General features: G+C 42.1%; 3 protein-coding genes and 1 non-coding gene across 8 annotated transcripts; 2 read left to right on the top strand and 2 right to left on the bottom strand.

Annotated features, from left to right (window-relative positions):
- Positions 1-2,760: 2,760 nt before the first annotated feature.
- Positions 2,761-13,776, bottom strand: DENND10 (DENN domain containing 10). Of its 3 annotated transcripts, none has more exons than XM_013948694.2 (9): positions 13,096-13,401; positions 11,714-11,910; positions 10,320-10,399; positions 9,095-9,243; positions 8,766-8,877; positions 8,315-8,415; positions 6,998-7,105; positions 5,886-5,980; positions 2,761-5,191 (listed from the first exon to the last, which is right to left on the bottom strand). In XM_013948694.2, exons 1-9 carry the CDS (start codon positions 13,292-13,294, stop codon positions 5,015-5,017), a joined length of 1,218 nt encoding a protein of 405 aa, XP_013804148.1. In that variant the 5' UTR covers positions 13,295-13,401; the 3' UTR covers positions 2,761-5,014. The 3 variants fall into 3 exon arrangements, 2 of the variants coding, with proteins under 2 accessions (XP_013804148.1, XP_067156408.1); XM_067300307.1 differs by lacking the exon at positions 13,096-13,401 and adding an exon at positions 12,738-12,839; XR_010884759.1 differs by lacking the exons at positions 2,761-5,191; positions 5,886-5,980 and adding an exon at positions 7,947-8,075 and having other exon boundaries at positions 7,030-7,105; positions 13,096-13,776.
- A 2,487-nt stretch (positions 13,777-16,263) lies between these two features.
- Positions 16,264-52,336, top strand: EIF3A (eukaryotic translation initiation factor 3 subunit A). 3 transcript variants are annotated; one of them, XM_067300305.1, is made up of 23 exons: positions 16,264-16,401; positions 20,336-20,526; positions 20,721-20,857; positions 25,988-26,151; positions 27,381-27,580; positions 28,596-28,804; positions 29,618-29,789; positions 30,766-30,870; positions 31,663-31,761; positions 32,463-32,579; positions 33,934-34,119; positions 35,881-36,228; positions 36,793-36,897; positions 38,648-38,761; positions 39,054-39,176; positions 40,179-40,332; positions 41,386-41,570; positions 43,415-43,503; positions 46,796-47,407; positions 47,438-47,574; positions 48,888-49,062; positions 49,507-49,676; positions 51,045-52,336. In XM_067300305.1, exons 1-23 carry the CDS (start codon positions 16,353-16,355, stop codon positions 51,290-51,292), a joined length of 4,089 nt encoding a protein of 1,362 aa, XP_067156406.1. In that variant the 5' UTR covers positions 16,264-16,352; the 3' UTR covers positions 51,293-52,336. The 3 variants fall into 3 exon arrangements, with proteins under 3 accessions (XP_067156406.1, XP_067156405.1, XP_067156407.1); XM_067300304.1 differs by having other exon boundaries at positions 46,796-47,574; XM_067300306.1 differs by lacking the exons at positions 16,264-16,401; positions 20,336-20,526; positions 20,721-20,857 and adding an exon at positions 23,720-25,678 and having other exon boundaries at positions 46,796-47,574.
- LOC136992489 (small nucleolar RNA SNORA19) lies at positions 32,122-32,254 on the top strand. The gene has a single exon (XR_010884777.1). It is a non-coding gene; the product is annotated as a small nucleolar RNA SNORA19 (small nucleolar RNA).
- Positions 52,337-59,382: 7,046 nt separating the features above from the next.
- NANOS1 (nanos C2HC-type zinc finger 1) lies at positions 59,383-60,434 on the bottom strand. The gene has a single exon (XM_013948698.2). The coding sequence runs from the start codon at positions 60,300-60,302 to the stop codon at positions 59,538-59,540; it is 765 nt and encodes a 254-aa protein (XP_013804152.2). The 5' UTR covers positions 60,303-60,434; the 3' UTR covers positions 59,383-59,537.
- Positions 60,435-121,896: the final 61,462 nt, after the last annotated feature.

Below are 121,896 nucleotides of genomic sequence, written 5' to 3'. Positions count from 1 at the left end.
CTTAGATAGCACCTTCTGGCCACTGTTGGACATAGTGCACTGGGTTAGGTGGAACCCTGGCTGGAACCAGCTGAGACAGACTTACAGTCGCAGCCTGCCTCTCTCAAACAAGGAAGTGTTTGTCTCCTTCAAAATCTTTAATTGTGGTGGCACAGCTAACACCCTGCAGCTAAAACTTCTAAAACAGTCTGTCTATTAATTCTGTTTTGGTAACATACCAAAGGCATATTCAGACAGGGTCTAATTCCATTCTCAGTAGAAATAACTGTCTCTACAAGAAAGACACCCCCCACACACACACTCTTGCCTGTTTTACATTGTTGAAGACTGGCTGAAGTAAATGCTAGTTGCATGAACTACATTGGAAGCAAAGCAAAAAAGCTAACAGTAGAGCAAGGCCAACAGACTTAAAGATAATACATTCATCAACTTTAAATTGTCATGGTAACTAGAAAAGCTATAAATTCTCTGGCACCACACTTGGATGTTTTAGGCAAATTGATGCTATTACATCCCTGTGAGTAAGGCTTATGAAGTAAGTAAGTCTGGTAATACTGTGTTATTACAGCTGCCCTTTATCACACTCTACCAGCTTCTTACTGAATACTCTAGTTGAAATTTGCCATATTAAACACAGCCCTCTCGGGGTTGCTAAATTCCTCTTTCCTTTCCCTTGTTCTCAGAAATATTTCTGTTGCCCTGTCCAGAATTTTTGAGAGGAACCTAAGGCAGGCATCTGCCATTTGAATTGTCAGCCTGGGTGATTCAGCTGTTTCCCAGGTCAAGGCAGGGAACATATATCACTAAAAAGGCCCTGGCATCCTTGATTTTGAAATAAAGAAGTCATGAGACTAGAACTGCATGGACCTGGCATCTGGTAGTCCAGAGGGATGAGAATAGGTCCTGCAGGTAAATGAGGGGAACAAGCCTGGGACAGGTAGAAAAGCATCATGCTTGAGGGACTCACAAGGAGAGTCAGCACCTACAAAGAAACCTTCCCCTTCATAGCATGGAGTAGATAATTAACAATGTTCCAGCCCAAGGCAGGTCCATCTTCTGCCTTTAGCACTGGCCAGTGTATTGAGTGATAGTGTATTAGTGGTCAAACTAGTTTAAGGAGTAGTAAACTACAGTAGATTTAAAGCTTTCAGCTTCTAGGAAAACATAAGTCCCTGTACAGTGCAATATGCTAACAGTTCCCCACCTCCCCAGCTTGTCATCTTTAAGTTTAGGAACATACAATGAGGCTTCAATGTCCTTTTAATGTAGCTAAAAAATCAGCAACTCCCATGTTAGGAAATCCCAAGATCAAAGCATTTCCTCAGCTGGAGCTTGTGTGCATGTGGTTATCCTAGAAGCCTATAACCTAGCCAGGCTGTTTTCCCTGCAGGCCATAAGGGTAGATGAAGGAAGGACGTAGGCGGAGAGGGAATCGTGCACAGCGCTGCAGCTACTTCCTTATCACACAGTAAGCAATGCGCTGCGCACTGCTGCTCAGGAAGGGGCTGCTGCCCAGTCCCTCGCCTCTCCTCCTGGGTCTCCTACATCATTCAGCAGCTGATCAAAGCAACGATCTATCCGACCCAGACGCCAGGCTGACAGCTGCCAAGGGAAGAGTGTAAGACAGTAGGGAACAGCTGTGAACATCCTTCACTTAGCTTTGTAGCTTGTTCTTTACCTAGAAATTTAACAGCTTCAAACGACTTCTCACAACACACTATCCACAAACTATTATCAGCCCCTTTCGGTAGCTGGGGAACTGAAACAGTCAGAGGTAAAGATCAGAAGAAGCCAGTAATTTTAAGATGGAGACTGCCAGACATCCTGCCTCGCTTGTTTTCACATTGCTCAGCATTATATTGCTCTCATTCGGAACATGCCCCCTCCCCCCTTTGCCTGCAGAGGCAACAAGGCCAGCTCACACCAGGAACTAAAACCCCAAGGATGACAGCATTAGCAGCAATGTATAGTTAGCCTGAAGGGACTAGTCTGTTTATACAGCAAAATTACAACATGAGGGACTGACTGTTTATCCTGCTTCCCTGCTGCAAGATTCTCCATTGTTCGCTATCTACCTTCCCATTTCTGCAAATGTAGTACCATAGGCAACGAGCAAGGAGGAGGGCTAGGAGAAGTATCTTTTCCTCAACTGAAACAGGCTGGAAAGAAGGCACTGAGTTAGTTTAGGTGCTGTGTGCCTTTTGGAGTCTTACTAGGTCAGCATGAACTGTCATCTGTCATTTCATATTTAATCAACAACAGAAAGGCAATAAGATGAAAAGGTATGAATGACAGCTTGCATCGCCTTTGCTTCTAGGAGGAAGAAGAGAAGATGTCATCTGAGTTTGCACAACCAACAGCTGTACACACAAAAAATGGCTGCTGGTACATTGAAGATAGGAAGAGGAAGTGGGAAATAACCCGAAATCTTTCCCTGTCCTGATCTTCCAGATTTTTCTCTTATTCTAATACCTTTTTGAGATGAAAGTGTCAGAAGTCATTATGAAAATGCAAGAACATTAGAACAATCCTTTGAAAGTATTGAAGCTGAGGGAGGCTGATATTTCTTTCACTGTACGTACAAGATAGCACAGATGGCAAAATTGTTTGAACTTGTGAAGCAATATGTTTCCAACCTAACTATCAAGCTGTAGGTTACTTTCAGATCCCAGTATTGCAAAACATAAGATCTAGTCCTGTGACTCAGTGGCCACAACTACTCAAGGAAAAAAAAAAAAAAAAAAAACATGAATTAAAGGGTAGGCTGTTCAGGATTTTTTTTTTAATAGGCGTAAGCATGCTATGAGTCCAGTTACTTAAGTGCAAAATTATATTTCATTTGTTTTCACACAAATGTTAGAATACAAGATCTAACACAACACTGAAATTTTCAACTTAAAAGATTCCAAAACAGACAGCAAACTAAACATTGGATGTGTAGTTTGTAACTGAGCTTCTCTGCTTTTTGTGGTTGTCTTTAACACCCGTGCTACCTTAATTACATACCTTAAGGCTTTTTGTTAAAAAGAAACTATGCGAGTTTCTTCACAGTAACCATGTGGCATTAAGACATCTGATTCAAAGCATGTTCAGGTTTTTCTTAGTGAATGACTTGTGTTTCAGTAGACTTTAGAATAGGTCCTGAACAGACCTTTCAGCATAATCTTGCAGTATTTTCTTCCTGATCATTACAAAAGTCCTGAAACAAAGACGGCAATGCTAAAGAACCATCAAGGAAAAAAAAAAAAACCGCAAACAGGGAAAAAGCTGCAGAGCACTTATAGGCAAATGAAGGCAGTTGCAGTATTTTTCTTAGAAAAAAACCAAACCCAAAAAGTACACACTTCTCTGTTCAGAATTTAAACTACCAAGTAGATGTTTAAAGTAGAATTATACACCCCTGAAAATAGGGGGTATTTTGAAGTGCTTTCATTTACTAACTGTAATAACTAGCCATCGTATACATAGTTGTCACATTCCTTATCCACATTCTAAAATAGATTTCCCTAATGTATGATACATAGCAAAAGGATGACCCTTTTCCAGCCTAATATTGCTTGTATGTAGTTAGTGATGAGCTCTAACAATTTCTGAATAGCAAACATCCAATTATTTAACAATATAAATATTGATTACTAAAGTTTTAATCATAAGTATAAAATCTCTATGTAAAACCACATGCTACAGCCTATCTGTACAAAGGCCAGGAAAAAGGTTATTTTTTCATATAACAAAGTGCTACTGCAGAATTGACTGACTTTTGTGGAAATTTCTGAAGAAATACAGGTTGTTTGGCTCAGAGTATTTCTCTACAAAGAATTTAAGGTCTTCCCAGAAGATTACAAAGCAGTTAGTTTTAGGCTGCCTAATGAAAAAAAAAATCTGTTGAGTTATGGCTATGCAACCAAACAAGTAAGTATATTTTAATTTTATCTAAATTATTTCCCAGTTTTCACTGTTACTTTGAAAGTATCCATCTACATTTATTTTATACAGAGCACCATCAGATAGTGCCTGTGTTTTAGCTCAAGCAGTTTATGAAGTCAGTGCTCTATCTGTGGTAATGGACTATTTGATCATTCCCAGTCCATTAGGTTTTAACTAATCTGATTTTGTATCAAATGGATCAGGAAGGCATGGCCAGTTATCTGGGCTTCTCAACTGAGTACCTTAACAGCTTCTTAAATGGCTCCGGCTGTAAAGTAGCAGTTGTCCACAACCCCCTAGGAAACCCCATTTTAAGTATAGCATTCCTGTCCTCTCCCCCCTTCATCAGAGGCATGGGATGGAGTGAAAAGGAGGGGAACTTCTAAGGCAAGAGTCCAAAAGAGGCGCTCAACTCCCACTTGAGCTTTAAAATACCTCTTCCTTTACATTATAAGGCTACCATGCCAGATTTTCCCAGACACCCTTTTTTTACACCTAAGTACTTTCAAGTAGAAAGAAGAGAACTTGTCCATTTGTTTGGGATTTCCAGATACGAGGCAGTTCAGAGCAAGAGCTGTATTTTAGAGGCTGACATATCTGGAAGCCCAGAATGAGCACACAGATCAACTATATGTTCGGTATATCCCTGCACAGAGACAAGCATGTCCAAAATGCATTGATTTTACAGCACACATACTGCAGCCTGCGTTCCAGATATCAGGAAGACAAGTCAGAGCAAAAACAGAGCTATCCAACATCTGAAACCTGCAGGACAAATGGCTGCTATAATGTCTGGCACAGCCTAGACACACAGAACCATGCTGCATGTGTATACGCCCACATTATAATATGAAATATGGGAGCCATATATACAAAGTTATAGTCAGAAAAAGACAAAGACACCAGGAATGTTCCCAAATATGCCTCCATATGTTCCAGGTCAAGCTCCGATATTCTGCATTATATCATAGTAAATATGACATTCACTCTTATACCTTTAATTTTTCCATATAAAATTTAGATATGCCAATTTGTATGGCAAAGATAGTATTTTCATATTGGTCCATAACACTGAAGTGCATCAAAATCAGATTTTAAGCATTTGTTCAGCAGCTGCTAAATGAACAAGGAAGTTTTCTGTAGCTGGTGGAAATCGTTTTTGTTTCAGGACCTCAGAGTTAAGGGTTGGTTTTTCATTGCCATCAGAAACTTCCGTGAGTGATGCTAAAGTAGTCAAGATTTCTTTTGTCTTCAGTGAAATATCCTTGAAGAACAGAAAAACAAGCAAGCATGAATATAGTATTAAGTATTACAATGTTTTAACATCTACTTATTTTTAACATTTAAGAACAAAAAGAAAACAGTGGTAAATAACTGGTTCAAGTTAAGGAGTCCATTTATTTTAAGGAAAATTTGGAATAGCTCTTCAGTTTGCTTTTGTGCAATGTTGAATAAAGATGCAACTGAGAGAACACAGCCATTCTATGGGTCCCCATCACTGGCCTAACTGAACTCTTTGGCTAAGCTGCTCAGTTGTGAAATATCTAACAGAATCTGTTAGCTGTGGGAGGTAGTGGAAAAGCATCACTGTAAAAATCAGACTTTATAGCTGAGAAGCCCTATCTCAGTAGGACTTTTTCCAAGGTATTGACAATACTATAACAAGGTATTGAGCAAAATACATGTGATGTAGAATAAAACTGGGAAACTAATTTTACGGGAAGTCTTAAATTCGAGACAATTCCTGAAATTTCTTCAGTAATGTGATTACCCAAGAGATAATATAAACCTAATATGTTATCCTTAAAAACTATATGAAGAATAAAAATGCTCATTTGTAATAGGGCAGAGATTAGGAGAAATCAACTGATCTAAGGGACAATATTCCTTATGCTTCCTCCCCCCGCTTAAGTTTTACTGACAAAAGTAATTTAAGTAGATAAAAAAAAAAAATTGACCTTAATGACTTGGCTGTCTGATTTATCTGGATCTTCTGCAGACTGAACAATTAGTTGTCCTATTTCTTTGTGAAGTTTTCCCATTGTCATTGCCTCTAAGTAGGAAAAAAAAAAAAACAAAAAACACAACACACACACACACACGTTCATACTTATACATCTATCTTTATTTCGAATATAGAGAACCTAATATTTAAAACCTGTAGCATCTTTCTTCCAAGAACAGGGTACTCATTTTTATGAGAAAATACCCCTAACTCATCTACTTTCCTTAATGAAGTTCTTTGAAACTATTCCCTTAAGGGATTAAGGCTGCTTGTCTTACTGACTGCTACGGATGAAGTTGCTAATTTGACATTCTTACATATTCTCAATCTTTATTGTTCATGTTGGGCTAAAGCCAATATTTGAAATAATAGAAAATGATTTAACTTCTTGCAGTGGCAATATATAACTGGTTTATAGCCAGAATCCAGAAGCTATGCCAAAATGTGTTCCATAGAGGTCTTTGCATAAAAGAGAAATGAAGATTAACAAAAATGAAGCTTTTTTAAAAGCTGCAAAATGACTATTCTTGTGATATCTAGAAATGCACATGAATAACAAGCCAAAACAAGGAGCATCTGCATTTGATATTCGCAAAGGCTAGTAACCTGACATATGAACAGCCATGCTAGCGCAGGCCAACAGTCAATCTCACAGTCTACCTCTAAAGTGGCCCTAAGCAGATACCCAAGGAACAGCAAGAACAAGACAAGTACATACAAGATTTCCCTTCAAGTAGTCTCCAAGTACTGTTAGTGAAATGCTTTTCCTCAAGATTCCCATGATATCTATGCATTCAGTAGTCCTCAGCTGAATGTCTATTCCATGTAACAGTTTAATGTGGATGTTTTGAAATCTCAGTCGTGCATTTACTGGAAGTCAAGGCAGGTCTTTCCAAATTCCAAGTGTCACCAGTCTTTCAAAGTCTCAATAAAATTGAAAGACAGAAGCTTACCACTTGCCTTTTCAGAACCAGGTTCAAGATTGTTCAACTTAGGGCAAGTTTCAGTACTTACTATAACTCTAGAATAAACACCCCCAAATCCTAAACATTAAAGGCAACCAACCTTTCACTCCAGGGGAAATAGTGATCTCGCTATCCGCCAAATTCACATACACATCGTAGAGGTCCTGTCTACTGCTAACTTCAGAATCTGTAAATCCAGCAACGTAACCTGGAGAGCAGAGTTTTGGCAAGATTATCAGGCAACAACAAAATTTTCATAGTCAAAAAAGGCAAAACAAAACCAAGAGATCGTGGAAAACTACAGTCCTAAAGGCTGTTTTTAGAGTATTTGACTGAACACAAACTGTATCCAAGAGGTTACTGTCTTGATATCATCAGACATTTGATGAGAAACTCTTTACCTCTCTTTAACAAAATTCCTTATCTCTGAGGAGCTTAAAAATCAGCTTCTAAAGTTGCTTTGAACATCAAAGAATCCCTAACACTATATATAAAATAAAAAGATTATCACTTCAAAATTTTAAACACTCTTGCCACTTAAACTATATATTTGCAAGTAAATAATCTAACAAACTTCTTTTTAAAAAGAAGTGCCACTCAGGAGCTCTTTGTTACTGTCGGAGTCAGTATTAGATTGACAGCAGAGTAATAATACAAGCAAATTTTCTTATCTATACCACACCAATTGAGCACATTTAGAGCAGCTTTTCTCTGTGGAAGATGTTTGATGAGCTGAAACAAGTGCTGCTGGTAATGCAGTAGCAATACTGAAGATGGGTAGCCTTCTTCCTCATTATGCTGTATAGAGAAATCTCTTATTTGACACATTATGCATCACGCTGACCTTTGCATAAATGCAAGAAGAGGCCCTTGGTTATGTGTTAAATACTATATGTACACAGTGATGTCACACACAGAAATCACACTCCTATAGCTGGTCAAGTCTACCCATAATTAGGAGCTAAAGACTTCACTGACAGCAGTCAGAACAAAAATTTCGCACTTCAGAGTTAGAAACGGAAAAAAATCCTAAAAACAACATTACTAACCATGTAAAAGTTGAAAACAAGTAGCTTATCTAAAGTGAGATGCTTCTGTATAACAGTAAGGTTTTCAATCCATCTGATCACTACAATCAAGAAGTGTCCAAGATGCTTTCCATACTGTAATAACTATATCTGCAATTAAGGGTAGACTGGTGAGAATCCACTCAGAATCACCAGATTAACTATTAATCTTCCAACATATTTTTTTAGTTTATTTGTTTTTTCTAAAGAAAAACAGGTGGTTTATTTTTAAACAATGGCATTAATGGCAAAATAACCATTTTTTCCAAAGAGTGCTGATGCAAGACATTGCATCAATTAAAAACTAAAATCAAATTTCATTTATATTTTTATGAATAAATTATCACTACCTGTGCAGGCTTTTAAGGCTTCTATTTCCTCTTCATTTAGATGTACATATGAATGAAGAATTGACCAGTCTTGTCGATGCCACGCTAATGCAGGTAAAGTCCTAGGGAAACGAAATTGGCATTTGACACATAGTAGATTTTTATCTGTACTAATTAGAAGTGTCACAGTATGAAATACACATCATAAGGAAGAACAGATATGACTGGGTCTCACTCAGCACATGTATTCACGAGCTGCATAGAGATTTCTACTATCAGTGTAAGCAGTTTATCATTCATTCTTCTGTTAAATTTCTCTCTGTGTTTTTCAATAAATTTCAACAAAGACATAAAATTAATATTGTACTATGTTTTTCACCCAAATATGGATATTTCTCTAAATGAAGGTTCAAGATTTGTTGGACTTCTGCAGGTGGACAGGGAAGTAGGGACTGAAAGAGTTATGCTGTACCTGGTGAACTCCTGGATAGCTTCTATTCTAGGATGGTATACTACAATTCTTTTCTTTAACATCAGTGCTGTATAAAGGATAACTGTTTCCATTCCAAACTGAGATACTATATCTAGGAAAGAGGGGGAAAATTATTTTATATAAGATATATATGTTGATATTTTGATTAGTTTTTGAAGAAGCTTAGTAATAATAACACTGATACTACTGTTCATACTATTTACTTGAACAATACATAAACACTGGATTGTATTTTATATGGTTGGACTCATATTGTTTCATATATCGTACAAATGAAATCAGAATACAGATTTCTGGTATTAGTTAACCTTTGATGGAACCAGCAAGGTAAGCCTTCCGAGCATCAAAATCTTTGCTGAGGAAAGATCCATTTTCTTCACTTTGGCAGATCCCCTTTGTAAGGACTGCAATGTAACTCTCCATTATTTTAACTGGAGTCCCATGCTTCATGTAGATTCTGTACAAAAAGAAAGAGTCTGGTATTTTGACTGCAACCAGTATCAACAAACACATGAAAAGACTGTGGTATCACCAATGGAATATCTTTGGGAAGAATCCTTATTTTGAACACCTGGTTGAGCTTTAAATACTAAACTAGAAGTCTTCCAACATGCACACAAGAACTTTCCATTTCAGCTATGGTACAAAGCTTTGTCACATTTGAAACTCAGCTATTGTTTTTATTTTAGAAATCCATTCTGGATTTGAAAAAAAACTATCAGTGTTAAAGTGATCCACAGCCAACCTAAGTATTAAAATATCAGTGGAACAGAACAATCTCAGTTTTTCAATACCCCACAGAACTTCTGCTCAGCTTGGCTTGATGGCCTTCCCAAGATACAATAACCTGACAATCATATCAAATTAGCTCCAAAATTTCAGGGAATGAACTTGATTTCAAGAGCCAGGACCCAACTGATTTGAAGGGAAAGCAGAGAAAGATGTAGAGGGAGATTGTGAGAATAGGGACATGAAGGAAAGTGAGCAAATGGGGTAAGGAGAAGCAGAGGGGAAGATGGTAGCCTGACTGGAAGGAGGGAGAAGACAAAGCCACAGACCTGGAGAAGCAAAAGACCCTCTTTTTCATAGAGGAAAAGTAAAAAGTTCATGGGTGTTGTGTCTAGTTCAGAGGAGTTGCAGGAGGCGTTTATAATAGCAGTGGTGTGGAGGGATATAAGTTGCCCACCATACATACGATGACCTTTGGCTACAGAGCACTGACCTCTTCCCAAATGTTTATAATTTTTAAAAAACGTGTTCTTGAAGAAAATGCGCATATGTGGCAGAGAAAAGACCCTCATGATAAAACATACTGGGCATCTGGCATTCTTCCAACACTTATTGCATGAACTCAAGACAACCAGATCAAATCAATCACCAATCTAGAATTTATACAGTTTGTTTCACAGGTTGTAGGACAGAATTTCCAGCAGATTGTTAGACTAAATGAAAACAATATGTTGCATTAGTCTTTTGGCATGACAAGATCAAAATACATACATAGTGATATTCAAAGACAGCTTTTATACAGACCTACACAGTATCCTAGTAAAGGCTGCATATTTCTCTGGGTTGAAGTCTTTGGCTGTCAGAACAATAGAGAAGTGGGTCACCTGAGCAAGACACACACAGAAAAATACACAGCTTGTTTTATATGATCCTATATTAACAGAGGTGCTTACATTATTGAATTTACTGCAGCATTCAGACAAGATACTTCAATGTTAAAAGAAAAAAGTAAGCTGTAACGGCAGATCCAATTTATTAACTGCAGAAAAGATCTGGCTAATGGATTTCTGATGTGACTCACTTCCACCAAGTTGGATCTAGTATACTCTGTATTTCTTTAATTTACTATCTAATGAGTTGCTTTTCCTTTAATGTCATAAGACCAGTTCAAAACAGATAAAAGTGGTTCTTTTTTTCCCCACAGCAGGTAGTAAATTTCTAGAATTTGTTGCCAAAGAAGGTTGTGGAGGCACACAGTATCGACAGATTCAAAAAGAAATTAGACAAATCCATGGCTAACAGGCCCATAAACAGACATATCCTTTAACTTCCTTATTTGTGGACTGTGAATACTTGGAGAGTACGAGGCTAGAAGTCTGCAGACAATGACCAGGCTCACGTGTCCTCCTTAAATGGCGTCTCCCACTGCCATTGTCTGAGACAGCACTGGGCCACACATATCACTGATATGACCCAGAAGGGCATTTTTTACACCTTTAAGCTTCATAGGAGACATAAAATTTGAGTTAGGAAAGTCAAACAACATGCTTCTGTGGGCACATAAAATTACCAGATTATATTTCTACTTAACAGTATAACATGGAATATAAAAATTGAATAAACGTAACAGATAACTCAATGATCTTCCTCACAGGGAAAGTATAGAAGATACAAGCACATCTTCAGTCTTCCAGTTATCAGTGCAGCGGAAGAGAAGGTACGTGTGCAAGTATAATTCAGCCATTTGGAAAAAAAACAAAGTTCTACAGCAATAAGAGTTCGGATGCTAAACCATTTACAGAGATTTTTTGACCAGACAAAACCAACCAATCAAAAAAACCTGTTGGACTTAAAATGCAAAGTAGTTAGAAATAATGGTGTGAGATAACCATTAATCTGTTTAAATACTCATTATCCAGTTTGGGTCCTATATATCTGAATCTCCCTACAACTCTAACCAGAATACGTCTTCGAGAAAACTGAAATATGTGGACTGGGTAAGAGTAACAGCCGGGTTGCATCCATGGGCATAAAAAAAACCTTTGAATCGCTTCCCTTCCTCACAGCATTAAATGGTGAATTTAACACTGCTTAGATTACCAAAAAAAAAAAAAAAAAGCCAGAGAAAGCTCTACAAAAATCTTCCTTGTATGCTGCTGAAAAACAAACAGGAGGTATGATAGTGAACAAAGTCCTACCTTTTTCAAGGCTGGAGAATCTTGAACTTCCACAGTTGTGATGTAGAACCATGATCTTTTATACTGGCCAAACACAAAGGTATGAAGCAACTTATTTTCATCTGTAAGGCAGCATTTTCTCAGCAATAGATTCCTCAGTTCAGCTGTTATGGATGGATAACACCAAACCCACAAAGCATCTCCATTGGTGTCTTTTTCTATGGTGGAAAGATGTTCACTGTGAGAATGCCAAACAGCAGCAAGGAAGTAAATTGATTGGTTAATCAGATTTGTTTCCTGGAATCAGATTAAAATTCCATTTTACACTGACCCTAGACAACCAGTCATGCTGCTACTGTTTAAGCTGTATGCAGTGTTTGTGCTACGAGTTTATTTTTCAAGTGTTCATAAAAAATCCACTCTTGACCTGCCTCACGAGGTCCAAAACTGACTTGAGGAGTTTGAATACACATTTATATAAGCAAGGCCCATAGGAACCAGACCAGCATATTTACCATGCTTCCTGTTTTTCCTATTTCTGTTCTCATAGCTGAGACCTAGGAAGCCGTGAACTTAAGGCTCCGGCTGTCCTTTGCACTGTTGAGTTCTGTTACAAAGGGACCAGACCCCAATGCCCACGAGCAGATGGCCCTTGGCAGAACCGCAATACACACAACATACACGCCAGTATTTCACTCCCGCCGCGATTTTCGGTGTTTACAGGCATATTTTAAAGGGGATAGAGCGGCTTGCAGCGCGGCGAGGCCCCAGGACAGGGACAGCCCGCGCCCCGCCGCCCGGGGACTCTCCGGGGGGTTCTGCCCGGCACCCCGCTGCCCCCCGCGCTTTCGGGCGCCCCCGCGGGAACTGAAGGGAAGGGAAGGGAAGGGAAGGGAAGGGAAGGGAAGGGAAGGGAAGGGAAGGGAAGGGAAGGGCTCGCCCCGCAGCGGAGCCGGGACTGCCGCCGCCCCGGGGCCAGCGGCGCCGCGGGCCGGAGAGCCCGCCGCAGAGCGCCCCAGCGCCGGGGCCCCGGCGCGGCCCTTACCGACCAGCCCCACGCCCAGCAGCAGCTGCGCCTCCGGCTCTGCCATCTTCCGCCTCCCGTCCGCGGCCCCTCACCCGGGCACGGGCCTGGCCCCAGCCCGGCCCTCCCCGCCGCCGCCGCTGCCGCTGCCGCTGCCGCCGCTGCCTTCCGCCCCCCGCAAGCCCCGCCCCGGCTCGGCCCGGCCCGGCCCGGCCCGGCCCGGCACAGCACGGCCCGGCCCTGAGGGGCGGTGGCGGGGGCAGGCGGCGCCCGGTATCCCCGTCCGCGGCGGGCCCGGGCCGGGCCGCTCCGCACCGCCTCGCCCGTCCCCATCCCCCGCCGCCGACCGTCCGTCTGCCCTCGCTGGCATCGCGCTCACCCTGACCATCTCCACCGACTCCTCTTCTCTCTGCTTCTCCGGCCCTGCAGCCCGTCCCTGCAACCCTCCGTGCTATAGCTGTGACTGCTGGCATCCGCTGCGGCCCATCTCCCCTTGGCACTTTTTCAGTTACTTTCCAATCTGCTTTCAGATAGAAAATGAACCCCTCCCCAACCCTTTGTCCACTACTCTGTGTCATTACTTTATAGAATCGTTTTTTTCATCATCTACATTCTTTAGCTCTGTAAATCACAGGATATAGTTTATGTATTTTATTTATAAACTACATGCACAATACATTACAATTTATGTAATTTATTTATATGCATGTTACACAAAATAAAGTTGTATTGCTCACAGAATTTTCTTACTTTATTGTCAACCATCTAGTGCAGTTACATGCAGAAGCTGTGCCTGATTATGCTTAGTGCTGAACGAAGCACAGAAAATGCAGGCCTTGCAAATGCTTCTATAAAGTATTCATAAAGGCTTGTTTATGCTTGAAAGATAGCTTGATTAAGGCAGGGAATATTCAGAAAGCATAACAGCTATTTCTGAATAACTCCATGCATGGACATGTTTATTCGAGAATAAAAGCATCTTGCTTTATCGTTTGGATTAATCAAACTGAATATGCCTGAATACTCTATATATGAAGCACACATATTATTAACGCATAAAGTGCACTAATGATACAGAGCAGCAACAGATTTGGAATAATTTGTCAGACTTCCAAAATACCCAGGAAAACTAGAGGAGTATCAGAAGAAACTGTGTAGTCCTGGGAGAGGGGCCAGAGCTGTCAAGTATCACGCCTGGCTAGGGAAAGCACCAAAGGGTAGTTGCTTAAATGATTTTCATAAAGGTACAAGCTTAAAGCATAAGGATTTAGTATGCTTATCTGCCATTTAGCAAAAGACACAAATAGTCAGACAGTAAAAGCTGCTCCTGATACAAAGTTGTCCAAGTCAGCCCTGGAGGGCTTTCAGGAATTTCAGAGAGATTCAAAGAAGTGAAGAGAGTGGGCTACATAATAGCAAATGATGGTATTAAGTAGCAATAAATACAAAGTAGCACACCTGAGATCCGCTACTAGAGGGTGTAAGGCCCCAGAACAAACACGGGCTGCTGTGACAGAGGCACAAGTGGCCTTCAGATGCTAGGATGCTGCCCATTCAGATCTGGGTAGGGTCTGTGTTCGGCACTCATCTTAAGGACTTTTAAATGAATTTTATCAGCACAAGAAAAGGACTTCTTCAGCACTGTGCATAGCTTAATGAAGATTCTACTGAATGTATAACTGTGGTTTGAAACAGAAACACCTAGGCTGTAAGAGACAGTACAGAATGCAGACTGTATTAAAATAACTTCATATAAATCAATAGTGTGCCCTCATGGAGAACGCTGTGTACAATACTGCTCAAAAAGATACCAAGGACACATGGAGAAACTCTCAAGAGAAGAGAGATTGAAAAAGATCTTTTTTTCTTTACCCCAGAATGGAGACTCATGCAATATAGTGAAAAGGGATTAGTGTGGAGCACCAGGGGTTTGAATTAAATGGATATACTGATGACTCTAAAACTTCCATAGAGTGATTGTGTCTTTTTCCTTATTTTTAATTAGTTTGCTGTTTAGCAATAAGCTAGGATTACAAGACAATATTAAAAATAATTTTCTAAATGTGTGTTGCATAATAGTTATGAAACTTTTCTGGTGGCCCTGGAAGATGGTAATTGCAAAAAGTACACAAAAAGAAACCAAACGAGACTTTTTGCTTGTATCCAGAAAGTATACAGGAAGAAATGTATTGAAACAGAAAATCAACAGACAACAATGTGCTGTCTTTAATCATCATACTTCCTCTTCATCTAATTTTGGAAAATCATACTTAATCATACTTAAAAAACTGGTGCTAGACTGTTGGGCCTGCTGAGGGTCACAGCTACAGTCATGATGTGTTATCAGTGCTCTTCTAGTGGCAAGGTCTCCATTTCTGCTGAAAGACTAAAAAGTCTTTAATGTTAAATGCCTTAAATGGAAACTCACTCTTCTGGTATTTACTAATCCAAAATACTGCATTTGTCACACATTTAATTGCTGCTGTTCTACTGAGTGTTTTTGCTGCTTGTTATAGGACTTTTGGGTATAATTCATACACTTTCATAGTTTCTGTTGTTTTTTTCCAAATGCCAAAATATAATTTTTCAGTCAGAAAACAGAGCAGTATTTTTGTAAAATATGCACTGGCAGCTATCATATGTAAACTCACACTACTACTGCATAGAAGTAAAGTTATTGGATTGCCTGAGTTCCTCTGAAATAATTTCCCACATTTTGAAGATTAAGAATAAAATTTTCATCCGATGAATGAAGACACGGACACAGAAGCAGGGCCTTTGTGCAATTTCTTAACCACCTCAGAAGTACTATTTCTGAACTGGCTGAACAGGTTGTCAAGAACAAATGCTCAGCATGTATAATGGCTTCTTTGCAAAAATAGTCTTTCACATTAAACTATTTAGTTAATTCAAAAGCTTAATTCTAAGTTAGCTTAATGGCTTCATGGAGCTCCACAAGCCAGTTCCCTGATTTGGAGGACTGCTGCCACCATAAAAGTATATGACTGGGTCAGAAACTGTCCTTAACCAAGTGATGTGTGTGGCTTGTAACCTAATAACGTAGCATCTACCTCCCAGAAAACCTCTTGGGGACAGACTAGTGCCTCTGCGACAGGCACTCCGCTCAGGAAGTGTGACCAAATCTACCAGATTTCTTGTACTGTCACTTCTCCACGTCTGGGACGAACCAGCAGCTTCACAGATTCCCAGTGCCGCAGCACCTATCAGAGAGGACCGGCACAACACAGATGTCGGTTAGGAACCGATGGCGAAAACCAATGGCCTTAACCTTACACACCGTGCTTTACTTGCCGAAACATAGCTCACGCCGCGGAGGCTACCAGCGCTCAGGGGTTTTGGCCTGCAGCGACAGTGCGGGGCCGGGGCCCCAGACACCCGCCGCCGCCGCCTGGGCCGCCCCGGCCTCGGCCCCGGGCCCTCCGCGGCCCGCACCGCCCCTCTGCTCACGAAGGCCGCGCTGCGGGAGGGGTTTCCGCTTCCGCAGACGTCAGCGCGCGGGTCACGGGGGCGCCCTCCCTTTCCGGCCTCGCAGGCTGCCTGGCTGGGCGCACGGAGGGAGCTGCCGCCGCCGCTGCCGCCGCCGCCCTCCTGTGAGGAAACGCTGCCGCCGCCATCATGCCGGTGTATTTCCAGCGGCCCGAGAATGCCCTGAAGCGGGCGAATGGTGGGTGCGGGCGGCGCTGCGGGGGTTTCCCCTTCTTCTCACCCCCCCTATTCCATGGCGGGCAGCGTGCGCCGCTCCTCTCCTCTCCCCTCCCCCCCCGGCCGGGCCGAGTGGAGCCGGGCCTGCCCCGCCCTCCGCGCGCGCGCCGCCCCGCGGCCTCGCGCCCCCCCCCCCCCCCGCCGTTAACCGCCGCCCTTCCCCCTCACCCCCATCTCTCCCTCCCCCCAACGGCCCCTCGCTGCGGAGCGGCGGACCGGGCCGGGCCGGGCGGCGCTGCCTTGCCGCGAAGGAACGGCGCAGGCCGCGCCGCATGGCGCCGGCGGAGGCGAGGCGAGGCCCGGGCGGCCGGGGGAGCAGGCCCGGCTCCGCCTCCCCGCGGGGCCCCCGGGCCCCCCTGCGGGCGGGCGGAGGTGGTCGGCAGGCCCCGGCGAAGGGGTACAGGCGAAGGGGTGGTTCTGCGGCCCAGCGCCGCTGCCTCCTCGTGCCGGTGCGCGCGGTATCGCGGCGACATTGCTGTCGTTTCTGAAGACGGCGAATGGCTCTGCCCGCCCGAGGGCTGGCTCCCCGTGTGTACAGCGCGCTGCAGCGGCACTCGCGCGCAGCTGCTCGGATGTGTCTAGCTCGGCTTTTACCTGGGCTCCAGGATGATTTCACACCTGATCTCGTCTCAGGACGTGCTTTTCTATGAAGGCTTCACATTTAGTAATCCTACTACTCATTAGCGACTCTAGCGAGAAGGCAGATTATTAAACTCCTTAAATTTTATGCAGGCTGATGCCTTTCAGGTTAAATGTACAGCTTTAGCATTTCTTTTTTTATAGCAACCTATTTAAGCGGTCAGCAAGAGACCACTTAGAATTCTCATCAGTACAGGTCTGCTTGCAAGATGCAGATATAAAGACACCCCAAAATTACAGATGATATATGGATCTTAAAATGACACCTGAAGAGGCTGGGTAGTCCGGGAATTCTGTTTAGCTCAGGTATTCAATTTTCTAACAACAAGAAAATGTTAAATAAAATACTGAATATCCTCAAAAATTCTAACTTAAAGTTATTTTTAAAATCATTTCTGCCTAAACAAAAGAGAAAATTGGGTCCAGTGTATCCTGTGAGGAAGTTGTATATACATCTTTTTACTGGTAAAGGTGCATGTATCAAAGTATTTACTCTACCTAGGAATTCTGAAGTTTTTAATTAAAGTCTAAGTTGTACTTCCTTGGTGAACAAGTCACATTGTTACTATACTGATTATAAACTGTTCTTTAAGTCTTAGATTTTATTTTCTCTTTCCTGGTCTTGAAGAACAGTGCAAGGTTTTAAACTGATATTTCTTGTACTGCTGCAAGTCCATTAAATTCTAATGAGTTGGAGGACTGGGGGAGAAAAGTGTACTCTTGACAAATGCAAAGAAACCTAAACTTCAGTAAACTGACTAGAAAAAAATGACAAGAAAGGTCAAGGCTTTGTAAAACTGTAGAGGCCTCAATCTAGCCATGTCTGAGTATAATAAAGGGTGAGAAATTGTTCCTAAGCTAAATTACATGTCATGGAAAGCACTTTAGTGTTAAACTGATGTTTCAAACTTAGGAAACTCAGAGCAGTTTCCTGAGTTTTAGTTTTTGTGTTTATATGTAAGGCTTAAGTTGGCATTTAGATGTATTTTATGCTTTGGGTTCCTTAATGACCTCAACATACATACAGGATGTTCAGAAGCAAAAAGAGCTTGAATGATTGTAGATGTGTATATTTTAAGAAAGATTGTTTTTCCTCCCAAACAGCAGATGTAGGTCAAAGCCAACCCTTAGCTATCGTTAATATCTGCCATTGTTTTGTAGTCAAGGATGTAATGCAACTTCTGGCAGTGTTGTGTTGTTGCAGATATTGAGCCTGCTCTGCGATAGAGATATTAGATAACGTATGACATCTGTAACAACTTAGTTTTTTCACATTGAAACTTTAGCTTACTTAAGGACTTCGGTTAACACTAGATTAGTTGTTCGTGCATATCAGCTAATTCATGTCCAGTCAGAAGTTTAATTCTTGTTTTTGGATACCTTTTAACATATATAACAATATCCATGATATAACAGATAGGAAGGAAAAAAAGGCATTCTGAGAGCTGTTCAGGAGCTAACACTTTAAATTTGGTCTGTTACAATTTGTTTCTCTAACTTACAGTTTCAGCTGTAAGGTGGAGTGATGTGTGCTGTATTTGACTTTTTAGGTTCACTTTGTGCTTTTATGAAAGTCTTTGTTAAATTAGCCTTAATTATTTGACTTACTGGCAAGAACTTGCTTAACTAGAATTAATTAAAAGTTTCAAAACAATATGAATTAACTTTGTGCGTTGTCCAGTTGGTTTTCAACCACTGAGATTCATGGTTGGAGCAGCCTAGCATTGTTGCAAGAATTCAGCCTGCTCTTCAGGTTTATTTTCATAAATAAAAGATCGTAAAGCTGAGCAGTAATTGCTTCCAAAGCAGCCCTGAGATAGAATAACAGCTGAAATTATGAGATGGACTATAGCTTTATTAAAACTCTCTTGGTGAGTAATCAAAAAAACTGCTGAACACTTACATTGTAACCTTATTTATCTTTAAATGTAACCATAAACTTCATCTATAAAGGAACAAGCTTATCCTATGCAAGCTCATTATTTAAATAAATTAATCACTGAATATATGGTATTATGGTTCATAATTAAAATACCACTGCTGTTTTTGGACTATAACTTTTAGCCAAGTTTAGCTTCAGTTCTAACATTCCAAATCCTGGAATTCTGATTATAATTTTTTTTTTTTTTGAAACATGGATGATGAGTGGACAGCAAGCTCCCTCCTCTTTTTGAAGCTCTGTTTGAATACGTGAGCACTGTGAACAGCCCTTACTTTCCCTCTTTAATCCATTCTGACATGCTTTCTCTAGGAATGTAGTCATTTCTAAAGTACTTCATGGAAAGTACTCCATACCTCTTCCTTTGAGAATATGTTTCCTTTTAGTTATACTCTGATTTTTATTTCCTTTTTTTTATTCTCTCATCCTCTTTTCTTTCCCCCTTTCTCTTTTTTAATGCTTTTTGCTTTCTGTTCTCAGCATTCTCTTGTTTTGCCTTTGTGCGATTAAGAATGCCCCTAGTGTAGGGCCTGTATGCATGTTGGTAGATGACTGTGCTGCTTCAATATTTGCTTCTTTATGGTTTAGTGTATTTTGTACTGAGGAGAACATGTGGTATATCATGGATGGGAGTTGCTGTGATGCTGAGAGATTGTGTTAGTAACAGCAGCTGCTTAGGGCTGTCAAAAGGACAGTGGTTTCAGCAGCAAGGATGATGTAAAAAATTCCTGCCTCTTCGTTTAGGCCAAAAAAGCTATTAGTTTAACTGTTCTATAAACTGAATCAATAAACCAGTCTGAATTAATAAAAATAAAATCCAAAACAACTTTTCAGAGTGAATTTTTTTTATTTTTAATTTTTTTATCAGATAGTTAAGAGTAAAGGCTTGAGGGCAGGACTTAAGCCAAATTCACTGCCATAGTTTGGACCTTGCTGAATGACATTAGTAGGCACTGTACTACAAGGCTCATGGGGTGTATTCTTTGTCCTTCTTGATGAAACTAGCTTTAAAATTGGATGCATATATTTTATTAATATGTATGAAGTGTCCAGTCATGCACTGATGGATAGAGAGACATCTCTGTATCTACCTGAAATTCTTATGTTAATGGAGGGGTTTGCAGTTGGTTTCCAGTTATGTAATTGAAAAACTGCTGCCACAGTTGCATCTGCCAGCATTTTTGGTATGGCCAGCTAAATTGAACCATCAATGGACTTTGGTTAGAGTTGTTTAAATTCTAAAAGTGTACAATATTAAGCATTAAAATCACAAATCTTTTGGTTTGCAACTCTTCTGTTAATTAGACTTTACTTTCAGAATTCCTTGAGGTTGGCAAAAAGCAGCCTGCCCTTGATGTTCTCTATGATGTTATGAAAAGTAAAAAACACCGAACATGGCAAAAGATTCACGAGCCGATTATGCTGAAGTACCTAGAGCTCTGTGTGGATCTCCGCAAGAGTCATCTGGCAAAAGAAGGACTGTACCAGTACAAGAATATTTGCCAGCAGGTATGGCTTTTGAAATTTATTTATTGTTTGCAGCATGGTATATGTCAGCCAATATGACCTAAAAAAATAACTAACTAGTCTTGAGTTAGATTAAATCTGCTTTTTAGATGTTCCTGTTTTTATAGAATATACATTTTAAATATTTGCTGTCTATTGCGGGGGGAACTATCTTAAATGTTCTGCCTTTGCTGTAGGTGAACATCAAATCTTTAGAGGATGTTGTTCGAGCCTATTTAAAATTAGCTGAAGAAAAAACAGAAGCAGCTAAGGAAGAATCACAGCAGATGGTACTGGATATAGAAGACTTAGATAACATTCAAACACCAGAAAGGTAGGAGGCCTTTATTTAAAATGTAAGCCCTTCACAGCAAAATATTCTTATTTTTCTGTTTGTAGAGCACTGGCACAAGGATTTTCAGATCTCCAGCAGATGTTTTGAATACCTTTAGGGTATGAATATGTAGTAAGACAACTAAAATGACATTGTAACATTCTCTAGTTGAGACTTAACTTGGTTCTTTCAAGTAGTATGTCTTAAAATAATTTCCAAACTTACAATTCTTGAACTATGGATTTTGCACTGTGAGCAAATATGAGCTGTGTGGTGCAGTTAAATCAGCAGTGCCAGGAAAGCTAATTTATTATATAAATGGCGTATCACATTTTCTAAATTTTTAATGTGTGACTTTATTTTTGTGCACTACTATCCTTGTTTTTTAACATAGTTGTATTGTAGATAGTACAGTTACGTTTTTTTTAAATGCCTTAATAGCAGAGACAGCAGAGACCCCAGTGGAACTAGCAAACAGCTAGGGAATTTGTAGAAATAATTTTAGGAGTGTTGTTTTTTCTTCTCCCACACTTCTTTCTTTAAAGGTAGGAATGAAGTAAAGAATGAAAATGAAAACCATGACTAAGGGAGTGGAGGAGAAGATTCACAATATTGACAAGTCAGAAGTAGCTGGATAGAGAAACTGCAGACTGGATATTATGCTTAAAAGGGTACCTAGTAAGAGCTATATAGATACAAAGTGTTTTCGGATAGAGCACACAGAAGACTTGAGGACTAGAAATGCAGCTGGAAATGACTGTGGATAAGGATATGATGGAAGAGAGAGACTGTGTGTGTAATTTCAGTTTTACATGCTAGGCTGAAAGATGAACCGCTGTATGAGGAGGGTGACCCATAGAAATGTGTGACTGCTGGAACAAGACAGAAGAGACTAGCTAATGGAGGAGACACAGAGCTGAGAAACAGGTTTGCTTCACAGAAAATTAAAGAAAAGAAACTAGCAAAAACAGAAGGTGAATGGGAAAGAAACAGAGAAGCCTCTGTACCCCAGAAGAGAGGAAAAGGTGGTGGACAGAGCCAGGGGTCAGTGTGCAAGGAGTACTGATGATGATACATAAGAGCAGGAAGGATCCATACTCAGAAGGAAGAATAAGAGTTATTTGACCAGCCTCTTCTAGAGTTGGTTGTATGGGTGGAGACATCTTTTTAAGTGGACCTGAAGATTGGTTAAAGCATCAGATCCAGAAATGGATAAAATGAATATCCATAGGTAGAAAGATAGGCAGCAGAAGAAAGAAAATGTGAATTTATAGGATGAAAGTATAGGAGTAATAAAAATGTGGTAGGACAGCAGTTGCAATTGGAGTATTGGCCATTCAGAAAACCAAGAATAAGGTTGAAGAGATTGACTGAGATACTAATGATGTTCTAGAGGTTGGGGGGGGGGGGAGGAAAAAATGGAAGGAGTAGCCTGAATTGAACAAAAATCAGTGAATCAAAACCACTATAGTAAAGAAAATAAAAAATAGGTACAGTGAGAACTGTTCTGGAAACCAGGCCCACTTTCTGGGGTCTACTTGGATCTACATAGAAAAACTTGTAATGTGTTGGAGAATTAATTACTGTAAATGGTTCATTATTGATTGGTGAACAAATGCTATTAATTATATTAGGGCTAAGTTCATTCCTGACCATGACTTCAGACTTTTTCACCAAATTGTGCATGTATAAACAAAAGCTAATGTTATTTTACACTTGTTTAGGTAATTGATGAGATAATAGAAGGAAGGGTGTAAAAAGTGAGTTCTGAGTGTTATGGTTAATTGGATGGGAAAATCATCTAAAGAGGGGAAACAGAAGAACTTGGGAAGAATGGAAAAGAGGACTGATCAGTAAATATATCTACCTTAGTGTATTGACCTTCACTTAGCATACAGCTTAAGCAGGCAGTGCCAGGTTATGGTGTAACCGCTCTCCAGTTGCTGGTTTCTTCTGCTCTGCTAGAAGTCACTGTTCTGTTGTCAGAATGGTTTGTGGGAGACCTTCCTAACCAGCTTCAGGCAAAGTGAGGTCGGCTCAAAGTGCATATTTATGTCCTTCAGATGAATCTGTTGATTTAGGGAATGCTCACATTAACTCTGCTGATAGAGCTATGTATGTGGTGCCATCTGCAGAGAAGAGGTGACAAGTGGGGAGCAAGTAATGTTTTCAGTCTTTCCAACTGAGTTTGGAAGAAGATATCTATCCATATCCTTAAGAAATCAAGAAATGTAGGGAATAAATTAAAATCTCCATAAGTCAAACCAAATTAAACCTCGCAGAAGATACTAAAAGACATAACAAAAGGATCTTCAGCCACAAATGGAGAATTCTAGGAAAAATAATGCTAAAATTCTCTGAGGAAGTGGTTTGGGATTAGCCATGCTAGGTGTGATCTGAAGATTAAAGCAATACTTTGCATCTGTTTTTTGTAAGAATGTTGATGCTGGAATAGAAGGAAGATAGTTTTGGGGAACAAGGAAATTACCCTGTCTGAGGTGGAGGGAAAGGTCAGCTTTCTCTTTGTGTTGGGTGGAAGGATAATTTTTACCGTAGAGTTTTGAAAATACTAGCAGATGAAATTTCAAGTACAGTATGAAATGATTCTACTAAAGATGTTGCAGATATCCATCTGAGTAGAGAGTACATTTTTTCTCATCATCCCTATGTAAGCATGAGTAGTGGTCTGAACAGCTGGTGATCTGTTATCTTGGTCATAGCAACTTTTAGGTCTTTAGAATGACTTTTGAAAGAAGTAGTACATGGAGTTAAAAATTAGGGGAAAAAAATCAGCACAAGTTTGCCAAAGGGTAGATGCCATCAGATTAATCTGGTAACTTTTTTGGTAATTGAATTTTTTAGATTAAAGAAATGCTGGAGATCTAGCCTGAGGAAAAAATAAAGCCATGCCAGAAGGGATGTTTTCAGTTGAGTTGGAAGTGACTAAGATGTTGCCTAATGAGAAGCTGACAGCATGCAATGATAAAAGGAGAGATGAAGCAGGAGGGGTGTTACTGTGAATTCTTTCAAGGAAAATCCTGGCATAGAAACTAGAGAAGTTTGCTGAAGATACAAAATTGGAAGAAACTGTCACTGTGGAGGACATTTTTGTCTTGCGTAGGTGACCATGAGGAGTGGAGTTTTAGTAGTCAAATACAATTCACAAAGATATGGAGTAGAAAAGTCCATGGATTAAATGTTAACTGCAAGGCTGTCCTGTATAAGCTGGGTGCTCATTGGTTGCAAAAAATGAAAAGGTTACAATTGTGTCTTTAGTGGTTGTTTCAGGATTACAAAGCCATGTGGCAATGAAAAAGCAGTTTCAATACTAACATGTTTCAGGTGCTCTACTCTGGTGAAGACCAAGATCTAAATAAACTAATCATAAAATAGGACCTGAAGAGGCTACTGAATCTTTCCATCTACACTGAGTCATGATAAATTGTAATTTAAAATCTTCTTGACAGACAGTTGTCTAACCTGCTCTTTTAAATTCTTCAATAATAGCAATTCCTCAACCTCCCTTACCAATCCATATTTTGATATTTTATTGTCCTTAACAATAAAAAGTTATTGCCTATGTGTAATTGAAATATTCTCTGTTACAGAGGAATCCCATCAATACCTAGACATTGAAGACTGACTGACTCTTTCCTTGTTGCTATTTTATGTATCTGAGGACTAAAAAATGTCTCAGTCACACTTTTTCAGCTGAACAATCTGAGTTTTCAGTGTTTCTTAGGTCATGTTTTCTAGACTTCCTGTTATTCTTTTTCTCTGTATTCTCTGCTTGATTTGTTGAGGAAGGCACTGCTGAAATTTCATCTTTAGTATTGCATGTAATATTAACACTCAAGAAAGTTGAACTAGAACTGGAAGCAATGTAGGAAAAGGTAGCTGGAGAGTTACAAGAACTGACAGTTTATATTAGAAGCTGAATCCAGAAAGGATTTTAAAAATGAAAGCTGAGAGAAGGTAAGATGCTTCTTTAAGTTTATCATTGGCAGGAGTGGGGAGACACAGGACTACATAGTGTAAGGGATAATGTTGGCGATAGCAGTGGAATTTGTCTTAGTGTCTCAGGAATCCCTTCCAGTCCTTTATTTTTTGTGAACGATGGAACGTAGAACGAGGGGCCACTAAAAGCAGAATTGTCAGATCTTACTTCTGACACCTTTAGCAGTCCATTTTTCATGTCAGAATTTTAAAAGGATTTCATACTTTTAATGTGAATGTGTTCTTGTTACCAGTGTGTAAGCATTTAGGGAAAATAGTATGTTGAGGTGATGGCTGGAGGGATTTTTGTTGGTTGAGCAGTGAGAGAAATTGACGTTTAGCATAATTTATAATAAGGTACGCTCAATTATATAGGATCCTGTTAAGTATCACAGGATGGGTGATTAAGCAGACAAAGTGATACTTTTGCCAAAGTGTGTAGGTAGGTAAAGTCACGCTTGAATTTTGTTAGAATAGTACTGGGGTGTAAAGTTATCCTTGATTGGCCTACAGTTTGCTTGCTGACAAAATTAAAAACAGAAAAAGGTGAACTGAGTTAAGGTTAGAAATAAAAGGTAGAGAGTGTGTTGAACTGTTTATATGTGATAATACAGGGGTCTTTTTTTGGAGGAAATGCAAATCATAAGGCAATGGAATATCTGATTTCTGCTGTGTCATATGTCAACAAGTTCAAGTGAGCTCCCTCTGGTAGCACTGCGGGTGACTGAAGAAGGAAGTTTCAGCAAGCAGGGAAGTATCCGAGCAGATAATGGTATTTGAATTTAACAGAAGCACAGTCAGCTGCTGCCTGGTAGAAGAGGGAAGGTGAGAATCCCAGAATTAGTTTCCTTTGGCTTACTCATGTGAAGGACATGCAAACCCCGAGGCCTCTGTTATCTCTGGAGCATATATGTGTCAGTCATGTATGCAGGGGCCTAAGTTTGAAATTAGCAAACAAGCAAAGATAACCTTGCATCCTTTAAAGGAAAAATCTGAGGGAGCAATTTGAAAATTAGCAATAGATTTCTTATGAGACATTCAGATTCCTCTGCTCTCATCTTAGATCCTGAAAAACAGGAATTCTGGGGAATAAAATAATTCTTTTTTTAATCCCCCCACCCCTCTCGATTGTAGTGTTCTTTTGAGTGCTGTAAGTGGGGAAGACACTCAGGATCGTACTGACCGACTGCTTTTGACACCTTGGGTTAAATTTCTGTGGGAATCATATAGACAATGTTTGGATCTTCTCCGAAATAATTCTAGAGTGGAACGTCTGTACCATGATATTGCACAGCAAGGTAAGTTGAAAAGGTGGAAACAAAAGTATAATGAGATTTAAGACTCCAATGTTACATATTGTAAAACTACAAAATTACAAGTTATTTTTATTTGGATATTGCTTCAGAGTTGAAAATATGTTAATTTCTTAAATGTATGTATGTATGCACATAGTATTCTTAAAATTACAAAGGTTCCTTAAAATTAGTGGGGTTCTCAATCTTTTCTTGTAACAAAACATTCAAGGAAAAAGTTATTTTTTCCTGGCTATACTGACACTAAGAATTAGTAGTGCTGTGTCTCTGTTTTCTGTTACTTAGTGATCAAAATTAGGCTCGTTTTTCGCTTTGTTAGCTGGAATGGCAAATGTGCTTTCCATTGATGTATGTTGTGTCAACTAAATTCAGGAAGTAGCATACATTAAAGGGTACTCTAAAATTACCATAAGCTATACATTTTGACACAGAAATAACTTAGGAAAATATTATTTGGAAGGTGATAGGAAATGGTCTTTTATCAAAAAAAAAAAAGTGGAAAAAATTTTTCCTTTATGTGTATGGCTTAGGGCTCTATTTTTGAAAAAGAAGCTGTTACATTTTTAACTGGACTCAAATTGTGCAAGTACATTAGGAAAGGTGACAGTCAGATGAGTTCTAGGTGCCTTATTATGTTTAAGTCTTTGTGCTGCAGTGTCAAGAGTTTCTCTTTTACCAGTTACTGGTAGAGAAACTTTAGAATTTAGAGTGGCAGTGGCCCAGTGGAAGCAGATTTTTGACGGAGAAATTATGGGATCAAAGACAACTTTTTTTTTCCTGTGTCATCTCCATTCTTTTGAAAGCTTCATTTAGCTTACCATATTTAAAAAGCTTGAGATTTTTTCCCCACATTCTACAAATCCAAAGCCTTAATTCCTGCCAGCCACAGAATTTTATTTGCACTAAGTTCAAAATAAAAACAAGAAACCCTGCTTAAATTAGAGCATTTTAAAGAGATGCAAAGTATCTATGCCTTGGGCTTAATTATGTAGAAGCATCTCAATTTTTTGAGGTCAGGATGGTAGTGCTCTGCATTGTCACTTACTGAGACAATGAGAGTTACATGAGAGTTAGAGTATGTCTTGTTTTATATGTCTTTGGACTATAAATTAAGATTCTTCAAACATATTAATTTTCGTATTTGAATGTCATTTAGGATTACAGTGAAATCAGCATTGGTTAGCATTACTAATTTATATTGTTCATTTTTGCAGCTTTTAAGTTCTGCCTGCAGTACACGCGTAAGGCTGAGTTCCGTAAACTCTGTGATAACCTGAGAATGCATTTGGGGCAGATCCAGCGTCATCATAACCAAAGCACGGCAATCAACCTCAACAATCCCGATAGTCAGTCGATGCACTTGGAGACCAGGCTTGTGCAGCTTGACAGTGCTATTAGCATGGAACTGTGGCAGGTATGCAGCAGGACTCCTGTAATCACAGTGTAATCTTCAGCTTCTCCAGAATCTGTTCCACTCAGGTTGTGTTTCATGCTATATATGCCATAATAAAGACAGGATAATAGCTGAAGAATAAAGTTTATATTTTTAGACTGTGATACTACATGCATATTGAATATTTAAAGTCTGATGTTCCTGGAATTTCTGTTTTCACATAGCATTTCAAAGCAAGCTTCTGCTGGTAGTATTTAATAGTGAAGTGGTTGAAGTCTGTTCAAGCCGTGAAAATGAAAGTTGATTATGATGTCTTCTCTTCTGACATTTTGCATTCCCGTGAACTAGGTCACTGGGAAGTAGCTGGTAAACACTAACGTCTGTCAGGCTGGGGCCCCAGCACTGCTATTTGAAGTATGCTAGTGTCTGCCCAATGAGAGCGCGATCAAAGGAAACTTTTCCAAGACATGCTTTTCTTTTGCAACCTTTCTAATGTCAAATTAGTTAAAAATCCTAAGACATGATTTTTAGTTTTTGTGCATCTGGAAAACTTTCTCTGTTACATTATTTCCTTTTTAGATGTGTAAGTAATTACATGTAAGGCATTTCTAAGGTGATTATATATATTTTTAGGGGAACTATACCCATTTTTGGTCACAAACATGCTTTATATGGAAAATGATGAAAAGAGCAAATAGCAGAGTTGGTCTGAAAATTTCTGATATTCTGATATTCTGAGGGTTTTCTTGTTTTTTAGCTTAAAAATCTGAAAGAAACCAATTTTCAGAAAATTATCCAAATTAAATAATCTTTAACTAACAAATTGTAGCAGGTGGAGTTAACAGATTTCTCTGGGGCAAATAATTTCTTTATTGGGTAGGAAATACTTGATTTCATGTAGCTGGCAAAGCTGAAGTTCACAGCTTTCAGAGGCTGTATTACAGTCTTATAAAAGCCTTCAGTGAATGCATATTTTTCACTTTTTTGGCAGTTGCAAATAACTTCCTTGAAGTAGTGTATTTGTTTCTTTCTTTAGGAAGCTTTCAAAGCAGTGGAGGATATTCATGGGTTATTCGCACTGTCGAAGAAACCACCCAAACCACAGCTGATGGCAAATTATTATCACAAAGTTTCAACTGTTTTCTGGAAATCAGGAAACGCTCTTTTTCATGCATCCACACTTCACCGACTTTATCACTTATCAAGAGAAATGCGGAAGAATCTCACACAAGAGGAGATGCAGAGGTGAGGATAGTTAATGTGATCATAGAATCTATTTTTAACCTCTTAAGTTCAAAAATAAATTAAATTGTACCCCAGAAGAAGTGGATGGCATATGCTTGGGTATGAGCAGCTTTGCTTAAAGGGGCCAGTACTGATTGTCCCTAAAAGAAATCTAGAGCAAGAAGGATATTTTACAGAGCTACAGTGTAGGTAAAGCAAACGTCAGGATCACCTGAGTTAAACTTCCTTTTCTGTCACTGTCTGGGAATCGAAGCAAATTAATAAGTATCTGTGTTTTTGTTTTCTTTGCGATATGGCTAGTGTAAACTTGTCCTGAAAGTTAATATATACAGGAGTGTGTTCTTAAGTTCTTAAGAAAAATCATTTGCACTGTAACATCAAAAAGTACATCCAACTTTTTCAGTAATGTTTAAAAATCAATTCAATCAAAATGATTTTTATGGATTTGCAGTTAAATCTGAAAAATCTCTACTTTCTATTATTTTAATTATTTCATAATATCTTGATATTATGGCATATTATGACAGAGAAGTCTTAGATTTCTTATTCTACACATTGTATACATGTGTACGCATGTATACACACATAAGTAATAAAAACACGTTATCAAAATCTCTTTTCTGAGTGCTGAAGAGCACTGCATGCTGTACTCTTACTGCACAGATGCCATCTTTTCTATTATTGCTGGTATTTTTACACGGTTTTTCAGCATCAATTCTAATCATTCCCTATTCTTGAATTGGTTTGTATAGGAAAAAGAAGTAATTACTGTTCTCATGCATTTCATCTTTTGTGGTTATACTTTGTCAACAGGATGTCCACTCGAGTCCTTTTGGCCACTCTGTCGATTCCTATAACTCCTGAGCGAACTGATATTGCTCGCCTTCTGGACATGGATGGCATTATTGTTGAAAAACAGCGGCGTCTGGCAACCCTGTTGGGTCTTCAGGCCCCACCTACACGTGGCAGTCTTATTAATGATATGGTAGGTAGTGATGCTTGTGTGAGAAGCTTTTGAACACTGAATCTGTTTTCCTTCTAGAAGCACTGCACTTAGGTATGAGGCATCAGTTTCAAAATAAAAACAGCCTTATGATTAATTATATGACTTATGGTATAGTGTTAAAATTTCAGATCCATGAGAAGAACTGTTTGATAAGAGTAGCAATAAAGGGAGGCCTGAATCTTTGTGTGAAGTAAAGGTTAACGTTCAGTATTGTCCGTCATATTAACCAAAAAAACAGACCTCTTGTTTTGAAACTTTTAGAGGGGCTCTGGAAAAAGTTTTGAGCTAGAACTTTGTTTTTTCCTACACTAAGGGGAGGTGTAATTAATTGAACACAAATTTTTTCTTTTTTTTTTGGTTTTAAGTATCTTTTGGATAAGAATAAGTCAGATGTCAAGTATTGGACAGGAAGGACTTAAGTAGTTATGAAAAATTCCTTTGGCTTAACTTGAAGGAATGTTAGATGTATCTGTCTTCAGACCCTTCCAGATGTATGCATGCCTAAAACTTACATTTGTAGTTCACTTTATAGTTTGTGTTAATTGACCTTCTGGCAGTTCTCCAGTTTGTCTTAAAAACAGTTTAAAACTTTAGTTTACTTGTGATCTGAGATATTTGTTTTAGTTCAGATGTAGGCCTACATGTATGGGCAGTAGGACTGTAGGTCTTCATTTGCGTTTTAGAAATGTGTAATAAGTTGAGGATGGTACGCTAGTCAATATTTTCTTGTTTGGGTGTTTTTTGTCTACTTTTCCATTTGTAAATGGAAACAGTTAAATGGTGTAGTGTAGTTATCGTCAGTGCAATTACGAATGTTTTGTATTTTAACAAAAAAAGTGTCTTGTATCAAAAGGTACATGTGCCTATTTAACTTCTTGAATAACAAATAACTATACTTTAAGAATTTTATAATGTTGTATTTATTTTGACCTCTTTGTTTTTTTGTTGACTGTAGGTAAGGTTCAATGTAGTGCAGTATGTTGTTCCAGAAGTGAAAGAACTTTACAATTGGCTTGAAGTAGACTTTCACCCGCTAAAGTTATGTAGTCGTGTCAGCAAGGTAAGTTTTGTAGCTCTGCATATATAATCATTGGTCTGGACTACTAGTGTACTATTTGATGGTGGTAAATACCAGCTAGTTGTCCATGTCTTCCCCCGCCCGCCCCCCCCAAATTTTTAATAGTGACCTTTATTTGGCCAGATTCCTTTACAAATACACATACGTAGCAGATGATATAGATAGCATACCAGATTATTAAAATGAAATGAAAGTTTATCTAGGTCTCTGAGGTACTATACAGAGGGCATCCATAAAGATGCAGAGTTTTGGGAACTTCTCAGAAGTTATTGTGGGTGGAAATGATAATGAGTTGAATTTTGTTTAATGATGTAGGAATGAGAAAAAACTTTTGTTTGTGAATAAATTGTGTGGGAAATGGAAGAATCGACCATAGTCTGATTTTACTTTTGAAATGTAGAATCTTGGAGGTAAAATAATGTGAGATCTTTTTGATTATATTAATGTATATTCTGCAGTTGATCAGTCACATCATACTCTTTTCCTTTGTGGGAACAAATACGTTTGAGGGGCTAAGAACTTGAAGGTAAATTAGCAGTGTGTTTACTGTTGCCAGTGCTATCAGTCACCTTCATACAAAAAATGTTAGCTATTCATTAGAAGCAAGTGTTCCAATCAAAAGATTTACCTCAGTAAAATAACCTGGCATCTGGAGAGAAGTGCTGTTGTTTCGTGAATTGTAAAACGGAAGTGTGCAAGAACCATGCTTCCTGCTTAAAAGTTGAAGTTTTCTAGGATCAATGCAGATAGAATAACTTCTAAGAATTGTGATAGGTTCTGAACTGGGTGAAAGATCAAGCTGAAAAGGAGCCTGAACTGCAACTCTATGTTCCTCACCTGCAAAACAATACCATTCTTCGACTTCTGCAGCAGGTATGAATAAGAAAGATGTACATTCATAAGTATATGTAAGTTAGAAAATGCTTTGGAAAAATCCTAAGCTGGAAACGTTGATGTTGAAGTAAATTATTCCATCAAATAGCAGACCATTCTGACTTTGAAATATTTTTTCCAATGTGTATCTTACACCCTCAGGTTTCTACATTGTGAAGACACAGCCATAGCAACCACGCTTAATTTTAATAGTGGTTGCATACAGTTGCTTAGATTTTTTTCATTATAGGTCTGTGAAATCTTGTTTAAAGTAATTTATTGTTTCTTAAAACTTTATTTGGAGTAAGTTTTGGGTAGGATTTTCTTGAGCTTTTTTTTTTTTATTAGCTGTCTTACAAAATGCACATTTCATTGACCTGCTTTCATTACGAGTGATGAGCAGTGTTATTTCTGATGTGCTAAAGAAATAGTTGAAGGCTAATTAGCAGCATAGCTGTATGTAGTTACTGCTGCCAGTCTCCTTCATACAAAGAACCCATTCAGGAATAATATTTAATCTTAGGTTAAGTTTGAATACAATACGGAAGTAAAATGCTGAAGGAGTATTTGTAGCTTTATTAATATGTATGCATCATTTATTGACAGTTTAGCAAATTAGCTTTATAGTGCCTTTAACGACTTGTATTTCTGATCTCTTTCTAATGAGTGGAAAAATACCTAACGCTCCTTTTCACATACAGGTGGCCCAGATTTATCAAAGCATTGAATTTTCTCGTCTGGTTAACCTGGTTCCTTTTGTTGATGCCTTCCAGTTGGAACGTGCTATTGTAGATGCAGCCAGACATTGTGACTTACAAGTAAGCACTACAAAAAGACTTCTGTGAAATGATGTGTGAATTCTGTCACATTGGATGAAAACTTAACTGGTTCGACATTGAACCCAGTGAAGATAACTGGTCCTGAAGAAGGAGGAGATAAACTAGAATAAAAAGATGCAAGTGGCAATGCATGTAATTAACTCCTAGTTGTTAAATCTGGTGTGGTTTTCTGATTTAGGTGAACAACAATTAATATAAGTGCGATATGAATATAAGCACAGTGATTACATATAAGTGCAGTGCAAAAATTATTATAAGTGTAGTATAAGTGCAGAGTAGAAGTTGAAATGAAATTTGGTGAAACTTGTCCTGTGGGCTCCAATCATTTAGTCCAGAAACTCCTGAAACAAGTCTGACAAATAAGAACATTTGAATGTGAATGTCTGAATATGCAGAATTAGATCAGTTGTGCAAGACTGAAGAGCTGGCAGTCCCGAATGTTGGGGTTTTTTTTGTCTAACCAAATAACTGAAATAAAACACCAATGACCGAGACTTTTCAGCTGCTATTGAAGATACCATTATGGCTAAAGCTGTCTGTATCGAATGACCTGTAATGAAATGTTTAAGGTATTGATGAGATATGAATAACTTTTAGTTCAGATTGCTTAATAATTATCCATTTACTTTTTAGATAAAGCTGAGCTAATTCATTTAGGTTAACATAGCTTCAGCTGATACTTTAGACCTGTTGAAATTGGCAGCATTAGGGGCAGGATTCTTGTTTCGTGTATTGCTAACGTGGAGGAAGAGGCAAGAAGGATTCATCCTGCAGTGTTCATTTCATAGAATTATTGAAAACTCAGCCTTTTCCAGTGATACGTATATTTCTTTTTATAAACCCTTTTTTTCCTGTGGAGATTAAACATTGTTTATTCACAGTGATATTTTTCTTCTGTTAATTTGTCATCTCTATTAGTCTGGTATAGTTAAGAACGTTTTTTGGACGTAATTCCTGCTTAGAGCTGGTGAACACATTATAGTTGCATCACTTTTAGCTTATTTTAAGGTTGATTTGGGGTTGAACTGGTAAAACTCCTAGATAGATATACTTTCATAACTGAAAACTGACTTCTGGTTTCAAGCAATTACAAAAACCACCCTCAAAACAACACTCTTGACACAGCGATTAGAAGAATTATGTATGCTAATCTTGCATACAAGAGAAGGAAGGAGAGAATTTTGTTTTGTCTTACTACTCAGTAAGTACATACAAATGGGGAAAAGTTGAGAGAGAACTCTAGTTGACTGATGTTTATCATTGGCAGAGCAACAGAGAAATTATTTAAAAGTAGTAAGTTTATAACCATTTTCCCCCTTTTCACTTTGCAAAGGTTCGCCTTGATCATACTTCTCGAACACTGAGTTTTGGTTCAGATTTGAATTACAGCACTAGAGAAGATGCTCCACTAGGCCCCCAACTACAAAGCATGCCCTCTGAGCAAATTAGAAACCAGTTGACTGCTATGTCCTCAGCTCTGGCAAAGGCTCTTGCAGTCATTAAACCTCCTCACTTACTGGTAAGTATATTTTTTTTAAAGTCTTCTGAAATTGTTGACAAATTCTGACATTCCCTGAAGTACGTGGTGTGATGTACGTTTGTTGTCTTTTAGTCTTTTGCTTGTCTGAACAACTGTTCATTCAAGTAATCTGCTTTCAGTGCAGTGGAAATCAGTATTGTTACTGTTGTCTACTCCCTTCAGAGGAAATATATTAACACCTCAACGATCAATTATACAAATGTAGTGTAGCATTAATGTATTTACTAATGACAGAGCATTCTTCTGCGTCTGTTATATGTTCAGCTCTTCTAATAGATCCAGATTTTCTGGATTAACAGGATAAACTTGTTTTGAAGTTGTGAGATCATACTTGAATATTACACTAAAGTTACTTCATTTAGCTTTCCTTGGCATACTAAAGACATCAAGCTACCTAATGATTAATATAATAAGGCATTTTAAAGATTTGACAAGGTAGAGGTTAGTGCTTATGTACCTTTGTTTGTTTTATGAAGTGTATTGCTCCTTTTCCTTTTTTATGGTAACTCATTCTGATATAATTTGGCAGTAATGATGAGCTGTGTTTATATACTTTTGGATTAAGTAGAAACATAAGCTAGGAACTTGATAATTTATAACAAAGTTTGTTTTAAGGAATGCTTTTTCTCAGATTAGATGCATCTTTTCATTTTATTTTATTCTGCCTAGCAGTAGTTAGCTATTTGTGCTTGTGAAGAAGACCAAAACATTCATAAATACACCCAGCTTGTTAGTGTCTGGTCATAACTAGAACCTTTTCAAAATGTACATGAGAGGCCTGAATTGAAATTTCCAGTCTTGCATGTGTCAATCTTTCTTAAGCTTTTTATTTTTGTATTTCTGGCATTTTGGCACCTTCGTTTACCTCAAGTGCTTGCAGGTCTGCAACAAATTATGGATGTTTCAGTGTTTTTGTTTAATGTCCTAGAAGTGGCAGGTTACTAAAAATACCTCTGAGCTAGGTCAGATTTCAAGAGCAGCACAACTGAATGCAGTGAACTGACTGGGCTGCAATGCTTTGCTGCTTGCTGGAGTTGATTAAAATAGGCAGCTCACTGAGCTGGCACAATTGCACCTTTTCATGTGTAGAGCATGAATCTCTGCAAAGAACTGTAGGTATTCTGGAGGAGAATGGTGGGAAGAATGTTTAAAGAATATTCTATATGCAAGCTAATACTTATAAATTAAATGATTTTTATAGTGTTCATACTAAACTGTTGAATCAGTGCTTTTGTTATCTCACAGATAGCGCTTTGTGTCAGTTAAGATATTTTCCTCTTCTGTTAGTGTGTACACCCCCCCCCCCCAACATCAAAAACAAGGGATCTCTGGTGAAATACAGCACAGGTAGTGCTATGCTTGCCAAAACATGCAGAGGCAAACAACATAAGCATTGTGTTCCCCCTCCTTCACTAATGCAGTCTTAAATATCACAGACATATGCATATGCAATGTTTTTGGACAGAGTGTGAAAGTATCATACCTAAGATAGTTATGTTGCAGAACATTGTCTGATGCAGGCAACTTTCAGCTCCATGTACACGTGGTTCTGTTGAGTTGACTGCTCTGCATGCCACTTGGATGAGTGATTAGATTTGCAATTACAGTTGTGTTTTCATGCAGTTGTCAAGTTTGGGGAATGAAAATAATTGAGTTTTCTTCGAGAAGTATTTGCTATTTGTTGTGCCTTTTTAAAGAGATGCCACATATGTCATTGTCTTATCGTTAATATCAATTCAGCAAGAGAAGGAAGAACAGCATCAGCTGGCAGTCACTGCCTTCTTAAAAAATTCAAGGAAGGAGCATCAGCGTATTCTTGCACGTCGTCAAACTATAGAGGAAAGAAAAGAGCGCCTTGAAAGTTTAAACATTCAGCGTGAAAAAGAAGAACTGGAACAGCGTGAAGCAGAATTACAAAAAGTTCGGAAAGCTGAAGAAGAGAGACTGCGCCAGGAAGCAAAGGAAAGGGAGAAGGAGCGTATCCTGCAAGAGCATGAACAAATCAAAAAGAAGACAGTTCGTGAGCGCTTGGAGCAGATTAAGAAGACTGAACTGGGAGCCAAAGCATTTAAAGATATTGATATTGAGGTACATAACTTATTATTGAAGTACTAAGTTATTTTTTGTGTTGTGCTGTTACACTGCTAGGCTGCCTGAATTTCATGTTCTCTACTAGTTTTATACTGTAACCGGTTTTATGAACAGTCTCTCTCAAAAATGAGACTGCCAATTTGACACTTAATATTTAATTTGCTCAACAACGTGAGTAAACTTTGAGACTTGAGTTTGGATAGGACCTATTTTACCTGGAGGAATGAAGTCCAGCTGTTTTGAGAAGAGGCTCACAGATGTGTGTTTTTGGTTTTTTGTTTTTTTCCTTATTGCTTATACAATATTTAAAATATGAAACAGACATTCAGATCCCATTTGTGGGTATCTGGATTGTGTCTCAATTTAAAATTGGGATATAAATCCTTTAGAGAGCTTTAAAAATAAAATACAAATTACCCAAAGGAGAGTAAAAGAAACTGAGAATGTTTCTAAAGCAAATTAGTTTAAAAATTGAGAACTGCAGAGAAGCTTAAATGAACAGTGGAAACCACAATCGTGACAAAATGTTTGCTTTATTTTGCATTGATCACTTGGTTCTAGGATCTTGAAGAGTTGGATCCTGACTTTATTATGGCTAAACAAGTTGAACAGCTGGAGAAAGAGAAGAAGGAACTCCAGGAACGTCTGAAGAATCAGGAGAAAAAGGTACAAAGTAGTAAGAATAAAAAAACTTGTCTACACAAAACTTCATAATGAATGGTTGTATTGGCATATATTATGTTGGTGTTGAAAATGTTACCAATTTGTTTTGCCCTTGTGAATGTAAAAAGAGGCACTACATGTATAACAAGCCAACCAAGTTACTAGTATCAGTGCACAAATCTATTCTAGTTAATGCAATTGGTTTGAGACTAGACCCTTAAGCTGTATATGAACTGAGTTTCAGTTTTGAAGACTTGTATTTGGGGAGTGTTCAGAGAAGGTGAAATCTTTAGAGATGGTGAGGCTGTTACAGAGAAGCTAAATAAATTAATTGCATTAGTCCTCCTGAAACAGAGGAACTTCCTTTGCTAGAAACCTTCTTGGTGGCAGAAGATCATTTGTCTGAAACTTGGGTGACCGTAAAAGTATAAAGAACAGATTGCCAGAGTAAATAGAAATATATGACAAGGACAAGGTGATACTCACCCAGGTCTTCCAAGTGTACTCAAAAATGAAACAGAGATTGTATGATACTGTTGGTAATTCAGCTCACTTAAACTGATTTGATACTAGAAGGTGACAAGCGTGAAGCCAGTTACTTAAAAAGGTTCCAGTGAAGATCTGTGGTGCTGCAGGCCTGTAAGCCTGATGGACAAACTAGCAGAAAATAAAGTAAAGAATAGAATTTATAGACACCTGGGTAAATATGATCTGCTTGGGATGATCAGCACAGCTTCTGTAAAAGGAATGTAAGGCAGGACTTCCTCTTGGAGTTTCTCAAAGCTGTCAAAAAAGCTTACATGAGTAAGGGTGATCTGATTAGTGTAATTAACTTGTATGTTCCAAGAAGCTTTCTACAAAGTTCTTAAAACTTAGTAGCCATGGGGTAAAAAGAAAAGTTTTTGCATGATGTTCAGTTTAGACAGATGTAAAGTATTTTACATGGGAAAAGTGGGGAAAAAAATCCCCAATCTTTAGCTTTAAGTATAAAATGATGGACTCCAAACTTAACCTTATCAGTTAGCAGTGAGATCTTGGTTCTTCTGCATCTTAAGCATTGTGTGCAGGTCTAGTGTCTGTATCTCAAAAAAGAGCAGTTGAACTGGAAGGTTGAGAGAAGGCTAACAAGAATTATCAATGATATAGTTCGGCTTCTGTGTGAGAAATGTCTGAGTAAGTTAGTACTCCTATGTCTGGAAGTGACTGCTATCATATCCTTTTTCCTGAAATCTATGAGATTGTACCTGGCATAGCAGCTGTGGATAGCAGTTGTTCTTGTATTGACTGCAAGGGATAATGAACTAGGAGACATCAAATGAAGCGAGTAGAAGCCAAGTTCAGAACAAATAAGAAGATAGGTTTTCATGCAGTGAGCCATAGAATTTCTTGCCAAAGTATGTTTTGTATTTGAAATGCTTCTTCGAGTTCCAGGGAGCAAGCAAAAAAGGCATCCATTGATGCCTTCTAAATATACAAAAACTTCATCTTGCTCAGGAAATCCCTGGAGCTAACAATTGTTGATGCTGAGAGAGCATTAGGGGGAGTGTCATATATGTGCTTGCTCTGGTTTTGCCTTCTCTCCTAGGAATTTGCTGATGCTTAGCCTTATGGCTGACCTTATGTAGCAATGATATATCAGATATATTGGAAAAGTCTCCAAATACCAGGGTTTCCTTTGGGAGATGTTGAGGACCGAGCGTTCTGGATTTGGTCTTTGCACACGACATGCTAAAGTTATGTTATCTTTATGTAGATTGACTATTTTGAAAGAGCAAAGCGCTTAGAAGAAATTCCGTTAATAAAGACTGCCTATGAGGAACAAAGAGTGCATGATATGGAGTTGTGGGAGCAACAAGAAGAAGAAAGGGTAAGAATTTTTTATTCAGATAGTAAAATCCACTGGTAATGAGTTAAAAAAAAAAAAAAAAAAGTGGTTTTGCACTGTATATAATTCTCTTTTTCAGATCAATTCAGAGGAGGTGGGAAAAAGTTGGTATGAAGAAGGAAGTGTTAGCTTTGCAGTTTCATTCTGCAGTGTCTTTCTGGCTTGGTTCTGAAAGAGGGAAAAATAATTTGTCTTTCAGTAGCGGCCAAGGTGGATTGAATGCAAATATGTAGTAAGGTTTTCCTTTTAATACATTTATATTATTTATTTTTAGATCACTACTTTGCAGTTGGAGCGTGAGAAAGCCCTTGAGCATAAGAACAGACTGTCAAGGATGTTGGAGGATAGAGATTTATTTGAAGCCAGGCTCAAAGCATCACGACGAACAGTTTATGAGGTACACAAGATCTGGTCTTGTGATAAAACTCTTCCTCTAAAGTGAGGATCTCAACTTGTGACCCTGTGGTTCTTCATGGAAATTGCAAAAAAAAAAAAAAAAAAAAAAAAAAATTGTCTACAGTGGCTCAGAATTATGAGATTGTTTACTTCCTGCTTTGACAGGGAAAAAAAAAATCTTCTTGCATCCATTCCTAGATTTTATCATTTACAATTTTTTTCAAGTTCTGAAATAAGTTATATGGAAAATAATTGTCTAAAAGGTAGCTAAATTATTTACTTTAATACAGTTCCGCTGATAGTAAGAGATCATCGCGTAGCATGTGACTAAACAGCTGTCTGTAGAGTAACTTGGACTTACTCTGGTGGAATAATACTAAAAATAATTCTGAAGCCAAGAAATATGTGGAAATAAATGCTTCTGTGTGTGTTTTGTTTTGTTATCTTTTTGTTTGAATCTGGTAATTATTTTGATAGTCAAAGTATTTGGTACCTGAAGTAACATTTTATGTCAACAAAGTTTAATAACAATTAGACTAAGAAGGCAGGAAGAGAACTGTTGATTTTCTTCTTGCTCTACATTTTAAATAATTTTTCTGAGACTGTTGTAGCTTTTGTTATATGCCTATGTTGCAATAAGTAGTTTTTTTCTTTTTTAAATATTTTAACAGGTTAGGTAATTGTATGCAGCACTATATATAATTCTAATGAGGTCAGTAACCAGGTGAGGTATTTGCTTTTCCAAAGAAGCAAATAGAGCACTAACATTGTGCATACTGGTTATCTTTGTTCCCTTATGTCAAATGTATTGCAGAAAAAGGTTAGCTACCTAAATGTTAAACAGCTATGGTACCTAAATGTTAAGCAGTCATTCTTTAGTAGAGCCAAGTTAATATATTGCCCTTAGCTTGTGATTCTCTGCAACTTTATTTAGTAATCTGTAACTATTTAGGTCTTAAACATTTAAGTTATGATGGCATTATGTGTACTCTTTGTATTTCAGGATAAACTCAAACAGTTCCAGGAAAGGTTAGCAGAGGAAAGGCGTAATCGCTTGGAGGAACGCAAGAAACAACGCAAAGAGGAGAGACGCATTACTTATTACAAAGAAAAGGAAGAGGAAGAGCAAAGATTACGAGAGGAACAACTGCTTAAAGGTATAACTGCGAATATGGTTATTGTATCTTTTGTATCCCTGACCCATTCCAGACATGGTGCAGTTAACTTCAGGTTTCCCTGTTTCACAATATTAGAGGAAATCTGTTTGCCTTCAGTCAGTGGTAAAGACTTTGTGTTCATCAGTATTAGCTGCTGTACCTTTGCATTCTATCTAATGCATGTTCTGGATGCATATGCATGCAGCATGGAGAAGGCGGCAAAAGCTTATAGGAGGAGTGGAAAATGAAAACAAATACTTCCTGCCCTTCCCTTTCTCCAGATATGAATAAAGTAAGAGATAAGGGACACTAGTGAAAAATTGAATCTTTGATTTTAATCTTTTAATTTGAGTTCTGGCCACTTGTTTATGCACATCTCATGCAGAATAAAAAGGGAACATTGGTATTAGACTGACAACCAAAGAATTGTTGTGACTTATGCAGCTTTCTGTGATGTTGAATTGCTTTGTCTGGTAACCAGTTCCAAGGATTTAAGAGAGAAGAGCTCATAGACATCCCTTAAGGTAAACTTCTGCCCTGCTTGTCATTTGGTGGATGAAGGTTTTATGTATGAGAGTTTATAACCATGCAGTATTAAAAACAAATGAAAAGAAACAGAAATCCTGAATATCAAAATTCTGACATGGTTAATGTGTTTTTTTGTTTTGTTTGTTTGTTTTAAACCTTTTCTAAGGAAGGGCTCCTTCACCATACTTGAGTCAGTTACTGATATTTTAGCTGGCATATCTGTGGTCTATACATGGAATTACAGGGATTGGGATATTTGCTTTCTTCCGTATCTAGCAGCAGTTGTTCAAGATTTCAAGTTAATAGAATGTATCGTGGTTTCTTTTCCTATTGCTCTGGAATTAGGATACTTCCAGAAAACAGATTCTGCTCTTAATGTGACCTGTAAAATGCTTACTTGGATTTTTTATTTATTTTTTAATGGAGTGGAAGGGGAGGGATTGTTTGTAACCCTTTTTTGAATACAGTGAAAGGGTAGTGTAATTATATTGGTTATATGTTTTATTTATTTTTGAAACTCTGCAGAGCGTGAGGAGAAGGAACGCATTGAGCGAGAGAAACGCGAGCAGGAGCAGCGTGAATACCAGGAACGTGTCAAAAAACTAGAAGAACTAGAGAAGAAAAAACGTCAAAGAGAAATGGAGATAGAAGAAAGAGAGCGTCGCAGGGAGGAAGAAAGGAGGGGTCTGGATGACCCGTTTTCAAGAAAGGTAAATATTTGCAGATTTTTTTTCTTTTTGACTCCTGTTGCTCCTGTTTCTGTGGATGATATATAAGTAATTGAAAATTCAAGTTAAGTACTAGTAACAGTATTGTAGAATCAGTTGTAGCATAAGTGGCTGATTTAGCAGTGAAATTTTTATTTATTATTGCTTATTATTATTATGTCAGTTTAAAATAAAGCAAACCAAGAAAACTGCCAAGATTTCCAATCGGTTTAAAAACTAAAAGAATAAAGCCTAAAAAGAACATTGAATGCAATTTTCTTTAACACAAATAAGAGAGCTATATTAGAAGTGAGTGTAATGACTCATCCCAAAGTCAGGAATTAGAGTATGTATTGAAGGAAAATCCCAGTCTAAGCATAATTCTTCTAAAATATTAAACTATATTTTTATTCAATAAATAAAACATTATAAACAAGGTGTTTGCTACTTCCACTTGCAAATATGAGTATTGGGAAAAATTACTATCCCAATACAACAGGAAACAAAAAAGTTATTTTCAAATTAAATATTTAATGATTTTAGAAATGCAGCTGAGTGCTACAAACATTTTAAGCTCCCACTTTTTCAAAGCTTGCTAGTAAAAGAACTATTTTTAAGTTTCATCCACCATAGCCATTATCCTTCTTTAGTGCAGGCTTTATTGAATAACACTATGAAGATAAATCAGAAGTTGGCATAAATCGCTTCAAAAGTTTTTGGTTTTAGTGATTATTTACCTGGTAAACTACCATCACCAGTATGTTTCACGTAAGGGGCACTCTTAGCCGTGGGTACTTGACCTGTACGGAAAAGTTGACTCAGGTTCTGAAAAAGATATCTGTACCACTAGAAAAATGTCATTTGCAGTTGTGGGTGTTTTTTTTTTTTTTTCTTCCCCCCTCTGTCCCATTTTTTGTTGGGATCATTTCTACAGGAACATTACTGCAAACATTTAAACAGAAACTCATAGAATAAAGGATGTGCGAGTTCCTGTTTGACCTATGTATTTCCCTGTACTGAAATGTAAACTTCGACAAATACAAACAGTTTTCAAGGAGTGGTTTTAAATATCTTTGATCCGACTGGATTACCCCTTTTTAAAGAGGTCATGTGATTATGTGAAATCAGTTATTTTGTGTTGCTTACCTAATTTGCTTTCTGTGGTGGAATTAATGAATAAACCACGGTGTCAAAAACGGTTTAAATGGTTTGTCTTTATGTAGTAGTGGAGCAAGATATTTTTACCTTTAGTGAAAGAAATTCCTGATTAGTGCTTTGCTCTGCATATAAGCAACTTGTGTGAATTACAAATAACTAAACTGTTTTTGTGTTGAGGTCTCAGGTTAAGTGCTGTATAAACTCAGAACAAAATGGTCTCTGCTTTAGAGACCTTAAGTTAATCAGAGTGGTGTCGTCTGATGTGGTTAAAAAGCACTTTTAAAAAAGCGAAGGGTTGTGTGACTGAATTCCTATTGTCCTGTACGGCAGGAAAGTAAAACTTAAAACATCTTTTTGTGCTAACAGCTGTAGATATGGCTCACTGTCATATTGTTCATGTACTTAGTTGTAATAAGCTAGTGTTTTAACTTTACATATACTCCACCCTGTTAGTACAGTGCATGACATGAAGGGGACCCTATTATTTTTTTTAGCACTGCCAGAATCAATAAAATTAATCATTTAAGACCATATTTAACTTATTTGACCTCCTGATCTTTCAGTATTCTCTACAATGTAAGAAATGAGTTTTTGGAGCATAGTATGCTCTTAAATGAATAAATTATTAGTTGGAAATCTGTTTTTTAAATTATTCAAAGAGGATGCTCCTAATTTGCTTTGACATACAGGAATCTCGTTGGGGCGATAGGGAATCTGAAAGCTCCTGGAGAAGAGGTGGTGAGGCAGAATCTGAGTGGCGACGAGCACCAGTGGAAAGGTAATTTTTGAGTTACTAAGCACCACTTGTATTGGGCTCAAAACGTGTGGGTTCCCTTTTCATTGCTACTGCTAAAGTTGCACTAATTTTGAATTATATCTCATGCGTTTATATTTCTGAAAGTTATCTTGTATTTAAAAAATTACTTTGTAAGGATCCCAAAATGAGAGATTCTTTCTTGGAATTGCATTCAGATAATGTTCTGATTGTATTTAGCCTAAGTTTGTGAAGGCTAGCTGATGCTTTCAGCAGCTGATACACAGCTGGCACCAGTGTTTGAGGGGGCAGAAATTTTTAATTAAAAAAGAAAGCAAGTAAGTAAGTTGGTTAAGTACAGAATGGAGAAGGATGACAAATAGACTTCTTGGATGGTCAAATTGTTTGAGATTTTTCATTTAGAAAACTGAAGGTAATGTATAAAAATGGTAAAGTCAAAAACTTAGAGTCTCAAACTATTCAAGTCCCAGAATGGCTCACAGAGCAGGAAATATATGCCATAAACTAAAACAAAGTTCTGAAAGGCTATATGGAACAGAGGGAAGGATTTTTGAAGGAAGAATATTCTGAAGGTTCTTTGCACTTTTTTAAAAAAAAGCTTGTTCACATCTATGTTTTTAGGGTATTTGTATATGTTCACTAATAATGAAGACTGTGTACACAATTGTAAAAAATCAAAGCCTTACTATTTGTCCATCCCTCTGCTCCACAACAGGATGAGCTGTGCCTAAAATATTTCTGATGATGCCCATCCAGTTTTCTTAAAAGCCTCTGCTGATGGAGATTCCATTGCTTGTTCCAACTGGCTGTATGTTTTATTGGTTAATTAGCCTTACAGTTAGATAGGTTTTTATAAATGTCTAATCTTAATTTCCAGTGCAGCAGTTCAGATCAATTACAATGCACTGTCTCCTGTGGAAGCAAAGATCAATTTATTCTTTCTCTTTCTAGCAATTTCTTTTAACATATTTGAAGAGGCTTATCTTTCTGTAAACAAAATAGTCTTTCCTTAAAAGCTGTACTGCCCTTCTTGGTCCTGATTCACTTTCTCATGAATTGTATAATTCAAAATTGCATGAAACTCTCAGCAGAAGCCTTTAACTATTTAGTGGAAAAGTAGCACTTTACATATCACATAAGCATTTAATGAGTCTATCTGTATTCTTCAATGTGATACACTTTTTTACAACAGAGTGGCACTGGTGACCCATATTCATTTTTGAATCATTATAGCCTAGAATTTTTCTGCAAAACTGCTCTCTTAGTCATTCCTTGTTCAATTTTTGTAGAAATTAAGCTGAGTGACTGCTGAGGAGGAAAAAATAGGTATACTTTGGATTACTGCATAGCTTGTTTGATAAAAACTTTTCATCTCTCTTTTACCAAAATGTTTAGGAGAATCAAAATTAATACCTCTCTGGAATTTTAAGTAAAACTGTTGAATGTTGTTCAGTTATTTTCTTTTTGCCCAACTTAAAAAATAACGAAGTAAAAGTTATGTTCTGACATAATTGGATAAGAAGGGTGTAATTCAGCATTCTTTAGAAGCCCCAAGTCTAACTGCAGTTTGGCTGTAAAGGGAAAGTGTATGTTGGATACAGATGTAGCCTTGCAAACTTAACTAACTGAATAAAATATTCTGAAAACTGTTTTGGAGTCAGGCGTTAAAGGTAGTGATATAGAGGATAGAACATCAGATTTGATTTGCAGTGTATATCTACATATAAATACAGCTATTGGATAGATGCGTTAAAATTACCTTATGAATGCTAGTACAAGAGGAGAAGCTGTAAAAGTTGTCTTGCAGACATGAATTTCTTGTGGCAATGAGATAGTTAATGACATATGTGCCAGATTAGTACACAGGTCCTTACAATCATGGAACAACCAATTGTATTATACAGACAGCCTTCCCCTGGCTTAATGGATTCCAGGTGATCAGCATGTTCCAGTGTTCTCAGTCTTTTCCATACCATGATTCCAGTTATAAGAAAAACAGATTGCAGAAAGATGAGAGTCCAGCAAGGAGAAAATATATTACTGGCCCTCTCTTGGACAGTTAGTGGCTTTGTTATGAGTTATAACTAGACTACAAGTATTTGTTTCGTTCCTTCTCTGTGCAAAAAACATAGTCACGATAAGAAACAAAAGAGGAAAATTATTAATCTTTCTGTGGTAGGTGTAATAATTTTTTTTAAGAAGAAGAAAGTCAATCCCAATATAAAAATGTACAACGTTTTTTCTGTTTCCCAGAGGCAGATATCACCTTCCATCTTTGTAGTGTACTACTGCTTATTCCTCTTCATTGTTGAGGAAGCTCTAGGAAGATTAATTGCATGAAATAAATTAATCTGGTGACAAAGCCAAGGCTTACGGTCCAAATGTGTATGTAAAAATGGTTCTGTCTTGGCTACATACAATGGGATTGTGAAAATGGAGTGCAGAATGCTGTCTACTACGTGTCTCTGAGTGACCTATAGACATTAAACTAAACAGTATGTCCTGAGAGATGATAGGATAGAAGGCTCTAACTGATGTTCAGTAGTGTCTGATCTTTTCAGTGTTATAAAACCAAGTGTATTTCAAAGATGAAGTGTTTTCTTGATACCCCAGGGAAAATTCTCACCAGTTCTTTACTTCCCACATATATCTTAGTAAGGGGAGTCTTTGCAAGCACTGTCAGCCTGCCAGAGCCTGGTGAACTTTATTTGCAGTCAGTTAGCACAAGTAGGGAGAAGTAGTGGATTGTGTCATGAGCTTTCTAAGTTGTCCTGCCTTATCTAGTTGTGGATGTTTGTCACTGAAAGTATTGCCAATCTGTTGAGCCGGAACTGTGCCAAAGCATATGGAAACAGATTAGATTATAGGGTTGTTATGTGGGTGTAGAAGGAGGATACTTACTTGATGGTTGTGTTTTTTTTAATACAGATTCCTTGAGACTTAGCTAGAGTTTTACAGATTAGGCTCAGTGTGGTAGCCAAACCTGTTCTCTGTTGTATTGCAGCAGATGGCCCACCAGGGACGACTCAACAGCTGTGGTTTTGAAGGGGATAATAAACTGTTCAGTCTTTCCTGAAGCTGTAGAAAAGGTTACCTATCACTTTCCTGTAGCAGTGAATGCAATTGGAACATGTGTGTATGAAAACTGCAAGCTCTGTAAATGTGTTTGCAACCCCACATCAAGTGGATGCTTTCAGAAATTGTACCCTTGAGGGGTTTGATGCCATTGATCCAATATGTAAATCTTTCTTGGATGTCAGTTTCTCCTGTTTGCTCATTCCTTATGGTTTTACAGAGATTGGCGTAGAGGAGAAGCAAGAGATGATGAAAGACCTTTTCGACGAGGGGATGATCTGCCCCGACGAGGGGATGATCTGCCCCGACGAGGGGATGATCTGCCCCGACGAGGGGATGATCTGCCCCGACGAGGTGCTGCTGAAGAAAAGGAACGTCCTTCTTTGGAGTCATCTGAAGACAGGCCACCTAGGCGTGAAGGGGAAGAGGACAGGCCACCTAGGCGTGAAGGGGAAGAGGACAGGCCACCCAGGCGTGGTTTGGATGAAGACAGGCCTCCTAGGCGCGGTTTGGATGATGATAGAGGAAGCTGGCGAGCTGCTGATGACGACAGGGGTCCCAGGCGTGGTTTGGATGATGACAGGCCACCCAGACGTGGTTTGGATGATGACAGGCCACCCAGACGTGGTTTGGATGATGACAGGCCACTGAGGCGCGGCTTGGATGATGACAGGGGCAGTTGGCGTGCAGCAGATGATGACAGAGGACCCAGACGTGGGCTGGATGACGACAGGCCACCCAGGCGAGCTTTGGATGATGATAGACCACCCAGGCGTGGACTGGATGATGACAGGGGCAGTTGGCGTGCAGCAGATGACGACAGGGGTCCCAGGCGTGGGATGGATGACGACAGGGGTCCCAGGCGTGGGATGGATGACGACAGGGGACCATGGCGTAGTGCAGATGATGACAGGCTCTCCAGAAGAGATGATGACAGGGGACCATGGCGTAGCGGGGATGATTCAAGGCCAGGTCCTTGGAGACCATTTGGTAAACCAGGTAAATATAGTAACAGTCCTATCTCCAAAGCACATGTTAACCTAGTGGATAATGGTTATGATGTACTTGGTGCCAGAGATGGGAGGATCAACTCTCTGAAAATGTCTGAATTAATTTGGCTAATGTGGACCCTTTACATAATATAATTAATCCTTTTCATTTGGCTGAATTAAAAAAAAAATGCAGCAGTGTTTATTGGTTTCCCAGAAGATATATCTAGAGGTCACATAGTAATTCTGGGAAACTTACTTATCTGGTGTACAAAAACAAAATATACAAGTTCAATGACCTGACGAGAAAGAGATCTTTTTACTAGACAGGCACACCTTGGTTTCTTTCCCTGTTCCCTCTACTTTTAAAAATACATCTGAAATTAACCTCCTTCTAAAAAGGATTTTAGATAAGTCATTCAAGTGGCTCTGTTTTTGATCATTTTTTTAGTGTAGAAAAATATTCTTGTTTTTACCATTCTATTTTATTGTTTTGGGGTATACCTTTCTTGAAAGTCCTGCTTTGAGCAGGAGTTTGAACTCAAACATGAACTGTCCTATGATCCTATTCCTATATAGTTTATTTGTGGTCCTACATCTTGTCAATGGTGAATACTACATCTGTTTCCGGTTCTTTTCAGAACTGTTGATGATGTTTAAATGTTTTTCCTTGTCTCTTTTGTTCAGATTTACATATTTACATTTACCACATCAGCTGCAAAAAGTAGACAGTGAATATGTAAATCTTGGTACTCTAATAGCTTTCTCCTCTCCTCTATTAAAAAAAAGAAAAGGCAGTATGATACAGAATTCCTATTCCTAAGTATCTGTAAATTAAGATTATCACGGGATGAAGGATGTGTTGTGTAAGTAGATGGTAACTGATAGTTGCATTCTAAAGTAGTACTTTAAAAAGCAATAAGTTCTTATGAATTTATTTGCCTAAAATCTTCTCACTTGTAGATTTTCACAGAGGAATCTGCTGTCTAAGCTACTCTATTTCTTCCTTTGCTCATTTTGCACAAAATCTTTTGAGGAGCATGGTATTTTCTGACTGAAATATGCAGGGTGTAATCAGCTCTGTGCTGAACTGCTACAAGGAGTCCTTGTATATGAGGTATATGCTTCATATTAAGCAGTTTCTTCAATATTTTGTCTATGTGGCTTCTATTCAAATGCACACGTTTTTTGAAAAACTTGAATAAGATCCTCAAGGTGTACAAAACTAGAAGAACCAGTTTCTGTGAGGGAAGTAAATGATTCTTTGTCTATATAGAGAGATCAGAATTCAGTCACAAATTACTTTGTGTTTATTGCTTATAGGGGGGTGGAGAGAACGAGAAAAGGCTCGTGAGGACAGCTGGGGGCCCCCCCGAGACTCCAGACCTCCAGGAGACCGTGAATGGGATAGAGATAAAGATCGTGATGAAAACGAAAAAGACCGTGAATTTGACAGAGACAGAGATTTCGATAGAGATGATCGTTTCAGGCGTCCCAGGTTTGACTTTTCTGTTTAAATATGTGTGGAATGTTTCTGTTTAAAAAAAAAAAAAACCTGCTCTGCTGTTTAAGAAAATAGCCTGACGTTTCCTAGTGAGAGGAACAGTGGTTGGTTGGTATGAAATTGAGCAGTTCTTTAAGGCAGTAAATGAATTATGGGGTTTGGGGGGGGGGGTTATTTGTTTTTAAGAAAATATTAACTGTTTACAGAAGGTATCCCAGAATGCTTTACTCCCTTTAAATATCTTTCAATCTTTTTGTTGTTGAGAGAGTTTCATATTAGGGTCCAGAAAAACAGAAAGGGTTTTAGAAGTATGTCAGGATATTAAACAGAGACCCAGTGGGCCTGAAAATACCTGTGTCCTGAATTACTATCTCTTCTTACTGTAGCAGTGGTAAAATGTTAACATTTAAACTTATTTAATTTTTCAAATGGCAAAAGAGATGATGCTGGCTGGAGAAGAGGACCAGCTGAGGAAACTTCTAGCTGGAGGGATTCAAGCCGTCGTGAAGAATGGGACAGAGGTGGTCGTGACATGAGAGAGCGACGTATTGATGACAGAGATCTACCCCTCAGAAGGGGACCACCACTCAGATCTGACCGTGAAGAATGTATGTTTATTTCTTTGTTACTAAATGCTTACCTTCATTTTAGGTCCTTCGTGTTATTCTGACAGTGATAGGTGTTAAAGTGGGAATAAGTTATATTCTCAGCCAGCAAAGTAATACACAGAGCTTTAGTGTAAATGAGAACCTTTCTGTGAATTTTAACTTCCTTTTTTTATTGTACTCTTTACTATCGTAGTAGCATTTCAAATCTGCTATAACATTTTAAGTATGCAGTTTTCATAGTAACATTATATTCAGGGTGAATGAAATTCTTGTGCTTTAGCATCTTTTAGTTCTTTTTTAGTATCAAGATAGACATCCCAGAAAATCACTTCTATCTCATTCTTAACATTCTCAAAAATCTGAGAAAGTATTTGCAAATAGGGCCCTATTGATTCCACACTATTAATGATACTGATTTTGATTAATAATCTGTTTTAATTATGTCCATTTAATAATATTGTATTCTAAAAATACAGTCACAGAAAATGCATTTAGCCTGAGATATCACATGGTCCAATTTTAATGAGTTCTCATGTTCAGAATCTCATTTCATTTTGGTTTCAGCCCTCAGTATCAATGTTCCCTGAATATGGGTGCTGTCATGCAGTGATCTCATTGAACAAACTGGAATAGAACTTCCAGCTGGATGATAATATGGTTCTCAATGTGCAGATTTTTTTTTTTAACATATCAAGAACTGTTTTGTTGTTTGACTGGATTTTTTTTGGGGGGGGGAGTATTTGATACAGCTTTGTTCATAACTACATAACAAACATAATTAGGGTAAAAATCTTAACCTCCTTTTGATGGAAATGAAAAATTCTTAGTATAAGTAAAGAGTTTCTGAATACTGTTATTAGTGGAGTTGTATAATCTAGAGCCATTTTTGCTTTTGATTTTAGAAGGCTTGAACAGGAATTTGCTGTGTTTTGAAACACTGAACACCAAAAAAGTTTTTTACACAATTGTTTAAAGTTAGGATTTTTCTATTTTCAGGATTCAGTCATTTCTAATGAGATGCATTCTGTGCTTTTTATAATTCTGATATTAACGTAAAATAAGAATATATTTTACATCATAAAACTCTGTACATCAGTAGAACATTCTTACTTCAGTTACTGTATTTTAAAGATGACACTATTCAGTTGCTCACAGCGATGCTGAATCTGAAAAGTGGCTTGAGGGTAAGTTGCTGTCCATTACTTCACTGTAAAATTAAACTGTACATTTGGTTGTCATCCTCATACTACCTGTTAGCAAGACAGAGAACTACTGAATCAGACTCAGTATTGGTCATGTTTGTTTCAACTCTTGCAAGCTGCAGGTTGAACATGACAAACATTTTTTAATGTCCTTCTGTATTTGTAGCAAGCTCATGGCGACGTGCTGATGATAGGAGAGAAGAACGTGGAGAAGAACGTGAACCAGTGCGGCGATCTGCTCCTGCTCCTGCTCCTGCTGCTCCTCCAGCTTCTGCTCCCCCGCCAGTATCAAAAGAACGAGAAAAAGAAGGGGAGAAGGAGAAGGGTTCCTGGAAGACAGAAAAGGAGCGTGAGTCTCTTCGCCGTACTAAAAATGAGACAGATGAAGAAGGATGGACCACTGTACGACGTTAAGTGAAAATCAAAACAGAGTTTAACCAATGTTTTAGCTTTGATTTGATTGAATCCACAGGTTATATTTGTGCTTATAAATATTCTCAATTGGAATTCTTTAACAAATATTTTGAGGTAACATGAAAGCATGAGCCTAAATTACTTACTCATATAGATTGATCATGCACAAAACTCACAGCAGAAGTTTGGAAATTGAATGCCAGTTTTTGAAATTTCAGATATTGCTTATTTCATGGATCACTTGTTGCTAAAACAAAAAGAAGCAAGCCCAACAGCTATCTTGAGTAATACACTATCTTGCACCAAAACAAGTTGACCTTCTTATTTTTAGTTGTTCTTAATTTGGAATGGGGTATTATCGTCAAAGAACATGCATTTGAAAACACCTCTGTTCACACAGTGGTGGAATTACTGAAAAGCAGAGCTGGATCAATTTCCATAATTAGCCCAAAAAAAGACATTAAACCCTCTCTTATTTAGGTATTTTTGAGGGCAAGTGGTTTTGAGAGACATATTTTATCATTATCTAAATTCAGTAAGTTGTTGAAATTTGAATTAAATACAATAAACATTATGAGCATTAGTTACACTGGGATATTTTCTGTAGATTTACTTGAATACGTATGCCTATGAAGCCATTTTGCAGTCATTGTTCCAGTAATGTATACTGCTGCAGTGTACAACCACAAAACTGAAAGCTTTTATGATTCAAGCATTTTGGTAAGCATATTGCTATGTATTTTCTGTTGCCAACAGCACAACTGCTTTTTCCATTACTGGATAATTCATGCCTTTCAAGGATTTATAAATATTGTCATATTTAAAATGTGTGGTTTTGGAGAAATTGTTGATCCCCCCCCCCCAAATTCTTTGTCTTCAGGGTACATTCTTTCCCTTTCCAAAAAAGTGGTTTGTAGTAATGGCTGTGTTGACTTCAATTTTGGGATGCAGTAACAATGATTAACTATCTGGTCATACTGAAGCCAACACAGAACTTGCTGCTGTGTGTTTCTTCAATGATAAATAAACAACTTCTGGAATTAGCTTCTATAGCGTCTTGACTTCTTAATAACTTGCTGAAATGTACTTTAATGCAGAACAGGAATTTAATAACTGTCTGTATGCCTACCTGTTTCTGTACCAGTTGAAAGAGAATGTGACAACACAGGGGACAGTTTCTTCTTGAGAAACCTTATTGAATTTTAGCATGTGTGAACATAAGTTGTAATACTCCTCTTCCTGTTCTTTTCTTGCCCTACCCTGAGTTTTCCAGATCCTAGTCACTTCTCAGGAAGAACTCTTGCTCTCATAGTCATCTTTTCTGAGCATGAGATGTTTGTGGCTTTAGAGCCTGTCCACTTCTTTGCTTTCTGAATCATAGAATTCCTTCAGAACATTAATGTTTTTCTAAGCAAGACAAATTTGGGGTTTATGTGCCTCATGCAATCCTGTAAAGGATGGAATCAGAGAATGGGATCTATCCAGTAACAGAAAGTGTTTATTAGATGTGGGTGCTGCTGCTATTCAGCTACGTGTTGCTGTCCTTAAACTGTGTGTGGTAGGATCGTAGGATAATTCTGGTTAGAAGAGGCCTCAGGTCATCTCTGGTCCAACCTCCTGATGTGAAATTGGACCATGTTACTCAGGGCTTTAGCCAATCTGGCCTTGAAAACCTCTGAGGATGGAGACTGCACAACCTCTCTGGGCAATCTGTTCCAGTGCTTGACTGTCCTCAAAAGGAAAAAGGTTTCTCCTTCTATCCAGCTTGAAACCCTCTCTCTTCAGCTTCTATCTGTTGTCTCATCTGTTTGCCCAAGCAGCACTATGAAGAGCCTGGCTCCATCTTCTTGATAACCTCCCCGTAGGTACTGGCAGGTTGTGGTTAGGTCTCCCTCAAAAGTCTTTCCTTCTCCAGGCTGAACAAGCCCTGTTTCCCTCAGCCTCTCCTCCCAGGGCAAGTATTCCAGCACCTGACCATTTTGGGGGCCCTCTGCTGCACTTGCTCCAGTTTATCAATGTCTTTTCTGTCTTGGAGAGGCCCAGAACTGGGCACAGTATCTAGATGTGGTCCAATGAGTGCTGAATAGAGGGCCCCGAGGCTTCCCTCGATCTCCAGGCTCTGCTGCTGTCCATACAGCCCAGGGTGCTTCTGGCCTTTGCTGTCTGGGCACGCTGCTAGCTCATGCTCAGCTTGCTGTCTACCAGGCCTGCTGGTCTTATTCAGCAGAGCTGCTCCCCAGCCAGTCAGCCCCCAGCCTGTATTGTTGCAAGGGGTTCTTCCTTCGCAGTGCAGGACTTTGCATTTCTCCATGCTGAGTTTCATCGGGTTCCCATCAGCCCATTCCTCCAGCCTGGGTAGGTCCCTCTGGATGGCAGCCCTGCCCTTGCGTGTATTGACTGATCATCTGAGTTCGGTGTCATCCGCAAGCTTGCTGAGAGTGCACTCTGTCACTGCCTGCAGGTCATTGATAAAGATGTTAAAGAGACCAGATCCCAGGATGGAACCCTGTGGAGCCCACTGCAGGTTGAGTACAATCCATTTAACCATGACCCTCTGAGCCTGAAGGTCCAACGAGCTTTTTAGCCACCTGGTTGCCCACCTATCCAGACTGTAACATCCTAACTTGGGTACAAGAGTATTGTGGTAGACAGTGTTGAAAGCCTTGGTAAAGTCAAGCTGAATCACAGACACTGCTCTCCTCTTGTCCACAAAACCAGTTATTCCACCCTAGAAAGCAGTCAGGTTGGTCAGGCATGATTTACCCTTGGCAAACCCATGCTGACTCTTCACAGTCACCTTCTCCTTCATGTGCCCAGAAGCATGCTCTGAGATGACTTGCTCCATGATTTTCCTAGGGACTGAAGAGAGACTGGCTGGCCTGTCCTTTTGGCCTTTTTTTTTTTTTTTTTTTGAAGATGTGTGCAACATTTGACTTTCTCCAGTCAGTGGGGAGATGTGAAAAGTGATTATACCTCCAGTTATGTATTTTTAATTTTATCCAAGCAAAACCATATTTATGTAGGGATGAATGTATTAATGGTCATTGCACCAGATAAGCACCATTATAAAACTGTTCCATCATCTAAATTACTAAATTTTAAAAAATATTTGAGATTGTCACAACACAGATCTCAAAATATTTGAGACTGTCACATGTAGGATTCTCAGGACCAGGCTGCTTGAGAAAAGATCTGGAAGATGTGAACTTTACAGACACGACAGTGTGTTTATTTTATTGTTTCACCATTTTAGACAAAATACTAACTTCAGTGGTCAAAAATTATTTCTGACCAACTCCAACAGATAAACCTCCATCTATTGCCATAATTATACATTAATACAATGTTTGAATACTTAGAGAATGTTGATGAAGTCAAATGAATTCTATAGCAAGCTGTGTTTGATTAATGTTTAACTTAACTTTAAAGTCTTCAGTGAAACTGAAAAGAATAAAGCACAAATTGTAAAATACTATGTTTAGATCACAGAACTAGTCAAGGCTGGTGCTGTTAGTTAAAGAGATACAAATATTGCTTGATTAAAGCCATCTCCAGGAGTAAAACAATGTAGGGGTTATCAGGTATGAATGTGTCCATTTTCTTCTCCAGAAAAAGCTCAGAGATTTGCCCTCCTGGCTTGTGGAAAAGGCTGAGGGTTGTCAGTATGCTCAGCAGAAGTAGGGCCTACAAGAAGCCTGTCAGTCTTCTTGTGGGAGGTGGGTGAACTCAGTAAGCTGCTTGCATATAGACATTTTAATTATGTTTCCTCTAAAGTGCTTTTGTTCTGGAAAAAAAAAGTTATGAAAATTGCTGACTAAAAACAGGGCAATCAGAATGAAGTGGCGTTGCTCCAAACTGAGGACAGAGTCACAGTTCAAGACAAATCATGACCTTGCCTTCATGAGCCTTAATACAGTCATGAAAGGGATCAAAATACATTTGGGAGCTCTAAGTGGGCTGTTGGACAGCCAGAATGCAATCTCAAACAGGAAAAGTACCAGAACTTTTATTTTGCTTTAAATGAAATATATCTTGATTTTTTTCTTTTAAAAATCAATGGGCTGCAGTTACTGACAGGAGCCATTACATTTAAACAAGCTTTCCTACAGTAGTAAAAATGTACTGTTAAACTGTATAAGCCTACAAAATAAAATTATTAGGTCAGTGAAATGTAAGATTCAAAATTTACCTGTTATTCAGAAATTTGTAAAAATTATATGTAGTTTGTTACAGAATTGCAGGAAACGGGCATGCAAGAGGCGTAGCAAGAACATCCACTTCTTCCTGTTTTGCCAAGGCAGGACCAAAACGTTCTAAACATTGTCTGATCTTAAGTAGAATTATTAATGGATTTAATTATGGTAGGATGAGGATTCTGCAAAAAATTCCAGTGCTTTTCACCTAATCAAAATCTCCCTTGTTGTAATTTAAGCTTTGTTAGTTCTTTCACTATTGGACACGGGGACAATTTATTTCTTTCTTCATCACATTTGAAGATTAACAGAAATTTCTCCTCATTTTTGTCCAGATGGTAGGCACATTAGCAGTAGTATCTCCCTCCTTACATGACTGTTGTCAGACTATTTCCAGTGTATAACAACTAATTTGGTGGGTCAACTAGGCATGTCTATAGGAAGTAAAGACATTTTGTGTCCATCAGTGTTCAGTCACATGGCAAAGTTGCTGCCTGAGGCACATCAGTCCACAGTAGGATGGAGGGCAACTCTATGGCACTGATACAGGATTTTCACTAAGGACATGTACAGACTTACATAGAGAATTCAAAAGAGCTGAAGTCAGGTATCTGAAAGTAGCTTTTAATTAGAAGTACTTTCCTTTTTCCTCAAAACTAATATTAATTGAGGATGTTGTATAGCTATCCAATATTTGGTTCATTCCTCTGATGTTATATTTTTAACAAAATATCACCATGTAAAAGACTCACTTGCATGCCTAGGGATATTTCCCTGTAATAAAGGAAATGATTCTTTGAAGATAAGATATTTGATTTAAACCAGTAATTTTGATTTGCAGATGCCTGTAGTACAAATGAAAATAACATTAGGTTTGCTTTTCCTAGTCATCTTATGTGGAGCACATAACAGCTTTCAACCTGGGCTGCTTTCTGCTTAAACTATTTGTTACTGCTAGGACTTAAGTTACTCATTAGTAACTTAAATTGTTTCCAGTAATTTAAGAAATCTACATAGAACTATAAGCACTATCTATCATATTAGGCTTTTAAGAGTGACTAAGAACAAGCATGTTTCTGCCTACTTAGTGCCACAAAGAATGGGCTGGTGCACAGGAAGTAGCTTTAGAAGTTTACTTCAACACTTTGCCCCTCCCCCCCAGTCTTTAAAGGTTCAGTCTTTATAAGATGAATCACATTGACTTGTAAAGCTTTAAAAGGCAAATCATTCAGAAGAATGCAGTACTGTTAAATGATCATGCAAAGTGACTTGTTTGAAAATCTTGCTTTTAAACTCTCTTTTGCTGATTCTGATTCTTATTATCTTCTCTGAAATATTTTTTTTTCCTAATTGGTCTTTTGAAGTGAATACTATATTGTCTTACCTGTTAATACTTTGATCACGTGCTTAATATTGTGTAGTGGCTATGACAGGCAGCTCTCAGCCTTTCCCCCGCAAGCCTGTAAGTATGCACGTAGAACAAGAGAAGAGTCAGGAGTCATATGCAGGAGCAGAAGCTTTTAAGATACAGTAGCAGTGTTCTTATGCAGGTGGAGGGGAGGAGCAGGTGCCAAAAACAGTTAGTGCCCTTCAAAGCAGGGGGGTATTTTGCTGTCTTGATGAATTCCAGGCATTGTCTTAGAACAAGGGAGCTTAATTTATAGACCAGAGAGGAAGTACATCACAAGCACCATCAGGAACACCTCCAATACAGCCCTGTCAGTATTTCCCTTAAGAAAAGTTTTAAGGTATTTTCCAAGGATGTTTCTTTCTTGCTTTTGTCTCCATTAACAGCCATCTGGGTTAAAATATACACACTGAACTTCAAAATTTTACAAGAAGGTAACAAAAACATGAAAGAAAACTCTTTCCCATAGCATTACATTCAAGTTTGATTCTAATTCGTGGTAGATACAGATTAAACCTATGTGGACTAGACATTACAATATCTAATTAAACTTTAGCAGCTTAGAAGAGTCTGTAATGCAAGCCCTACAGAACAAATACAATATGCAACTTTAGGATAAGGAAAATGTAGCTGCTATAAGGTTAGCTGTAGCCACTAGTGTTATCTATTGCAAGTCCCTTTGCATTTGATAATTAGACTTAACGCTATCTTGGGATGAGTTTGGTGAAGATTCAAGAGAACGCTTCCATATAGATTCAATTTCTCCATCCTCAGAGCTGCAGTTGTGCCAGTCAATAGCAGTTACAAGTAATGAATCTTAGGCCTTCCTTTCCAGCCTATTTTGCACACCTTTTAACTCCATTCTTGACTGTCCTGCTTCCTGCTATCCTCCCCCCATTCTCTCTGTTGAGCAGCTTCTCAAAAGGAGTCCACACAAATGCAAATAACCTCACTTCCCTAGTTCCCTTTTTTCTTTTCTGTCTGCACCCATCCCCCCTCTCATTTTCCTGGAGATTCCCTAATTGTTCTTGCATAAATTTTTCTTCACCTCCCTTGTTTGATGATAACTATTTGGCAGTGCAACCCTGGGTTCCCTTCTCTATCCCAGCTCTAGGTAGTCAGCTACAGTGCAACCCTCTCTGCACTGAGAACTTGCATACCAGCATTTCAGCTCTGGAGGACTCATTCTAACCAAACTCTAAACCTACTGCCACTTCTTGTCCTGCCATCTAGTCACAATGAAAACAATTCCTGGTCTCTTGAGAACTAGAGGCAACATGGCCTGGCTTGTCAAGGAACTGGCATGACCTAGGATTCAGAACTCTTTCCTAGGTTTTCAGCTTCAGTCTTATATTTTGTACAGTCTATGTAGCATTAGGGATATTTGTTAGTGACATAGGTAGATCTCTCCTATCTTACAGTGACTTAAAGCTATATTATTCTCTCTGGCCTTGACAAATATAACCTTCCCTTGTTGTTTAGCTACAGTTCTGCTAGTGACTTTCTGCTTTGACCCTGTCCCTTTTCCCTTCAAAGGCCTTCCATCAGCTTCTCATTCTCCATCACAAACTGCTTTAAAGCTTACTTTCTGCCATATCTATTGCCCTTCCTTCTGTAAGCAAGGGCTCAGTTTCCACCCCTGCCTAAACCTGTTACATATTCAAACAAGTACTTCTACACTTTTTCCTCTTAGACCTTCCCTAAAGCTGGGTATCAGACACCAGGAACCTGTTCCTGATACCTGTTTGGCAAGATCAGAGGCAGCCATACTCACTAGCAGAACAATTCAAGCATAACCATGGGGCAGCTACCTGGTTTTAAGCTCAGTGGAGGAAATCGCTCAGCTGTTTAGTTTAAGACCTGAAACGCACCGTGTCATACCATAATTAAGTACCCTGCTACTAACGGGGAAAACGCCAGCTTTGGCGCGCAGTCCAAACGCTGCTGGAACAGGTTGAACAAGAGAGCAGGGACCACCCGGAGGAAAGCAGCGCTGAGCACAGGTCAGCGGGGGCCGGAGCGGGGCCGCCTCGGGGTGAGGGCGGCCGCAGCCGCTTTTCCCCTTCGGGGCAAGCGAAACCCGGGGCTGCGCTGCGCGGGGCGGTGAGCACGGCGCGCCGGTCTCGCGGCGGCCGGGCGAGAAGGCAGCAGAGGGCGACGCCACCGCGCCGCACGCCCGGGGCCACCTCCTCCCGCCGGCCCCGGCCGGGCGCCAGGCAGCCCCGGCCCGCCGCCGCCCCCAACCCGCCCAGGGCAGCGGCCGCCGCCGCGCACTGTCAAGTGCTTGCCTTACCCCCTCCACCCGAGCTCGTCGTAAACCCGTTTTCTTAAAAAAACATATATCTATATTTATACAATAAACAAATACAGTGCATCTAAACGGCGCAATTACCATGACATAGCGTTAGGCTCCGCGCTGGGCTCCCTGCACGCCAAGCGCACAACTAGAAGCTATCCGCTGCAAGACACCAGCCCGGGGACTCTCACACTCTAGTCTCCGCGTTTAATATATTAATGTGTTAAAGAACAAAACGTAATCCGCTTTTAAGACAATCTTAAAAAAGAAAAAAGAGCAGGAAGGGGTCTCCTGGGCGGCGGGGCACCGCTGTCCGGCCGCTCGCCCCTCCGGCGTCCCCGGCCGCGCCTAGCGGACCTTCTTGCCCAGGGCGGTCCGGGCGTGTTTGAGCTGTTTGGCCGCCTGCATTTTGGAGAGGGGGCAGTACTTGATGGTGTGTGCATTGTCCCCGCTGGCGCCGCAGAGGGGACAGGTGTAGCGCCGCAGCACCGGGCAGAGGACGCGCCCGTCGGGTCCCTTGAGGATGTGCGTGGTGTAGAGGGCCACGGCCTCCTTGTTGTTCCGGCAGAAGACGCAGACCTGCAGCTCGGGCTTGAGCAGGCGGGCGGCGGCCCGCGGGTGCGCCGGCAGTCGCCCCGCCACCACCAGCCCGCCCCAGGCGTGCGGCAAGCCCTCCCGGCCCGGGTGCTCGCCCGAGCAGCCGAAGACCACGGCGGCGGGGCCGCCGCGACCGGGGAAGGGGCTGAAGTCGGCGAAGCGCTCCTCCAGCAGCCCCTCGCCGTGGTGGTGGTGGTGTTCGCACAGCTCCAGGTCGTGCAAGTCCAGCGCGCCCTCGAAGTACGACCCCGCCGCCTCCGCCTCCTCCTCCTCTTCCTCCTCCTCGGGCGGCGGCACGGCGGCCGCCACCACCACGGAAGGGGGCTCGGCGCCGAAGCCCTTGCCGGGCCCCACGGCCTTGGTGATGAGCGTGGCCAGCCCCAGGTAGTCGTTCCAGGAGTTGAACACGTTCCCGCAGCCGCTGTGGCCGCGGGCGCCGTAGCGGGCGCCCGGCAGGCGCTCCCCGGGCGGGAGATGCCGGTGCTGCTCCAGCTTGCCGCCGGGGAAAGCCTCCATGGAGGGCGCCGCCGCCGCGGGCGGCCCAGGCCCAGGCCCGCACTCTCCGCGGGTGGCTCCGCTCTGCTCGGTAGGGTCCGCTCAGGCCGCCGCCGCGGCCGCACCGCCACCACCACCGCCGCCCCGCTTCTCCGCCGCCGCCTCTAGGAGCGCGCGGCCGCGCGCCGCGCTTTAAATAGGGTCGGTGGGCGGCGGGGCGGGGCAGCGTGGCCGCCGCGCTCCCATTGGCCGCCGGCCGGAGCCCCCTCCCGCTCATTGGCCGGCGGGGCGGGGCCGGGGGCGGGTCGCGTTCCGTGCCCGGCGGAGCGGGGGCGCGGCGCAGGTGTCGGCCGGGGCTGGGGCCGCGGCCGCGATCGCGATGGAAGCGGAGCGGCGCGGCCGGGGCCGGGGCCGGGGCCGGGGCCGGGGCCGGGGCCCCGCTGGAGACGAGCGGGCCGGTGCCATGTTTACACCCCAACAGCGCAGGCGGCGCCGGGCCGGTGCCCGCGTTGCAGTCGGTGCGGTGAAGGCAGTCAGGAGCCGTACTAAGTTTGGCGGCCCGCAGGTACGCTGACGTTAGCGGTCACGGCAGGAGACTTCTGTGCCCGCAGCTCCCAGCTCGGCTCGTTTGGAGGGCTGGGAGCCAGGCTGCCCGTGAAAACTGCAAAATCAGTCAGAAGGTGCAGCTTTTAGTTGCATTTGGCTGCTTCTTGGCTGCCGGCTAGTGATAGCTGTCCTGCTGTGGGGAGAGATCCCTTGCAGCATTAACCTCAGACTGGTTTTTAGCCATCCTCAGACGAACCACTCAAAGCAAGGGAAATGCGTTGTTCTTAGAAGTATATAAATTGGCATAGTGTCTAGGTATGATAGTCCACAGTGGTGCTCTTTTCCTATAGGCAGGTTGGCAGTGGTGATTTGAGAGTTAGGTGCCTTACTGCCTGCGTGGTATCATGTTTAGTTCCCTGAATGGTCCATGTCAGCCTAGATCCTGGCAAAGTGCAGAGAGCGACAGTCTGCTGGGAGGGGAAGGCCGTGGTGGCTCCCAAGAGCGAGCTGCTCTGCCTTGTCCAGGAGAGCCCTGGGCGGGAGCAGCGCAGCTTGGAGCAGGCAAAGCACAAGCACTCACAGCATCTGATCTTCTTCCCCATTTTCAGCAGAGTGATGTAAGGATAAAACAAGTTTGGTAATGTAAACCCCCCACACTGGAAGGTAATTAGTACCTGTTAAGCTCGTTAAGGGCAACAGATGCCTTCCCATAGGTGCTAGTATGTATGGGGCAGGAATTATTTCTTCTTTGGACTGCTCTTAGCAAGTAACAGGAAGTTTTGGACCAGGTCTCAGAGAAGGCATGGCCGAGTGCTGCTGAAGCACATGTGAAACTGGTTTGGTAGATTCACCCCTAAAAACAAATGGGATGGGGTTGGCCTACGTTACAGTGGTGAATGCACTGCATGATGTGGCTGTGCACATGGAGGACAGCGGTGTGAGAAATCACGGACAGCAGGACCGACAGGGGCGTCCCACAGCACCTGCCTGGTGAGCCTGATGAATCCAGGCTTTGCTGGCCCAGCTCTGCCTATGTCAGCTCTCTGACCTGTGCTTGCAGAGTGGCCGCTGGGCTGCTGGACATGGGGCGGTGGTAGGGAGACACAAGTCCCTTTACTGCCTCTGACAACTTGCAGCTTGTCTGCCCCCCCCCCCGAAATCGTATTGTCCTTTGGGAAGCATTACATACATACTCTTCCTTTTGGGCAAGAAGGGTTAAAAATGCAGCTGCAATTAAAAATCCTATTAATTTTCAGCCCATGGTAAGAGCTGCTGGGATGAGCAAAGTGGGTGGAGTTTCCTGTCAGCAGTAAATCTGTCTTCCCAGTGCACAGCCTTGATTTGTGGGTCTGACAGGCGCTCCCCCAGCAGGTAAATCTGCATTAGAATGTGGTTTGTTTGCAGCTGAAATTGGCAGATTTCATAAACTCAGGTATCAGAAATACCTCCTGAGGGACTGATTTTCTTGCACCACAAGGCCTTTATACACCCCTCCAGCTGTGTAAAGTGGCTGGGAAGTGGGTGTACTGAGTAGCAAAGAACAGTGTGGTTGGCTACAGGGAACAGAGCTGGCTGGAAACATTTCAGATTGTGAATGCAATGGATGAAAGACAGGGTTCGTGTTAGTAGTGAAAACATTTGCAAAAAAAGTCCTTTTTTAGACCATCTCTAATAGTTATACACCGAGTGCTGGAGCCATACTCGTGGTTGGACATGGTTCTGCACCAGTTGACCATACGGACATTTCACAGTTGTGTAGCATCAGCCTTGGCCTTAGAGCCCTTCTGTGAGATGTAGTTACATTACAAGCTTTCTCTCTCTTCACTGGAGCATTTCAGCACCTGTCCAGTGAGTTACAGAGATACTACCTCTCTGAACACAAAATGGATAGCCTGATTTTCCAGAGGAGTGAGCTCTTGCAAATTGTGCTGGAGCCAGTGGGACAGAGGTAACAAATGGGTGAAACAGTGCAGGGAGATCAGTCAAAATGTTTGAGCATCATGTCTTGGGGCAATTGTTGTTGCTCATCTTCTTCTCTAGACATTTCTAAGAGGGAGTCCTGGAGAGTGAATAATTTCAAATCACTTTATGCTGTAGCAGTTGAAGTAGCACAGGCAAAGAGGAACACGGTCCTGTTCCCCTCACTGCCAATGCAGGAGTGTGAGGAAGAACACAGAGCAACATGTAAAACATCCGCACTAGAAAAATATTGTGCAGGGATAGATAGCGTTCATCAGCATGGCAGTAACAGTACCCTTTATTTCACTGACAGTTCTGGTAGACCTAATGTACATTGACAATGTAAATATACAAGATGTGCTGCAAAAGTTACTCTGCTCCTTCCCCTGTCCAAACGTTTGCAAATAACCCATCATGCTCCCTGTGTGGAGCAAGACTTTCACTGTGAGAACTGCCTCCTCGGAGACTGGGTGTATGCAGAGCTCTCAGACATCCGCAGGCTACCTACTGACCTGGCACTGCTTTTTGGGTGGCACGTTACAGTGCTGGTGCAGGAGCAGGAAACACCTCTACTAACACCAGGACAGATCAATATCTTAGTGAAACTCTGTTTCATCGAACAGTTTCAAACAATAAACAAAAGTATTGTCAAGAACACCTGATGAGGCAATAGCTGGATCTTGGAAGGGAATACCTCCTCCCCCATCATTGGTGTTTTGGTGTTCTTTGAAAATGGAAAACTGGTACATATTTAAGGGCAGAGGAATGTTGAGAACTGTATAAAAATGCTGCTTTGCTCTCCATGCCTACTTTCCAACCAGAGCTTGGGGCTATTTCTGAGTCTATCCCAAACTACCCCTCTGTCAACCTGTGTAAGGACTTTGTAAGACCACAGCTGTCTTGGTGCCTTGTCTCATGTGAGATTTAGTGGCCAGGCTGCACAGAAACCCTGGAAAATTGGAGGCTGTAGTGGAAGTGAAAAATAGCTGTTGGCATTGTGAATTCAACACCAGGGGCCAAACTCTGCCCAGTGAAGGGGAAAGTTTGCTGCAGTCCCTCTGAGCTGTGAGAAATCGTGTCACAGGTTGAAGCAACTCTGAGCGCAGAAAGCTGGGAATGAATCATCCACACGGGAAGGTCGGTAGCAGGGCTTCCGCTGGCTGCAGGAGTTTGTCAAGTCTGGCCTTGCCCTGCGCAGGTCACTTCCGACAGGGCTGCGATGGGAGTAGAGCCCAGGCATGTGGTGCAGTGGTGTGCAGTGCCCGCCCTGGCTGGCGCTCGTGGCAGAGGGAGCCCAGCCCCTGCACCTGGGCTGTGGCACAGTGTGGGCGTAAGGGCTCACGGGATGGAGCTTTTCCTTGCACTGAATGCAGCAGCTGTGCCATGGAGCAGCAGCTGTAGAAACCACCATGTGGTGCCACTCTGCTCCCCTGGGTTGGAATGGTGTTGTGCGGAGTCCCCCAGCCATGCTTGAGGATTAAATGCCACCTTTCAGCGCCACGGTGAGAGGCCTGTTTAGGCAGCAGTTCCCTGCATGCTGCAGGCGAGGTGTCCCTGGGTATTACTGACTGTCCGGGAAGCCTTTGAAACCTGTAGGGCCAAAGCAAAATGGTGCCACTCTCTCGTGCACATCAATAACAGGCCAGGAAGGTGCTGGAGGAAAGACTTCACGTTAAAGGAAAAGTGATCTAACAAGTCCTTTAGCTAGAACGATAGAAGGATTTAAACACAGGGGGTTTTGAGTGTATGCAGGACAACTGTCAAATTCAGAGAGGAGATTAGGGGTTCATTGGAGAGATACATTAGGAATAAAGCTTACTCCAGGGAGCTGTTAGTTCCCTTTGGGCTGAGAAGGATTTAGTGTCTGTATGTGTTGATGTATTGTGTACGTTACGAAGCTCGCAGTCCCAGCAGCTTTGATATGTTCAAGCTTTTCTTTAAAACCCCTGTGGATAATAAAGTGACTTTTATTTAATATGGGAGAGGTTGACAAGCTCCCCCAGGAGGCTAGAAAGTTCTCAAAAGGTTCTTTTAAAATATTAGCTTCACCCTCACTTTTAGATGAGTTTTTTTTCCCCCTGGAATATCAAGAAGTGGTTTGATTCTGACAGCACCAGAAATACATTAGGTGTCCGCTGGCATAGGAAAGACATGCCCTGTGCTGGTTGGTCTCCTAGACTAGTGTTCAGTGATCCTATCTAAAGCTTTTGGCTCAACAGATGAGCTTTTGTTTGGAAAGCCTGAAGTTTATAGCACAGAGATATTCTTCTGCTTTGGAGACTGAAAGCAGCTGGTGGGACTGACACAGGCAGGTTAGGTTGTTATGTAAAATACAAACACAGAAGAGTCATGAAAGCAAAGCATCAGCTCAGAGGCTCCAGCTGGGATGTTATTGTCCCAATGGGCTAGCTGCTCTACTCAGTTTTTCCTTTTGCTGGGAGAGTGGAGGAGCCCTGGGCTGGCTGGGTGCAGAGGGATGGGATTGTGCAGCGCACACGCTGCTGAGCGCTGCGGCTCGCGGGCACTGACGGCAAGGAGGGAGTGACCTGGTGTTGAGGCTTCAGTAAGAAATACGATAAATTGACTCTAGCCCTTTCTACTGGCAAAAAGCACTTGGGCAGAAGATTAGGGAAGTAAAAGCCAGCCATGAAATACAGCTTCAGTTTTGGAAATCTTTCTTTGAAGATACGCTTTTGTTTTTGTTGTGTGAAAACAGCTGATTCTTCAAGGAGACTGAAATCTGTTTTACTGTAAAGGAGACAGTGGCAGTCTCACCTTTTCCCCTGATTCATGCTGAGCCCAATGTGTTATTTCTGTATAACCAAGCATGTTAGGTATTTCTGTACCAGGGAATCATAAACTTTTCCATAATGTAAACCACATCTTTCACACACTACTTTGAAGGCAGGAATGACTGTTTGGATCCATCTTCTTCAGCCTTTTTGGAATTACATAACAATTCTCTGGCAACGGCAGTAAATGTTTGCACAGGCAAACAGAGCTGGTGGAGAACATCATATATTTTTAGCTGTCTTTTAATTTGATTCAGCCATTGAAAACACAGAGCAACACACAGCAGTAGCCAGCTCTCTAAGAACTGTTGCTCCACCTCTTTTCAAGGAGACAACTGAAAAGAGCTGAGGGGAAAAAAAGGTGCTTCCAAGAATACATCATTGCCTGGTGAAGAAATAAAGAAAATTGCACTTCCATTTGATTTGTCATCTCTTCAGCAAAGCCAAGCACCTGAAAGAAGCAGTCAAAATTTAGTTTGCCTGTACAGTCTTAATTAGTCCTGTGATGCTGTCTTTAGTTGCACCATCAAATATTTTCTCATGCTATAGCTGCCATAGATGTCAAGCCCTTATTTTTCTTGACATTCAGCTGTGGCATATACATTTGTTAACATGGCTGGACTTTCCTCCCCTGCTGGGGCTGCGCAGAGCAGTGTTGTTCCCTGTTTTGTGGGTGTGAAACTGGAGGAGGCAGTGGCAGATCCCTAGGGAAGCAGGATTAGAGCTGTGGTCGGTTCCGAGACCCTGGCACCTCCCCGACTCTCCGTGACTGCACTTCTTCAGGTCAGATCAAGTCAGAAAAATGAGGGACCCCCCTGCTGTGGCCACCGGCTAGCACATCTGGTGTAAGTGACTTAATCTCACTGGAGAAGCTTGCTGCGGTGGCAGGGGGAGCGGGCTTTTCCCCAGGGCGTTGCTTCACCTCCGCCCCAGGCTGACTCCGTGCGGTGCTTGCTGACTTGCTCCTGGCAGGCCCGAGCCACTCGGTGCTCAGGAAGGGCAGTGCCCACCGGGTGCCTCTTCATCGTTCTGAGACAGTACGGGTTAGGCGAGGTGTGAGGCTGCAAGAACTGGCGTTGTGATCCTAGATCAGCTCTATGGAGAATCACACAGGAATGAATAATCCTAGTTAACTGCAGACTCTGACAAGTGCCACCAGCTGAAAGTCCTGGAGTAAAACATTGAAGAGCTAGCTCATAGCCTGGGTACTGTCCAAGCTGTGCTTTGAATAGGATGGCAAACACAGATAGTACACGATCACATAAACAATGTGCACATCATAGCAGACGGTTACACAGGCAACCTAAATATGGCTCTGCTGGACTGTCAGGTGTTCGACTCTCCAACAAAATGGCATCCTTTTCCCTGTTTCAAGCAGATCATTCTGTCTCTAACAGTAACGGCTTCTGCACCCGAGCATCCAGCAAAGCCTGGACTGCGGGCTGGTAGCATCAGCCCGGCTGTGGCCGTAGGCCTGGGCACGCATGCGGGTGTGCGCTGAGGTTCTCGAGGCGGCATGCTGAGTCCTTCCCGGGACTGGCACTTCTCTCCCTATTTCCCTTTCTTCAGTAATTTGAGATCTCCATAATAAAAATGGGCTTCTGAATGAGTCAAGGAGAAGATGAGAAGTGAGAAGAGAGATGTTTTTTTCCTCATTTTTGTTTTCTATCAGGCCTGTAGAGGCTGGCTGTTCCTGGCACTCCCCGTGGCAGTGAGCAGGAAGGCAATGCACTTGTTCATGGTCTGGAGGTCCCAGGACGGAGTGGAGGGAAGCTGATTTTTCTCCCTCCTCACAAAAAGTTTGTCAGCCAAACCTAAACTAATTTTCAGGAGGCAAAGGCAAAGTGCTTCCTAGAAACAGAGCTTTTTTGATCTTCTAATTCAAAGCATTGCTGAAAGTGTTTGAAATAGTAGCTCTTCACAAAAACATAAATTCATTACAAAAATCTTTCTATAATCAAACATGTATCCACTCTAAATATAGTGGCTGATTGATAAACAGTAGACACTATCAGCTCTTTTTTCATCTCTTTCAAATGCACTGAATTTAAAGAAGAATGTATAAGTCTTAGAAGACTAGCCAGAATTTTGATGTGGCCATCTAAACTATTGCAGAACACAAAAACAACCCACGAATCAAATATTTATCAGCAGAAGCATATTTTTCCTGAGGATATAATAACTCACATTAGTATCTCAAGGAGAAAAATGTGAAAGTAGCATAGAAATTCATATATACTGTTTAAAAGAAAATTGTTTGATTTTTATGAAAACTGAAAGGGCTCTTTGTTTAAGAATAATTTGTGTTTATGCATTTTGAATTATATGTCAGAGAAGTGTAACAAATGCTACAAGCATGCCAGTTTTTAAATGAAGATTGAGGTTTCCCTCTTAAAGCAAATCTGGTTCAGTTTGAAACTGAAAAATGATGCATCTATCTACATTTTGTAAGGATACTGTGAATTTGAAATACCGTAGTACATTTTTTCATTTTACAATTTTATAATGAATGAAATTAAACTCTGTATTATTGGAACTGTATGTTTCTCTTAGTTGTGTTAAGATAATTAAAGGATACAGGAACGTTATTTCATTGTATGTTTTAAATGTTACAGTAGTTCGTCACTGCCTTCAGTGTAAAAACCCAATTTTTTGTCTCTCTCATTAGGGGCATGTTTAGACTGCTGTATGCACCGAGGCCTATCATGCTCAGAGAAAATCCTCTCAACCAGTAAACTGGTATGCATGGTATGCACAGGAAAGAAAGCTGCTGTCAAACTTGAGTTGAATCAACCAAGGCTGTTTTGGGGCCCAAAAGCTCACTGATCTGTGGTGCGTTACTCCACTGCAGCTGATGCAACTGTGCCAGTTGATACCAGCCTGGGAGCTGGCCTGGGTGGGAGTTTTAAAATGCCACAGTTGAACTCCTGGCTCTCAGTGGAGGCAGGATTCAGCCTGGGAGTTTATTGTGGCTGGCAGATTAATATTGCGTGCCTCTGTCAGGTTCTGCCTCAGCAGCAGCAGCAGCAGGGCCCAGAAGCTGTTTGCAGCAAACTAATGCTGTTTGTGCCTTTTGGAGTTTCCAGGAGAGGGCCTGGCATTTTGGAAGCTTCACACGTCTAAATTTGGAGCGTCGGTCGACTCTGTTTGTATGTAATGCTGTTTCACACTTTCTTTTAACGCCAGGGTAATAAATGAGAACCCAGTTCAGCAAGCATGCTATAAGTGTGTGTTTACCATTAAATGCCTTGCTATGGTATTTGCAGTTTTTTCTCAAAGTTGGCAGATTCTGTCAGATTTCGAAAGATCGCAGAGTTTTTAAAGCACAGAAAGCTGTTATGGTGACTTGCAGTGCAGGGTAAAATCCTGTTCTGTTGATATCCGTGATGAAACTCCTATTGACTTAGAGGCCAGGAGTTCAGGTACAGATTTCACGGGGACTCACATGCATGCCTGCGCTTTGTTGTCTCCTCTGCAAGGTCAGGGAACTGGAAGGTCAGGCTGATGTGTATAAGAAAAAGCAGAGGATTTCAGTTTTGGAAAAGTCTTTGGATTCGTTGAAAAGAGTATTTCAAAATTTTGGCTAGACACTCTACATTCCTTTTTTTATCCCTCCTCTCCAGAAATTACTGCCCCAGGACATACTTGGGAAGGCTTGATACCTACATGAGAATTTATTGCTTTTAGTTTCTGAATCACTTTTGGACTTGAATAAGCAAATAATAATGCGTGTTTTTAATAGCTGCAAGAACTCCAGCAGAACTTGAGGCCTGCCCAGCTGATTAAATCCAGTGAAGGTCCAGTGAAGGCTCTTGCTAAGTTCCTAGGCAGAGCCAGCTGTATAAGGGACTTTGAGAAGAATGCAGATTGAATTCTGAAGACTTTTTACTGGGCGAAATTTTATCAAGCAGAAGACATATATATTAGTTGATCCATATAAGTGTCATATACACAAGCAATACAGTAGATACATTCCTGATACATTAATTTCACATGGTGAGAATAATAATATTTCCTCCAGCAACTTGATTAATTTTATAAAAAAATTCCTAGTGAAAGAAATGTCATTGCATTTTTCTGTCAAGCTGATAAATATGATGTAACTGTAAGAGAAAAGCAACTGAAAAACAGGTTTGCACGGGAAAATGAGTGCTCTCATTTTCTGTTTTGTTCTGTTGTAAAAGGAGTAAACTCTAGGTTTTCATTGCTTCGATTGTTTGGTGGTGCTTGTTTTCTTAATCCAAAATTGTTGTCTCTGTCCTGAAAACCTGGGCTGGCCAAAAAAATAGTGGAATATCTGAAGAATATTGAAGTTAAGAAAAAAAGGGGAAAGAATTTTTAATCAGTCTAAATGTTTTACATTTCTTATATCTGTGGCTTATTTTTGTCTTCTCAGAGCTCATAGTCAACTTCAACACAAAATTTTGGGGAAAGCAGGCCTTTGCTAAAGATTCAACACCTCCATCCTGAGATTTCCCAGTAAACATGTTTGGACAGTAGGTATGTCCTCTGACTAAACCAAAGGAGACCAAAGCAGGTTGTGAGTGTGACCTTTTCAGATCTTATGGGAAAAGAGACAAAATCCAAAAGAGTTGCTTCTCAGAACTTTCTGTACTGTAAAAGAACATGAATGTCAGACAGTCTGTTAAAGTAAACTTCTCTCTTGGGTCAAATGCATCTTGGTACTGGGGAGAGGTCGCAGAAGTGTCTGTGGGATGCGAGGGCTCGGTCTGCGTTGCTTCGGCGTGGTTGTGCCTCTCGGAGGCTCTCATGCTCCCCAGACCGCGGCACCTGGAGGGCACGTCTTGGGTCAGAGGCACAGCATGTGGGATGGAGCTGGGTCCTGCCCTCTCTCGTTGCGCTCCGGTGGGCACCAACACTGCTATGTACAACTGACGTGTGTCCCAGGCTGCAGCTGGACATGACCACATGGCACAAGTCTGGAGCTGTTCCCTGCACCTGGGAAACTGGCACTGCCGGTGGTGAACTGCTCACTGGGAGGGCAGGACATTCAGCCTGCTTGGTGGAGGTGTGGATTTGTTTCTCATCCCAATCTGAGGAGAGGAGAAGGAGAGCAAGCAAGAAGGTGCTGGCTAGAGCTCTCCGCTGGGAGAAGGGATTCAGTTCTGCTCCCTGGAGTGCCTGTGTTGTATTTACATTAAATAGTCATTGGCTAAAAGACCAAAAGCAATTCAGAAAATAGGGATATGCGCCTGGAACTCCTCCCTTCTGGCACAAAAGTGTCTACCACCAGGCTGCAGAGCCAAGCTCCCTGCTTTTGGCCCACACGTTATCTCTCCCTCTCTGCGGTTTAGCTGATGCCCTTTGCTGCTGGGGGAGAAGGCGTCAGCAGGAAGGGCGAAGGGTGCTCCACTTCCTGTCTGGAGACAGCTAACTGCTGAACCTGGGCCGTCCAACACATCCCAAGAAGCGGATTCATAGGTGCTTCAGAAACTTTGTTGAAAAAGCAAGGTGCCTGCTGAGACTGGCTGCTGTGTGCACATGTCTCTGTGTGCAGGAGGGTGCAAGTGGATTGCAATTTGCCCTTAGGCATTTCAAGTCCCCTGAGATCCTGTGTTAAGTTCCCAAATTCTCATATAGGCTCCCACATCCTGTTCTGAGTCTGACCCTGAGATCATGAATTCATTTGTGGTTTCAGCAAGAATTATTTTGTTCAAACCTTTGGGTGCATTTGAATTTTTTTCCTGAAGAGATAAACCACTAATTATACATGGAAATTGTACCTCAAAGATCCATCTTAATAATATAATTGTAGTAGCAAAGCAACTGGTATGATTATGTGCATCATTGCACCTTTCAGCCATTAACCAGCTTTTCTTGGTTAATGAAGTTAGTAAAACCTAGAATGTGCTTTGCTGGAATATATCCAGTGGAATCTCATTATCACCTACAAGCCTTTATAATTGGGGTGATAATGTGCAAGATGTTATATCGCTGATAAATGAGATAAGATTAAAAGAGGATGAAGATCTGCTATCAGACACACGTGACGGATCTTGAGATTTTGGTCTGTGTTTGGGGCATGCCTGTGGTCTTGTGTCCAGGTTGGGGGGGGGGGTCACATTTCAAGCAAGATGAGGTGCAATTGGAGTGAGTCCAGCAGCAAGACTAATGAGAGTTGTGACCTCTCAGGTAACATAGAAAGAATTGGTGCAGTCTGGTCGAGAGGAGACTGCAATGAGGCATGAAAATGGTCTTAAATACCTTCAGAGAAGTAGGGAATAATCTGTTCTCCATGATCCTGTTGGATAGGACACAGAGGAAGGGGCTTAAAGTACAGTGTGGGAGGTTTACATTGGGTATTAGGGGAAAAGAAAGGATAATTAAGGTCTGGTTTAGATTACTTGGACCAGGGTGCGTCAGATGAATCTCCATCATTAGAGGGTGTGAAGAACAGGTTAGAGAAGCATTTACTGGAGGTGTTATAGGTACAGTTGCTCCTGGCCTCAGGCAGGTGGGTAACCTAAGTGAAGTGTCCACCACAAGGATGTTATCGTTTTAAGACTCAAGGGGCGTGCAGGTGAGAGACTGTTTGCATGGAGACCAGAGATCTACTTGGTGCCTGCACAAGCACAGACAAGATCTGCGGGACAGGTCTGTGGTCAGAATTATACTCAAACCAGTTACACATTTGGAATTATTACCACAACTCTTGACAGAAGAAACAGAAGAATATTAATATTTTGTAAAAGCAAGTGGGACCATTATTGTTTGTTTCCTTGAATAATACAGGTCACAGGGCTTCCTCTATTTGTTCTTATGTGAATTCCAGCATGTTTTTTAGGAAAAAGGATCCAAACATTATTCAAAAGAACCTGCAAAGAAGAATCATCCTATCCGCTCCAGCTTTGGCTTTGGTAATAAATTCATTATTTGCACTGTTAGTCACAGATTCCATCTTTCCAATCAGAACTTGTCCACTTTCAGTATCAAGGTTGTCCTGTACTAATTGAGGATCCTCATCTCAAAATTTTATTCTGCCTGTAAACATTGATCATTTTTAACCAAATCATCCCTTAACCTCCTCTATTCAAAAGCTAAATAGTTTGAGCTCTTGGATCTGTGACTATAAAGGCTGTTTTTCCACCCTTCATACTCCTCTCTGAACTCTTTGCAACTTATCAACATACTTTTTGAATTGTGAGCTCTAAATTTAGCATGACCCTCCAGTAGGAATTACACCAGTAATGCCATGAACACAGAGATACTTGCATTTTTTTGCTACAGCACTGTACTGCAATATCATGTATGACTGAGTAAGAACGTAAGAAAAATAGGTTCAGACCCAAGGTTCATCTAGTTCAGTATTTTGTTTCACAGTAGCTTGTAGTGGGTGGATATTGAAGGGTGATATTTCCCTCCATAGGCCTCCCTCTTATCTGCCATCTTCTTAAAGTCAAGTCAAGTCAAGTCATAATCTGAAACTCTGTGAAAACCTCTGTTGTTCATATGTTTTTGCTGTCTGTATCAGCATTTGTGTTGCAGGCTGCCCAAGGAATTAAACTGTAAGCCAGAAGATTCATATCTTTGGGAAGATTCTGGGAAAGGATGTTTTTAAATCACAGCAGGACACTGAGAAGGTAGGCTGAGAGCCGTGGTGCAGACAGTTGGACAGTGTGTCCTGGCTCCCTGGAGAGGGTGCTGAGCAGCACGACAGCTCAACGGGAGGGTGCCCACTGCCGGGGGAAGCCCGCTACCCTCGTGACTGACAGCAGTGCTGCGATGCTGAAGCCTTACACCCTGAAAAGGCAGCTGGATCAGCCTGCGGGACCCTGTCAGGCTGTTGGAGCTCTGACAGCAGTCGCCTGCGTGCCAAATACAGAGTTAATACAGCAGCCTTAACTCTTGGGAGTCCTTGCTCCGCGTGTGTAATGATTACGCCTGTCCCTCTTGCCACAGCTTGCGCTTAGTTGATTAACCAGTGTGATCCCCAAATCTTTTGTACAGTCACTGGTTCCCAGGATAAAGTCCTGCATCTTGTGAGCGTGGAGCTGGGTGACTGGATTTGGCCCTCCTGAAACATACTTTGGTTTCTTGCCTCCCCTTTACCAAATAACCCACAAGGCTCTGTGGCAGAGACCAAGCCCCTCCCTCAGTTATCACCGTTCAGCGTTGTGTCATCTGCAGCTTTATTAAAGAGTGATTTCATGTTTTCTTCCAGTAAAGATGTTACATAGTGTGGCGCTGAGAATAGATCACCATGGAGCTTCTTGGAAACTACAGGGTGATGATTTCTTGTTTACAGTTACATTTTGAGATTTGTCAGCCAGTTTTCAGATTTTTAATGTGTGCCAGGGTAATTTTGCACTGTTCTAGTTCTAGTGCTGTTCATGCAGGATTTTGTTTTATCACTGTTAGTGCATATATCAACACACTTCTTAAACCCACAGTTAAAAGATATCAAGCTAGTTTAGGAGGATATACTTTCTGTGAACACATGCTTTATATTTATGCACTGTTGTCTTACTACAGCCGTTGGGCAGCTAGAAGGATGAACAGATCACTATTTTGGACCACTCCAATAGCAGACTAACTGAAATAAAATATAATTGAGTGTCACAGAATTTTGATTGTATATATATTTTGATTATATATATACACCACATATATAGAGAGAGAGAGAAAGAGAGAGAGAGAGGGAGAGAACTTGCATGGAAAAAAGCAAGATTTCCAAAGATACAGTCAGTGCTAGACAGAGAAATGGATATTCTTCAAGGCATTGCTGGCCTTCAGATAACACAATACATACCAATCCCCTTGTTAGCAGTGGACAAGATTGGTGATGAGAAAGTGTGTTTTACTGCTGAGGAAGGACATCAGGAAAAGCCATTGCTTTAAGGACCTGAAGGCAAGATGATTGCCACGTGAGGCCAGCAAGAATGCAGAGATGAGAGACGGAAAAACTGATTTGAAAAATATTCAAATGCTGTTTTCTGAATAGGTAGGAAATTATGGCGTAGGCTACCTAGCAGGAGTAAATGCAGAAGCACAAATATAAATGCAGTTTTCCAATATGTGCTCGGATCCCCAATTCTTTAAAAAGACAAGCTCATGAAATTCTGATCCCATAGAAATTAATAGGCAGACCCCCCTGCTAACTTTATCCTTATTTATTCATTTATAGTAATCATATTATTGAGACAATTGACATATGAAGAGCCACACTGACAAAACATCTCACTTTTTTGTCTCACTACTCAGGCCCAAGGCAGAAGGGCATAGTCACAGTCATGATTTCCCACTGCTAGAGAAGGGTAAGTGCCACTGAGCTCTAGTTGTGTATTATTTTCCCTGGTATAAGGAAGGAAGACAATGGTTCCCCTAAGGTGCTGGACCTCTGCTGGCATTTTGTTACTTTTGGGGGTTTTGTATTTTTTTGTATAAATATTTTTTATATTTGCTGTGATTTTTTTGTAATTTACCTATTCTGTGCACCTAGTTTTTTGTTTGTAAGAGCAACTGAGAAAAGCAAAAATACTTGATCTTCAATATGTTTGGTTGTGAGAAGATTTCTCTGCCATGCATATTTCTGGGGGGTCATCTTGATTTTGTTAGCAGTTTTATTTTAGTGTCACATTATTGTAGCTTTTGAGATTAGTATGAATGCTCTTCCCATTTGGACAAATAAGAATGTCAATAAGCACCATTGTTTCCTAAACTGACTAACAACCTCCCTCTATGTTTAACACCCAAATGTTATAAAAATTAAAAGTGAGTACTACTGAAAGCCAGTATTATTGAATTGATTTTGTGCAAGGTTATAAAACAATAATGATAGTAAATAATGAAAAGTGCTGAGATTTGGTTGGATTTTCCTTTAAATCTGTGATGCTCCTAATAGCAGAGGTTCTTATTACAAGTGTATTGGAACCTAACACTATCCATTTGAAAACAATATACTTCTAAGCTTTTACTAAAATTGAAGTGTTTCAGTCATGTGGAATTCATCAGTATTCAAACAGTTTTAAAACCTTAAGGCTAGTTAAAAATGCTTCTTACTGTCATTTGAACAAATATAACTGTTAGATTTATAAAGCTGGAGTGTGTTGGCCTTATTGAAGTAAAATACTTCAATGCACTCATTTTAACATTTCTGAAGATTTCTGAAGATTTCCAGAAATTGTGAGGAATTCTTAAAATTTCACTATTTTATTCTGTTTCTGACAGTAAATAGAGATGCCAAGTTGCAATTGCTCATGAAAACATCACGACATAAATTCACCAGCGTGGAGTCCAGATGGTTTTATTTAGATAGTTATTTAGATCGTGGCTGTCGTTGTGGTGTGGAGGAATGCTAGAGAAATAGCAAAGCCTGCAAAAGATGGAACAGGAATGGAAGAAGTTTCATTCTTCTGCAGGTGAAAAGAAAGGTGAAGTCCTTTCTAGAACAGTGTCGCTTCATGGTTATGAAGTCTTAACAATGCTACAAGCCCTTCTTTTTACCACTGTTGGTTAAGACAGCAGATAAAGTAGCTGTTTTTTTATTGTTGCTGCAGCTTTGAGCAATGTCACAGAACATAGTAACACTGAAATTCAGAGATGTTCAACATACTTTGAAATATAATAATATAGGAGGGTCAATGTTACTATGGAATAAAACAAACAGGAATTTAATTAATTGCCTTTAAATCCTATTCCGTGAATGCGACTCACTGTGGTTATAAAGTCTTTGTCTTACCCTGGCTGGAACCTGTTACAGCTTTGCCAGAGACCCCAAAAGACAGCTGCTAATATTTTAATTTATAAAGGATCTGCATAAATTCCAGAACAGAACTGTATAATCTGTGCACAATTGTGTAGGTGGTGGTTGTTTTTTTCCATGTTACTTATTGGCTCATTTGCCCGCACAGTTGCTGAAACACTGCCCCTACTCTTGTTTCCTCTTGGAAACACATCAGATAAAATGTAACCAAACTTTCGTCATTTTGAGCTTCTTAAACAGGACAGGGCTGGTTAAAATAATCCAACCCATCTGTAACATGCCAATTGAAGACATTCATTTCTTTAAATACTATATGGTATAGCAAATGACACCTGACTCTTTGGAATTTTATTAAATGCTGCCTGAAACATCATCTGATGGCTAGGTTTTATACCCTTGTTCATGAGAACAGTGCCTGTGCTACAGATAGCAGCGTCAACTTGAATGAGATAGTTTTGTAAAATACTCTTCATAATGAGAGAAGATACGGTGGGTCGGATTTCTAAGATGTTTAATATAGTTTTTTATATCACTAATTTTTATGTCTTTGCCAAACAGCTAAAATATAACAGGGCTTCTGTTGCTTTCTTTCACTGTTTGCTAACATGTTAAGAAGAGATCAGACACATTTTTATCTCATTGTAAAGAAAAAAGTTCCATGGAAACCACCATGGATACTCCAGGGAAGCCTGTCAAGTAGTCTGGGGTCAGAAATCAACCTATATTTAGAAAAGAAAAAAGGCACTCTTGTAAGTGAGACCCTGGGAGGAGTCAGGGCGTCTGGCTCCCTGTGCCACACACTTGTGTCCCGGGCAGGCCGATTCGGCCACTTGCCTCCTCTGCCTCTCTGGCTGGTTTCAAGGTGCCAGCATGGGCTTCCAAAAAGAATTGTTAGTACCAGCAGCTGCTTTTGAAAATTTGGGCGTATTCAGCTTAAACTCAATTCCCTCATGTCCTGCACTTTGCCTGCAAGTGGCGATGTCTTTCCCAGGGAGTGGCATTTGCAGCCGTGCCCTCTGGGCTGCCAAGACATGCCGGGTGGGCTTTGCACAAGTGAAAGGTTTCCCAAAGGCTGTGGGGATCCGGCTGCCTGTGGCTTGTCTGTAAAACAGCCAGAGAGATCCAATACCTTCCTACAGCATGTGTTATTAGGCAAACTTTCTGCAAACGTAGCTCTGACATGAGTTACTACAGCTGTACACTGTGAGTGCAAAGACTACCTACATCTACAGCTGGCAATGCCTGGTTTGCAGAGTGGGTGCTGTGCTCGCTGCACGCATGGGCAGGGAGAGGGATCCACAGCTATAAACATGTGTAGCAGCATAGTCTGCAACCACAGACAGAGGCTTTATGTCCTCCTTCCCCTCCCATGACTATTATCCAACGGAAAGCCCTATTTTTATACATAACCATAATATTTTTGTTCTCTGGCTGCAAAAAAAAGCACAAGTTACCTAACAAGGCTAATCCCAGGACAGTGGGAATCTTGAAGTGGTTTATGAAAAAACAGAGTGTGAAATAGGAAAATCTAGGTTGGCTTTTACTCTGTGGAAAACCAGGGGATAACATTTTTGAAAAGAGAGGGGAGAGAGGTGTGACAAGAAGCCAGAGAAAATACAATCCAAGGCAATTTAAAATAGACAGGATAATTTTTCTGAATCAGTATTATGGGAGGGCAAAGAAAACTCCTCTGTAAACGGTGCTGAAAAGATGCCCTGGTACATGGAGCTGGTACCTGGGGCTGGGCATGAAGGGCTAGGGTGGCTCAGTGGCTGGAACGGCTCGGTGGCTGGAACGGCTCGGTGGCTGGGGCGGCTCGGTGGCTGGAGCGGCTCGGTGGCTGGGGCGGCTCGGTGGCTGGGGCGGCTCGGTGGCTGGAGCGGCTCGGTGGCTGGGGCGGCTCGGTGGCTGGGGCGGCTCGGTGGCTGGGGCGGCTCGGTGGCTGGAACGGCTCGGTGGCTGGAATGGCTCGGTGGCTGGAGCAGCTCGGTGGCTGGGGTGGCTCGGTGGCTGGAACGACTCGGTGGCTGGGGTGGCTCGGTGGCTGGAGCGGCTCGGTGGCTGGGGCGGCTCGGTGGCTGGAACGGCTCGGTGGCTGGAACGGCTCGGTGGCTGGGGCGGCTCGGTGGCTGGGGCGGCTCGGTGGCTGGAACGGCTCGGTGGCTGGAGCGGCTCGGTGGCTGGGGCGGCTCGGTGGCTGGAGCGGCTCGGTGGCTGGGGCGGCTCGGTGGCTGGGGCGGCTCGGTGGCTGGAATGGCTTGGTGGCTGGGGCGGCTCGGTGGCTGGGGCGGCTCGGTGGCTGGAACGGCTCGGTGGCTGGAATGGCTCGGTGGCTGGAGCAGCTCGGTGGCTGGGGTGGCTCGGTGGCTGGAACGACTCGGTGGCTGGGGCGGCTCGGTGGCTGGAGCGGCTCGGTGGCTGGGGCGGCTCGGTGGCTGGAACGGCTCGGTGGCTGGAGTGGCTCGGTGGCTGGAACGGCTCGGTGGCTGGGGCAGCTCGGTGGCTGGAACGGCTCGGTGGCTGGGGTGGCTCGGTGGCTGGAGCGGCTCGGTGGCTGGGGCGGCTCGGTGGCTGGGGTGGCTCGGTGGCTGGGGTGGCTCGGTGGCTGGAACGGCTCGGTGGCTGGGGCGGCTCGGTGGCTGGAACGGCTCGGTGGCTGGAGTGGCTCGGTGGCTGGAACGGCTCGGTGGCTGGGGCAGCTCGGTGGCTGGGGCGGCTCGGTGGCTGGAACGGCTCGGTGGCTGGAACGGCTCGGTGGCTGGGGCGGCTCGGTGGCTGGGGCGGCTCGGTGGCTGGGGCGGCTCGGTGGCTGGAGCGGCTCGGTGGCTGGGGCGGCTCGGTGGCTGGAGCGGCTCGGTGGCTGGGGCGGCTCGGTGGCTGGGGCAGCTCGGTGGCTGGAATGGCTTGGTGGCTGGGGCGGCTCGGTGGCTGGGGCGGCTCGGTGGCTGGAACGGCTCGGTGGCTGGAATGGCTCGGTGGCTGGAGCAGCTCGGTGGCTGGGGTGGCTCGGTGGCTGGAACGACTCGGTGGCTGGGGCGGCTCGGTGGCTGGAGCGGCTCGGTGGCTGGGGCGGCTCGGTGGCTGGAACGGCTCGGTGGCTGGAGTGGCTCGGTGGCTGGAACGGCTCGGTGGCTGGGGCAGCTCGGTGGCTGGAACGGCTCGGTGGCTGGGGTGGCTCGGTGGCTGGAGCGGCTCGGTGGCTGGGGCGGCTCGGTGGCTGGGGTGGCTCGGTGGCTGGGGTGGCTCGGTGGCTGGAACGGCTCGGTGGCTGGGGCGGCTCGGTGGCTGGAACGGCTCGGTGGCTGGAGTGGCTCGGTGGCTGGAACGGCTCGGTGGCTGGGGCAGCTCGGTGGCTGGGGCGGCTCGGTGGCTGGAACGGCTCGGTGGCTGGAGCGGCTCGGTGGCTGGAACGGCTCGGTGGCTGGAGCGGCTCGGTGGCTGGGGCGGCTCGGTGGCTGGGGCGGCTCGGTGGCTGGAATGGCTTGGTGGCTGGGGCGGCTCGGTGGCTGGAGCGGCTCGGTGGCTGGGGCGGCTCGGTGGCTGGGGCGGCTCGGTGGCTGGAATGGCTTGGTGGCTGGGGCGGCTCGGTGGCTGGGGCGGCTCGGTGGCTGGAACGGCTCGGTGGCTGGAATGGCTCGGTGGCTGGAGCAGCTCGGTGGCTGGGGTGGCTCGGTGGCTGGAACGACTCGGTGGCTGGGGCGGCTCGGTGGCTGGGGCGGCTCGGTGGCTGGGGTGGCTCGGTGGCTGGAACGGCTCGGTGGCTGGGGCGGCTCGGTGGCTGGAGCGGCTCGGTGGCTGGGGCGGCTCGGTGGCTGGAACGGCTCGGTGGCTGGAACGGCTCGGTGGCTGGAGTGGCTCGGTGGCTGGAACGGCTCGGTGGCTGGGGTGGCTCGGTGGCTGGAGCGGCTCGGTGGCTGGGGCGGCTCGGTGGCTGGAACGACTCGGTGGCTGGAACGGCTCGGTGGCTGGGGCGGCTCGGTGGCTGGGGCGGCTCGGTGGCTGGGGCGGCTCGGTGGCTGGAACGACTCGGTGGCTGGAGCGGCTCGGTGGCTGGGGCGGCTCGGTGGCTGGAGCGGCTCGGTGGCTGGGGCGGCTCGGTGGCTGGGGTGGCTCGGTGGCTGGAACGGCTCGGTGGCTGGAACGGCTCGGTGGCTGGAACGGCTCGGTGGCTGGAGTGGCTCGGTGGCTGGAACGGCTCGGTGGCTGGGGCGGCTCGGTGGCTGGAACGGCTCGGTGGCTGGAACGGCTCGGTGGCTGGAGTGGCTCGGTGGCTGGAACGGCTCGGTGGCTGGGGCAGCTCGGTGGCTGGAACGACTCGGTGGCTGGGGTGGCTTGGTGGCTGGGGCGGCTCGGTGGCCGGCCGCAGTGTGCTGGCAGCTCCGAGCCGGTGGCTCTCGGTTTCCTTGCCAACTCTCAGGCTGCTCTGGCTCACGAGGGGCCAGGTGAGTCAGGCAGCCCTGGGAAGAGGAGAAAAGCAGCCTGGTTGGCTGTTGTTCTGTGTTGACAAAATGTGTTATTTTGTCTGTCAGCTCCAGGTAAGGGTCCTGCGCTGGTGACAAAGGCTGACAAATTATTTAGGGGGACATGGTTAACTTGAAGGGAAAAAAATATGCATCAATCTGACAGTGTTGTTTTACCCACTGCTGTTTCAGGCAAACTCAGTGATTACTGTGAGGGAAAGAGATAAGAAAGAATAAAATCTCTTCACTGTTCTCCAGCCTTGCTCCCCTCCTCAGCCTGTTCACTTTATTGGTTTCACTGATTTCTAGTTAGTTACTTGCTTTCTCTTCTTATTTATTTGTGACCTTCTCATGGCAACAGAGGATAGAAAATGTTATTTCATTGTTTATTTCAGAGGCAAATTAGATAAAGGTGACACAAATTGTCAGGAGAATTTGTAAGATTGAATAATACCTGCCACTGTTCATTTGACTGAATTGGAAGAGTTTCTAAGCTCCCTGCCTGCTTTCAGTGACTGAAGCAAATCATGTGGCAATGGGGCCTGCTTTGATCTTCAGACAATTTAGTATCTTTAATGCGTAACTGCCCTTTGGGATATGCCTGCAAACCATGAAGAAAAATAGAAAAAAGATACTTTTTGTGCCATTTTAGTATCCAAGCCTCTCAATCTCTCCATTTCCTCCTCACTCCTAAAGGTGGGGAAGGAAGAGAAAGCCGTCCACATCCTGGCAGAAAGTCCAGCAGGACGTCTGTGGGGCAGAGAGGAACTAGAGCCAGGTCTAGTCTGCTCAGTCTGACATGAGTCCCTTAAGCATTAGGGCTTTCTGCCTCCTTCTGAAGATGTCATTTCATTCGCATCATGATCATTCACCGGACGCTTGCAGAGTAACCTGGGATTTAACATATGCCTGTATTTAACCCATATACAGAGTCCCAGTAGTGGGGACCAAGACTTCCTTCCCCACCTCCATCCCTGCTCTACTCAGTGTCCTAATGAACAAAAATGAATCACAGGGTGGTTGAGGCTGGAAGGCACCTCTGGAGATCGTCTAGTCCAACCCCGGTGCTCCAAGCAGGGGCAGCTAGAGCAGGTTGCTCAGGGATGAAGTGCCCTTTGCTTTTCTGCGCACAAAGCCAAAGTCCGGGAGGCAGTGCAGTGCTTTAAGGTGGCAGTGAAGGGGAGCCTGTCCCTTGCAGCCCTGAGTGGGCGTGCAATGCTTATTGCCATCCAGCTCATACTGTTTCTGTAGCAGCTGCTGTACTTGAAGCACAGGTGGTTCTGCCTTCCCGATGTTTTCCATGCACGCTGCTGTTTGATAGGATGGGGCAGAGTGCAGAGAAACAATGAAACTACATTTGCTGCAGGTACTGCTGAGAGGCCCAAAAGACCTCTGTGATCCAGCTATTCACTGGCTTTTTAAAACTACTGCAGCAGGGCTTTCTCCATTTCAGCCTTTACATTTTGCAAGCATTACTGTCACGCCACTAATACCTGAACCCATTGCAGCCTCCTGTGAGAAAGGGCATTTTTTTATCTTCTTTTTATGGTGAAAGTCTAAGGCAGAGCACCGTTACAGAATCTGTCCACAGTCACCTATTAGGACTGTGAAAGAGCCAGGAATATATCTGCTTCCCCATCTTGGGCCTTAATCACAAAAAAAATCCTTCCTCTCTAGTGAAACAAGCCACATCGGGCAGCTGCTTTTGTGACCCAGTGCATTAGTCTGGTAGTTCATAGACCTCCCTCATTAAATGGTCACATGCTGTAGACCAAATGCCAGGCCAATCTTCCAGTGCCTGTGTTTGTACGCTGGAAAGGCGAGTGTTGGCACTGAAAAACTCATTTTTCATTAGGCGCTGTCTGAAATCAGCTAATCTCATTTGGGTGAACATAGGAACAGCGACAGTGTAAACAGGAGGGGCTTGGTGCTTGGGGTATGCCTGGAGATACAGCCACATCGGACACTGTCCTGGATCCGTTGAAGCCAGCAGCAGCCTCCCACTGGCTTCCAGGCTCTGCATTTGGGAAACTAAGCAAATCCAAGAGAGAGTGGAAACTGCTGAGCAAACAGCTACTGACAGCTGTTTAAAAAAAAAAAAAAGCATTTGGAAATAGTAAATGAATAAAATACATTTGACCCTTCCTTTACTTCAGGGAACCCTATGGTCCTCAGGTAGCAGGAGTTTAGGTGTCACCAGCAAAGCTGGGAGGGGTGGGTATGCAAAGTGATGAGCTAGTCTTGAAAAATTTCTTCTCATGTTACAAAATTGCTTTTAAAGCAAGTGAGCAATGTGTGTTTTCCCTCTCTGATTCCCAGAGCTAGCACGTTTTTATTGTATGGCTTGCATTTTTCTGGCTCCCTTTTCAAGGCCGGCTGTGGGGACCTGGTTTTCCACTGCTGTGGGAATCGTGCCACATTTGTGTGTATATTTATGTGTATATTTCTTCCTGCCAGGCACTGTCTTTCCACTTGGTGTATCAGCAGCACCTAGCACAATGGGTCCTCATCCCTGTTTCAGGAGTTGTCACAAACTGAATGACAAATAGTGGTAGTAATCTATGCCTCTGTAGAGTAGTTGCAAGGAGGTTATAAAATGTCTCCCATCAGCCCAAGACCTCTTTGCAACCCTTGGGTTTGCCCATGGTTACGATGTACATGACAGAGCACCAGAACCATCTCAGTATCTCAATCCTTTGATCACCTACCTAGCAGCAAAAACTCTGAATTGCATCCATATTATGTCGATTCATTTACACCCTAATTCAGGCCCTGCTGCAATAAAGAAGGTTTCTCTTGAGGTTTCTAGTGGCTTCCAAATGTGTTGCTGGAGCTGACATTGGTTGCACCCTGCTTGTCTTGCAGCACGTCAGGGTATGCACCTTGGGTGTCTGTGTGTTGGTGTGCTCAGAGCAGATGAGGGGAGAGTGGGCTGAGATTACCCTGATGCACACGGTGCCTTAGGTGCAGGGACCAGCATGTCACTAGGATTCTGATTAAGTTTGGAGTGTAGAGGAAAATAACTGAAGTGTGAAAAGCACATGTCCTAAAATGAGCATTTTGCTAAATGAATTTGCCTCGCTGATTCATTGCTCCAGTGCAAGCTTTCAGCCTCCCCAGAGTAGCTCATTGTTCACTCATTTTTTCTCTATTAATAAACATGCACAAGCACTTAAACAGAATAATGTGCTTGTGAAAAAAAAAAGCAACACAACAACTTGATGTGCCTATGGGGGGAAAAATGCACAGAGAAAAACACTGCCATTCCAGCAGATTTTTGTTTGCCAAAATAGATTTGTTGCTCAAGCTTAGCTCTTGGGGTTTTGCTGGGTGGGGCAAGGGCAGTGTAACTGCTCCCCTGGCATAAGGTACACCTATCATTTTTTTGCCAGATCTTTCTTTTTGTCTCTCCCTTCAATCCATCCATTGTTACATTTTATATCTGAGTCAAATCCAGCATTAGTTTTCTGAGCAGTTTTTGTTTGAGTCAGGTTAAATCAGTATTTAACAGGGAAGCTGGGTCAGGATCAGAGTCTTGCAACACGCATCATGAACACTGGAAGATACAATAAGCTATTGTTACCGCGGATTGTAGTCTGGAGTCAGAGAACAGGGAATGTGACGTTACATAGAAGCTGATGTTGGAGGTGTGCAGAGAGGGAATATTTGTTCTCTTCAGCGTGGCTGCCTCCCCTGAACGGCTCTGTAATGCGTGCAGTCACATCACTTGCGTGTGTGCTTGGGGGTTGCTCTTTCCAACCCTCTCTCCCTTCTCCCCCAGCTGCTCCTCACACATTGCAGGCTTGTCTGGATTCGTCTTTGACACTGGAAAAAATCTCACAGCAGCTCTGAAATTCCCTCACAGCAGGGAGTGGTTATAAGAGGTTCTCACCTGGGCAGATAACAGGACTCGAGGGAATAATCTCCTCTGAGCTCCTGGGTAGAGGTCATATTTTGTACTAATATTGGATTATGGTAATGATGCCACTCTTGAGGAGTTTTTCAGTTAAGCCTCGTGCTTTGTTTTCAGGCATTTGTGTGTGTGGAGGATGGAGGGACACCCCTTCTCGAGCACTGGGGAGCAGCACTGAAGTCCCTGGCACTCTGAAGGGCAAAGGGGACCCACGGCTCTGGCTTTGGCCTTGTGTTATCCTCTCCCTCTGCAGAGTCCAGGCTGGCCTCCACCCCCACAGCCCTCATGGCCGGGAATCTCCTGTGCCAAGAAAGGGAGCCTGCCTCCTCTTCCTCCTGTGCGTGCGTCTGCCCTGTCTGCTGCCCACAGCTCCTCAGGTGGCTTGCAGAGGCGTCAGCAGGAGGGTGCGCAGGCATGTCCTCAGCACCCTGGGAGAAGCAAGCCAGCTGCCCCAGGCTCCCCTTGCAAGGGGAAGGCAAAGGACCTTTAAATGGGCCCAGTGTATTAATAAGTCACGCTGCCCCACATAGCAGGAGTGAAAGTGGGACAGTTAGCATACTGCTAATTTTACAGAGGCCCAGAGGGATTTTTTTCCAGGAAGGGTGTTGTCATTATTTTGTGTCCTGAAGGGCCTAAAATTAGTGCTTGTCAGAAGCAAGCTGTTATTGGAGGCTTCATCCCAGCCCAGGCCTGGGGAGAGCTGGGTCTCACGTCCCTGTCCCAGGAGCTCCACAGTCTGGGCAAAATCAGAGGAGCAAACAGAAGTACAGAAAGGTGATGGCTGCGATGCATCCAGGTCTGCAGCCCCCGTCACAGGCCTGTGCTGGTCCCAGTCTGGCAGCGAGGGAGGTCCCCTGCCTGCCACTCCCCAGATGGATCCAAGCTGCAGCAGGGCTCAGCTGTTTCTTTGCTTTCTCTGAACTACACTGCTGCTGCAGAGCAGGAGTTGTGGCCAATGTTAGATGGGGGATGTGCTTCTGAGCCTGAAGACTTTCCGTCAGTTAATTAAAGAAAACATTCACAGTCTCTGTTTAAATCCCAGCTCTGCCTCTCTGCACCCTCTTCCACAGGCAAGCTTGGATGCCATCCAGAAAGGAAACAGGGGACATGGCAGTGGATACCCCACTCTGCCAGGGCTCCTGGCTCACCCACTGCACCGCCTTGGTCTGCTGGGCAGCAGCCAGGGAAACCCCAGTGCACGCAGTACCCTGCATGCACAGCCTCCAGCGGCTCTGCCCTGGGAGACACAGTTACCCCTACCACCTGGGCTGAAGGGTTCAGTCCTGCACAGGGCTGAGCATGCCCACCCAAGCAACACAGCATCTAGTCAATGGGCTTGTTTGCTTGCTTCAAGTTAAACACTTGTTAAGTGCTTTGCTTAATTAGGCCAGACTGCCTTGTTCCTTGTGGGATTGAGCTCAAAGTGAGACACACTAGATTAGAACTAATATTTTCAAGCAAGAAGCTGAAAATGAAGCACTTAGCCCCCAGTTCTGCAAATAATTAAGCACATGGGTAATTACTGATTTCATTCCATTCATCAGTTTGGTTGATTTCAGTAGGGCCATGCAATGCGGATAGTTACTTGAGTGTGTAAGCATATGCAAGGTCGGGCCCCCAGGTTAAAAGATCGTGGAGATGGGGAAAGTAGATATTTGTACAGTGTCTAGCACATGGGGCCTGACCCAAGCCTCTGGGTAATACAGTAATAATAATAATGCCATAGTTAAGTACTTCTGATTTTTAAAGATGCTGAGCACCTGCTTTCCCAACAGAAATGTGACTTGGGCTTTCTGTGGCAAGCAGAGACGTATCACCAGTCTCATCACATAATGGTGCGAAAGAAATAGCCTATCATGTCTGGACAGGAAAAGCTGTAGCCTCACGTCCATCTGGGCTATTCTTTTCCTAAATGTTAATGTTAAAATACTGTTTTCACTACCACAGCCCCTAATCCAAAAGCAACAAAGCAAAATCTGAGCTGCAGTAGATTTTGTCTCAACAATTCAGTGAGAAAGACTTTTGCTGCTATTCTTTTGTCTGTTTGCTTTTCCCTGGGTATGTTTTGTTTTATTTTGCTTTTTTTTTTTTCCTTTTAAAAACAGGCACAGTCCTTATCTGCTAGAAAAAGCTTAATTCTTGGTATCTTTTTGTTCCTCTGTAGATGATTTGACAGTGATGTTTACAGAACTCATGATTTAGAAAAAACGAAAGAGCGAAAAGAATAGAAGAGAAATGAAGTAAGCTCACCCAAGAGAGCCTCCTGCCATTCCATGAAGCAGCTGTTAATGATGCCTTTGATAATGTGCCATGCTGAAGGGACCGTTACATGATTTCTCTTCTGTATCCAGACGGCAGTGTTTTTAAACTGATTGTATTTGCCCTCAGGGGGGTTACAATACCGTGTTTTCAAACAGAGCCACCATGAAGCACCTTGTGTCACAAACAAGGCTCATTAGCATAGTGCAGCAATTAAACCGAGCTCAGTCTGCTGTCCTGAGATAAAGAACTCCCAGTTTGTGGCCCAGTTGACTTTTGCTGGAGATGAATTGGCTGACAGCTTGGAGTGGTGACGTTTTGTCTCATGAGTACAGCTGTTCACAAGGGTGATCTTTCAGAATGTGACTTTTCTGCAGACTAACCAAGGGTATTAGCACTAACTAATTACAGGGAAAAGCCAGGGGCCATGGTTTTCTAAGAGTGGAATATCGCAGGCCCCAAACAGCTGGGCTGTGCTAGTGCTTTTCTCTCTTTGAAAACAACAGCCCTGCTAGAGGAGAGCTCCCCATCTGGCAAGCTCTTCTAATTCGGATAATAAATGCAAATGATATTTATCTTATTTATTTTCTACTAGACTTTAATGAAGTTTAGAAGGGACTGGATGCATGTAGCAAGACACATGTGCCTTCTCTTCAGAGCAAACATGTTTTGCAGCATTTGATTAGTGATATTGCATTACAGGAGCTGTTTACATGTTAGTCTGTTTCCAATTCTATGAACATTGCTTTTAGGAATGAAGTTTTCTCATGTTTATTTTCAGTCTAGTGACTTTTTTCTTTTTGCTTTTGATTCTTTTGGGCTGAGTTTGCGTATGAAGACTTCTAATAGTTTTAAGTATTGTTTTGCTGATGATTCCTAAAGGGAACCCTTAACCCAGGGATTCTTTGTGTAAAATAGGGGATGGAGTACACTCTCTAGGATCCAATATAGAGCGAAACACAGAGGAAGAGTTACCAGCAGAGCAGTGGAAAATCTGTCAGTGCAGGAGCACAGAGAAGAAAATGGATCTGTCTGTGATCAGCTCCTGCCTCAGATGGGAATTCAGATTGTGGAGAAACATGCTCCCAGAGCCTTGCTATTTAGACAAACACACTAGTAAATCTGAACTGAAGACTTTTCATCAACATCTGATTTATAACAGCTGCTGGTCAATGCAGACTGCTTACATCCAGTACTGTCAAGTGCAAAAGAATTTCACCTTATCAATGTTTCAAGGCTTGGTCTGCTACTAATGGAGACAGTGGGATTCCCACAGTAGTGAACAAGGTGTCTGTGTAAGTGTTTGGATAAAAGTGCGCTTGGAAGTAGACCCCTCAGTCTCTTAGGCAGGTCCCTCAGCTTGTTCCAGGAGTTTGTGGTTGGGATTTGAGGCTTCCAAAATGTTAAATACAAGCCTTTTCTGGCTGAGACACCTTGGGAAGGGTGAAGTGGGATTGTATGTATAGAATATACACATGTATGTGAAGCTGGGGGTGGTAGAGGAAGAAAACTGAAGTGTAGAATTGAGGACCTGAAGGAGAGTTGGGCTAGCCTTCTGCAGCCTCTGACGTGATGTGGCCCAGACAATTTCCCTCTAATCATCATGTCAGTCCAGTTTCATCAGAGCTCAATTGCTTTGTCCAGGAAGGCATTTCTGCATCTGTGATGGACTTTTTCATCTCTGTTGGCATGCTTTTAGAATAGCTGTGGTGGTTAAGAGTCAGACTCAAAACTTGACTCTCTATTTTTTGGCAAAGGTCAAGGATACAGCAGTAAAAGGCTGAAAATCTGATAGGTCAGCATAGCAGGAGGTCATCAGATACTAGGCTAGTCAGTGCACATGTGTCCAGATGCGTTACACTGAAGGTGTGCTGGTTGTAGGAGAGGGGCTTATAGATGAGAAGCTCTCTCTGGTTGATTTAGGTCTGTCTTGGGAGAGGATCTCTTTTGTGCTGTGAATGTCTATATAAGCCTTTTTTTCTTATTAAAAAACTTTACAGTGAGCATGTGGATCCCCACAGAGCTAATTTAAGCCCATTAAAAATAAACTTGCTTTTCTTAATTACCTTTCTCAGATTCATCCTAGGATTCCCAGGTGTCTTTGGGCCACAGGTTGAAAACTGTCTATCTGTTGAAGGATAAGGTGTCTAATGGTGGTGGTTGGGAACATCGAACACAGTTTCTGAATTAGGAAGGACCTATTGGCTTTTGTTGCAAAGGAATCTCTCTCATTTACCCTGGCTTTTAACTCTTCAGGAAACACTATTTTTTTAATGAGAGTCAGTAATGTATCCACAGGCCAGGTGGCCACAAGTAAGATCTAGCTCTGTGTTTGCTGCAGATGACACTGGTTTTGAGCATGGGCTAAGCAAACCTGAAGTACCTAACCCAACCTGAGATACCTAATGACCAGAATGAGAACACAAGACATGGTTCTGGCTTTGATCTCTGCCCATTTGTGACCAAATAAATGGCAGGAGGACATCTGGTGTGTCTTGGGCTCTAAGATCAGCTTATGTTGATCAATACAACTTCTCTGAAAACACCTACAGAACAGGTTTCTTCCTCTAAGAGCTTGCAAAACACTGTCAGGGCCCTGAGGGCACTAACAAGCCTTAATGGCTCTGAGCAGCCTCCCCTGGGGACCTCCTACCACTCCTTCCCATGGGCCAGGACCCCATTTCAGCCCAGCCTGGGGCCATCAGTCCCTGCCTAAGCTATGCTGGAGGAGTGCTGGTCTCCAGCCCAACCACAACCGTGCCCATTCCTGGCCACAGATCCCATTGATTCAGACCCCAGCCCATGGACTGACGTCCTGGCTTGACCTTGGACCTGCCTCATCACTGTGATATTGTCTTACAATCTGGACTCTTCATTGGACCTAGCCACTGTCTCTGGGTCTGTCCTGCTCATGTTGCTTGGATGCTGTGGGACTGGGCCCTGGCCGGCGAGGCCCCTGCCCTGCCAGCTGTGTTATCCCTTTGGCTCACAACTCCTGTTTCTTAGGGAGCAGTCAGCCCTTGCTGCTCCCTGACAAACATGAAAGAAATGAGGAAAGTCTCCGTGCATGTTTTGCCAAGGAAAAGGTGGGTGAAACCAGAGGCCTACCTAATCAGTTGGAGGAAGAATATTGGTCATTCCGAAGGCAAGGTGAAGGGCCAGGATGCTGTATTTCTGCAGAGAGTCCAGGTAGTATTTATTGACACTGTTACTTCATGCTGCAGAGTAGGTATTGGCTCACAGGAATGTTTCAGGAATTACAGAGAGCAAAATGGAGACTAGCAAAGGAAGAGGTCTCAGCAAAATCTGTTGAATGTACATTTTTCTTCATTATTTTCTCATTGAAGCGTAATGATGTCTGATGGAGCATTATGGATGGGAGAAGGAAGGAAATGTTAGCAAAGCCTGAAAACAGCAAACTACTGCTCTGGCTAATGAGGCAAAAAGGAAAAGCTGGCTGCATCAGCAGTGAAGTCCAGTGAGAGAGTTGGGCTTAAGCTTGGATGAAGGAGTGGAGCTTGCAGAGAGACTCTTACTGGCTCAGACATGTAAAACCTTTCACTTTGAAGCCTTTCCTCACCTTCTTAACTATCTAGAAAATGAGCATTCACATAGACTTAGAACTTACACACATGGATGAAACATGAATATTTCAGCAGCACATTTAACTGTGGTGCAGGTGACTGATACCATTTGTTGTGCTTTCGATTCAAGGATCTTCCCGGTCTTTGCAAAACTGCTGCTTAATAATCTGTTTCTGTATTTATTTGAAGCATTCCCCTAATAAAGGGAACACTGGCAGGGGCTGGGAAAAGCAAGGTGAGTGTATCTGAGCCCTCAGACTTGCTGCACAATCCTGTGAAGGTGAGGATGGAAGCTTTGCTGGTGTTGCAAGGGCCCTGAAGAGCTATTGGCAGAGGGATGACACTATGAGAGAGATGTTGGACAGGGTCTTATGAAGTTTTTTTCCTCCTCCTCCCATTTTCGTCCGTATAGTGGTCTGGGACAACGGGGCCTTGAAAGACTAGGCAGATCTGATCTTCCTGTTTCTCGCCTTAAGATATATATCTGTGCATCAGCCTCTTACAGCATGCCTTTTGTTGGCACCATGGGGAGCTGGGGACAGGGCAGTCATCCAGACATCTGATGCAAATACTTTATTTTTCACTCAAACTAGTTTTGTGAAGAGATATCTTGACCACTTTTAGCATAATTGTGAAATCACCAGTTGGTGAATGAAGGTTAAGATGCTCTCCCCCTGTGGTGGTAGTTTCTTCATAGCAGTTTGGACAAATATGGTCAAATTTTCATTTGAGTATTCCAGACATCCTTGTCTAGAGAATGATTCCCAGGGACAGGACATGCATCACAGCATACCCATGTTTTGGCCCCACAGCTCCAGGCAGTGAGGATCACATCTAAGCAGCAGACTGCAGCATAGCATGGGCCTTTTGCTGTGAGCTTCAAAACAGGCTGATCTGGGGGCATTCAGCACAGGCTGCAGAAGTGTCTTGAGATGGGATGTGAGGTGAAGTGATATGTCCAATTTGAAGACTTTGCTTGTTCTTCTGTGTCTCAGAAATCACACCGGTGAAAGGGATGCTGGCTCTTTAGCTAGTGTGAAAGAAAGACAGGTCAAAGATGCATCTGTGCTTGGGGGGCTGTGAGGTTGCGCTATCTGGCCGGGAGTTGGTCACAGATGTGGTAAAACAGAATGTTGCACTTCTCTGATCATTTTTCTTACCAGAAAAGGGAGAGAGAGACACTCCTGAGTGAATATTATTAAAAACCGATGATTTGAGTGTTTTTCTTGCTGGCTGTTAGTGAACAAGAGCTAAACAAGCACTCATATCCATTGGCCGTATCAGCTAAAATGAATTGCTTTGAATCTGGCAGCGCTGAGTTGCCCGGTCTCCCTGTTGGCCACTGCTATGACACTGCAGAGAGAAAGCTATGCTGCCAGCCTGGCATTGTTCCAGGTAACCAAATTCATCCGGTAAATGGGATAGTGTCTTGAGCAGACTCAGTCATAAGCTGGACAAAGTCTGACTTGAGTTTAGTGTGCTCAAGCAAACCTAAGCCTCTGTATTACAGCTCTCACGCTAGGTAGTTTTGGAATTCCATGGGAGAATGTGGCTACAAAGATAGACAGCGGTTGAGTGTCATGTGAAAGAAAGGCAGCTTAGTGCAACTTGACAGCCCCTGGATATTACTGACAGTTTTGAATTTCATATTTCTTTAAAATGAGAAGATCAAAGAGCCACGATTTGGAAACAGCTACCAGCCTGTCATGGTGGGTTAGGAGTGAATAACAACCCTGTGTCCAGGTGGAAAAGGCTTTTGTGTGATTTGCTCTACGGTTTCAGGGTGGGAATTCCAAAGTGGCCAAGAATAAGGCACACACTACACAAGCCCTTTGTGAACTTAACTTTCAGTGCTCTGCTGTCTGGAGGCATTCACCACCCTGGATTACATTCCCCAAAACAAAGAATGAAGGGAGACATGTCTGTGGGGCTGAACAAGCTGCATGGCGATGGCCAAGGGAGTGGTGAGCTTTGATTAGTACCTCTGTCTCAGGTAGGTGCTTAGTTTGGGATCACATCTGTTTTGAGTTTACAGCTGTGAACCATCTCAAGGAGCTGGGAAGGGCAGGGCTGGTCTGAGACCACTAACAGAGGAGGAAGAGGAGGAGGAGGAGTTGTCCTTCTCCTTTCCCTTCCCCACGTGCACAGTTGCTAGGTGAGTCATTAGGAATACAGAAGATTTGGGTTCAGCACCCTCCTTTGGCTGGAGGAGTCTGAATTCATTTCTCTCGTGTCCCAGGACAGCAGGCTGTAGTGTGTACATGTGCACTTTTTCTCTTTGCTTCTCAATCCTAATAGCCTTTTCCTATTTTTGCATGCAATTATTAAATACTCAGCTGGCCAAAGCCAACTGGCAGGTCATGGGTGTGTGACTGCGTTTAGCCTGACTGATGTGCAGAGAAGCTGCACAGCTGTGTTAGCACTGTCGTCCCCCTGGGCTTGCACTTCTCCCCATGCACGTGTGGACTAGGTTTCGGGTAAGGATACATACAGAACTGTTGTACTCATCCGTGCAATGATTGTTTCCTAAAGTCTCTTCTCATTTCATTTCCATGTGTTTATCCGTTCTCCTGTTGAATCCCTATACACTCTTTGTGTTCACAACCATGGGATTGTAAGTGGTGACAGTGTGCCAGTGTCTGTTAGTGGGAGTAGCCTCAAGCCCCAGATTTTCTGGGAGATTTCTGTGCTTCAGTTATCTCTGACAGGATGCTCAGAAACGCTTAGTCCAAAGTCTGAACTTGCTTTTATTAGATCAGCAGGTGCCGATACGGTCATTTAACAGGAGTAAAAATAACTTAAGCAAAGATGTGCTTTTATTAAGCTATCACCATATCTTAGGTAGAGTGTTCCTATTTTATAAATAGATGTCACTTTGCCCTGTGAGTAGTCTGGCATTTTATTAACAGTGTCTCTTTTTACTAGCACAAGCTACCTACACTGCTGTGCTAATCTAGGGAAAGCTCTCACTTTTATATCCCGTCTCAGGTCTTTGCTTTCAAATGCCTGTAAGAGCATGGCATTTGGTGTAGGGTCCAGTTATGACCTTCTTTTTTGTATGGACTTCCTTTGGTTTTGTTTTGACTTTTTTCTCCCCTATTGGCTTATGCTGCTACAGAAAGTAAAGGCTGAATTACATTTGGCTTCCCCTGCTTCCTTTCTCTGTGAGATGAGGTTACAGCGACCTCATCTACCTAAATCAATAATCTGCACCCAAATCTAATAAAGATCTAGCAGGGCCTGTAAAATAGCATGCAGTCCAGATGGAAAGGGAGGTCCTAATGTTCAATCCACTCATTAGCTATTTATCAACCAGTAATGATGAGGATAGGAGTAGTGTGGGGGGAAAAAGGACACAAAAGCAAGACAGCAGCAAACCTTTCTGACTATGAGGAAGAGATGAAGACTATAAAACATCTGTTCACAGGTTACAATGAGATGCTGATTGCGGAGAGGGAGGTACCTAAAAAGTTGAATTCCCATGGAAATTTACTTGTAGAATCCCAGATTTTTATACACAGAAACTGAGTGTGTCTTCAACCTACTGTATGAGAGAACATAATGAGGAGCTGAAATACATTTTGCTTCCTACCAGCTGACCCTGCATGCCTTTACAGATATGAAAGCACTAAACCAACTAAACCTCTTTTTTTCAGACAAAGAGTGATTGTTTGTATGATCTTGGACCAGTCACTTGATCTGTGGCAGAGTTAGGAAAATACTCCAATTTCCCAGTTATTTATTTTCTTCAGTATCAGGAATTTTCTATTCCTTGAAGGAAATAAAGACATGAACTGGCCACCTAAGGATTTTTCTTTTCCTTTCACCAAAATGCTGCAGCACAGAATTAGGCAGACAGCTAGAGCAAGTGGAGAAAAACAATTTTTCAGAACTGTTTTTTTGGACAGAAACTGGCCTTATGACAAAATGGGACTCTTATACTGTAAACAACATGGTTATTTTGTATTTCTCTCTCTCTCTCTTTTTTTCCTTTTAGCTTTAAATGGAAACACGTTGTTTTTTAGTGGTTAAATATTTTTATACAAGCTTGAAGCTTTAACACTCTTTTTGGGGAGGACTGTTAACATTTACTGGAGATGGGAAATGCTTTTTCAAAAGCTGTAGCAGTAGAACAAAAAGGAATTTGTATCTCTTGAGTTTGTGGTATGCATAAATATAATAATGTTCCATGAAACAATATTTCAGATTCCAGCAATGCAGAACATAGTAGCAATTCCAAAGAAAACAGGAAATAGAAGTAATTAGTCAGATGTGAGGAAGAATCCCAAACATTACTAGGATACCAAATGCTCTGCAAAACAGTAGCCAAAAACCCTGTCTTTAAATCTACTTTGAATATTCTTTGAAACTTACTCTGCAGGTGAGAAATCAAAATCAGTTGTAGTAAGCTTGTATTCCCTTTAATGAATGCTGACTTCTACTTTATCTACTAAACAGTTGAAATCTATTCCCCAACTCCCCTTTCTGTGGAAGGAAATAGTCCCTGCCCCATATATTTTATCTAGACACAATGCACTGAAGGCAGAACAGCTCCTGCCGGGGGCTCCTTTGCAGGACAAGGTGCTGGAGGTGAAGTCCTTTCCCCCTTTAACAGCATCTCTTGCAGCTTAGGGTCTGCTGCAGAGCTGCTTGCAGGACTGGCCCTGGCTGTGCATGGAGGCAGCTGCACAGTATTTTTTAAGATGGTTTGAGGGCTGCGCCCTTAGCCAGTTTGCTCTCACTGTTTAAAATCTGGGCCTTATTTTCTGTTTGAAGTTGTCTAACTTTAGCTTCCAGCCATGGTTTCTTGTTAAGCCTCTCTCTGTTAGATTAAAGAGCCCTTTATAGCTGGTATTTTCTCTCCATGGAGGTGCTTAATTCCCTGTAATCAAATCACCCTTGGTCTTCTCTTTGATAAGTTAAACAAATCCTGCCTGTCAAATTTCTCACTGTAACGAATTCCCCTTCCCCAGCCCTTAAATCATTTTGGTGGCAGTTTTCTTCACACTCTCTAATTTTTCAGTCTCTTCTGGAACAATGCAGACTCCAGAGTTGTGCATGGTCTTTCTGCATTAGTCCCACCATGGTATATGGAGAAACAAAACTGTATCCCCCACAACAGTACAGGGGCAACACAAGCCGAGCTGTTTGACTGCAACCTCAGAGGCACTACCAGAGGTGCTTTGTTCCTGCGTAGTCCTGCAAGGCTGTAGGCATCATCTGCATTCCTTGTCCCTTGCTGCGTATATTTGGCTGTATTGAATACACTTTTTTTAATGGGCCCAGCTCACCAGATGGGTCATTTAACTGTACATCCTGAGGTTTTCTAGAGAGGAGTGGGCAGCAAACTCTTCCACTCAGCCATTATGTTTAATTTCTGCTCCTCTGCTTGCTTTTCCTGTTGGGTTTCCTTATGTTTGTCTCCCCCCACACCATTCCCATCTTTTCTAGATAAGAACTAATGAAGATGAGCTACTTCTGGTCGTACTCTTGGGAGGGCCACAGAGCATCCATAGCAATGAGGATCACTTTTACAGAGCTATGGAAATAGCATCTTTTAAGGAAGGACTTTAGGAGTACAGAGGTGTCTGCGAGCACAGCTGGATGTGGCTTGTTAGAGAAAGGTATAGTGCTGTTGGACACAGAAGGAAGAGCTTGACAGTTATCCCATGACGCGTCAACCTTTCTTCTGCATTAGTAAAACCATTCTGGGAACAGAGGTTCTCCAGTGGCGTTTGGCAAGGAAGGGCCCCACAGTGCGCTCTGCAAATTGTGCTTTTGTGTCTTGGTGAAACATATCCTCTTTTTTGACCTTGCAACTAACTATGTTGGTGCCTCTCTGTACCTAATGGGGTTTACACTCATTGTAGAAGATATTTGGGATAAAATATATTCACTTCCTTCTGTAAATATTTTCATGATTGCATGATAAGCTTTCCTCAACTGTCTTTCTCCATCAGGGCTGCAAAGTTTTTCCTGGAGGAGTAAATCAACAGTTTGTGATTAAAGAATTTAAGAAGCTCCTTCATTTGCCAGTCCACAACTTAATTTACTGGAGCGCCTCTAACTAGCTGGCAGCTGAATCACATGTTTTATATTTCTCCTCTCCTTTATGGAATGGGATAGAAACACTGTGTTCAAAGGCTTCCCAGACTGCTGAGTTCGTATATCAGCTAGAGACGTGTGTGGTTGTTTCCCTTCTTTTCAGAGGAAGATCTTTCTCAATGCATGGCTCTAGACCTGTATTTTTCCATTCACTAGTTGCTACTGTTATTCTTTTGTTTCCAACCCCCCCCCTCCACCTCCAACCCCTCCCCAAAACCCAGATGGCTTTAGTGTTGTTTACCCCAGGAAACATTTTGACTATTCAGTAATAAAACTCGGAGGAAATCCTTCACTTCCTTTATGCCTCCTAGCAAGTAACCACATCAGTATTTAGTGAGGATGTTTTTGGGTACTGACCCACTGTCACCATTCAAAACATAGCCATAAATACTTTCAAGATGCAGTCTTGAATCAGGCTGGTAGATGAGTAGAAGCCACTTCTGCTTGGAAAGGAATTCTTTCCTTCTGCAACCACTTTCTGAAATGCGCTGACATTTAGCAATTAACATACAAAAGCTTTTGTATCCATAGGATCATTTTTCATGTCAATAAACACATTCCCTTGCTTTTCAGTGCAATGTTTAACAATTCTCATTTCCTATGGTGGAAAAGAATCCTTGTACTTTATTTGTATTACACAAATTACATGAAAGAAACAAAGCCATATCAGATCCCAGTTATTAATTTTAGAACATTTGCATAAATCCCCCTTTTTTTTTCTAATCTGGTTTGCTGTCAGTAAACAGTGTTTTATCTAGGTTTAGCAAAGCATTTGGTTGTGAGCCAGATTTTTGCTTTCCCCCTGTCCTTTTTGAAGTTCACTTGGCAGGCAAGGTCTGCTTCTCCTAGGCTATCTGTCATCACACAAAGTGGATTCCAGCTTCAGACAATAAACGAGTTGCTATTCTAGAGCCATGGGCTGAACTGTCAATAAGTCACTGCATCCCTGCTCTGGGGTTTCAGGACATGTCTCTGTTCCTGTCTGAGGCGCTGGTCTGGGAGCTGTTCTTAAATTGCAGAAAGTCAAGCAGAAAGTTCTGTGGCGTTTGCTGTCTTTGTGTGGGGAGCGGGCTGGGCAGCGCGTGGGGGGACAGCTCGCTCTGTGTGATGGCCCCTTGGCGCTAGTGAGATGGAGTAATAATGGTCTTGTCTCTGTGAGGTCCTCACATGCTTACAGGCCTGAGCAACACTGTTGCACTTAGGACTGAAGGGAGGAGAGTAGAGAATTCAAACTGAAGAATGAATCTGAGTTCTTAGTGTGGGTTTTTTTCTTTCCTCCTCCGTGTCTGGAAGGAGGTGCATGTCTTGAAAGCAATGATACTTCAAGAATGTGGATACCTGGTCCTACAGAGGAAGAGATACTATAAACGCCTGAGATATCCCTGATATTTGTGTGCTTGGCAGAGTGGAGGCCTGGTCCGTGGCTTAGGCTTCCAGTACTACGAAACTACCAACACATCTTTTAACACCATGAGCGGCCTGTGCTGACACAGTGCAATTTAAGCAATGAATGTATGTGCCTGCTCAACGCTTTAGCTGGAACCTGCAGACATGCATAGGGCATTGATGGGAATCTCCAATTACTTTTCTTCCTTTCTGGTGTCCCTGGATTGCAAAGCAGTGGGAGGTGAAACAAATGGGTCAGGGGGGAATATATGTTTATAAAGTGCAAAGTTAGGCACTGGGGAGAGGCAGCATGTGTGTCATGTTCAGTCTTAATTCACTCCACCCTCTCTGACACCAATATGTGCATGAAGATACAGCTTTTTCTTATACAATATATTGCCAAATTCTGCTCTGGCAATATAGGGTGGCCAGAATCAGGGTTTGAAAGTAAAAGACATGAGGCCAGCTCCTGCTGTTTCAGAAAAGCAGGTGAGACTCTCAGTGGGAGGATGGGAAAGGACGGTGTGTTTGGGGGCACTGGGTAAGCTGTGGATTTGGGTGGATGAAATGGCTAGGAAGTCTGTGGCCATGTCAGGGCAGGAGTTGCCAATAAGGTTAGACAGAGCTTCTGGAAGGTCACTTGTGAGATGGTAGAAACTTCTTTCCCCTTTCCAGTGCAACCTGCCTTGGGATCACCAGACCTCCTTCGCCTGTAACCAGCTTCTGCTGATCCTCTCCCTTCAAGAAGTCCTTCTTCCACTCCCCAGCTCCACTGTTATTTATTTATTCTCAGTATTATTTCTTTCTTTACAGGGGAGGGAGTTCAAGAGGGATGCCTTCCAGTCCTGAATGGCAGAGGTTTTTCCAAGGAATGAAAAGACACTTGGTGCTTTTGACAATGACACTGATCACAATCTTGTAAATAATAGCACTTCCCTCGACTGCTTCAGGAAATCCTGTCAGATTCTAGCCTGGCAATCCTTCTCTTTAAAGGCTTGTTATTTAACTGATAGCTTTCTTCTCCTCACTGGTCATGTAGCAGAGACTCTAAAAAAGCTGGTGGTGGCTGTGGCAAAGCTGCCCTGCTGAGATGTACATGTCCCATGTGAGGTGTGCTCATATTGCTCTGGCCTTGAGCTTGCCCTCAGATTTGTGTGTCTACAGGACTGTGCCAGCTGCAGCTCCTGGGTCTGACTGTTCTGCAGTGCCCAGTGGTGGGTGAGAGGCTGGGCTCCCTTGCAGCCCCTCGTTTGGGCAGGGCAGCCTCATCAGCCGGGCTTCTTCTGTGGCCCCTTCCCTGGTGCATGCCGTGGAGCTCCAGTGCTCTCTGCCCCATCGCACTGGATGGAGCAAGGAGGTTAGAGGCAAGTGAAATCAGAAGGGTCAGGGAGCTGGATCTCTCTAGACAGCACTAGTTCCAGCCTTGCAGATATTGCCTGTGCACTGCAGGTATAGGGTTGTGTCCCTGCGGTGTCTGCGGTTGTTTGGGGCTGAATGAACGAGGTGCTGCATTCACCGCTGGCCAGTGGAGCAGCCCTGCTTCCTGGGCTTTCCATGGGCTGCAGAGTCATTTAGAGACCCAGCTCACAGTCTGCTATGGCACATCCTGAACATCTGGTGAATGTGTGACACAAAGAGTCATCACAGCCATGAGGTACTTTATAAATCCTGGAAAGAAGAGCTTAAGAAGTGTGTGTGAATGGAGAAGTTCTATATTTGTGGAGTCTGATCCAGCTGCCACTAAAGTCAACAGGCTCATATTGATTTAAATGGGATCTGGATTGGCCCTTAGTAAATGGTATCATTAAACCTAGATTTTACCCCTTTTTAATCAAACACAAGGCCAGATTGGAGCCTTTGTTTATTCACCATGATGAAACCTAACTGTTGGTATAGTCCCGAAGACAGAGAGCCAGGCACTTAATTTGAAAATGAGTTTACCATAATAATGTCATTATGTTTTATTGACCAAGCATTTCCACAAGTGGCGAAAGGGGATTATTGGGAAATTGGGATGAATATGTATTACTTCACTTTTGAATCACATCCTGTGTGCATAGAACATGTGAGCCCCAATTAAGTGCCCACCAGGCAGAGAGGGTTTCCCTGTAGTATCTGTACTATTTCATGCATGGTAGCTGAGGGCTGCTGCGATGAAAGATTTTGGCGGGAAACTACAAAGCAATATTAGAGGAAATGTTTTCAAAGTATCTAAACCAAGATGTACAGGGTTTTATTTCTGCCTGTGTTACATAGCCCTGAGCTCTTTTTGGCCAACTGATAGTCATTAGACAAAGCCATGTGGCTTTGCAATTTACTTATCACAGGGCTGTGACTTAACTGCTAACAGAATATTATTTCTCTTCATATGTATTTTATAATTTACTGGATGTGCATTCAGCTCCTGACATGGATTAAACTTCCAGAGAGGTGTGTCACTGCTTTCCAGGCACTTATATCCTTCAACTGGCTATTGAGCACAGTCAGATGCAATGCGTTAGCACAACTGTTTGCGAAGGCCTTTTCTTGCAGCCACACTCAGCTGGGAAAAGAAATACAGGATCACTGTGATAACAATAAAACATGCTGTCAGCAAGACATGCAAGTTACCTGGAAGCTGAATTCCATTTACAGGTGTCAGTGGAAATGCATACTTTATGCATTTTTCCCCAAGAATCAGTTTCTGTGATTGACTGCGTTAGTTTTAGGTGAATCTTGCTCCAATTTCCTGGCATTTTTATATGGCTCACGAAAGTGAGTGATATTACATTGGGACTATTAGGAGGATAGTTTTCAGGTAGGAATAACAAGACTGGATGACCATCTCCTGTGTTTGTTAATATTCAGCTGGGCTTGGGTCTTTTGGTCCTAGTACTCTGCTTTGGAGGCTATTCCAAGAGCTTGCTGCTCATAGGAAACTAAATATACCAAAATATTTCTGATTAAAACTATCTAAATGATTTTTCCAGCACTTTCATAACTTTGGTTGCTGTGAATACGCACAATTTCAAGGATTCTTTTACATAGATGTTCCTGGTACTGTTATCATAAGATATATATTCTGACTCTCCAAGACTAGTCAAACAACCAGTGTGAAGATCTAAGGCAGAGGTTGGACCAGAGCAGAGAACTGATGTGGAACAGCTTTGCGGTAGTGTTAGATGTCTCATTTCAAAAAAATTTCTCAGTCAGCGCCAGGAGAAGCTATTCTCTCAGATATCGCCACTGTACACTAGTAATATTCTCATCTTCATTTATAGTCCATAAGGCAGAGCTGCAAAACTCCCACTGACTTTATTTTTGAGGAAGAGGAAGAAGAATTTTCTCTTGTTTCTACAAGTTTTAGTCAGCACTAAAAATCAGGTCCCTTTATTCAGGTACGTAGAATATGGGTTAAATGCCATGTTTAGGTAGTGCAAATAGAGCTTGTTGTGTTTGGTGAGAACAGCCTTTCTGCCTGGGAACTAGTAGAGACAAAGCTATTCTGCAACTGGGAGTTCCTGTTTGAGAAGATCATGAAACAGGGATCTAGATCCAGATCTGATGCAATCTTAAGCTGAAGGGTTTGTAAGACCATGTCTTTTTTCGTGACAAGTCATGATTAATAAATAGCATTTGTGTTCCGGTTTCTTCTGTACTAAATCTCCTCCCTGAGACTTGCAGTGATCTTTTGCCCCTCTGTCCACCACAAGCTGTCTCCCAGGCAGCCTGGAAACAGAGGGCTTTGGGCTTGCCATCACGGAGTCAGCCTTTTATTCCTGTCCTGATCTTGCCCACCCCTTCCTCTGTCAGAGCTGAACGTCGCAGCCAGATGGACTTGGGTGCAAGTGCAGGCAGCAGTTGTTTGTGTTTGGCTCACAAGGGCGTGCATTGCCAAACAGTTTGTGCAGTCTAATCCATGTTTGTGGCAGGAAGTCACACATCTCCCAAAGTGACCTTTCATCTAATCCATTTCTGAGTTTAAGCAGATTATCAATTTCTTTGACTGAGTTTCTGTGTTCTGAAAAATAAAAGGCTACTATTAGAGGAGTTTGTTTCTAAGGGGTGTGTGTGTGTGTGTGTGTGTTGAGGATTTATTTATTGTACTTCTAACTGTAAACAGTTTAATGTTTTTGAATTACCGCTCAGTCTCATTTATTTTGGTTGTGACCTTGAACCATGCATTTCCAGGACTCTTGCTAATGGACCTTGTAAATGATGACAATGAAATACACCAGTCTGTTTGATAAGGGGACCGTTGCTTCATTGCGTATTATTTTAATGTTATTCTACAAAGTAACCATTATAATATCATTATATATATATTTTTTACTCTGGTTTTATTTTTATCACACCAGCATTACAACAGTCTACATCTAAAATATTTCCTCATTTGTGCAAAGCACATTTCTCTGCCAGGGGTAATGAAATGACCAAGCAGTGACCCTCATTTTTATGTTTCTCCTACTGTGAAGAGGAATTGAAGAAGAAGTGTAGAAGCTAATAGCTGTGCAGCCCCAGTGAATCTAACAAATCTAAAGAGCCCAGCCATGGGATACATTTAAATATTAAAGCAGTTTTTATATGCTCTAAACAATATTTGACGATCCCAATATGCTTTAATCCAGCTAAATGGTTATTGTGTTATGTGCCCTAGCTGTAAAACTCCCTAGTTCTTTTGTGATCAGGATACCTTTCCCCACTGCAAATTAAGTTGGACATGGATAAACGTGAGGGACCAGTCTCCAAAACATTTCCTGTACAGGTTAATCCTGCATGGAGCTGCGTGCTTTTAAATCATTCACACTTACTTTCTTCCTGTCGTGTATTGTGACAGTTGTTTACAGGATTAGGGAGCATCTTGGGTTTTTTTGAGGGGAAAAATTGAGAGTAACTTAATATAGCTTGGTCCTGCAAGGGAAAGTGACATCTGGCAAGATGCTTAGTCTCTTAAGTTTGCCTGGCTACAGTGGGAGTTGTGTGTTTGCATGTCTGAAATGTCTTGCCAGTTTCTGTGCTGAAAACCAGAAAATGCTGCCTGTTGGGGGGGGAGGGAGATTCTTCTCTCTCTGTTTTTCTTTGATGGTTTCTGACTTGCTTCCTGGAAGCCAGGCTTTACGCTCACTTTAGCGTCTTTTGGTGTCCAGAAGCTCCAGTTGCATCAGTGGTTGATGCTCGGGACTGCAGCAGTGGCCACAATGGTGCCCTCAGCCGATGATGTTGCTTGCTCACTCCTGCCAGGCAGTGGCAAAGTGTTGGTGTTGAGACAAGAATGATGGGGCAGGAAAACCCTGACTTACAACATTTTTTGATTGCTGGCTCATATATAAACAAAGGCAAACTTAACTTCCTCTGCCTCAGTCCATTTTGACTGGTATATTTGCTTATGAAAGCAAAATCCTTGCTGAAAGTTGGCTGCTCCAGCTGATAGGTTTTCTCCAGGTAAAGGCATGTGACTGAGAAAGTTGTTTGCATGCATCAGGACTAGCACGACTGAATTTCCTGCAGGTCTCTCTCTTCCATGGGGTTTATTCAACACTTAAAAATGTGTAGATGGAAGTTTTCCTGTATTTGCAGCTTTCTTAACAGATCTCTCTGGTGTCCATTCATGACTGAGCCCAGGTCATATAATTTTCCAAAGGAGCAGTAGTGTTTCTTGTCTCCTTTCTAGCTGCCTAATTCATTAGATGTGTAGGAACTCCTTTGCAGTTCCTCTCCCTCTCCCAAATGTGTTTGAAAAGACCAGCAAAAAGGATGCATATAAAGCCTGATTTTTTTCTTATTTCTTTAGGAAGACTCCAGGCTAAAAATGGAGAATATAGGCATTCTGCTTTTTTCTAATTCTTCTTGTTTTTTTTTTTTTTTTTTTTTAAAAAAAGCATCCCACCACTCCGCTTCCTCTCACAATATAGTGTGGTTGTAGCAGTCAGGGCTTAGTAATAAGGGGACAGAGTGTTTGGTAACCTCTGGGAATGGAGTTTCTGAATTATCCTGAAGTCTTAGCTGAAATTAGTTTAGTGATCTCCTTTTACTCCCAAGCAGGCTATGATCTGTGTTGTAAATGCTTCATACATAGTTTGACACAATTAGCAAATTCTGCTTCTAAGATTGTCTTGTGACTGGGAGAGTGAGTGCTGAAAACATTACCTACAGAAAAGCTGAGAGTCACCTGGGTCTGGGCTGAGGTAAATGAATCAGCCATGTGGAAAAGCTAATATTGTCCATCTCACCCTGGACTAGGCCTATGTTGATTAAAGAAAGTCTAGTTTATCTACTCCCAGAGGAAATGTTTCCCTGTTTATCTTCCAAAAATAACATAAAGCATTGCATGCAATTCCAGTGCAGGTCTTTTCTGGACGCTGGACTGCTTTTGGTTTAACCCGTTTTCTTTAAACAAATGTGATTTCCTGATTCCTGTAACCGATCTCCCTATCACTTAGTCAAATGATCTCTGTCAGTATGACTCTTTTATGATCTTGCTAATGAACTTTCCTTTTTATGCTTCTTATCTGATTAGTAATGCCAGAGATTTAACCAAGCAGAGATAATTCATTAGTCTGAGCCATAGCTCTGAGGGCATGGTGTCATACCCTCCCTTACTGCTCCTTGCACTCCATTAGTTTCTGTGTGCTCAGAGATCTCCTAGATTTGCAAGGGAAAATGTGTAAGACTTCTCCTATCTACTGTAGATTCTTTATGTATTGCTCATTCTTGACTCACTGGCAGTAAATTCATTTTGGAAACTTTTATGTGGTGATATGTTTTTTTTAATCCACTGATAAAATTCATGCAGATCATTAGAAATAAAAAAGACATTCATAGACTCTGATTTGCAGTGTAAAAATAAATAAATGATGAATTATAACTTGTGGATGTAATTGTGATTATTTATGCTACAGTCCCTTTCTTTTTTGTTGTTGTTTTAATTTGCAACCCTTAAATTTCAAAAATCAAATATCTTTTAACCTGTTATTGAGTAAGTGTTGAAGTCAACATACTGTAGAGAAGTAGGGAGACTTCTCCATTGTTTCTATGAGGTGTTACGCAAGACTCAGTTTACTTATTTGATCTTGTGCTCCTTGTTTGCTCTCAAGGGGTTATTTCCTTTCCAGAAGTGCTTTCTGGCCTTGGGGAATAGATGCTCAGTAGGTTAATGTATGTTCATGCCGCAGCCAAATCTACACTGGGTTAGTGGACCAACAAGACTCTGACCTTTGCTTGACCAAACTCTATAGCATGTTGTATCAATCCTAAACTAAAACCCTAGTTCTGCCAAACAGATTGGTGAATAGGCAACGGATGGTGTGATAGAAGTTCACTTGACATAGACATTTAGAACAAGAAAAGAATGGGTCTTCCCACCTCTGGTAGCAGAGGAACTGAGTGAAAGAAAGAGATTTGCTGATAAAGTGAAGAGGTCATGGGCAGCAAGAGAGGGGGCAATTATCAGGGAGGTAGGTACCTTGGTGGTAGCGAGGGAAAGACCTATAGATCATTATTATTTGAATGGTATGAATCTGTACTTTTTAAGGCTAAAATAATGGAAGACTTCTTTTGTTGCAGAAAAGACATTTGCCTGCTACTGCAGAGTGGCTGGTGATCTGGGAAAGATCAACTTAACCTTCTGGAAGATGTGGAAAAGAGAATGTTGCCTGGTAATTACGGCTGGGCCATAATTCCTTCTGGAAGGAGAAGCAGAATCAGAGTTTGTACCAGCTGTATTGGAGAGGCTGGAGCCAGAGCAAGTGGGACCCTGCAGGGAGCAGGGGAAGATACAAGCATGTATATCCTCTCTGTTGGAACCCAGCAGCAACCCCCAGGCGAGTTTCTAGCTGGAAAATCTCTACTAAGGCAAGGACCTGTTTTCCTTGTGCGCTCACAACTCTCAGCAAAACAGTCATCATAAATCTGTCAGTGACGTGGTCATTGCAACATATGAAGTGACTTGGGAGATTCTGTCTATAATCCCCCATGCTTATTAGCTCCCCAACAGTGTCCATTCCGCTAAATGTAATTGTCTCTTGGTGCTGATTTTCCTTTTTGTATATAGCATGCAGGTGTTAGCAGAACATGCCAGACAGAACATGTCAGGATCTCTCCGTGATTATTTCCCCACTGCCGAATGTGTGCCCTTCTCACTTATACTGCTGTTGCTACAGAGGGTAGGCAGGATCTAATTAAAGATAGGGAGGAATGGATCTGCATATCCTGCATGTGTTTGGGGACTGTCTGGCTCGGAGGAGTAATAATTGGCTACAGGGCCTTTCACCTCTGTGGCATGGCTTTGAATACAGATCAGCTTAGATAGTGACTTTTAATGTTATTACCATGTGACAGCTGTTTTCCATGTGAAATTAGCTGCTAGTTTGAGTGCTCTTCCTACAGGAAACCAATATCAGTAATTACCACATCAAATGGTGCTAATTAGCACCATTTAAAATATATATAATTTAAAGTTTAATGAGTAGGCTTCAAGTATACATATTGGCATGTGTTGTAACAACACAGAAATCAGTATAAATCCACTTAACTCCATAGTTAAGTCTATGTATGTAAATGTATGCTGGAGGATATACTTGGCATGTAGTAATACCATCTAACTGGAGGCCTTAACTTAGTTTTCTAAAACTCCTTTTTCAGGTCCTATTCATTATACAGGGCATGTAAAGTTGTAATACATTTAAACTTAGACTGTGTTACTATCCTCTAAGTGTGTAAAAATCACACTGAGGAAGAAGCGTCAACAGAAAAGGTCAAGGTAGTTCAGGGAAAAGTCCTTATTGATAAATGACTCCCATTTCCATGGTAAGAGCTGTAAGGAGAGATATCTCTTATTAGACCAGCTGATACAGCTGAATGAAATAGATAAGCTTTTGGACACACAGACTCTTCTTATTTCTGTGTCAGCCCTAAATTAAGTCACCAGCTCAGCTCTTACTAAAAGCCTTTGCACTTTTCCAGCCAGAACTGCTTTGTTTCAAGAGGTATGGTACATGTCCTCCTGGTTTATACAGTCCATGATAGTGGCTGTGGTCTGAACTGCAGCCATTTGCCGAAGGAAGTTTTGCCACTTGTTCTGTGGGAAAGAACAGCTTCATGAATCAAGAAGTGATACCACATAAAGGTGCCGTGGTTGAAGGTTGACCCCACGTTCTCCACTGGAGTTCTCCAATCCCTCTGACAATTAGCGGTTCTATTCTCCATTGCCACCCTAACAGCGGCAATAACGCAGCTGTGAATCATAGTCCCATTCCCCCATCTGAGAGGGAAGCAAAAGATGAGGCTTGGAATTTTGACTAAATATTTGTGCTGGAGAAAAATAGTTCATCAAAGAAAGTCTTTGATGGAGAAGTGTTTTTTTAATAAAAGAGTGTTTTACTACCTATTCCTCCAGTACCAGAGAGACAAACAGCTTCAACAGAAGAACCAGTAGTTTTGCAGATCACTGGCAGGGTGGGAAACCTGAGTATCTGTTACTGCTGTTCCTTGACTGGTATCGTACCATATTTATGCAAAGAAGAACAGCTCCAACAGAAAAGACTTGCAGAGAATGACACTCTCTCTGTCACCCCACTGTGAGGGATGAAAATAAATATCTGACATCTTGACAGTTTTCATAATACGGAATTCTTTTTTCCAGCAAGTCCTTTTCAAGGTGACGAAGAGAAGTGTTCTCAGCGTGACTGTTTCTTGCTTACGATCTCTGTGGATTTTCTGCTCACCTTGTTCTGTAGATTTGCATACAACTCCTTCCTCTGCAAAATCTTATAATACCTATCTACTCGTGCACCATTATGGTAACTTGCTTTCCTCAGGGTGAAAACTGCAGTCCCCCATAATACATGTAGCCCCTCCTATTAGGTAATGAAAACCATTATTCAATAACAAATTAAGCATGCAAGAATGCTTATAAGCAGATAAGGTGTTATCTGTTAGGGAAGAGAGCCTCCAGGCTATCAAAGAAGAGCATAATTTACATAAAGTGAAGGATGTTCCTGAAATCCTGGGAAGACACAATAATTGAGAATATCTTTCTTTACAACAACAACAAGAGTGGCTTCTCAGACAATTCTTGGGAATCTCAATAGAGTGTTTTTAGATTAGGCCAGAGACATATCTGTCAGGAGTGGTGTAACTGGAGCTCATTTCCCATCCTGGGTGGGATGAAGACCTCCCAAAGTTCCCTCCAGACCTGTTTTCTATGATTCTGTGATAGGTTTATGACTGAGCAAGCAAAGAAACTGATCTCAGCTGAGGGAGGGGAAAGAGTTGCCTAGTGCAGGATTACAGAGCAAGGATAATTCATTGGCTAATTTGTTGCTCTGGGTCTGCTAGTGGAATACTTTAGAGCAGATTGCCAACAGCTTCTTATTGAACAAAAACACCATATTGCTAAGGAGGTTTCTAGTTCTGCCACTTTGCAATCCCTGCTCCTGGTGTCCTTTCTGCACTGTGATTCACTGTATGCTAAATAGAAAAGGCAAGATCAGTGATGATGCAAAATATTGGGACTACTTGCTCAGCTCTTCATACTGCCTACTGCTGTCATGCCTGCACTGCTGTGCATTTGAACATTTTATCCTTTATAAGGCCTCACTGATGGGGGCCCAAAAAGACAGGCATGCAGGTGTAGTAGGCTGAGAAATGAAGAACTGAGATGTGGCTTTGACTTGGGCTTCAAAATGTCTAATTTTACAAGTGAAGTACTTGATGTGGGGTTCATGAGTAGAGGAGGGGTGGTGGTGGTGGTTTAGCAACCAGGAACACAAAACCATGTCTTGTGCATAAGGGGAAATTTAGTGACAGTAATGGAAAAAAGAAACCCGAGGACATGTTTTACCTGCAGATATACTGTGTCTCAGTAGTCTGATGGTCTTTTTCATTACTGCGTCATGAAAGAAGCAGCCTGTCCTATTCCAGATGTGTTTTATATCTTCATCACAAACCTCTTTCTGTGTGAAAAGCAATTCCGTCACAAATGGCCCTTCATTAGTTGTGGGGTCGTGTCAGAAACAATCATCAGTGTATTGCTGATGTGGCCAGCACATCTTGTGAACTCTCTGACCCTAGCAGTCAGCAGGATTTCTTTATGTGAAGCACTAATATGAAAAGCATTAGCATTAATGAAAAAGCTCTCGACCTGTTTCGTGTTAGGGGTCAGCAGAAGTTTACAGACACCTTTTCCTAACATTCTAACCATACATGGCAGTTTGAGTCTCATCTTGTTTTTCACGGACTCTGATTAATAATACAATTCTCAAGTTCTGCTATAGTCCTTTAATACAGCAGGAATCCAGCAAATCTGGAAGCCAACATATCTGAAAAATGTCACCCATTTTGGGGCTGGTCTGTCTGCTCACATTTACTCATTTATGGTGTTTCATCAACTCAGTACCCTGCTGGAAAAGGAGAGCAGCAGATGGTGATGATTTTGAACACAAAATTTTTGGAGAAGCCTTAAAACTTCATGTGTCTCGCAACCTGGTTAAGAATCTCCTCCATGGACGGAACAATAGTTTCCCAACATTTGTCTTGATTCAGAATATTCTTTCCTGAGAATGCAATGACAGATTCTGAAGGTCTTGAACAGTCCTTTACTATTACGAAGAATATCTGAAAGAATGACAACAAATGGTGGAAGCAGAGCTCTTTTGAGGTGTACAAGACTATTTTATAAACACCTTTTTCTTTAAAATTCAAAATAACCTGTGAAGTACATGACTGTAAACACCAGTCTGATTCACTTAAAAATCTAGTTTGCAACTAGATCCAAAAACAAATGAATGTTGCATATACAAGTAAGTAAACAGTACAGTTTACTGAATCATATATAGAACAGTAGTGCATGTTAGCTATATTTCAGAGTCCCAGAAACACTCAGGTGCCATCTAAGCTCCGCAGCCCTATTCCTTGTGAGCTTATGCAGACCATGAAGGGGAGTCTCAGCTCTGTGCTTGGTGGCTGGGCAAGATGCTGAAGGCTTGGTGGACCTTCAGGGATCTCTCAGCTTACTGAGCAGGGGAGAGGACTAGAAATTTTCCTTCTAAGTGAATGGTAAACCAAAAATTTCACCTAGAGAATGATGTTTATGATATGGGCAAGTGTAAATTGGAGTCTTGCCATCTTCTTGCTTCTTCTAGTTCTGCTCTTTACAGCAGTGACTGAATTTATATTCCATTTCTGCCACTTGTCTTATTCCAGCTACAGCATTGATTTACAGCAGAGATATGCCGTTGTGAGTGGAAAAGTTATCTGTAACTGTTTTGTCAGCCTTACAAAAGTGATGGGATGTGTATAGGGAGGAGCAATGACTATGACAATCCCAAGACAATAGTACCTCTTTTGTTTCCAGTCAGGAATACTCTTTCTAGCTGTCTGGCATCTCACCCAGCTGGTTACATTTCAGAAAAAAAAATATGTGGACGCTTGGCTGAGCTATGTGGCTAACAGTTCATTTCGAAACAAATGGCATTTCAGCTGTCTGGCTTCTGGTAGGAGACATTTACTTACTGCAGGACAGTGATTGTATCAGCTAGTGTGAATTTTCTGTGTTCTTAAAGATGTGTTTTACTTTGATGGGAAAAATTTATTTAATTAGGTTTCTTGGTTAATTTTTCTTCCCCCATTGAACTTTTTCATCGCCTTTGATAGGGCAGCAAAACCCCAGCTCTGTCAAAGACATGAGGTGACAAATAGAGAAGGTGGTTACTGCTCACAGGTCAGCTCTGGAGTGGGTTTGACAGTGATTATGTCTGGCCTGTCATGTGTGAAGGGTATGGGACTGATATGTGCCTTCCTCATCTCAAAGTCCATCTGCATCAACCTGCAGTCGTTGCAGCCCTTCAAGGATCACTTAGAGTAGGCTAGAAAGGCTGAACAACAGGGATTTGAAGGTGGGAATGCTGCAATGGTGGTGACTTCGTCTCTTTGATCCTTGCTATACAGGGCATCATCATATCCCACTGTCGCGAAGCAGAAGAGGCTGCATGGAGGGAGGTGTAGAATATTTCATACTCCAGTTTGGGTAAACATTAGCTTCTGTGGGAGTTGCTTATTTCTGGATTTGTTATGCTTCATTTGTTTTGCTGGTTTTAAATATTTGCACAAGTTACTAGAGCTATGCAAACTCTGTCTTAAGGAAATATGAAACAGAAGAAAAGGAGTAACTGGAGGTACCAAAATTAGTCATTATCCTAATTAAAAATATTACCAGGGAAACTGAAGAAATGTCATAGAAGAACATGGAAGTAAATACTTTCCTCTGATCTGTGGAAGTGAATGTCCAGGGAAGGTGTTGCTCTGACAGAGAAACTAGTGCTGTGAGTCTATGTTTAAATAGCTTTATAATTTACATTGTCTTTAAAAGCACTCATTTATTTGTGTTTAGACATACCAACAAGTAGGTAAAATGCTTGCAAAGTTAGGTTCAGACATGCTGGCTTCTGCTGCCCTTTTTGTTGTTAATACTTACCTTGATTTTGGTAAAGATTTATAAAATGAATGATAACTTTTGGACAGCTGTGCAGAGATGATCAGTATATCCTCTGCCCCATAACCCACCACTGGAGCAGCATCAAAAATGCTCATTGACATTCATGAAGCAGAGAAGTAAAAAATCATGTCCCTCAGCTCGGGACATGCTGCCTTACCAAACACACAGTTCCCTATCTTATATATCAAATCACAGGATTACATTTACAAGTGTGATTCCTCCATGTGGAAATAAGTGGATGCCTTTTAAATGAATTGATTCCTTCCTGTCAGCTGCTGTAGTGGAAGACAATGCTTATTAAGAAAAATATCTCTAATTCTGCCAAATGCAAAACCCCTGAAAAACAGAGATCTCTTGATATGTGGAGAATAGCAGTGGCAGTGAATAGTTTCTCAGAATGCAAATATGCTGGGGTCTGTCTCTGCTAAAGAAATGCTTTATTACTGCTAGGGCCTTAACTGCCGATTAAAAACAACTGAGCTGACAGTATTAGTAGCATAAACGCATTAGAGTGAGAGAGAAATGAGAGAATATGCTTCCTCTAATGGCATTGTTATGTCAACTAATACCTAAAAAACATTTTTTATTTACAGCTTTCTGAATGGGGAAGGGTGGAGCGACTTCTAGCTTTGATGTAATGTTACTATCTTCCGCTAGAAAGAGGTGTGATAGTTGAGTACCTTTTCCATCTTCATGACCAGTCCATGACAATGAAAGACATCCTACCATGCAATGCAGAGCTTTTTTGATCTTTTTCCTCCATACCTGTCACCCATTAGAAACTCAGTCAATACCACCTTTTTTTTTGTTATGTAGGACAGAGGAAAATAGTCAACCAAGTATTACTTTTAGGCATTTTTTGTCTTAGGCTATGTTCTTGATGACGGTGGAGAAGCGAAAGTCTCCCTGCTTTGTTCTCAGTTCCTTAACCAACTGATTCCATTATCTAAAACTATATTTTGATATTAATTATTGTTTTGTTTCATTGTCTTCAGGCAGTTCACTGATTATATTGAATGGAACAGAGCTAAAATACCATTCAGAAATGGGAACCATTTCCTATTATTTTATGGATTTTTAAAGAAAATAAAGTTAAAAGTATTCTGTAGAGTGAAGGAAAGCCAATTATCCCCTTATGGCAGTACATGGCTTTTTTCAGTCCCAGTGGGAATCTCAATTCATGCACCGAACTCTCCAAAGTATTAACATTTTGTAAACTGCAGCAGACTGTTCCATGAACAACAGCAAATCTTAGCTGGCAAATTCAAAACCTGCTGGAACTTGCTGCATAGGAAGCCAAGATATTTTCCAGCTCTGCTCTTGCAAAGCAGAATGCTTCCTGCAACCTCTCTGTCTCAGTAGATGAGCTGGGCTTTATTCACTATCATACATGCAAATTTTCCTCCTAGGGAAACATGCAGGTTTCTGAAGAGAGCACTCAACAGAGAGGGCTGTGTCTTTTGGCTCTTGCTTCCAAACAAATTTCTGAGCGCGAGGAAAAGATGCCTTCAGGAGATTTCAAAATAGTTCTCATAGCTGGAATTTTTTTGCCATATTTCTGCATAACCTTATCCACTCTTACTCCCCTTTTAAAAATTGTGACTGGAAAAAAATAGCAGAAGCAGCAAGTGTTATTTGAGAACTATTTAACAACAGCATTACTACAGAACGTGAAAATGGTATCTGGGAAAATCTTAATTTTTAAAGCTTCATGTTCTGGCAAACAGTTTGCTGGAGATTAGTGTTGTAGTTATGATTAGAGTACACTGTATTATTCCATGATTTTCCCTTTCATATAGCACATTATGCTAATCACACTGTATTCCATTCTTCAATAAAAGGTCAACAGTGCACTGTTTGTGCAGAATGAGCAATTTAAACTTCATGTCTGTCATTAGAGATAATCTAGGTTTGCTGTATCAAGTGGGGTTGTCATAGAAACTAGACCTGAGATCTCTGTTTACAGCCTTTGGAGAATAAACACTTTGCATTTATTTCAGTGAAAAATAGTCGAACAATTAAATAAGGTTTGAAAACAAAACCATAATGGCCCAGAGAGATATGTCATTCATCAAAAATCAATATATGTTATGCAGCTGGTAAACTCCAAGCATTCAAGCAGTTGACTGACAGCAATAGCGAAATATTTCCCAGGGGGGCAAGGAAGTAACCGATAGTGTATCATAATGCCTGGAGCAGAATTAATTTAAATTTGCTAATAAGTTTTGTTTCAGAAATCGCAACACTGAAGAATATTTGTTTAAATTTTGCTTTATGACAGATAAGGCTTTTCATGTTGGCTCTTTGGGCATTTGTAATACCACCAGGAGACTTTTTATTTTATTTTATTTATTTATTTTATTTATTTATTTTTTTCTGCAATGCTTCATATCTTCCTATCATAGCTAAACTTTTCTTTGTGGATCATAACAAGGTTTACAGGCATCCTAAAAATATCTCTGGTATCTGCAGTTTTGTCTTTGTTAGTGAACAAGTGGGCTATAGCTTCAAGCTTAACACTATGGTTTTAGCTTGCTCTTTCTGTGATGTTATAAACTTGTAGAACTCACCTTTGTCGGACAGTGGTATTTAGTAATGTTTCAGAAAAGGATTAGAGAAATATGTGAACAAAGATGGCTTCTGTTGTTATAGCACAGCAAAATCACCAAGACTATCAATCTTTCTTCCTCAGGGCATAATCATATTAACAGCTGGGTGTTTATGTAGGGGTTTTGTCAATGGCATAGCATTACTCTACTGACAAGACGAATTATGGGGATTTTATGTCTTCTTCTGAAGTATCTGAATAGTGACTGGTGTCCACACTCACACTGTCTCTTAAAAGTATGAATGGACTGTTTATCTACCATGTGCTTAGCCACAAAGGTGCATCCAAAACAAGTGATCTGTTGCCAATCTTTGAGAAGAGAGTGAAACAGGAAAATTAACTAAATCTTGAAATGAGACAGCAAAGCCAGCAAAATTCACAGCTAAAATAAGCTGGTATGAGCAAAAAACTTTGATATTTTACTTCTGCATCAAAACAAGCACTTGCCTACCAGCAGAGAGGTCAACCAAATTCTTCAAAGCGAGATGCTCTGCTTTGTGTGGTGTAAAACAAGACAGCAAAGCTTGTTGTTTTCTGTTGATGGAAGCTGTGCACAGCCCTGCTGCAATAGATTTCTGCATTTCAGCCAGCAGTGCCTGTGATCTGTTGGTCCTTAAAGGCTGTCCCTGGTATCTCTTTCTACTGGGAAATATGGGGAAAACTCTGTTAAGGGGTCACCTTCATTCCACTTATGTCTCTGGTGAATTTGATTTCTGTTACCTTTCAAAAGTGCCCTAAATGTCATCTTCAGTGTCCAAACCCCAAGAATGATATTGCAGCACTCATATTGTGGTGTTCATGGGACTTCAATTGTGAACAGAAGTTTTTGGCAGGTGTGTGTTCTCCTCCAATACAAAAAGAAATGCTAGTGGAGTTCCGTAAATGTAGTTTCTCCACCCTTCCTGAGCAGAAAATCTTCCCATGCCTGATGTGTTTGCTCAGCAGCACAAACTTCCCTTCTAATTATACCTGCTCTATTTGTAGTTCTTCACCTCAGCTGCATCAGTAACATAGAGGGTCTGTAAATCAAGTCCTGGCTTGCTGAACTGCCATTTGGACAATTTTTGTGATACAATATAAAGTAATCCAGTGTTAGCAGGAAGACAGGCCTTGAAAAGCACTTTCTGTTATGCCCATGCTGATGCTGCGCCTAGCAGTTCTGCCTTTGGGTGAATGGCATTGCATTGGTTGAAATAATGAGAAAACCATTAACTGTAATAAGTTGTTTATCCTGGTCTTAAGCTTCCCTCAGTTTTCCCTGTAACTGCGCCACATTAGTGCAGGGGCCCCAAGTCTCTGGGGCACCTTCACACAGAGAAGCCAAAGCAATGACAGGGGCTCACAGACAGTGTCTACACTTCACTGAACAACCTCAAAGGCTTGGAAAAGCCCTGGGGACATCTGCCAGTGTGTCTGCGGGATTGGAGCTCAGGTCACGGTCAGTGAGTAGTGTGTGTGTGTTCCTAGATTTGCAGAGCGATGTGGGTTTCATGCAGTTTCTGTCAAGTTTTAATGGACCCTGCTTGTAACCCCTTAATTCTAGCAGATCACAAAAGCTTAGATTGGTAGGCATATCACAAACCTTTCAGCCGAGATGGGAAACCATAGTTCAAAAGGAATTGCCATGCAGATTCTAAAAGTGGCTACCTTTCAGCTCAGTCTGGCCTTCTCTCACACCTCGTATCACAGCTGAGCTATCTAGGGGAGAATGTCTTGCCTCTGGTTTTGTTTTTGTTTTTGTTAGCATTTCTCTGGGTTGGTGCAGCTACCTTGGAAAGCCGTGAGGGCGACTACACAGATTGCATTGCTGATGTCCTGGGTTTCGTTTGCTGGTGGCTGTGATCTGGGCACAGGAGCACAAGGATCTCCAGATTGTAGAGCACAATGCGCTCAGAGCAGCCAGTGTTATGCAGGAGGTTGGCTGCTGTATTTGGCACACCTATTCCCCTTTGATAAGTACAGTAATGTTTTCCAGCACTGATGAACATGTAGATAGCTATGTCTAAATCTGACAGGGATGTAAGGAGGTAATCTTGCCAGCTAAAGTGGAAGAAGGTGTTTTACCCTGGTGTGATCTGCCTTCAGTGCTGATGGCATGTATTTTGAGCCTTGGCAAAAGCCTAGCCACTCTTTCAAAACAGTGAGACTTTGGCATCCTGGCTAATTCTTTGGTATAAACATGGTGAACTGAAATATGTTCTAAATACCCTGGAGTGAAATCTGGGCTCTGACACTGTCTGTGACAAAAGTCCCATTGATTTTCATGGAACACACGGATTACCTCTATATATGTGTTGCATGATACGTGGCAATCTTCTCATCGGAGAAATATCTATCAGGAAATAAGGAGCATTCTCACATAATCCTCTGTTACTAGATTTATTTTTTTATGTATACAGCAAAAAATATCTTTAATAAGAAGTAGTTGGTCTGGCAAACAGTTAGTTAAGAGGTCTGCTTTCAAAGGCCTTCCTAGATAGGACCCACTTTTTGATCTAATATCCAGGCTGCAATCATGAAAATTGGTTCTTGCTCCACAATATGATTCATCCTTTAAAATACATACTTACTAGTGCTTTCCAGTAGCTGATACTGGTTCTATCAGTTAAAATGTGCAATTTCTCTTTGGGTGTGAAAAAAATAAATGGGAGATTTGTGTGTGGCATTGAACCCTTCCCAGGAAGATTGCAAGGTAAAGCTTTCAGACGTGGATATTCTCCTGGTAGGCACTTCCTCACAACACACCAAGACTACTGCTTCATCATTTGAATGATTTTGCCTCTGCATTAGGACAACTTCGTACAAGACCCTAATTGACTTCTATGAGGTGCTGAATCCTAGAGTACTGCTTGGTGGAGAGTGCACAGGATCAGCACTTGATGCTTGCAGTCCTAATTCATGCCTACAGCAAAGAGCAGATCTTGCACATCCTCTATCATGTGAGTAAGACTATCTGACTGGACTCCAAAGTGTGCATATATGCCATGATGGGTTTTTGATTAGGTCTGAATCACTTTGCTTTTCACAGGAGGAGGAGTGAATATCCATGTGTACCTTGAAGAATCTTTTAGTTAGAGAAGAAATTCTGTTACTGTATTTCCCTGCAAATATCATTTTGTTTTATTTTGAGCATCTGTGGTCCTGTTCTCCAGGTAAATGATTTCCTTGTAATTCACTGTATAGGTAAGAACTCCAACATGTTCAGCTTAGATTTTTCCTTTTTCAATTTCAGGTTTTTGATCATTTTTATCCTTGAATTCCTCCTCTCTACTGCTCCCTGGATATTTATAGGTGACTTTTATCTCTCTTCTTCGTTAGCTTGCAAGCTTCATGCACCCTGTTCTCCACACTCCCTTTGTTGGAAATACCTGTCATTGCAAGGAAGGATGTGGGCAGAGTGGTGATTGCTCAGGATATGCTGGTTTCATTAAATGATGAAGCCAGTATTTCTCTGCTTCCACATACGTTTGCACTCTGCTTGTGCCGGACTGAAGTATGTTCAGTGAATTGTAGCTAGGGCCATAGATTTTGTTTATGTGGCAGTTATGAAGTCTGAGGTAGTTTTGGCAGTTATCAGTGGTTTTTTAAATCTCAGAGCAAGCTTTCATTTATAGATTACATGAAAAATGGAGACATGTTATAGCTTCCTCATTTGCACAATTCTCCAGGCCTTTTTGAGTGGGTTCTGCCTGAGATATTTTATAACCTTATCCTCTTGCTGGGAACAGTTCAGTGTGGAGGCTGATAAGAACAGGGACCACAGTGTCTTGAACCTCAGGCTTGACAAGCAGCCTAAATCTCAGCTGGTGCCCTTGTGTTAGTAGTGCCCAGACATAAGACATGATTCTCCTTGATGCCATTTCAGACAATGGGCATACACTGAAAGATCTTAAGTCAGTCCTGGTGTGAAAAGTGGCTGCAAATATGGGATGTCCATTCTGGAGAAGAAGCTTAATATGTTCCTTGGTCTATTATCCAACAACATGTGCAGAGAGAGACAAGCTCAGTTTTTCCTTGTACGAAGGGCAAATTTACTGAAGTTGCTTGTACTTCTTACTCTTGATCTTTCCTGTAATCCTTGAGGAAATACAACTGAAAGCCAAAACTTTTCTGTAAGAATGGAAAAAAACTGTGATGGCAGTTACATTTTGACTCTTGTATTGCACTGAGTAGATCAGCATTTTGAGCAATTCAGTCAACAGCTCTTGAAACTGGGAAACCTCTGTTCAAAATGTGCTGTAACTTTTATTATAGTCTTTTTCAGTAGCACCCAGGAGTAGATGTAAGGGTAGACTCTCCATTCCCACAGGCTCTTAGACTAACTGGTTGATAAATGGTGGTTTTGTTTTGCTCTCTGAGATCTGCCCTGGAGCCATGCTAAAAGCCTTCTTACACAGAAGAAAAAGATGTGTGCACATGTGTTAATATGTGTGCAAGAACTGTCTCCCAAAAGGCACTGCTTGTACTTTTGGCAAGGAGCCTTCCTATGAATATTTCAGTCTTTATTTTTTGGTAAGTGAGGAGTAGAAGAATCCGGCAATAGGCTCATTTGGCTGGTAGCACAGGGCTCTGGCACTGTGCATGGGATAGGGATTGACTAGGCAGAGCCTCACTGTGCAGAGAAGGCGTAGCAGTGCCCACAGCATTGCCTATGAAAGTCAAGGCTGCAGCTATGATAGCCTGATGATGAAATTTAATTACCCTCAGAGCATTCAAATCTTTCCAAAAGGTGATGCCTGAAAAATAGGATGATTGTAATGGCTGTTTTGTGAGGAGCCGAGGTTAATCTATAGAGATCATATACTCTCACACGGTGATGTGTTATTTGTCATGTTCACCATTTCACCGTGACCTTCTCTCTCTTTGTCTGTCTTTGTCTCTTACTGCACATGCTGCGTAGTGAGGGGCAGCTTTCATGAGTTTACATGGCACCTGCCACTACCTCCCCTTTTGGGTGCTACAGAGTATAATAGTAATAACAGTAAAAAAATTCCAGTGCCTACTGACTAGTTCCCTCATTTCTTAGGTGTTTCATTTGATCACTTCAAAATATAACAAAAACGTTTGGATTCTGTTTCACAGTATTTTTGTGAAGCAGCTGACTGCAAATGGCAGGTCCTGAATACCTAAATTGATGCTGATTTTTTTTTCTAAGGCTTAAAATAAAATGGCAACTGAAGATTATAACTAGCATTTACTGGAAATTTTGTTCGGTTCAGGAAAAAAAATGGTTTGTGGGACAAGATGTCTCTACAAATTCTGTTTTGGAAGAACTAGAATATAGTCTTTCAGCTTACTGCCTGACTGCCTGCCTCAAACTCGAAGGTTTTGGTCAGTTTTAATTTCTGGTTGTCTCTTCCTTTCTTTCTTTGTTTTTTTCCTCCAGATTTTGAATTAGAAAAAAAATCCATGTGGAGAATTTCAGTTTGTCAATAGAGTTATTTTTCAATAGGAAATAATTCAGTAGAACAATTGGTGCTTGGCAAAACTGGCATCCATGGTCTGAGCAGACAACAGAAAGCTCATAAATGAATCCAGAGTTCAGCAGTGATCAGTTAAACGGTTTGGTCTTCAGCTTGGGCCAGTGTATTTTGTACAGTCACTGCAGGGAGAAAGCAACGGGGGAGGAGAGGGCAGAGACTGGTGCTAATGTTTTTAATTTCTCATTTACTATCAGGCAGCACCATATGGAACGGAATGGCGCATATAGAGGAAAGAGGGATGGATGGCATTTTTCCCTTGAGCTTCTTGTGAAAAAGACAAGAAAGTGAATTCTCTGCAGGTAGCTTTAGCCTTGCCAGGAAGTGGCTTTTATGATTGTTAATGGTAGTAAGGAATTTTTTTTAATCAAATGTGTGGGCTTTGGATTTTTTTGTTGTTGTTCTTAATCAGATGAGTGGGATTGACTTACGCCACTCTAATATTTTCATAATGTCAGTGCATTAATTTCTTACAACACTCAGAAGTATGCTAGGTACTTGTCACAATCAAATATTATTTATCTGGAGACTCTGTAGGATGTCCAGGCAAGCATCTGAATACCTCTAAAAGAAACACTGCTGCTTTGACTGACTGTGCAATGGCACTTCTCCTCCCAGCTGCATCTCATAATCTCTGGCTGCCAGCAGACCTGGGGCCAACAGAGACTCTTTCTCCTGCTTGATCACTTTTCCTCTGACAGATCTCTTCCTCCCACAGGTTGCATCACCCTTCTTCCAGTGACTGCTCAAAGGCAAAAGCATTGCACATGCTCAAAGGCCAAGGATTTTGAAACTGCGGAGGGAGAAGAGCCTGCCAGAAAACTGATGCCCTTTAGAAGGATCTTGTGTTACATCTTCTGTGCAGGGGATGCTTGAGAGATCAAGCTCTCTCTTCAGAGAGCTCCTCTGTAGTGCTAGAAAGGTGCAAGAGACGTGACTATGAACAGAGGCTGGGGACAAGGGGTTTGCTTGGAGGACTCGCAATCCTCCAGTGCTGCTGCTCTACCCAGGGAGAGGCAGCCCAGCTGCACAGACCTCACAGGCAGCTGTGAGAGGTGGTTGCTCTTCCATAACACAGCCCTGGAAGGCTGCTTCAGGACTGCGCATCTTGGAGCCTAAAGCTACACCAGGTTTGTGTGAACCAGGCTGCTTTTGTATTAGCAGGGAAGGCCGCAGCATGAAGCCTCTCCAGTGCCTGAGCGGGTGAGATGAAAAAATTGCGAGTGTGTGAGGCAGGAGATGCACAGCACTGCTACAGCTCCCCCAGTACCTCTGCTAGCAGGGCGCCTCTTGAGCTCCAGGGAGCAGATAAATCTACTGGCACGGCTACTTCAGCTCCCCTCCAGCCTGATGCTTCTTTGGCATACCATGCTGCAAATTTAAATGATTTAAAAAGCATTATTTGCCAGCTTCCCCCTTTAATAGGGATTAGTCTATCTTCCATCTTATTCCGTGCACTGAGGTCATTGTTTCATAGCTGCAAGGCTATGACCTCATGACTCCAGCTCTTAATTATGTTTTAGGACTACTCTCACTATCCATAATGGTTTTGCAGTGCAGTTAGAAATGAAAAGCAAGGTCAGTAAAACGCTGGGTTGAGGATAGCTCAAAAACCCCTCCACACTCTCTCATGAATCTGATTTACAGCTCTCTCAACAAAAGATATGCATGCACATGTCAAAAATGTTCTTCTCAGTTTGGTTTTGAAACAGAGAGGTATTTGTCCTACTACTGATCTTTCTTTACAAGTTTTACCTCCCCTAATCTATTCGCAAAAGCCTCAGTACTCAGTGCCTTCTTCCCAAAACTAAATGGACATTTGAAATATGCACAGTGTATCTTTATGTGCTGGAGGTCTCGTTTGTCCTGCACATTCAGGTTCTTTGAGCAGTAGCATCCACCCACAGATGTTTGGAAAGGCTTTTTAATGGAAAGGGTAATAAACCGCTGTGATCAGGTTCCAGCCTCTGTTTCTCCATGCAGTCTCTGTAAATCTGAGAGACATATAGATAACCTTCAGTCAGAGATGGGAGGTATGATGGGTTGTCCTCACGGGTACAGAGACGGATGGGGTTAAATGACTACAAGGGTAAGGAAACAACCTGCTGTGGGTAGCAGCCCTGCCCTAACTGGTCTTGGAGCAGTTCAGACAAGACCCAGTCCTTCACCCTCATTACAAGATTGAGACTGTCTCCTGCAAAGCCTGGGACATGCCTTGGTTGTGGCAGTTGAGCCTGCTCTGACTCCACATCATATAATTAATCGCCAGAACAGGGACAGCAAATGTGAGCAGTGGCTTACTGCTCCAAAGTAGGCAGTAGTTGGTATG

Source organism: Apteryx mantelli, chromosome 7 (genome assembly GCF_036417845.1).
Source record: "Apteryx mantelli isolate bAptMan1 chromosome 7, bAptMan1.hap1, whole genome shotgun sequence".
Taxonomy (NCBI): domain Eukaryota; kingdom Metazoa; phylum Chordata; class Aves; order Apterygiformes; family Apterygidae; genus Apteryx; species Apteryx mantelli.
Note: the sequence above shows the minus strand (reverse complement) of the source record. Positions and strands in the feature narration are given on the sequence as shown.

What these genes read in the sequence shown, in the direction of transcription:
- DENND10 (XM_013948694.2), bottom strand. Translation starts at nt 13,294, where the DNA reads ATGACACAGAGTAGTGGACAAAGGGTTGGGGAGGGGTTCATTTTCTAT. An exon ending in GCTATCCAGGAGTTCACCAG is followed by an intron (nt 8,416 to 8,765) that starts GTACAGCATAAC and finishes TCGTTTCCCTAG; the next exon opens with GACTTTACCTGCATTAGCGT. An exon ending in TATTTCCCCTGGAGTGAAAG is followed by an intron (nt 5,981 to 6,997) that starts GTTGGTTGCCTT and finishes TTTCCTACTTAG; the next exon opens with AGGCAATGACAATGGGAAAA.
- EIF3A (XM_067300304.1), top strand. Translation starts at nt 16,353, where the DNA reads ATGCCGGTGTATTTCCAGCGGCCCGAGAATGCCCTGAAGCGGGCGAAT. An exon ending in AACATTCAAACACCAGAAAG is followed by an intron (nt 20,858 to 25,987) that starts GTAGGAGGCCTT and finishes TCTCGATTGTAG; the next exon opens with TGTTCTTTTGAGTGCTGTAA. An exon ending in GAGACCATTTGGTAAACCAG is followed by an intron (nt 47,575 to 48,887) that starts GTAAATATAGTA and finishes TATTGCTTATAG; the next exon opens with GGGGGTGGAGAGAACGAGAA.
- NANOS1 (XM_013948698.2), bottom strand. Translation starts at nt 60,302, where the DNA reads ATGGAGGCTTTCCCCGGCGGCAAGCTGGAGCAGCACCGGCATCTCCCG.